The sequence below is a fragment of the Ursus americanus genome, chromosome 10, assembly GCF_024610735.1.
Source record: "Ursus americanus isolate L20-20 chromosome 10, mUrsAme1.1.p, whole genome shotgun sequence".
NCBI classification, from domain to species: Eukaryota; Metazoa; Chordata; class Mammalia; order Carnivora; family Ursidae; genus Ursus; species Ursus americanus.
Genome location: NC_142136.1, coordinates 24,010,680 through 24,147,810, shown reverse-complemented (window position 1 = coordinate 24,147,810; position 137,131 = coordinate 24,010,680). Strand labels below are relative to the sequence as shown.

The window sequence follows — 137,131 nt, the reverse complement described above, 5'->3', positions numbered from 1 at the left end:
GCAGGAATACGGGTCAGGGGGAGGGGCAGAGGGACTCTCAAGCAGGCTCCCTGCTGAGCGCGACTAAGGAGGGGCTCCATCTCAGGACACTGAGATCAGGACCAGAGCCGAAACCAAGAGTCAGACCCTTAACCGAGTGAGCCACGCAGGTGCCCCGAAAATTGGCAAGATATTTAAAGAGGTTTTTTGTTTTTGCTTGTTTTTTTTTTTTTTTAATAGCTCTGTGGTTGGAGATTGGCCAGGTTGGAAGCTGATATTCAGAGCCTGATATGACATTATTTTTTTAATTTGACATCCTCCCCTAAGCTAAAATAAAACTATGTACCCAGAAGGAAAGAACCTTTTAAACTCCTTTTAAAAGGATTTATGGGTGGACTAACCTATGATGTCATTTGAGTTACAACTCAATTATTTGAGGAATTGGGAGCAACTGTCCTTACCTTATAAATGTTTGCAAAAGGAAAACTGCAACTCCAGAGACAATTCGATGTTCACTTATTTGTTGTTACCAATCCTAAAACCTCCCCTATTTATCGCAAATAAAGGCTTACAATATTGGCCTTAAATCAAACTGCTTCTTGGAGGAACTTGCAGTCTTACCCTGTGCCTTTGAAATGTAAATATTAACTCTTAATTAGACTATCTAATTAGATAGTAGAGGGGAGGGAGTCTTTTAAAATACAATTGCTAGAAAGGCTCTCTTGCTCAAACTCTAGACCACAGTCTACTTATGATTACTTTTCAGGGACAAATACAAATTTTGAAAGTCTTCTCCATAAATATTAGCAAAAAATTTTCAAGTAGGTAACTCTATATTGTTCTATCTGCCAGAGACACAAGTATTTAAAACCAGTGAGCATTGTACCAGATTCATGGCTAAAGTTTCGGAATGAAAGCTGTGAGATTTCTGTGTATGTCTGTGTGTTTATGTATGCCTATGTATGTACACCATATAATATTTTTCTACCTCCAGATGATATTGCCAAAATTAATTTATAAAGAGTTCTATTTAATTGGCTTAAAATTAAGGGCTTATCAATATGTATTCCTAAAGTTCTCAGAAATACAACAGAAAGTAGCCCAAATGCATTTCAGTTTCATATCATCTGGAAAGATATTCAATATTAAAGTTAGCTTACATTCACGAGTTTAATTAAAATAGGTATGACTTTAGAGTTATCAACATTGAATATAATGCAGACATACAACATTTTTTCTGCCTGGGTTTACTAGTCAGATAAGTTTATATTATATTTCTTAGAAAAATCTGTCTGCAAGAAAAACAGTCAGGATGATGGCTGACTTTGTCTAATGTCTCATGAAGTTTTCATGAGTAATCTAAATATAATTGTTAATAGCAAATGATTTACATAGATATAAATAGAATAAAAAGTTTTTAGGTGAACTTTTTCAAATAGTTTCCCCAAATCTTTTTGGCAGCCTGAAACCTTTAAGTTTTGCTAATTTAAGCTAAATGATAAGTTTGTTGATTATTCAGATCATTTCCAAACAAGATAAAATACGGAAACATTAATTACTGAACATAAATTTATCTCCTTTTGGTTTCCTTATACAGAAGAACTAAAGGATATTTGGGTCTATTAGTAAACATGCATGCCACATTGAAAATAAAATATACACTGTTAGAAAGCATGTATGTCTAGAAAATAGGAAATACATTCATAAATGTGCCATCGTGAAGAATTCTGGTGTAACAGTTTACAATTGCTTACTTTTAGTCAAAGTTTCTATAAGTTGAGAATTCTAATAAACAAATGTAGTCAAAACACTTAAAAAAGACAAGGGAAACAATTCTCTATGTAAGCCAAGTTAGATGTGTTTTGGTAAGAAGTATGAGATGTAAAAATGCACTTTTGTTGAGGGAAAAGGAAACAATTTTGCCTACAGAGATGTTAATTATTTTAAAGTGAGAAAGAGAAAAAACATAAGACAAAATCTGAATGTAAAAAAAAATTACAGAAGGTTTATGAAAAAGGAATCTTTAGACAGGAATATTAATGTGTGGTCAAGCTGGCTAAGATTAAAACCAATTTAATTAAGTTAAATGAATTTTAATATCAAAAGTGCACTGGTGCAAAATTAAACTTTTTTTTTTCTCTCTTTTAAAAGGACAAAGTTTTCTTGGACTATTGCTCTGTTCTTTATAAGAAATTATAAAAGGTTTTTCCTTTATATTACAAAGTAATCTGCCTAAAAGAACAAGGATTTTGTGTTTGATCAAAACAATTTCCTGTGTAGGTGTCAGGTCTTTGATTACTTAAGAAGGTTGAGTCTTTATTCAAACAATCAAGGTTGGTTTTTATAGCTGTTTTTTTTATAACTATTTAATTTTCTGTGTTTGCCTTTAAAGTCTTTAATTGTCACTATGGTTAAGTGGATAATTGTTTCATAGTGACCTATGATCCAATGTGACCAAGGGTTTTCTTTCTTCCTGTTGTATTATTCTACAAACTATGTGAAACCCTAAAAATCTAATTTGTCCTGGTATAATGTTATCAGTCATAATTCCAGTTATTATCTTAAAATATTACGTGTTGTAGAAATAAGGAAATATTCTCATCAACTGCATTGTAGTAAATTCTCATCAGGTCTTTATTCATAGTCATTTTGAAGTCATTAATAGAGGCTTATTGTTTTACCCTGAGCTTTTGCAAAAGTGTTTGCAAAGGTCCTTCATCTTCAAAGAAACTCCGGGAAAACACTCTAGAATACAGGTTTCTGATAACCTTAAGATCATAAAACTGAATTTCCAGAGCTAATGAGAAAACTGGATTGAAGCAGAACAAGTATTAATTACACGAGACTGCATGAATTGAGAAAGATGATTATGATTTTTTTTTTATGATCTTGCTTGTTCAACTTCTGGACTGTGAAACTTCTTGAGAAAGTTTCAAAGGTGGGACTGAGAGGGAGCAAAATATATGACCCCAAAATATGCTACTTTGGCCTATGAATTATTTTGAGCTGAAGGCAATCAAGACCCAGCAGACTCAAGAAAAATTTCTACCTTTCCCTTACCTGCCTAAAAGAATTTAAACAGGGAGACCTCTCCCAAAAAGAGACCTATTAACCAGACATACTTTTTATTGGAAAGACCTACCTATATGGCAGGGCAAATATCTGATTACCAGACATCTGTTCTCCTTAATGTCCTGTGAATTACCCTCCTCCCCTTTGAAGCCCCAGGCCCTTCTCTCATTTCTTAGCTCAGGATGGTGTATAAGCTTCAACTGACTGACTTGTCCTTAGGTCCCATATTTTTTTTATGAGGCTCCTGAACATATGTAATTAAACTTGTTTTTCTCCTGTTAAACTTTCTTATGTCAATGTAATGGATAGATCAGCCAAAATACCCTAGAAAGTTAGATAAAACATTTTTCCTCCCCTATAGTCCCAACAAGCAAATATCCTAGTACCTACGTTGAAATTGTCCAGTTTACTAAACTAATTGGGTTCAGGGACTGAAATCCCTGGGATCATGGTGGTGCAATTAATGAGTCATTCTCCTGATAGAATAAAAACTGGTACTTAATACAAACAGAGCTTCAAAATTACCTCCTCTGGGTAATGTTAAATTATATCTATTCTCTTTATTCAGCCTCTCAGAAAACTGAGTCTTAGAAAGACTTAGTCATAGCTAACTTCCTAATATTGACCTTTTTTCCAATGAACTTCTTCCCTTCCTAAAATTTATTCTTTCTTTTTTCTATTTTGGAATGAGTAAGCACCGAATTAAACCTTTTTCTTTTCCCTGGTGCACCAGGGTGGCTCAGTCAGTTAAGTGTCTGCCTTCAGCTCAGGTCATGATCTCAGGGTCCTGGGATTGAGACCCATGCTGCATCAGGCTCCCTTTTCAGTGGGGAGTCTGCTTCCCCCTCTACCCCTCCTTCCACTCATGCTCTCTCTGTCTCTCAAATAAATACATAAAATCTTAGAAAAAAATTTTTTTTCCTTTTGTGATGAGGCTAAGGGTGGAGGCTTAAGTTCTTTTTTCAGTTTTATCTTTGAATTATGTCATGATTACGCTATACGTAAATGGTAGTTATCCAAGAGTCATTATTATTCTGCCACAACACAGTATGTATCTACCTTAACAATATGTGATAAATTCAAATCTTTCTACTGGCATAAGATTTATAAATCTCCTTTCTTTTCAAATCTTTTTTTTTTTAATTTTCTCTTATACTCTTCATTCTTTCCTATTTCTGTAAAGTTCTTCCAGTATGCTTACCACTAGCTCCTTAGTTTTTGGTAATCTAATGATTTTCTTTACTATAGGGCTTTCTAAAGCCATAACATCATATTAACAAGATAGCGGACATTTTGAAATACCACTTTGTCTTACTCCTCAGTATTTCAATTAGTAGTTGCCATAGATTCCACCACTATATAATTTGTTTTAAGTCATTGAATCAAATATCTCAAATGTCAAGAAACTTTACAAGTGTTTCCTCTTAAGACTAATGTTTGTTAGTTTTGCAATAAAAATGAAAGATTATGAAAACTGATTTTATAACATAATGTATCTGTAATTTTGAAAAAATACCCTATTTTCAGCAAGCGTAATGTTAATTACTTCATCTTCCTAAGGACATAATGAAAAATACAGTTTAATATGTATCCACAATGGAACAGAGTTAGAAAGACCCTGAATTTTCTATAATAGTAATGTGCAATTATAATGAGAATCCATAGATAGAATATTATGCAACTGATACAAATATTTTCAAATAATTTTATATTATTTTAAAAGGGATAAAATTGTAAATACAGTGTGTCTCAACTATGTGACTGTGTGTGGGTGAATACACATCCACACACATGCATCACAGACCTTCAGAAAGGAGAGTACTATAGTGTTAACAATAGAGCTAAGTGTTAAGATCTTAGAGTTGTCTAATACCATCTTTATCTGTTTATGTTTCCTAATTTTCTACACACACATATTATGCTAATCAGTAAAAACTGAATCTGTCTTTAGAAACAAAAAATCTATCTTTTTGTGAAGACTAAAAATCTATCAGTAAGGCCTTCTCAATATGTGTTCTCATGTGGACAATAATATTCTTTTTAAATGTCTGTTTGCACAAGTAAGTGAATACCAGCGGGATAAACTCTAGTCTCCCCTACTCCAAAGACATTCACTGGGAATGAATTAAACAACAAGGGAGATTCCTGAACTCTTACAAAGCATCAGGTGCCGTTTAGTGCATCATCAAATCACTGAATGAATCCCAGAGGCCCTAGATCAAGGCAGCACACAGGCCATCAACTCCACAGGCATCTAAGAAGTAGCATCCCCGTGTACAATCAAGGAAGCTTCTCTGTTAGCACTTGGTTAGGCTACACATGTGACTGAGAAGCAATTTTCCTGCATTCAACAACAGAAATAAAGGAGGGGGGGGACAAAGAAGTTTCTTTCCTTTCATATTCAATAAGTAAAACACTTTACTCCTAATATATTACCTCAGTATACACTTTTTTTTTTTATTATTACAGGTTTTGCTCTTAATCATAAAAACTCAGACTTTCAAGAGATTTTATTATTAAACTTCCGGGGTCACATTTTAAATCCATAAGAATCATCTAGAGATATTGTTAAAATAAATTTCCTGGGCTCCACTCTGAGATACTCTGATTTGATGGTAGGAATCAATATTGCAAATAACATCCCAGGTATAACTGAAAGTCAAGGGGTCCTAGGACCCTTTAGCAGGCTGGAGCATGGTTCTCATACCTGTAAAATCCTTTGACAACACTGTGAACAGTTGTCATTTGCAAAGAAGACACAAGAGAATAATCATTGGTAAGTTTAGGTTTACATATACATCTTTAAATTACACACTCGAGGTGACTTCCACATCATATTTCATGTTCATTTCACTCTGAGAAAATAAGATTAAAAAACAAAATAAAACAGGGTCGCCTGGGTGGCACAGCGGTTAAGCGTCTGCCTTTGGCTCAGGGCGTGATCCCGGCTTTATGGGATCGAGCCCCACGTCAGGCTCCTCTGCTGTGAGCCTGCTTCTTCCTCTCCTACTCCCCCTGCTTGTGTTCCCTCTCTCGCTGGCTGTCTCTATCTCTGTCGAATAAATAAATAAAATCTTTAAAAAAAAATAAAATAAAACAAACAAAAAACAGAATCACCCAAGTAGATCCAGCAAATGCAGCCAACATTAACAGCTTCCATGGACCCCACATCTTTAATATCCAGAAGCATTAAATGATTTCAAAGGGGGGAGGCAAGAAGTTAATTGGTTTGTAACTTGTTCTAAAGCAGAGGAAGTTGACCCATTAGTCACAGGGCTGAAGGAAGGCCCACACTATTTTTAACAGCCCATGAGCTGTTTTAATTTCTTTTGAACTGAGAAGAAAATCTGTACTCTTTTTTTTTTTTTTAAGATTTTATTTATTTATTCGACAGAGATAGAGACAGCCAGCGAGAGAGGGAACACAAGCAGGGGGAGTGGGAGAGGAAGAAGCAGGCTCATAGCGGAGGAGCCTGATGTGGGGCTGGATCCCATAAGGCCGGGATCACGCCCTGAGCCGAAGGCAGACGCTTAACCGCTGTGCCACCCAGGCGCCCCGAAAATCTGTACTCTTAACTAAAAAAGCTTAATATATATCATTAATGTATTTGTCTTTATGCCAACACAGGCTTAACATATAACTTCAAATATTTATTTAACGGAGAAGTGGGACCAAGAAGGCAAAAGTGCTTAGGGTTCATGAAAGTACTAAAGCAGCTCTGGTCCAAAGTCGTCTGTGGTAACTGTTCTAATTTAAAAATTTAAAAAACTGAGACGGGTTGTCATTCTTCTCTTCTTCCTCTACCTTATACAGTGGGAGGTTAAGTGTGAAGCAGTTTGCATTTCTCACTAAATTATTTTTCAGATTTATCAGGAGAAAAGATATGAGCTCCTACCAAAGCACCACGACCCAAAGATGTCTTCAGGAAATGCTTATTGACTGACTGACATTAGTAAAAGTTGCTAAAGAATTCATAGCCATATGGATACTGCTTGGGAAGTGTACAGTTAGACTGTGACATGCAATCAAGAAAGTTAGCATTTTTTCCCTATGTTTGACGAATTGTTTATATTGTTAATCTTTTCGGATCTTTCTTAGTATGGATTCTGCTAACAAATTCCATTAAGGACAAATTAAAAAAAAAATACCAACATTTTCTGAGTATCCATTTTGTTTGTTCGATATCTTTGTCCAAAAAACAAAAAGTTGTTCAAGGAAGGTTTACTGTTTCTCCCCAAGAAGCCCTGAATTCATGTTTGTTTCATTCTGAACAGGCCATATCATTTTTAAAATTTATACGCCTTGTGGCCAATGCATTCTACTTAAAGCTAGGTCAAAATACTCAGTGAACTGAGTATTCAACTAACAACTAAAATTCTGAATTACAGGAAGATATTCACCAAGAAGATATACTTGCGTACAGACAGTCATAAGCAACCAGAATGCAATAAAAGTGATATGCCTAAATTAATAATGATGGCAGTAATCAAATAAATCCTGCATTTGCATATTTATATTTTTTCCATTCCACCTATTTGCATTGTTGCCTGGAAGGAATTTAGGATGATGGCAGAATGGATGTTTGTTTTCCTGGGGTCCTAAGTAAATTGGTTGGGGTCTGAAGCAACTGGAGTAGACTGCTAACATTTCTTTCTTGGTTTATTTTTATCTTCTATGAGAATAAGGCAGTCCTAAACTAGCAATGAAAGGGGAAAAAGAAGTCACTATATCCACTAGGTTGTTCTTACATAGTAAAAATAAATATTAATTTTAAAAATTGTATAATTATTAACAAATAACGTAATTATTGTATTCTAAACAAAAAAATAGCTAAAAGTCAACAAAGAAAAAATATATTTAGGGTTTTATATGTAGTATAATTACAACCCAATTTTTAAAATGCAAATTATCTGTACAAAAATTTTAAAAAATATAGAAAGTAATTTTAGGTAAGTATTTTAAAACATTCTTATTCCTTTTGATTTTTAAATCTTTTCCAAATTTATACATAATGGAATTTTTAAATGTGAGAAATACAGCCGATACCAAAATAGTGATGTGAGCATTAACTGAGGAAAGTAAAATATAAATATACAATAAAATAGAAGATTATATTTTCAATGAGGAATAAATAAAAATGTAAACTATTTGGATTACTTTAAAATTTGTTAGTGGGATGTCTAAAGCCATAATTAATTAGGAATTAGTGTATGACAAATTAAAATTTGTCAATAAATTAAAAATTGGTCACTTTCAACGATGTAAACCTACCTCTGCTTATTTTAAATTCTTTTTCATTTCTTTTGTGCAAGCTTTTATACTATCATGTTGTTTTTGATTGGTATGCCATCATTTGATACATTATCTACCCCCAAATGACTGTGAATCAATCATAAGAACTATTAATGATATTAATTCCTCTGCTTCCCTTTGAATAAAGAAGGTACATCCCTTCATCTGAGGTGAAAGGCTTGCCTTTTACAGGAGTCTGAGAAGTAAATGGAAGAGACAATTTCATGGCTATTTGTATGCTGAGGAAAAGTTGTGATTTCAACGCATTCCATGATAGTCTCATCTAGTCCTCAAATTCTTCTCCACTGCCTCAAAAACCTATTGCTCCTACTCAATAATCTCATCACCCTAAAAGACATTTAATTCAATCCTTGCCAGTCCTCTGTTCCTGAAAACCTACCAACCATACATTTTTATGCTTCCAAACAGTCAAGCTCAGCTAACACCACTGTGAATGTGTGTTAAAGAACTTACTTGGGGCTTCACAGGGCTTTCCCAAACTCTCAGTATCCTTGTCAATCACTCTTCTAGTAGCAATCCATAATCTTACCCATGTTCTTCAAGCTCCCAAACTTCTCCGGGCCTCCTATTCTCTGCAGACAATTTTTCACCATCAAGACAGTCAAAGATTCCAAGATAATGTTTCCCTTTATATTTGGGTCCCTTCCTACATGTAATGTTTATAGCTTTATCCTTCCTTTTCCTTCCTCCCTCCCTTCTTTATTTCCTTCCTACCTCTGAGGAAATCTTGTTTGAAAAATCCCTTGATTCTTAAAATTGTTCCTGTAGAATTACTGATTACCCTTGTTGCTGTCTATGTCCTTCTTGATAATTCTATAAATGTGTTTATTCTTGACAATTTCTTACTCATTCTTTTAAATCTCTTCTTCTTTATCTTCCACTATACCCCAAAGACCTACGTGTGGCCTCTAACCTTCTTTCTCTGCCTGCATGGAAGAACAGTCTATTGTGTATTTCAAATTCATTATATTTACAATTATATTCAAATTATATTCATGTCTCTTCACCGTTCACCCCATAGCCAGCAAATATTTCTTTTTTTTTTTTTAAAGATTTTATTTATTTATTTGACAGAGAGAGACAGCCAGCGAGAGAGGGAACACAAGCAGGGAGAGTGGGAGAGGAAGAAGCAGGCTCATAGCAGAGGAGCCTGATGTGGGGCTCGATCCCAGAGCACCGGGATCATGCCCTGAGCTGAAGGCAGACGCTTAACGACTGCGCCACCCAGGCGCCCCCAGCAAATATTTCTAATCTTCTCTGCTTTCACTGATGCCTCTGTTCATAATCAAGGCCCTGGGGTCATTTCTGATTTCTCCTTTTTCATCCCCATCAATATATGTAATAATTTTCCAAGTCTAGCAGATTCTACACCTATAATATCTCTCCCACAAGTTCATTTTTTAATCTTCTAAAATCAGCATTAATATTCTTGTGAAATATTAGCATAACTTAACTGGTATCTCTTCTTTCATTTCCTCATTCTGATCTAGGATATATACTACTAGAAAAAGTATAATTTTAATTAATTCAAAAGACTGCAATGACTCCTTGCCTACAGATTTAGCTTATCCACAATATCACCCCAATCCTGAATTTCTATACTTCCATGTGACTATTATTTTTACCATTTGATATAGGAATGCTGAAAAGTTATTAGGTAGAACCCAATAATGTAGAGGGGATAGATTAATTTTAAATGTGTGTCTACCACAAGCCAACCAGAGCTGGCTGATCTATATTTATTTCCAGAGTTGTTCCCCATAAAATACCACAAGGAAGGTTTTATCCTTATTTTATAGCTGAGGACCAGTGATATAGAGTGATGTTAAGGAATTTAAATAGGTTCTTATGATTAGAAGTTGACTCCTATTTTCATGTCATCTTAGGCATGCTTCTTCCTACTCTACAACTTCCATTATAGTGACTGACTTTGATGGTTTATTAATATCATTGAATTTCAGTCAGAAGAGAGCTCTTATCAGCAAAGATCCTGCATTTTATTCTCTTTAACCAACATGCCTGACAAAAGGCTTGGCACACAGAAAGTATGCTAAAAAAATACTTTTTTCAGTGAATTGAACACATGCATATTTTTTTAACTGACAACTTAAATCTTAAAGACAAGTTTAAATCTTTGAAGATTTGAGAAAATTATGTCAATAAAAAATTACTGTGTTCAATAGTTAAGTGCCTGCTGCTCACCTGGAGCTGTTCTACACACTGGAGATACACTTACAAACAAAATAGTAAAAAAAAAAAAAAATCCTTCATAAAACTTAGCTTATAACTGGGGGAAATATGAAAAAATAATTTAAAAAATGTAAGGAAAATGTGACACACACACACACACACACACACACACACACACACACAGAGGAATATTATCCAGCCATTAAAAAGGAATTTCTGACATTTGTGTCAATATGGATGGACATTGAGGGCATCATGTTAAATGAAATATTGTATAATTTTACTTATATGTAGAATCAAAACAAACAGAAAAACAAATTCACAGATACAGAGAACAGATTGGTAATTGCCATAGGCAAGGGAGGGTAGAAGGGGGAATGAGTGAAGGTGGTCAAAAGTACCAACTTCCAGTTATAAGATTAGTAAGTCCTGGGGATGTAATGTATAGCATGGTGACTATAGTTAACAATACTGCATTGTATATTTGAAAGTTGCTAAATAGGTAGATCCTAAAAGTTCTCATAATGAGAAAAAAAAAAATCACATTTAACTAAGCTTACTGTGTTAATCATTTTGTAATATATACAGGTATCAAGTCATTATGCTTACACCTAAAACTAATATAATACATTATTATATGTCAATTATATTGCAATAAAAAAGAAAGAAATTGAAACATGCAAAAAAATTATATATATATATATAAAGTATTAATATGGTGATAAGTATTATGGCATAAAATTAATTAGACAAGGGAAAGGGAGATGGTTCGTGGCAATTGGAGTCTACAACTTTAAATAAAGTCATGGCAGACCTCCTTGAAAAGATGAGCAATTGAGCAAAATCTTGAGGAGATAAGGGAGCCAGCCATATTGATATTATAGGATCGATAATTCCAGCAGGGGAAAAGGAAGTGTAGAGGCTACAGCAGTATCAGGTAAATACCGCAGGGGCCAAGGGCGGGCTGCCCCAAGTTCAGTCACTTCACAGGAACATTATTTTGAGTTAAAAGTAATCAAAATCTAGTAGATGCAGGGAAAGTTCTCTTTTGGTCCTAAGCTGCCTAGATTTACACTGACATGGAGACCTTGTACTAAGAAGAGAACTATGAACAGAGACATCCTTTACCTAAGAGACTTATCTGCATAATAAGGCAACCTTTGTTTTCAAAACAAGTCCTTTCACCTTCCAGCTAATGGCATTCCTTCCCTTTATATTCTCAGACCCTAGTCCGCACCTTAGCTCACCGTAAGCTTTCTGTTGCCTCACTATCTTTGGAATGTTATGTCTATATGGATTCCCCATAATTATGCTATTAAATTTGATTTTCTCCTGTTAGTCTGTCTCATGACAATTTGATTCTAAGTCCAGCTAGAAGGACAATAGGGCAGAGGGAGGAGGTCTTCCTCCCCAACAATATCTAATACTTCTGAAGAACAACAGGAAGGTGGTATGTTGTAGGAGTAAGACATGGGTTCGAGAGTAGGAAATGAGGTCAGAGAAGGTCAGAATAATGTAAGGTAATGCACTGTGGGTCTTTGAAAGGACTTTGCCTTTCCTTTGCTTGAAATGGAAGTGATTAAAGCTTTTGAGCAGAACTGTGGTATGATCTAAATTGCAATCCAAAGGATTCCTTAGCTGCATGAATGCATGGAGACTCGGTGAAAGGAGTGGCAGACTGGAGAGGGAAGGCAGAAGCGGGAACACTGATTGGGAGGATATAGCAAAAACGCAAAGGGGCGGTAACATAAGATAGTGGTTTCCCAGGATGAAACAGTGGAGTTGGGAGAAGAGGTCAAATCTAAATTTCTTTTCTTTTTTTTTTTTTTTAAAGATTTTATTTATTTATTTGACAGAGATAGAGACAGCCAGCGAGAGAGGGAACACAAGCAGGGGGAGTGGGAGAGGAAGAAGCAGGCTCATAGCGGAGGAGCCTGATGTGGGGCTCGATCCCAGAACGCTGGGATCACGCCCTGAGCCGAAGGCAGACGCTTAACCGCTGTGCCACCCAGGCGCCCCCTAAATTTATTTTCTAAAATAGAAAATAAATTAGAGCCAAATTTTATAAACATATTAGACATGGGATGTGCAAGAAAGAAAGGAATTAGGAATGATGTCAGACTTTGGCCTGTGCAACTCAAGTTGTCAATTTCTACAATGCTAAAGAGTACAAAAGAGGTAAGTTTGAGAGGAGGTACCATGAGGTCAGTTGTGCACATGACACATTGGGATACCTTTTAAGACATCTCAGCAGATAAATATATGAGCCTAGTGTTCAGGGAAGAGCTCCATCTGGATATATAAATTTAGCAGTTATCACTGTACAGATGGTAATTAATTTTGAGACCAGATGAGAACATCGACGTAGGGGTATATACAGAAAAGAGAAGAAAGGCAAGAAATAAGACCTGAGGGTGCTCAAAGGTGAAGAGGTTAGGCAGATGAGGAAGAATGAACAAAGGGACAGAGAGAGTAGACAGTGGGGGGAGGAGGAGTAAACTATAAGATACTGGAGTTTTGGAAAGCAAGTAAAAAAACAGTGATTGAAGAAGAGAAAAATGATAATCTGTTTCAAATCAGATTCAAGTAAGATAGGATTGAGGAATGGCAAGTAAAATTTACAGCGTGATGGTCATCTGTAACCTTAAAAGAGCAGTTTCAGAGGAGTGGTACAGACAAGCCTGATGGAGAGGTTTAAAGATAAAATAAAGGAAGAGAATTTGAAGACAGCAAGTAGAAAAACCCACAAGATGTTCTGTTTTCAAGGGGAACAGAAAAAAATGACGTGGTATAATAGTAGAGACATGGGTCAAGGGAGAAAGAAGAGAAATAATTGTAGTATTTTAAAAACAATATGGGGAAATTACAAAAACAATTATCTCAGATATACCATATTCAAGTTCCTACATGGCAAGAACCAGGTCAAAAGATACATATAAAAAAACAATAATAGAGAATTATTCCTGGTAATGATAATTTTCTCTTGAGCAAACAGATTTCTACACTAAAAATGTAGAGAAATAGGACAATTATATGTTTAAAAAGTTTTTGAGGGGTGACTGGGTGACTCAGTCAGTTAAGCATCTGCCTTTGGTGTGTGTCATGATCTCAGGGTCCTGTGGTCAAGCCCCACGTCAGGCTCCCCACTCAGCAGGGAGTCTGCTTGCCCCATTCCCTCTGTGCCTCCCTCCTCACTTGTGCTGGCTCTCTCTCAAATAAATAAATAAACAAATTTTTTCAAAAAAGTTTTTGAAAAAATTTTTGATGTTGAAATCTCCATTTAGCAAAAATAAATCAAAGTCTAGATATCTGTATGGTCAATGAATATACTAGAAAGTTGTAATTAACGATATATGGTAATAATTCCAAATTACATAATGAGGATATAGGATGTGTTACAGTGATATATAGCTAAGGGTTACAGTCTCTCGTATTTTGGTAAATTGATCACTAGATCACAAGGAGAAGCTGTGAAAAAAAACTGTAGATAATTTCTAATCTGATAAGAATTTACAGTACTTTGGTTATTTGGATTGTAGTTGATCAATTAAAGTCACAATATATGATTTAAAAGAAGTAATAAATTTTCAAAATACAACTTTCAATGGAGAAAACAAAAATTACAGAGTTTTATCCCATTATTTCTAATACCCAGTTATCATTCCAGTAATAAAAAGTGAGATGGGGGGGCATTTATCTTTTTAAAAAACTGGTTTCTAGAATACTACTGCGAGGGAGGCTTTAAGTGCTTGTAAACCTCATTTTGCCTATCTAACTTATTAGTACTCAGTTATTCTGTCACTGATGAAAATTAAACAAGGTAAGGAAACAAAAATCTTTATATCATATCTACAAATTGAATATACATCAACCACTTAATGAGATAGTATAAAGATGACTAAATAGGCATGAAACCTTGTAATTTGGTAAGCCTTGCTTCCACCCCTGTGCTCCATCCACCACCCTTGGCATTGGAAGAAGGGCTATCGTGAAGACCTCTGGAGAGGGACTAATACTATTTTCTGAGATGACCTCTTCAAGTGGGGCCTAAAGGAAAGATCCAAGCTAAAAGACTCCATTAGATATTCCGTTGGAGAATAATATGGTTATTCTTGAAATGCTGCAAAGGAAATAACTATAGTAAATCTGATTTAAAGAGGGCAATTAAGTTAGAATTGTTCAGTTCCAAGAAGTGGCTAAGGAAATATAGTCTATAAATGTAAAAGCTTGTTACTAACAAATCACTCCTTTATATCACAAGTGTATGACCTAGAAAGCTATAGCTTCAGTAAACTTATGAACCTGTGCATTTACTGCTATTTCTTATTGAAGCCTGTGACTGAGATTGAGCCCCAAAGAAATCGGTCTATAAGAGGATGTATGTCAAATTACTAAATAAATTTAACTGGTCAATTTATGGGAAGTTTGGGATAAGAATGATGCAATTCTATTGACTGAATGAATAAAGGAAATTCAGGCAATGCTTTAAGTAATTTTGCCTTATCAGATTAATTCTGAGTGTTCAAACAAATATGCATAGAACATTTATCGGCCTAACATAATGTACTGTACATATTTTTTTATGAAATTGATTCATTTTACTAGGATTTCTGTTTGATGACTTCAAATCCTACACTTCCTGGACTTTTCTGTTTTGTTTTGTTTTTTGTTTGTTTGGTAAAAATAAAAAAATGCCAACTTTAGGGAGGTTTATGAATTTAATCTTCCTACTTAGACATATTCACTTTTTTGCTATATCCCCAGTAGCACTAGTTCAAAACTAAGTTAATTTTGGCATAAGTCTCTATAATAGCTTCCTTACCTCCTGTCTTTTCTCAATTTATTCTATTAGTGAAGAATTAGTTTTTCACAAATTTTGAGTTTGTTATGTACTCTATTTATAAAATCTCTTCAAGTTTGAGTTCTATCTGATACATACTTACGATCTGATTAACTTAATTGGGTACTCTTTTGAATATCTCTATTAGCCCATGGTAAATTACAAAGACTTTAAATTTCCTACAGTAAAATTTTAGGTGCACATTTTATTTTACCCAATATATGTGTATTTTCCTCCTTAGTGATGGTACTGAGACAAATGCTAGCTGATACCTTACTAAAATATGAAAATTCGTTCCTTATTTTTCTTGCATTTGAAACATGTAAAACTATCTTTATTTCTCTGTGTAATGTTTTATTTTTCATGTAGAGTAATTAACATTAAATACTTAGAGCTATAAAATTATAAAGTACTAATAAATTCACAAAACCATAAAATCTAAACTAATTTTAAACAAATGAGTTCCTTTCCAAAATCACACAAAAAATATTTGACCACCCAAGTTGCACTTCAAAAATTTTAAATAGAACCTCAAAAACACTAATACATACTAATAAAAATAACATGTTCTTTCTTTCAAAACATTTTGGTAACTAGGCCACGTGAAGAGTCACTTAAATGCTTAAAAAGTTTAAAACAAATATAGAATTACATATTTGTAGCAGTCAATACCCAGTAAAAAGCAATTATCTACAACAGTAAGGTTGCTGGAATAAATATTCTTATTTCTTAAAAATCAAGTAAAATCTACAAGAAATGCTTTAAAATTGCCTTAACAATATTCTGTACATAGTACCTTACGCTGAAAAATGTATCATTGTTATAGAAATCTGTGTCTTGAAGCTTGTATTTTTGAAAGTGGCTTCAATTGCCCTAATGGTTATAATTTGTAAGAGGTTGTTGGATATCGTCTTTGTTTTCTACTTGAGTGTAGCAAACAATGGTTAGAATATGAAGACTGGAAGTTGACTGTGAGACCAGAACCACATTATTATGATATGTATTTACGTGTTTGGAATAGTATATTATAGTATATTATATATTGGTATGAAGAATAATCATTTTGGTTGCCAGTTTTTCTTTAGCAATCTCACAATTCCCTTTGACTTGCAATCATTTGGACTGTTCCTGTTTTAATCTATTTAGAAAAGGTCTAACATTGCATTTGGCATTTTAAAATGTTTGTTCATTTTTGTCTGTGATAAAGGGGGAAATTTTCATAAAATACAGAATCAACAAAATATTTTTTCCCAGACAGGGACTGGTCTAATGTATTCCAACACTAGTAGGAAATTCTCTGAATGGCAGGATTCTTAGGTGGCTCCTCTACCTAAAAAATCCGAGAAAAAGTGAGAGTAGGTCAGGTTGCTTTACAAAATATGAACCTGTTTTATCTTCTCTGTGATAAGCTTACCTAGGCACTCAGTCTTCGTGACTATGACAACTGTTACTACATATGTCATTTTAGTTTTTAAGTTCAATCTAAATTCATGATTACTTGACTTGTATGAAAAAACGTGCTAATTTAACCTTATTAGCAAATAAATTAAACTGAAGTGTCTGAATTTTCCTCTTGACAGATTTTGGGAAAACAGAAACGTGTATTGTAATAGTAAAAATAAGTTGTATTTTATCCACGTTTACCAACTAAAACATTTTGTCATCATGTGATATACGCCATTGGAAACTGTTAAAAAATATCACTATCCTTAAAATCAATCATAGCACCATCGAAAATTCATTTGATTTTTTGTTATTATAGTGACAATAAGAAATGTAATGAGATAATTTATAAAGGACAAATGCAAATTAATCCTAGAACACTGGAAAATAACTTGCAATAATGGTAACCACCATGGGTAAAACCAATCACTGTTGATTATGTGAAGGCAATTAAATTGTTCCATGACAGAGCATAGAGAAATATGAAGAGAAAAACACTGCTGTTTAAAGAAAAAAAGCTTAATACTCTCTATGAAAAAAAAAATCCTTTAAGGAATGGACCCATACCTTCACACTTACAACATAGATTGCTTTGGAGCAAATATTTAACTTTGGGCTTATTTTATTTGGGAACGCATATAGGAAAATGTATCTATCTGGCTGTTTTTGGAGCAATATTTGTGGCTCATAAACATCATCTCAAGATACTCATATATCTACATTTTCTAAAAATAATATAATTATCACTGGAAATATAAATATTTGAATTATTTTAAAAGTTATATTTCCTGGAAAACATCAAGGGAGTTTGGAATGTGTTACCTTACATCACAGGCAATGTCGCATGTTGGACCCAGAATGAGTCTTGAAGAGAGCGGGAGATTCCTGCTTATCTTTGTTTCCCCAGGAATGGAATGACTCTTGAAGGATCCCTCTCTCATCTGCTATCAAAAATATCACTCATCTTTTCCCATTCTGTTAAATGTAATACAAAGACTATGCTGATGATTTTATGTTTGAGAGGAGATAATTCTGTGCACAACTTACACACAAACATGTTCCATGCTGGTTATATCTTAGGCTTTCACTAATAGTTGATGAATGAATGAAACTCCAAAAACATCCCAATTAATATCACTTTAAAAGCAAATCACAATACCACCATCCCTACCACCTTCTCCAATAATAAAAACACTTGAACTCAGTCACAGATAAGAAAATTAGTAGGTTGACTTTAAAAAGTATATTTATAAATTATACAATTATATGCAGTTATTGTTGTAGAAATCAGTCTATAAATTGTATTTGATGATATAAATTTTGTATCATAAAAAAAAGAGAATATAAGAACAGGTTTATTTATTGGACCATAAGATCTTTGAGCACAGGACCATGGTATTATCTCTAATTCTTAGAATAGTTTCTGTTGAACAGATAAACGCATTTAAAAAAATAACTTGCATATGAATAGTGTTTCAAAAAACAATTTGTAAATCCATATTGTTTAGCACACAGGGTAAATTTTTACAAAGAATCAATAAAGTTTAAGAATGGTAGGAATTTAGGTCCACTCACAAAAATCTACAAGACACCTTCATATAATTTATGAACAGTCTGTACTAATAATTCTAGAGTCACTGATCAACATGTGTAGTTCTGTGTTGTGTCTTTGCTTCTTATTATGTCTTACCTGCTGTCCCCCCAGAAAATATAACACCTTAGAATAATTGACCCATTTAACATATTTCAATTAAGCAATTATTATTATGGGGAAATTAAAACAGAATTATAATATTTCAGAAGCATATTTCTGCCACTTCAGTAAAAATGGGGTTTTCTGTATACTTGACCTTCCTACCTGCTACAAAATGAGAACAGAGATTCTCCAACTATAAACTACTACTATTGACTTCCGGATCTAGTAGAATGTGAGAATAAGGCGAGAATAAGGGCTGTAGACTACAGGAGCAAAAAGCAGTCTAAACTACAGCCATCTGCCAAGGCAACCCCCTTCCTCCAAGAATGCAAATCCCAATTCCAGTCACCCACCCTCTTTCTCCATCTGCCAACATGAGAAGTAATCGTGCCTAGTTACCTTCCATTTTCAACACCTATTAGATCTGACTAAAGTCTCCTGTCTGTTATACAAAGACTCAAAATGTCATCTTACAACCTTATTAGCTACACAAGAAATGTGAAGTATTTTCAGCTAAACCAATGAAGTACCTTAACTGTAAATAGCAATTTGGAGAAACAGAGAGTGAACATTCTACCTCATTTATTCTCCCACCTCTCTTATTAGTTATTCACCTACGTTTCAGGGAAATAGGCTTTGGCTATAATAAGAATTTCAAACTAGAAGCTAGGAAAGAATCAAGTGTTTTGGGTGGTTTACAAACAATCTTTCTATTTTAAATTTAAAGATGAGGAAGTTGGTTTAGACTGATCTCTAAGGTATCTTCCAAATCTATGATTATAATTGAATCCTGCAAAACAATAGAATGGTTATTAGGCAAATTCCACTTGGTATCATTTGTGGTCCACGAGGAAACACAACCCATACTACAAAATACTGAACAGCTCAATGAAAAATCCAAGTTGATTTAGTAAAATAATTGTTGATGTGAAGGAAAATTAAAACAAGTTTATCTTGTTATTTATTTCAGAGTTGAAAATATTTTCTTAGAAAAATCCAAAAATCTTTAAAAGTATATTGTTGCACATAGTCTTTGCTTATTTAGATGTTTAATCTTTTTTTTTAAAGATTTATTTATTTATTTAGAGAGATTGAGAGAGAGAGAGAGAGCATGTGTGATGGGGAAGAACAGAGGGAGAGGGGAGAGAGAATGCCAAGCAGACTCTATGCTGAACATGGAGCCCAACACAGGGCTCAATCCCACAACCCTGAGATCACTACCTGAGCCAAAACCAAGTGTCAGTCCCTTAACTGACTATGCCACCCTGGCAACCCTAGATGTTTATTTTTTATAAAATATTTGGCTTTAAAATCACAACCATGTTTTCTGTGTATGATGGGCTCCAAAATATCTTTAGATGATGGCCTACTTGGTGGTATTAGTTGTTGCTTTTGTTTTTAACTCACCTCATAACCTCAAATTCCTGACATCAATCATAGTTTCAGTTTTCTATACCCTTATCAAAACTAACTCATGATAGAAACAAACGACTACCACTGGCTGATATATAAGAAATTTTTATTACTCCTTTGTGGTAAAACCTTTACTTGCATTCACATGCTTTCGGAGATCCCTGAATTCTGTTTTTATGATACCCATTACTTTTGCAAGTATAAAAAAATTAGGCTGTCTTCATCTTGAAATGGATTTGGTGTTTATTTAAATACACTAAGTCTCTTGAGAACTATTTTGAGAAGTACTGTCAATTTGCTTATTATCTTTTAGTGTTGAAACAACTTCTTTCTTAAAATTAATAAAGGAATCTCCTATTTCCCATGGTGTTCAGGAAATTCCCCAATTGTGGTGAGGACTATGTTGATGGATCATGTCCTATTTGTAATCTTTCTGAAATTCTCATGAGATTTTAGTGCGTGAGGAACTTCAGAAAGATCACTATGACTTCTCAGTGAAATCAATGTGAACATCTGCAACTACTCCTTCTGTGTGTCTTAGTGATTATCAATTGTCCTGCATACTAAGCCAAGGAAGGAGAGTGGCTGCAGAGGGCTGTTTATTCAGTGAGCTACAAATGGGCAAGGAAGAATAGACTTATCTCTTTATCTTCCTGCTTATGATATTCTCTATGAAATGCCACAGCTGATTTCTGATTTTAAAAAGCGTAATTTTTTTCATTACTCACTATAGAAGGTAATTAATTTTACTGCTTTCATTTTGCCATTATAGTATTTAAAATTGAGAAAAGTTAGGTGACCCTTTAGTAGTTAAAAATCAAATAGGTGTTGGAAACAGAGGATTTATTTTTACTCCTATGCCTATGTATCAAAATCTTAACCTGATCTTTGTAATGTGCATAATACACGTCTATAAAGTAATGATATATACCCTAACAACTAATAGCCTTTGAAATGCCTGGAAATATAGTACCCAAGACTTTGCCTTTATTTCAATTTATTACCAGGGAGTAGTCCAGCTCAGAATCTAATTCATAGCATTCTCCTTTTGATTACAAACTCCATTTTCTTCAGTTCTTTCTAAAGCTCCTTTCTGCTAAATCTGCTCTTCAGATTCTTAAAGACCACCATTGTCCATTTTTCCAACTTGTTCCTGTCTTTTGGAACTATTCTTTCTCTTTCCTTTCTAGTTTGGACCCAGTTCCTTATCCATAAATAATTCTCTATTGGGATCATCTAGCACATTTGCGTTATTACGCTTTTACCAAATAGGCTCAGCAAATTCATAACTGGGGTAATATCTTGTGCCCTTTCATCCCATTACCAGGGCTTAATACACACACACACACACACACACACACACACACACACACACACAAACTCACACACACACACACACAGAAATCCCTCTACTAATTGGCGTCATTACAAAATCATTGTTTCCTAATTCAGCTGGAGCCTCGGATCTCTCTCTGAATTCTTTTTCATCTGCACTTGCCACCTTTATTCACAGAAGATAAATTAATTATGAACACTGTATTGGTGAGGAATAGTTGTCCATAAATTCCCATACTCCAAACTAAAGCTTATGTACAGCCACATCACCAATAACCTCTTTAAATAGTAAACCATGCTACTATGCCTTAAGTCATTTCTTCCTCAGACCCTGGTCAAGTTGTCGTCATACCCAACTTAGACACCTTCAAAGTCTTCCTCCATATTGTCTCTTTTTCTGATCCAATAAATATGCTCATATTTATCTCCTTCTAAACAAACCAATGATTTTCCCTTGATCTTATTTTACCTCTTAGCTGTGTCCAATACCTTCCTAACCAATTTTTATAAAAGATTTGTATTTACAATAATCATTTACATCCACTTCCACACCTACCATTCATTCATCAACATCTAGCATTAGTCTTCCTTCCCAAGACATCTCCTTTTACTGAATGAAACCTCCTTTCGCTAATTAGCATACTGCCAATTAACAAAAGCAGTGGACATTACCTACAGCACATCTGCTGGGCTAACATTCAAACTTCCATCAGTTCTCACTCATTTACTTCCATGATGAGTCTGGTCTTACACCTCTTTGATCAACTCTTGAATAACCATTTTGCCAATATTCTGTACCATTATCACTGCTCTTTTAAATCCCACTTCTGTGTTATCTTGGTGATTTCTTCTATGATTATGGTTTCATTTGTCATATCTTGTAAGTCCTAAATCTATAATTCAAATGTCTCCCCTATCTTCAGTCTTGATATCAAAATGCATGCAACATGCTAATGCAGAGTTATCAATTAGGATGGGCAAAAATGGACATCTCTTCCCCTGCAAACTAATGATCCTTTTGGTATTTTTTTTCTCCCAATTAGTGGTATCTTAATCTGTCAAATAAATCAAACTGGGACCCTGTAAGCAATTCCTTAATTCTCTTTCTCCTTTTTATCGAACAATATAGAAGGCAAGTTTAGACAATTTGACCACTTAAATAGCTTATGAACACATTCCTCCTCTATGTATTGAATACCTTAATCTGCTACTTCCTAATATCCAGAGACTCCCATAAAGCAAAGACCCTCATTAACAAACTGGTAGCTTGGAGGCTATGTATGACTCAGACAATTTTTATCTAATATTACTAGTGTTGATCATACACAGTGATGGGTAGATAGGTAGATAGATACTTAATACTTCACATGTACTTGAACATAGTACAAAATGCTTCTGGTACCCCAATATCCATTGTGCATTTTTTCCATTATAATAAAATGTTTAATGAGCAATGGTTACTCAGAATAAAAAATCCATTTTATAGTCTTCCTTGCACCTAGGCAGGTGGACATAGAATATAACTCTATAGCAGTTTCCAGTAACCTTATCTAGATGAGAACACTCTCCTCCCCCATCACCTTGTTCATTTCTTCGGGTACCTAGACACAGTGAATCACAACAATAACAGTTAGAGCTCAGGGATGGTGGAGGAATGAGCTAGACATAATCTGGCTCCATATAGTTTTGGTAGAACAGAACTGACACTCTAGCCTCGGACTGCACTTTTCAAGACTAATTTGTGAGCAATAAATAATTTCATTGTTGCTGAAACACTTATTTTAGGATATCCTGTTATTTGCAGCTGAACCTAATTCTAATGAATACACCAGATTTTTGGCTATTTTTGAAAGACTGGACAATCTGGCAATTCTATGCCACATTTCCCCATGGCAACGACTGGCTGGAGCAGAACAGCTTTCGTGTTAAAAATTCTGCATTGTCTCCCTCTCTGGACTTGTTTCTTTAATAATTAATTTTTTTGCATTTGAATATCAAAACCATTGAAATATAAGATACAATCCAATTTCCTTAATGTAACATCCAAGATCTGTGATGATTTGGTGCCTAATCATCTTCTTAATACTCCTTTTCGTCCTTTATTCTCCGCCTAAACAAATTCTTCGCATTTCCCTGTCTATACCAGTCTCTTACAAATTGTCTCTTCCTTGATTTAGAACTTTTCTTCTGCCAGAAAGGGCCTGGAGTGCTCCCCATCCCAAACAGCACACGAGCTACAGGGGGCCTACTGTGATAGTTGACCTAAGATGTTCCTTCTTACAGGATGCCTTCCCACTCCTCTAGGTTGGGTTACATGTCCCTTTTCTATACTTACAATACCCTGAGTATATCTATTACTACATTATCTTAAAAATAAATCTCTGCGAAAGGATCTATAACTCAAGAGTATTCTAAGTAAAAAGGCAAAGTAATATGTAGGGTGTTATTTTTTAAATGCGGGTTACCAGGGGCGTCTGGTGGCTCAGTCGTTAAGTGTCTGACTTCGGCTCAAGGCCTGATCCCAGGGTCATGGGATTGAGCCCTGCATCAGGCTCCCCGCTCTGCTGGGAGCCTGCTTCTTCCTCTCCCACTCCCCCTGCTTGTGTTCCCTCCCTCGCTGGCTGTGTCTCTGTCAAATAAATAAATAAATAAATAAAATCTTAAAAAATAAATAAATGAACACGGGTTACCAGAACTCCAGAGATTGTGAAGCAGTAAACTTAAGACTATGCCCAGGAAACTGCACTTGAAACAGCCTCTGATAGTTCTCACACAGGCAATGCAACAACTGCATTTTGACAAGAAATGTTTCTGGATGTGAGTTCCTAGAGAAATTGGGCTGTTTTATTTATCAAATTATACCCAACACCTAGCTCATTGCCCTTTACTCAATCAATGCTTATTAACACAAGTGTCTTCCAGCACTTGGGAGAAGCAGGAATCCTTGCAGGTCATGAGGTCAATTTAATAAAACACAGCTAAGGTACATAAAGGCATCATCTCTGTTCCTTGGTTCAGTCTCATAAGCTATCAGTCAGAAGTTGGTTAGCATCACCTGTGCTGAATAAAAATGTGAGTGCTTAGTGCTATACCTATGTTTCTAACTCCCGTACACAAAGCTCCATCTAGACTAGTAGTACAAATGTGTTTACTCAAAGGTAGTATTTACTTACTTATAATTGGACCTAATATCTATGAATGTCTGTGAATGTCAATACAGCACTCCATATGTACTGGCCACTCAGAAATTCTAGTGACTGATCATATGCACAATTTTCAGAAAAACATGTATGTTTCATTTTGATTTGGATTACCAAGAGAAAAACTATTGTGTCTTTCAGCTTAGTAATGGAACATGTTCTGACTTAACTGAGATTTAACTAATAAAAAGGTAAGTGGCTATTTTAACATCCCTAATTTCAGATGTCTTATCACCGTAGATGTTTTTCTAATTGGTCTAATTCCTTAAAAATCACATAGGAAATCATTTGTCTTCATGTATAAGCCAAAGGTTTGGGAATATTATAGGAACATTTTAAAAATTAAATCTAAATAAGTACAGGATCACCTGGGTGGCTAAGGTAGTTAAGGTCTGCCTTCAGCTCAAATCATGATCCCAGGGTTCTGGGATCGAGCCCCACATCATGCTCCATGCTCAGTGGGGAGTCTGCTTTTCCCTCTACCTCTGTCCCCCCCCCCCCCACTGTTCTCTCTCTCTCTCTTTCTCTCAAATAAATAAATACAACCTAAAAAAAAAATCAGCTTGAGTTAAAAGACACATACCTACAGTTAGGGTATATACTACCAATGTGAGGAATAGTCATTCTTTCAACCATAGATCAAGCTACTCTCAGGATCATCCCTGGCTACTTTTTTGGTCTTCTTATAGCACTAGACTTTCATAAGGCCTTTTTGTAACTTTTTCTATTATTTTTGTCCATCACTTTTTGTCCATGTCCTTGCCAGATTCCACTAAATACTCTAAACCACATATGCACTTGGGCTTTCATTTTCCTTCTTAATAGACCTTGAAATTTCCTTCTTAATGCCAACAATTAGTCAAACTGAGGGTTCCCATTAACTGTGCAGGTTTCCTGATTAATGTCTCGGGGTGATATATTTTAACCCTGGGTGCATTTTTAGAGTACCATATAAGTATCTTCAATTTGGCACTGTCTCCTTAAACAATAACTTTTTCATTCTCTGGGCTGGTTTTCAGTATCAGCTAGAGGATAGATGTATTAGAACTTGTTTACCTGTTCACACAGATTTAAAGATTTTAGGGTTGGCTTAAAAGAAGAATTGTAATTAATTATACAATTACTCTTAATATGACAGAATATGCAGAGCCATATTCTGAGTCTTCTAGGCCTTAGGTTAATTGTAAATAATAGATAAACATGAAAATGCATAGGAATATTCTTCAAGCAATCTCATAACTCAGAAATATAAGACAAAACTAAATCATCCTTAATATAAGTGAAATGCAGCTCAAACATACATTTTACTGAGTAAACAAATCCAATAGAACAAATAACCTTTGCAAATGAGTTGCACTTTCATTATACAGAAAAACTCTAAGGGTAAAGTACTTATGCCATAATATTAGGCTGCTGAAAAAATGTGATTCATAATTATCTATAGTCCCATAGAATCAAACAGCCCAATTTACAAAATGTCTTTTTACATCTAAATAATAGAGATTCACGTCTTCTCTTCATGATCATTAGGATAAAGGTCTTTTGTCCTATTCTCCACCCCCAAACACACATATGGGAAGGGAGAAATGCTCTCTGCAGCAGCACTCATGCTACATAGCTAGGGTCAAAATCACATTTAATTTTTCTCAAAGTGGTGTCAACCATAATTCATCAAAGAAGTGGAAAGATGCAAGCAAGCTGTGTTTACAACACAAAGGCAACAGAAGTCCATTATTTGTTTCCTATCAACTCCTTTGATCCCTACAGCACACTTTGGAGAGTTTTTCACCTCTTGTCCAGAGGAGTAACAAGCAAATAGGACATGTATTTTCCCTTTAAATTTGAGCTTTTTATTTTCTTCTGAAACACTTATGGATTAGGTAGGAACTCTCTTTCAGTAAATCAACAAAATTTTTGATGTCTCTAAACATGGATTAAATACTTGAGCAAAAGAAGTAAACATTCTTAGTATGTATCTGCTTGTATGAAATTTTTAAGAAGATTCTGAGTCACAGAGCTTATTTTTTTCTGTCAAAAGAGAAAAATTTTCTGTTCAGCGATCATGAAAAATACACCCAATCTTAATTTTAGCTGCTGATGTGAAACCACCAAAATGTTTTAAAGCCAATAATAAAAGCAAATACAGCAGGATCCCTTGTAGAACCCATAGGAACTTAAGGTTTCAGTGTAGTTTAATTGAAGTTTATAATATGGAAAAATAGTTTATAATACAGTTGTTTCTGCTCTAACATTTATAGACATAGGAGTTTGTTTTATAGCCCCAAATTAGGAAATGAATTTCAAATTCATTTACAAAACAGTAAATGTTCTTATAATTTTCTAAGAATTGAAAGCTTTCTTTTTAACAATAAACTTTGTAATTTCTTGAGAATGATAATTAATAATTGCCTATGAATAAGACTATTTTTAAAATACAAAAAAGATTACAAGAATTATAAAATATTGCTAAGAAAAGAAAATCAATGGTGAATAATTAATCCTTTTTGGCCTAAAGCAATTTGGGTCATGATGTGATTGAGTTTAATAGAAACTGACAATTCTTAGTACCAATTTTTAATGAAAGCTTAAATTTCAAAATTATCTAGAAAACTCAAGTCTTATTTGGAAGTGTATTTGACACTTATTTCAGTGCTGTGTGATATGCATTTGGCAAATTTCATGTAGGTAAAACATTTATGCCAGTTTTAATATTAGACAAGTAGTTTTAATAAAATCTATAACAAGGCTTTCCTTTATTTATTCAATAAACTATGTAAATGCACCAACTTTATTCTCATCATTCTTTTGGACTTACAAATTAAAAAAAAAAGACAATTTTTCTGTTTTCAATATAGACCTATATTCAGTATTACTCTTTCCCATTCAATCCTTCATGAGACAGTGCCCCAGAAGCTGTGGTCTAAGGTGTCTTACACGATATGCTGTCATGCTTACATACAGAGGGTTTGTGTGCGCGTTGTAGGAGAAGATATTTCCTGAAAGACTCCTATGGATTTAAAAAAAATCTCTTTGTAGCCACATTTCTTTTGCTGAATTATAGCCTGTGACTTATTTACCTTTTGTGTCAATCTAAGTTTATATAAATCTATTTCTAGCTCTACCTATCAATATATTAAGATTAACACACCAAAAAGATAAAGCTCCAGGCGGTCTTTGAAAGCTAGCCACCTTAATCTCCATAACAAACCTAGGAATGGAAATATTTATTTACGAATATCATGCTTTGTGGTTTGGAAAATATTTGTTTTAGAAAGAGTATGGATTCTGAAAATATGCTGAAAATAATGATTTTGCCTTGCACTCTGTAACCATATTTAAAGCATAAAGATACGTATTTTTATAAGTACTTATTCAGTCATCTAATATTAGTTATCTATCATTCCTCAAATAAGCAAGGAAGATAAAAAATACAGAAGACATAAGCCTTGCTCAAGAACTTACAATGTCAATGGAATTTAAAGGGCACAGATTTGCTAATGAATAATAATATCTATTTATCACTGTGAACATAGGTATAAATTATTCTAAAAGAAGGGGAAAGGTGAATTCCTCAACAAGTAGAATGTGCTTACTGATTTAACAAAACAGTAGCAAATTAGAACAAATTGACCTTTTGTTTCATTAAGTATGGTGCTAACTGATAAATTCAGATGGAAAATCAATCAGCATTTTAACACACCAAATTAGAGGAAATAAACTTGCTTATAAAGTTGGGTAAGAAAGTAAACCAGTTACAGATTTAAGGACCTGCATACTAATCAGCATAGACTATCGGTTTATTATTAGCTATGTTGTATTTGTAAGGCTAACTAAGTCCATACAGGAAAAAGACAACTCATTAGAGACAAGTGGGGCTGGGGTAATTTGAAACTGTACACTGTTTTCAAAGAAGTTCTATTGTGATCAATTAATCTTATTCCTATGAAATGGGGCTAAATGGTGAATCTTCCAAAAAAAGAATTAATAGAGAAAATTTGTTCAATGGAGTGTTCTATATTTATTGAAACACAATCTATTTTGAACCACTAGGTCATGAAGTAGTGATCTATCCTGTGCTTCAACAGATGGCACAATTGAAGAAAGTCCAAGCTCTTCATGGTAAATGGAACACAGTTTGGACTCAGAAATGCCTGAAAGCCATAGGAAGTGAATATAATGGCTTCTCTTTTTGTTTTATTATCATTATTATTTCTCTGGATTGTTAGTTTTCTGTCAGAAGTAACCAGCTCTAAGCCTATTATTCTAGATCACTATATATTTAGTTAAGATCTGAGCTCGTTTCTTGTTTTTTTCCCTCCTAGATTAGGTACATTAGGCAATTCTATCTTTTGCCCCTCAAATCTCTAAATAAGTGTTCTGAAAAAAGAAACAAACACAGGGCGGTAGGTGACATGAGGGTAGTGGCTTCTGAGGTCACTAAGTGTGGGAAACATTACATACATACATTTCTCACAGAGATTCAGAGTATTTCTTGAAATCAGTGAAGTCCTATAGTAAAGACTATTACTTAAGTTATATAATGCATTATTTCTCCCAATTTTGAAGTCAAGAAATCATTTTTAGATGCCACAGATTTTTTATATCTCCTGGACCATTGGAATCATGGAACACGGTTTTATAAATGAGAGAGTCAACACAGATTATATTGGAAGTAATTCATGGGAGAAAAAGCATGTTTCCTATCCTAAGCAAATGTATTCTGACATCTTATCCTGCTTCACTTTTGGCACTGGAAGGTGAAATGAACTGCCTTCCAAAACGATGGCATGGATTCTTAGTACTCTCACAGTGGCAACAATATTATATTATAGATTCATTCAAAGATAGGTATTATGCCAAGCAAAAAGAACTGTGGTCCCTGGTAATACAACTAATACAGAGTTTTCAAAACTAAATATAATAATTGCTTTAATTCTGTAATTGATTTTGATGGAGAATTTGCCTTATAAAACACTAGTCTAAATTCCCTTTCCAGTTCTGTTGGACACCTTGGAAGCAACAAAAAAGCAAAATTTTCCATTTTCATTTTCTGATATGGTGGAGAAGCAATCTCTCTGATTTTTTTATTTAAAACCTTTTTTAGAAGTGAGCTACAATTTTGGTGCACATAGCATAGCATAGCATAGCATAGCATATAAACTTGTTGAATCACTGTGTTGTACACCTGAAACTAATGTAACATTGTGTGTCAACTATACTTCAATTAAAAAATGATAGAATGGGTGCCTGACTGGTTCAGTCATTGGAGCATGGGACTCTTGATGTCAAAGTTCTGAGTTCAAGCCCCACACTGGGTGTAGAGATTACTTTAAAAAGGAATAATAATGATAAAATAAAATGCAAAAGAAGTTAGCTGGTTCCATGGCATATCTTATTTATATGTAATTAGAAGCACTAAGAAACATTCTTCCTGCTAAGGATCCTGTGGAAATGCTAGCATTAAAAATGAATTTTTTTTGGTTACCATACTGTTATTAAATATTTAAATATCCCACCTCTTGCAGAGAATTGTTGTATTAAGCAATTTTGTCATTTCCAAGTGCCATTTAGCTTGAGGGTTTTTGTTTTGTTTTATTTTTTTCTTTTCCTTCTGTGTATTGGCTAAAATCAGATACAATGCAGAAATTTAAATGAAACAGGAAGTGGAGGCACAAAAGGAAAATAAATGAAATTTTAAAATGTCAGTTACTGTCCAGTAATTGAACAGGTTGGGAAAGGGAGGTAAATTTCATTGCGTTAAATTAAAAAAAAAAAATACGTGTTTATTTTAAGGTGGGTATGGATGGGGAATATAGCAAAATAACATTATAAACCTACAATCCTAGGAAAAACAACAACATGGATGTCAGAAAAATGTCACAGAATAATCTCCCATCAAATACATGGTTGTGTAGTTAAAATGCATTTGTTTTAAAGTCCCTCTGATCTGGCTTTGCATTTTGGCTTTGCACTGAGCAGTATTCTCCTAGGCAAGTTGGTTTCTAATCCTTAGATTCTCTATTTGAAAAATAGTGATTTTAAAAAATGACCTACTAGTTATAATTGTTTTGAGGATTACATAAAATTATTTATGCAATAGAGAGCCATGATTAATGGCTAATGCTTTCTGAGAGTTCATAATGTATCAAAACCTCTTATAAGCACTTTAACTGTATTAACACATTTAATATTCACGGCACTGCTACGAAATAGGCACTAACGTTGTCATTTACATTTTACAAGTGAGAAAATGGAGGTGCAATAAGGTTAATAACTTGGTCAAGTTCACACGGCTAGCCAGAGCTAGGATTAGAATTGATACAGTCTAATTCTAGAGATGGGACTCTTAACCGCTCTAATAATTCTTGATCAAACATGATTAGTTTATTGTCAATCCTCTTCAATCATTATTTTATCCCTGGCCTACTTTATACACATTTATAATTATAATCTGATACAATTCCCTGGCACATTTTAAAATATAAAACACTGAATGGAAAAAACTTAGACAAACATCCTGTATAATTTTGAAAATTTTATATAATTTGCATAGAGTGCAATAACTGGAGATATTGTAATGACTATATAATAAAGACTTTGAGCTTTATTAGAGGAATTTAGAGTTAATCTGGTCTAGGAATTCATAAATTACCTTCCGCAGGCCACATCAGTCCCGCTTCCCGTTTTTATGCCACCTGTGAGCTAAGAAGGGTTTTTACATTTTTAAATAGTTGAGAAAAATAAAAAACATTTAAAATTAAAAAGAAAACATTAAAAAATATAAAAATTACATAAAAACAAATTTCAGTATGTATGAATAATGTTTTAAATTTTGTCAATACATACTTTTGGAAATTTGTTTCCTCTCTTATTTTATATAATATATATATGTATATTATATATGTATATACACAATATATTTTATACAACATACGTGTATATACACATATATATGTATATAATATATTTAATGTCCTCGATTCTACTTCTTAGTCCACAAAGCCTAAAATACTTATATCAGGACCATTACAGAAAAAGTATTTTTATTTCCTTATTCCAGTCCAACAGTCTCATTTCAGGTATGAATTAAGAGCCTTGTCTAGGATCACAGAGCTAGTTAGAGGATGACTTAATCCAGAATCCAGGCTTCTGATTGTAGGTTCATTGTTGTGGACCCCATAAATGATCCCAAAGACTCTGAACTCTCGCACCATAAGGCTGTGTTGTGAAAATCTAAGCAGAGTTCTCAGTCAGCTTTTAACTTTTCTTTTAAAAATAAGCTGAGTATTTACAACATGGCATCAACACCTATCCAGAAAGAACTGAAGCCACTCAGAGCCTCATGATGAGGGAAAACTATCCTTATACAATGTCTAAAATGAAAATTCGAGTTACAGCAGGACTACAATAAATGAAAGGTTATCACAATTTACTTAAAAAATTAAGTTCAATTACACTTACATTGTAAAGGATTAGGGACAGTTACTGATGGTGAGCTGAATGGTACATGTGGATAAATGGTTCTATGAAGAAAACAAGAAATACATGTCATTACGCTCTCTATTCAAGGTTTGGACTAAATGCCAAATGTGTTATAGGGTTTTAAAAATAATCAGACCATGGAGTTGCCCACAGGCAAGAGTAAAATGAAAGCTTCCATAATGGAGTACAACCTGTGACTACCAACTAAGAATGGGCTGATCTTCATTCTTATCACTGATTACTAAAGTTCATCTTCCTTTGTCAGAAATCTTTTCTTTTGCATGAAAAGAAAAAGTCTTTTGTCACTTGCAATGGGTAAGATGAATTACTTCGTTATCATTCAGATATATGCTTATTAAAGCAAAGAGCTTAAGCATCTCAATTTAAAGTTTACATTGTATGATTATGTCACAAGCTGTTTTTATCCTTTCCCATACTATTTTTTCTGTTTTCAATTGATTTTCATAAATGAATAGTTTGCTAGGTTTTATATATAGTTTTCTTGTTTGAGGGAAAGTGTATAGTTATTAAAGATATTACACTTGTTTCATAACTTTCCCACATCATTTGTCTCTAAAATCAGCTTTGTATTCAATTTTGAGTAAATCTGCCCTGAAGATAGAGTATACCAGTTAAATGCAACTATAGGCTTATTTTAAGTTCTATCAAATGGAGTCATCAATGAAAGGCTAATGATAAATTACAAGTCTTTATTTTCCTCCCTAAACTGCTCCTGAACTTCATATGCCCATGTCCAACAGTGTACCTAGAATATGTAAATCGGCATCTCAAAGTTACCATGTTCAAAATCCAGCTTCCAAAACTACCACCTGCTTCCTCCAGATTTCCCATCTCAATAAAAGACACCACCAACAAATCGTTTGAGAAAACACACACTCACATACAACTATTTTTTCTATCTTTCACTCATATCTGCTGCAATATAGAGTTGTTGACACCAAAAATATACCCACCAGCTCTGTCCATCTCCATTACTGCTTCTATTGTACAAGATACCATCATGCTTCCCCCAAACTGCAACAGCAGCTCCTTGCCTTCATATAATTCATTCTCACTGAACAAGTCAAAATGGATATTTAAATATACTGCTTGGACCCTAACACTTAACTGCTTAAAACTCTCTGTTATACTTAAAATCTAAATTCTTTGCTATGGCTTAGAAGGCATTATCCAGCTTCTTTCTGTCTCTCCAACTTCAACTCGGCCCATGGTCAGATACCAGCCACTCTAGCCTTCTTTCTAGTCCACAAACATTCCATGTACATTTTTAAATCAGGATGTTTTATAGTTGATGTTTTATTTGCCAGGATCTCTCTTGTTCCAAATCTTCAAATGACTGTCTATTACCATTTTCATTCAGTTCATGCATTATCTCAGATAGGACTTTCATGATCATTCTAAAGAAGAGATTATCAGCCCCTTCCCCATTTCATTTCATTCATGGTTCTTCATTATTCAAGTTTATCTTAACTATTATTTTTGTTATGTTTTCTGTAATCCCCTATAGAATGTAAATTCAGATGAGCAGAAATCTAGTCTATTCCATTTAGCTTTAGAGCCTCTGCCTAAGCGCCTATCACATAGTTGATAATCAATAAATATATGTTGAATCAAACAAAGTAAAATTTGCATCATCCATAGTCGTTTTTCTTTCTTCTTTTGCTTTTTGTTTTCTAAATTTGGCATGATTAAGATGCATCTCCCTGTCAACAATGCTATGTTGCCTCCTTAAACAATTGTGTTAGTCTTGAAGAATACAGTATTATAAAGGTGGTAGTAAAAACATTTCTCAATCATGGTTTAAAAGGCAACATAAATAGGGACTGAAATTTCTCTTCTTTATATACGTCATTCTAGTATAAGATATTATGAACTAAAAAAAACCCTGAATTTATAAAAGAAAGTAACTCTGTTTCCAATTTATGTATTTGATTACTCATCAAGAGTGTAAATTGGGCTTGCAAGGATAGAAATTTAATAGGCATCATATTAGCTATTCATGTAAAAAAGTTGAAAAAAATGTTCTATATTAATAAAAAGCTTGTGGCATAAATAATTTTGGGCTGGCTAAAAGTGATGTCACACTAATGCAAATAATGTTCAAAAATGCTCTGATCTGACTTTCTTAATTTGATGTTATAAATTTTAAGTTATAATAGTAACATGACATTCCATGTAATTCATTTCTTGGGGATTATAGCTGCTTCCAGCTGTTAGTTTCTTGGCTTCAAGTCTTATTCCTCATAATATTACACCATAAGATGTAATATCCTCCTGGAATACTCTGCTTGTTATGTCTTAATGTCTAATTATACCAAATACCATCTGTAACATGAAATTTGATTGTTAGAGAAATGACCATTCTAGTGAAAAATACAAATATCATAAAATCAAAGTTTTGCTGAAAAATAATAAAATGTAATGTTTCTGGACTCCAATAATAATAATAATAATCATAATAATAATGTTAATTTTCATTTAAGCATGTATTGAGACACCAGACACCATGTATTTAGTCATTCAGGAAACAGAGGGATTAACAGCATTAAACTCTTTGCTGTAGTAATTTCATTTCCTTTAGATTCATCTGATAATGAATTAAACCAATTTAGATTCATTATTTAGGATCCTTGAAAAGTTCACTAACACTAATTTACAACTCCAGGATGACAAACCCATACTTTACCATTTTCTGTATAAGCTACAAAAACACAAACTGGTGCTAAGTATATCTGATTAAATAAAGTTAACTGGACTCACAACTGAATCAGATTAGCTATAGAAATTATGTAATTGAACAGAAACTAGCAGATAATTATTATATGATACCATTTCATATATTATACAACATATATTTTAGATATAATAATTTAGTCATATAGGATTAATCTAATTGATCACAAATAATTATTTTAATAAATGAAAATGTGTAGCCTAAAACATATGGATTCAACCATAGTGTATAGGCAATGACATTTTCAAATTCACTCACTATTTTGTAATCCTATTATTTCATGGACAAATAATTTTTGGTGGTAAGAATATTTTACGGTGGTAAGAAGTTCTTTGTATGTATATATAATTTATTCAAATCATATTGCTATCATAGTAATAAGCATTACTTTCTCATATCATGCACAGTTTGGAAATGTTAAAAAGATCGCGATTTCAAAAAAAGAAAGTACACAATAAATATCACAGAATCTGGTAAAAGCCATTACTGTTTATGGTAACAGTGAGCCTTTACACTCATCTGCCTTTCCTGGGAGCAGAGACTGCTTCTCTGATAGCAGTATGGATTAGCCATTTATCATCTATATTTGAGGCACTTCTCATTTTTCAGTATATATCGACTTTTTCTATCGATATGCTGCAGCTGAACATGTTTCTTTCCTGTATTCTTCTGCCAAGAAAAGAAATGGAATTAGAGGCAAAGGGAATAAGGCATAGAAGTGAATAAATGTATGATTTTGCTTACTGCTTTCTGCATGTTAAAAATTTGGACCATACGACTAAGTAACTGAATATCAGTTTTCACTAAACAACAAATGGCTATGGGATTATTAGCTTTATAGTAAAACTATAAAAGTATATTTAATATTATATTAAAGCTGCTGTAATGTATTTTATGTGTATACACACAAATCAAAGCTAAGTAACCAAAGACAACTATTCTGAAATTCTTATGATATCATAAAATATTTCATTCAATTTTCTAAACTTATTTGATTTCTCAAATAATTAAAATTGAAAAATTATCATTCACTTAAGGTAAAAAATGGCTTGTCTCTTTTTGGAATGATTAGTTAAAAAACTTAACTGAAGTTACAAAATTGCAGACATTATTCCCATTTTACAGAAAAAGACATAAATCTAGCAAAGTAATTAAAGTTCCTCTTTCATTTAAAAATATTATTTTAAGATTTTAAATTATTCATATAACAACTAATAAAACTGATGTGACTATTGCACTTTTCCAAATGACTAAAAACCTAAACTACTCCAAAGAAAGAAACAAAAAATTTTCTAGTGGTCTTCTTTAATAATTGCAAATGATGTACTATTCTACAATTACAAGGATGCATATATCTCAGTTTCGGGTTGTAAACTCCTTGAGGTTAGAAATGCCTTATTCTCTTTTTCTAAAAGAGCTTCTACAGTATTTTCACATAGCAAATGCCCAATTAATGTTGTCAATTGAATATTTAGGTTCTAACTCACTCAAAATTCTTTAAACTATTAGGTAATTTTCCTCTTGTAAACTTTGTGCAAAGTTCGAGTTGGAAATAAAATTATATTTCAAGTATGTAATATAGCATATATTTAACAAATAATTTGAAGGAAGAGAGTATCTAATTAGATGATTGAGGTCTAAGCCACTATACTGAAATTGCCAGTCAGTTAAGGCCAAAGGGTTATATTGAACCTCAATAATCTAATATAATTTTTTTCAGTGGTTCATTTTATTATACAATTATAGTTCCTAAATACTTAATCTATAATTATCTTAATTATTCAAATTTTTTTGTGTGGAAACCTCATCAAATTTTGATGGGTCACAGTAGAGTCAATACTGGTTCAGGTTTCAGGGTTGCTATTTGTAACATGTGTTTTCATGGAACCATTTATTGGCCTATCTTTAAGTTTTGATACCAAGAAGAAAGTCTTGCATGTCCTGTGTATTACTTTTTATAATAATAATATTTTCGGTGATAAAAGAAACAAATAAAAGAAATCGATAAAAGAAAATGCCAGAGAATTATACGAAAAATTTAATTTTAGCCTTCCTTTTTTTATGGTTCAGCACCACATTGAAACAAATCAGATAAATTAAAAATCTTGAGTATGCGTTTATTATATCTACTGATACCATACAGAGTTAGTTCATCTTTTAAAAATTAAATAATATGTTGCACCTGAATAATTTGTGCTAAGATTAAATCTTTAGCACATTTTATATTTCCATTTTTCTTCAAATAAGCTTGTTGATTAGAAATAATATTTATAAATTAGCCAGCAAAAGAGCTGGATTAGAAACCAGTCTACTTAATATTCTATCAACACATTAAAAACACACCCTTCCGGTATCTACCCTTGCAAATTTATCCACCTCTTTGTACATACCAAATAACATTTGTTAGCAATCTGGAAAAAGCTGAATAACAAACTGTCCTTGGAATCACCAATATAATTTTTCACACTTATTAAAATGCCTGACAATTTTAATTACATCTGATATAAATATTGTTAAGAAAAAGAATCCTGTTATGTTAATGTTAGATCAGCCATTCCAGCTTCCCCCTGGGTAAACATGTAAAAATGGTTAAACAATAAATTTCTATGGCAACAACTTAAATTCTAGGATATTCTTAGTTACAGCAGCAACCACACAAGCTACTACATTCTTCAAAGCAATGGAATTAAACAAGATATTTCCTTTTTTCCTCCTTTTCCATCTGGTACAACTAGAATCTCTTTTACTTTGATGAATTAAATATGATTTAACTAGAAACAAGATATCTCAACTAGTGCACGTGGCAGCTACAGGTATATGAAAATTTCACAAAAAAACAACAAAAATCATCTAGGCACTTCTACATGAAAGTTATGTGCTAAGACTATATATGTATAATGTATCCTGTAAACTAAACTAATACATAATATATATCACCTTAAAGCAAACTAATATATATGGCTATATATTAGTTTATATCTATATAATTGTGACAGATTCTTTATCAAAATAAAAAAACATTCTCTAAATAATGAATGTCCTTTTACAGTAAATCGTTTATGTTTTCTACATGAATTTTTAAACTTATATTAGTGTTTCTTAAAATATTTGATAATTCTAATATTTTTAGAATCAATAGATAATTTAATGATTTGAATATCTATAATTCATAAATGTATACAGCAATTCATCTTCTTTTCTTATATGTTGCCTTTTTATACATTTTTGGAGAACACATTAAAGTTATCCCCTTTAAATGTAGGGCAATTTTCTTTTGCTGAAGACATATTGGAAATGTAATGGGCTACCAATACATACTCAATTAAGAAGATATAACTTGGGTTTTTGATTTGTTATAAAGTATTTTTACAGCTATATGTATTTTTTAAGGATGCTCTTCTTTAAGAGTTTATCCTGCTAATACATATGACCATGCCATTCAAACAATAAGGTTTTGTAGTATGAGGAAATTGGGTTTAAAATATTGCTCTAGTGTCTACCAGTTATGATCTGAGTTATTGCTTACTCTCCTTAAGCCTCAATTTTCTCATCCATATAATGGAAAGAGCAATGTTGTATTAAATTATTCTGCATTTGTAAGGGTTAAATTAAATAATTTTATAAACCATTTAGCCCACACCTGGTACATAATAACTACTAAAAGTTGTTAAAGCTAATATTTGAAAAACAAGTTTATTCTTTAAACTTTGTCCTCTATATCATAATTTATTTTTAATTAGTATGAAGAAAACTTTTTGCCCCAATGAATGTCTTCTAGAAGTTCTAGTTTCCTTACTTACTCATGTCTTAGTTTTAAAAATTACTATTATGCCTCACTAGATATCTTGAAAGTATCACTTCTCACCAGAGACGTAGAATATCAACCATCTTTTCTTTTCCTTCTTAAGGTTATAATATTGTTGAATATGACTCTTCCCCTCCTCCAGCTTTTCCATTACAAGTAAATCTGTTGCTTGTTTACAGGGAACCCAGTTGTACTTTCAAAAAAAAAAATTAAGGCCTTCTTTAGAAAAATAAATAAACAACCCATGATATTTGTCAGAGGATAGTAAATTCCAATTTTATCACTATGAAGTGCACTCCACAAACAAAAGAATCAAGAGAGAAAATGATGAATGGCCTTAAGTATAGTCATAGTTTATAATAAAGATTTTATTTAAAAACCATTAAAATAAATAATACATACTCCAGAACATCACTGTTCTGGGAAATTACTTCTGTTTAAAATATGAATTCCAGAAGGCAAATCTTACTACTACTGCTCTGGGGGCTTTCATTAGCTGATTTACAACTATATATTATATGTATATCTATAATATATCTGTTTTATATATATATATATATATTTAAAAATCTGAGATCTGCAATCTTTTAACATACTTCTCCAGGGTGGTTATGTGGTGGAATGCGGACCCCCATCAATATGTGTAGTTTTGTTTGCTTTTTGTTCCTTAACTGCTGATAAAATAGACTGCTTAGAAATCCCAGAGGAATATGATTGAGGCCAGGTTACACTGGCTCATAAAATTCAAACAGTTCAATGCTTTTCTCGTTAATTACTAGGCCACAACCAGAAATCCGAATGATGGGAAAGAAACACTTCTTTAGGATAATGATTGATTTCCATAAAGATGAGTGCTTTAACAAATTCCACTATGCAGTTGTTGGGGCGGGGAGGGTGGGTGGACACTAATTAGTTTTACCGTTTTCAGCAGATGTTGAATTCAAAACGCCAGCAGCATCTCAAATGCCAGTCATTAGGGCTGTCTTTCATCGAAGAGTGCTGACCAATGAAATCTCCACTCTGTTTAATGAGACCGATCTAGGCAGAGTCAATTAAATCAAATCTCTACTAACATCCTTAATATATCTGCAGTGTGTGCAGCAGCAGCAGAAGCAGCAGCGAGGGATTTCCAGTATTAATAAAGGGATTCACTGCCGCATCAGGAGAGGGGGGAAAAAGAGGGGTGGGGGAGGGTGTGTTGGGGAAGACCTTACTTTACCGACAGGGGAAAGCTGGAAAAGCCCGGGTAGGGATGGAGGAGGAGGGCAGCTACGTAAAGGATAAAAAGCTAAGTAAAACGATTAGAGAGAGAGCCTTGATATAGCTCTAGAAGGGATCCACCCCCAGCCGCCCCCACCCCCGTCCCTTCCACCGCAAATCCAATTTACCAGTTGCAAACATGAAGCTGGAAAAATGTAAGGACCCAGAGTTGAAAACATTTTCACTTTAATACTGAAAAAATATGCCATTATAAAATCCTCGAATAGAATTAGTAAGTTTCACGTGCTTCCTCGGTTCTTTTTTTCCTACTGTATAAGTAAGATTTACACCAGCACAGAATCGCTACCATAAGATCGCAGCCTAAGCACTAGAATGACATTAATTGGTCATGCTTAACTGCCTCAAGTCTTTTTTTTTTAATAATTACACTGATACTATAATAGAAATCATGGGTACTTATTTTACATTCAGATGGAAGGCATTATTGGATATGTATAGAAAAATATTCCCCCTCAAAAAAAAAAAAAATAAAACATCACCATCAAAATAAAAGAAAGAACCCAAAACAACCCATAAAAACTTCGCTCAGCAAAATACATTTTAACTCATAAAATGGACTGATGATTAGCCATGCAAATGTCTTAAATAAAACCTTTACATTTTTTTCACAGTAAACGTACGTACGCTCTGAACTGCCTACCGATCACAAATAATGGCGAAATGGCACTTTCTGATTATACTGTTTTGTTTATAGAAAGTTTGATACGATGGGACTTATCAGGTAAGAGGGTGGGTGCTGTGAACGTGACGCCGTCTCCAGTCGCCAAGGAGGGCAGCGTCCCTGGAGCGCGTGGTTTCCATGCGAGCCATGCAGCACTTTTTGTTTTTGTCAGAAGTCAAAGTTATTTATTTACAATACATTCATGCCTTCGTGCAACTGCCCGTCCCTGCATAGCCAACAGGGAGCCATCACGCCCCCCTCCTCACGGGGCTAATCCACAGGGGAAAAATAGATAATCTATCTCTCTATATAGATGTGGGTATATGTATATGTGTATAGGACCGCGGCAGCCATCCCCATCAGCTCCACCGCAGAGGGCTAGTTCTTTGAGCAGGGCCCCTGCTGGGTTTTATCAAAAGGAGCTCGCAGCAAAGAGCTATTTGGCAGCGCTCTCCCAGCTCGCCACAGTCTGCTCTTTGTTTCCGGGAGGGAGCTAAGGGGTCAAACCCTCTCACTGGAGCGAGTTCATAGTTATTTATTTACTTATGTCCATAAAGCCTTGAGGCGCGCTGGACTTGGGTCTGGGCTCCTCTGACCCCTGGGATGACAGCGGGGTGGGGACAGGGTGTTGGTGGGGGGCATTGCCTTCCCGCTCCCCCGCTCTACCCCAGTTGGGATCTTAGTCTGAGAGCGAGTGAGAGCCACAATCATATACTCTGTGGGCCCCATCTGCGTTGTAAGGCCCATTGTGCCAGTAGGAAGAGTCACAGACTGTCTGTAGGGAATTAATTTCGGACGCCGAGGAGTTGGCGTCCCTTCTCTTAGATCGTTTTCTATTCCTCAGGATAAACACGAGCATGCCCACTACAGTGAAGGCGGAGGTGACAAACACCAGCAGCAGTCCCGGGACCAACACGGAGATGGACACCCTGCTGGTGTCTAGATAGGAGTTGGAGTGCGTCCCGGTCTCCGCCAACCCAGTGCTGTTTTTGCTGTGCGAAGTTAACGTGGGCGAGATCCTCGCGTACAGCTGGGGGCAGATCTCGTCATTGGAGAGGAGCATGAAATCCTTCCTAAAGAAGTTCACTGGCGTCTCACACTTGAGGTCGCTCATCAGCACTTCGGAACCCAGGCGTTCTGCCCATTGCTTAAAAGGCACAATGGTGCAGGAGCACTCCCAAGGGTTTCCGTGCAGGTCTATCTGGATGATGGAGGTTAGCTGGTCCAGCACCCCTGCCACCGGAAGGTACATGAAGTAATTGTTGTGCAGGCTGAGCTTAGAGAGCGAGACCCCAGCGAACACGTCCACGGGTAGGGACCTCAGCAAGTTGTTGTTGAGAATGAGGATCCTCAGTTTGGGCATGGCATTGAAAGTGCCAGGAAGGATGAGCTGGATTGCATTGTACTCCACGTTCAGGTACTCGAGGTTTTGCAGCCCGGCGAATTTCTCCCGGGACAGCGTGTCCAGGTAGTTGCTATCCATATACAGCCACCTGAGGTCCAAAAGGTTCTTAAAAGTGTTGTTCTCTACGGTAGCAATGTTATTGTTGCCCAGATCTAACAGAATGAGATTCTTGTAATCCACAAAGTGCGATTTTCGGATGCTATGTATCTTATTATCTCGAAGGAAAAGCTCCTGCACGTCGGAGAGTTTGGGCTTCAAATCAGCCAAACTGCTCACGTTCCGGTTGTTGCAGTTCATCTTTAAACCCGACCCTGGGATGTGGTCGCAGCTGCAGCCCCCAGGGCAGGGCAAGCCATTGGCTGGGGGTTTGTTTCTGGCGCTGCCGGTCGCTATCGCAGCAGTGGGTCTTATTTTGATCTGCCAGTTGCCTGGGATCTTTGTACCTCCGTTTGGAGCAGACCCTGGGGTGGCATGATCCTCTTGCCCATTTGTCTTGAAAGGAGTTGGCAGGGGGCCAGGAGCGAAGGTCTCTTCCTGGGCAGGGGGTGCCGGGAGACTGGAATCCACTCGGTTTTTCAAAGGACACAAGTCCTGTTCTGTGGTTTCATTGAGGTCTTTCCCCTGCAGTCTGGTGGGGGCTTCACAGACAACTCGGCCGATCAGAGCATTTTTGGGAATATTTTCCAGCCATTCTTTCAGGGAGAGGAGATCACAGGTGCAGTCCCACGGGTTATCCTCTAGCAGAATCTCGGCAATGCCAGGGATTTGCTCCAAGACTTCCTCATAGGGCAGTGTTTTCAGCCTGTTTCCCCGGAGGTCGAGGTGGGTGATGGGCACATACTGGAACACATTGGCAGGTAGGGTGCTGATGAGATTGTCATTTAAAATGAGTACCTCCAGCTTGTTCAAGTCCTGGAAGGCCCCGGGGTCTATATCCCGTAATAAATTAAAATCAGCCTGGAGGTATTCCAGATCGTCCAGCCCCAGAAAAGTCTGCTTTCGAAAAGACTTGATCTTGTTGTTGTTGATGTGCAGCCTTTTCACCAGCTGCAGCCCCAGAAAAGCCCCAGGAACGATTTCATGCAAGCCATTGTTTTCCATGTGCAAACTAACCGCATTATAAAAGTTAGCAAACTCATTAGGGAAAAGTCGAGTGAGGGAATTACCATGCAGAAATAGATGGTAAAACTGGGAAGTCGGGGCGGTGAAACGCTGCAGACTTGTAAAGCCCTTTTTTTCACAGTCTACGTGTAGGTCCCCTTCTATCTCATTGCAGGAACAGATCTTCTCTTTACAAACGTCCCCTGTAACGTTTCCAGCGGCAAAACAAAGAGACGTCTCCAGCAACAGAATCCAAAGCAGCATTTTTAAAGCGAGCAATTCATCCCCGATCTCATCACAAAGTAACAGCGACCATCCTGCTCGCCACAGACACAATTCAAGTTCATTTAGTGCTCCAATGTCCGAACCCAAGGAAGGAGAAGAAAAGGGTTTGGGGGGGTGGGGGTGGATTCCTTCCTCCCTAACCCCCCCGCACTGCAACAACCCAGGCGCCAGTCAATAATTATATCCACAGACTATTCAGGCACGTAGTGCAAGGCAAGCAAAAAAAAAAAAAAAAAAAAAAAAAAAAAAAAAGGGAAGAAAAAAGGAAGAAAAAAAAAGAGGAAGAAAAGAAGAAAGAGAAAGAAAAAAAAAGTAGAAAAAAATAATCCCACTCCCCCTCAACCCTTTAAAAATTACCAAAGAAGTTAAATATATACATATAAATTAAAACTACTCCCTTACAGAACCTGGTCTACTGATCCTCACTAATCAGGAAAGGAACAATGCTAGTAATTAGAAGCAAGTGCATGTTAGAGAAACAAGCAGAGGGTTTGCAGCGTAGTACAGGCGCACTGCCTGTGCATGGCTGTGCGTCGGACTGACCTTGCCTCTCTGATACAAAGCAGGGTTTTCGGCGGCTTCTGTAGCTGAGGCGGCTGATGGAGTTCTTGCTGTGGCTGCAGGTTGCCCAGAAGTCCCCCCGAGGTGCTGTCCAGTCCCCCCGGTGCTGAAATCACGCCCGACCGAAGAACTCACGCTGCCGAGCCAATGGCGCTGGAAAATTTCCGCAATCGCTGCGTTTTGTAGCTGTCCATCCTTTTCCTTTCCTTCCCTTCGGTCCTCTTCAGCTTTTTTTCTGGGCTCCGGCTCTCGGTTACTAGCTCTTCTTTTCTTTTTCTCCTCTTTATTCTGCTCTTTCGGAATTACGTGGAGGGGGCGGAGGGCGGGGGGCGAGTTGTCTGAGGGAGGGAGAGAGCGCGAGAATGGGGAGGGGGGTAGAAGAGAGTTGCTAAGAAGCTCTGCTTGTTCCAGCCTGGTGCACTCTGAAAGATCTGACACCCTCTGCTGATCTGCAGTAGCAAAAATCCATCTGGTGAGGGAATGCTGAAGGAAAAAAAAAAATCAATCCACGTACAGGGCAAGCGTTAAAAATGTGGGCATTAAATGCTGTCGATCCACATAGACGCTTATTTTAAATGGATTATTTAATTCTTTTTGCGTGCTGAAAACTTTACCCTTTCTTTTCCTTAACGACCTCACAGCCCCCACTACCTCCAGCGTTTGGAAAGGAGTGCTTTTAAAACATTTATTTCCCAATGGCTTGAATAAAATTAGTGTCAGGGTGTCAAGCGAACAGCAATTTGAGGTAATTATACTGCACGCCATTTTCATCGGTGCTTTAAATGCATTTCTTCCGTCTCTGCAGTACAATGTTTTATGCTATTTGATGTCTTTGAAATTTTTTTGGCACGTTGAAAGTGGTTATTTGGAACATATAGTCATATCATATATATTATTATATATATGATATTATATATCATATATATATTAAATATATAACTGGGCATGAATTTTTGTTGCATGGCATATAATTTAGGCACATACTTTTTCTTTTTTAAACTTGGTATAGAATTTTAGTCAATTTGGTCGTTGAGAGTTAGGTTTCTCTGATGGTATTTCTTGAATGTTATTTAAGTCTGCAGGGTGAAAATACAATGCACGCTTGCGTCTTTGATTCCAGACCTGAGAAAGCTTTCACTGAAAACCGGAAAAGGAGGGAGGGAGCAGGAAAAAAATCCCAGTATGATTCGTGAGTGCTCTTAAATACCCACTGGCAGGCTGGCATGTGCACCCACACACACATACACACACACTCATACACACTCACAAAGTTTCTGAATCCATATGGGCGAATTTAAAATGCTTATAAGTAAATAACCAGTTGCATTTTGAGAGAGAGTGAGAGAGAGAGAGGGAGGGAAAAAGAGGGAGAGAGAGAGAGTGGGAGAGAGAAACCGCTGTTTTCTAAGGCCCTGTGTGAATGTTATCTGCAGGTAGTGCACAGTTTCTCTTCTCTGGGTCACTGGCGCTGGTGGAACACCCAGCTAGGACTTTTCCCAGAGAAGGAATCATCTGGTTCCTCAAACTTAGATGGAGCTTATAAAAACCAAGTTCTAAAAACATCTGAGAAGGGAGAGAATGCGAGAATGCTGTTTGTTGGAAAAGTCAGCTGTTCTGACTTTTCTTAACAGAGTTGACACCTTTTCCATCAATATATTCTAAAAATTGTGTGCATGATTTTAGGGTTTAAATTTATAGGATATTATTATTATTATTTCCTTTCTTCAGTAGAAGCAGAAATATGTTTACATCAGTTTCCCTTTTAATTAGGTCCTACACAGTTGGACAGCTGTTAATATGCCTGCTAATAATCTGAGTAAAAGATTCAAAATTCAAGGACGCATGCATTTTGAAAAGGCTAGAGAGTTAAAGAATTCCAGGAAGGACTAGGGATGAGGAAATTCAGGGACGTATAGAACTTTTTTTTTCCTGGGTTCAGAAGCTAATTCTCGGGGAAGGCAGTTTTCATATCTGTATGTAATATTTTCATATAATCAAATGTGTTGTCTTCTGGTGAAATTCAGTGGGAAGGCATGGATGAAGGTTCAGTTAGGTTGTGTGTGTGTGTGAGAGAGCGAGAGAGAGGCCTTTTTCAGACAACCTATTACACTTCCAAAACAATTTGGTTCTTATTTCATTTAACCCATGACCACATGTAGAAAGAGAAAGAGCTTAATCTGAAACCATTTCACAGAAAAACTGCTCTGCAGTTGAGAAGTGCAGATGTGCAGGAGGAGTTAAACTGAACGGAAGGATATTTCTGTATCTTTGTAATAGGACTCAGGTCTGAAACTTCTTGGCCCCAGAAACCACCCTGTGAAAGAAGGCAGCCTCATGCAGTGCCTGTGATTGATAGGGGAAACAAAGCTCTGAAGGAGAGACAGAAAAATGCTCCCTGTTTAGAAAGAAAAATATTAATGGCAATCATCTAAAATCATACTATTAAACTTAATTGGTTACTTGTTTATTTAACTTGCTGAATAAAGTATTTATTCAAAGAACATATTTCAGTTGATTTTAAATGAACAGAATTGAGGTAACAAGCAATTGATATTCAGATTTCATCCCTCCCCCACCCATTAAACTTTTTATCTCTGTCCCCTGATTGCTTCTTGCCTCTCAAACCACCCATCACATTAGAAATTTTACATCAGGATTTTCCTATTTCGATATGTTACAATCTTTTTTCCCCAATTTTATTCTCCTCAAATAGTTTACTACCTTTGCACTCTAAGAAAAGGCATGTGGTAGGGCCAGATGAGCAACCAAAACTCAGAAAAAATAGTAAGGTAATATAACCTATATGAAGATATTCAATACAAAATTGCAAGAAAGAATATAGACACACACGTAGTTCAGTTGAACATGCATCCTCATTAATGAGCCAACAAAGTTTTTCTTAAAAAATTATTTTCATAATAAATGTATTTCAGAGAAATAAAGCAGTCCAGAATAGTATATCCAACCCTCCAAAGGCTAACTCTTCAAGTATAACAGTAAATTTCTTGGTAGGAAATAAAAAAAATATGGCAATGTGTATGCAATCTAAACATTTCTAATGCCTTAGGGGAACATTTCTTAGGCATGAACTCTTTTTAAAAGGGTTCTACTATATCTATTTGAGCTCAAGTGAACTACTTCAATTGCTTTGCCTCTCATAGCAGATGATCTCAGGAGCCTGAAATAAAGGATACTCCAGATGATGATGAGAATTGATAATATCTGCTCAGGGCTGTAGTTTTGTTTCTGGGCTGTGGCCAGAAGGATTTCAATTGTATCATTAAATGTTCATATTTTCTTATTCTTCCTCAAACAGGTTCATCTCTCAAGTGACAAAAGTTAGATGTACATATCATGGGATCATTAAGATTAAAAATAGAATTATCAGTTTATTATCTATTTCCCCCAAGTGGCATCAAATTTCCAAATGTTTCCATATGTGCACTACATATTTAAGATGGAAGAGTAGGAAACATAACCAACATTAATTTAAGATATTTTCATTCTTAATTTATTCTGCACAATAATTTTAAAAGTATTGTTTTGATTTTTAATTTTAAAAGAAATACTTTTTTATTTAAGAAACACAAAATTATATATAGGAAGTCCATCTTTAGCCTCTCTTATCCATGTTTTTTATTCCGGAGGGAACTACTGAAAACTTGTGTATGGTGATTTTGATACTATTATTCTATTTTATAGATGTGGAAACTGAAACTGAGGAGTATTGAGTAATTTACCAAGATTGGATAATACTAGTTGACTTTGCCAAAAGTAACAAAGCTACACACTAATGAGCTAAACTTTTATTCTCACTCCTAAGTCCTTATTTGCTCTAAATGCTGTTACTTTAGTTAATCTTTCCATGGGTCGGTTTCCTTACCAGTAAATTAATTCACCGAAGTGAATTTTTGGTCCCTTCAGGTTCTTTTTTCTGAGTCCAAAATCTTTAAAAATGATTTCAGAAAAGCCCCAATGTCTCTTGCTTCCTTAGACTTTTCACATTTGGACTTGGGATGTTATATTAATGTATTTGCATATTCACTAGGGCTTGAAACCAAGAATGAATGTAATAAGCACTGTAGAATAGAATTTACTAGTACTGAGTTTAATCTACTACTATCCTTTACTATATTTCATAAGATAAAGGGTTGTTGAAATTCTTCTTTCCGTGATAACAACTGTAAACTAAGAGATGAGAATGTAAGTCAATTACACCTGTAAACTAACATGCTTAGAATGTAAGGTTTCCACCTATTTTTTACATTTTCCTTTTCTATGTAAATAATTTTCTAGGAGTGGAGTACCAAAATAATCATATTACATGACTTCTGAAGGCAAAACCATAAAATATATTTTGAAAATATTTTTTTGTAGTTGCTTGTCAAAATGTAGCTTTTATTTATAATGAAATAAATAGCAAACTAAGTAAAACACATAAAAATACTTTTACAGGGGCGCATGACTGGCTCAGTTGGTTAAGCAGCTGACTCTTGATTTCTGCTCAGATCAAGATCTCAGGGTGGTGATATGGAGCCCCACTCTGGGCTCCATGCTGGGCATGGAGCTGCTTAAGATTCTCTCTCTCTCTCTCTCCCTTTGTCCCTCCCCTATCCCCTGCATTTGTGCACAGGAGCTCTCTCTCTCTCTCCCTCAAAACACATATTTTCACAATTTTGCTTGTGTCCTGAAGTATCATTTTTTCACGTTTCTATTACTTTATACTGCTTTGGCTCATATGTTTGGCTATCTTTGATTGGAACTGATTTTCTCATGAAGTCTCATTGTCTAATAAAACTTGTGTGAATCACTATTTGGGACATATTGGGGAGAACACTGATCAAAAATATAAATTTGTATATAGGAAAATTCTAATTTTTTTAAAATTTAACATAAATGAAGCAACCAAAGGTCTGCCTGAAAAGGGTAACACTCTAGGTATATGCAGTTGACTCCTGAAAAACCCTTTGCACAGTTGAAAATCCTTGTATAGCTTTTGACTCCTCCAAAACTTAACTACTAATAGGTTACTATTGACCAGACAACTTACCAATAACATAGCTGATTAACACATATTCTGTATATATGTATTTTATACTGTACCTTACTGTAAAGTAAGATAGAGAAAAGAAAATGTTATTAAGAAAACCATAAAGACGAGAAAAACCTTTATAATAATATGGTGTATCTAATGTAAGAAATCTGTGTAATAGTGGGACATGCAGTTCAAACCCAGGTTGTTCAAGACTCAACTGTACTACACTATGTACTATACTACAATGAAATGAGAACACATATTTGTACAATTGCTTATATTAATTGGTGCTTAAATATAATCTTCATAATTGTTAAAAAACAAAATTCAACTGAGTAAATTTTAAAGGTCTTACTGGCTTTACTCAAGGATTCATGAATTGGGCAGCATTCTAGCTAGCAGACAGCGAAGTGTTCTGAGTAGCTGTGCAAAATGACAGACTTTTATAGGCAGAAGGGAGCAGGAGTAAGAAAATTATACTAGCAAAAATCAGATTGGTTGTGACAAGGTCACTTTTCTTCAGGGCATGGCAGGGGTCTCTTGGGCAAATTACCTCACTAGTGGTGATTCAAGATTCCACTTCTGGGAGAGCTAAAACTAATTAAATTTTAGTTTGGTGATGCCAGGCTTGGCATAAGCAACTCCATTGTGGGCCTATTGTATTGTTTTTAACAGAACTTATTCTACTTTTTAAAATTTGTCTTACAAGACCCTGCAGATAATTACTCATAGAAAAATAATTCTGTTTTTGTTTCCTACAAAGAATGTATAACATTTTTTTTTAGATAAAGCAATACATGTTATTTGTATAGATTTTAGAAAACACTGAAAACAACAGCAAAAATATAAAATAAAATCTACAGAATTCTAACCCCCAGAAATTAGTATAAACATACACACATATATTTTGCAATATATTTTTTGCACTTCACATTTATTTGTGAACATTTGCATTGTTATTAAACAACCACTGCTATTGGAGGCTGAATTCCTTTGTATGACATAGAATAATTCTTTGAACTAACTTCACATTGTTGGATATTTAGTTCTTACTAAAATTTTTGCTTTCATAAGTAATGCTGCAAAGAACAACTTCTGCACAAATCACTGTGAACATTATTATTTATCTTCTTATTACAGATTTCCTAGAAGTAGCAATGCCAGGTCAAAGTATAGGAAAAATATTAAGACTTCTGATGCAAACTGACAAGCTGCCTACTCAAAAATCTTACCAATTTATATTCTACCAGCAGTAGATGAGATTTGCTATTTTCTTAAACCCCTGCCAACACTATTTATTACTATTTAAAATATTTTCCAATCAGCTCGGTACTTTTAAAGTGAAGCCAATACTGACCCATTTACTTGAGCAAATAATTTTCAATTTATGATTACTTACTGAATATATTGTTTTCCTTCTTCATTCTTATTCAAGTTTTAACATATTTTAGCTTAAAATTACTTCTGTAAGTCCTTTCCAGACCAAGCCACCTACATATCTGAGTCCCTTTCACCTTAATGGATTGAGTAAAATAACTAGTAAGTTGTGTATTCTTTTGAAAATTGTTTGTAGCATTGATTCCTCACTAAAATGTAATATTCTTGAAGACAGAGATCAAACCCCTTTATATTTTTATATCCTGTCACCTAACAGAGTACTGGGCACATAATACATATGGTATGTACACTCCATCAGTGAAATAAAGCAGTATGCGAGTTAGTGATAAATTGAGTGGGACAGATCATAAGAGTTAGAAAGCTCAGAGACAGGATTAATTCACAGACTAGTTACCTGGGAAAGAGATACAATCTGTGAATTATTTAGGTACATTTTTAGGTTTCATGTTTTCCATGCATTATGTGCACTTTATATATTTTTTCCTGGATTATCATGCATATATTTATGAAATTCTTTTATTCTCTAGAAAATGAGTTTCTAACCTACATTTTGTGTATCCCATAAGAGTTAGCACAGTACCATGCACCTGCTTGACAACAAATAAATGTGTGATGATGCTAATGATAGGGACTCATTGCTGCTTTTGCAAGAGGAAGTGGGTTGTGAAATTAGCTCTTGTGAATATAAAAGATTAAAAAATCATGAAAGTCTGTAGACCCAGTGAGGTTAACTTTTCAGGTTATCGATCAGATTTTAAAAATATATAAAAACAAAAGTGTTATTTGCTATTCTGTTAGTCTTTTCAGAGTTATGGCAAAATCTTAAGAGCTAAATTGTCTTTTTTTCCTCCTATTTTCTTTTATAAAATCTTTTCTTTCTTTATCTCTCTCCTTCTCCCACTAGTTTTGTTATTATTTTGTCATATACATTACTATGTCTTCCTTGGGACTTATTTCAGGACAAATTTGACTATCTGTCTTACAAGTGCTTATATAATGTCAAGATGATACACCATTTAAAAAATGTATTATATACATACTCTGTTTCATCAGTTTTCAAAAAAAAGTGTTAAAATCACTAATTTATTTCCATACACACAGGTGCACACTAGCCACACACAACCATGCATACACTACAAGCATAATATATCATTTTATACATACTGTATACAAAACCAGAATGCAAAACTGTAAGATGGACAATGCCACAACTTGTATTTTCACCCTTGATTCTTGGTACACAATATCTTGATCCAGAGAAATAAATGTCTAAAGGTAGAATCACATGCGCTATTGCAGACCAGGTAGAGAGATGCATTTAACAGTGGTGGATGCCTTTTTGTGATGGCAATTAAACTATATCATGTAGATGGCTAGTGTCTAATCAGATGGCTAGTGTTTAATTAAAGGGGCTGATAAAAAAGGTCAACACCATCTCTTTTAGATTTCTGCACAAGCACTATGTATTAGTAACTAATTTTGATTTCAATATTATGAAAAATGGAAATCCTACAGGGCATTTGAATTTCCCAAGGAAAAAGGATTAAATATTATTTATTAAACTAGAAAACATCTTATTTTCTAATCAGTTGGAATTGGCAGTTTCTACATTTATGGCAACTATTAGGCTGTGAAAAAGCATTATCTCACATGAGCAGTTGCCAAAGCAGTGAAAATATCAGGGGCTTTGGCATCAAACTCAGGAAATCATACTTGGCTGTACACTGTGCTTATGGGGGAATCTCTCACTCCATTCCTAATACTAGTCAATTTCCCACCTTTTAAGTCTCTTATCTGGAGATAAACCATATATATTATCATAAGTGATAAAAACATTAGACACCCATTTTCCCAGCTCTCCTGGTAGCTAGGGCAGATCATATGACTTGGTCTAGCCAATCAGACTCATGTGTCTGGATTTTGAAATTAGACCTTTTGACACGTGGGAAAAGAAATGGAAGGATTACCTCTGCCTGCGGCAGCAAAGGCAATAATGAGCATATCTAGAATAGCTGTGGCCGGGGACTTCTCAGGGTCCAGGGCTGAGGAAGGAGTTGTTGCAAGTTTTTTGCTGCTGGTTAGAGCATCGGCAGCACTATCCTCAGCAGAGAACTGCTATGGCACAATTTCAACCAATTTTGATTATGGGGCCACTTTCCTTCCCGTTCACATACCCAACTTGGTTCTCTGATCTTTCCAGAGATTCTGGGAGCTACTCAGTTACCTTTCTCTAAAGTGCTTTTCTGCTTGAGTAAATCAGGAAATCAGACTGATCTGAAGTGGGAATAAAGTGACTAACTATGCCTTCTTATTTTTCCGGGAAGGTCCTGGTTTCTGCTGGTTGTTTCCCCCAAATTCTACCAAGCCTTTTTTCTAATGTTCATTTTTCAAAGATAATTGTACAAAAAGTAGGTAATTTGTGGCTATTTTTGATACAATGATGGTTCAGCGTTTCAGAATATGATCCTGCAGACACGCAGAACACAAATTTATAGTTTGTAATCATGTTTGAAAACCCACAGTGTCACTTCCAAAGTGGCATTGAGGAATAAGGCTTTATGCCTGGTAGATCTGTTCAGTTTTAACTTTGTTGCCGTTCGGGCATATATTCAATTGTTACATCTCCAGGAGAGCCCTAAAAGGTAAGCTGATGTTGGCATATGATGCCGCATGGCTTGCATAATTCCCTTGAGAGAATTTTGTTATTTCTCATTCTACTTGTGTCCCTGCAGCTAGGCTAACTACCTCCATTTCTGTTTCTTCCTGAACAAGCACCTCTATTACAGCCATTTATTAAGCATACAATGCTTATACTCAATTTCCAAAATCATTTCAAGCTTAAATTCACATCTAAATCACAGTGAGGTATTCCCTTTCCTGGAATATTTTGCTTTGTCCAAAGCCTTTGTCTTCTAAGGCTATCATGAAGCATAGGATGTGATGTCATATCTAGTATCTACTTATATGAGTTAATAAACAAATAAATGTACATATACATATATATAGGTATACATGCATACGTTTGTGTGTGTGTATATGTTTTCTGAAGTGTGGTTTTGTGTCTCTACTTGGTTGTTTCCAATTAGCATGAATTTTTGAAAAGTGACTAAGTTTTCTTTTTCATCATTTGTTTTTCAATTAAATTGGAATAACTTATTTTGGAGAACATAAGATTCTGTATACATAATAGACAATTTCTTGTTGAGGATTTTGGCGTCCATATTCATTAGGGAAATCAGTCTGTAATTCTCCTTTTTGATGGGGTCTTTGCCTGGTTTGGGGATCAAGGTAATATTGGCCTCATAGAATGAGTTTGGTAGCTTTCCTTCTGTTTCTATTTTTTGAAATAGCTTTAGGAGAATAGGTATTATTTCTCTTTGAATGTTTGGTAGAATTCCCCAAGAAAACCATCCGGGCCTGGAGTTTTGTTATTTGGAAGGTTGTTTATCACTGACTCAAGCTCTTCATAATTAATTGGCCTGTTTAAAAAATCAGTTTCTTCCTGTTTCAGTCTTGGTAGTTTATAGGTTTCCAGGAAGGCCTCCATCTCTTCCAGATTGCTTAATTTATTGGCATATAGCTGTTGATAAAAGTTTCTAATAATCCTTTCAATTTCATTGGTGTTGGTTGTGACCTCTCCTTTTTTATTCATAATTTTATTAATTTGGGTCCTTTCTCTATTCTTTTGGAATAATGGACAATTTCTATTCTTTGTTTATGTCTTTATAATATTCTCTTCCTGCCTTACATTTTTTTACTTACTCCTCCTCTTTTCAGTATGACACTGCTTGAAATTATGCTAAAAAAACCCATTGACTGGCCTGGAAAATATATCATTGATTATTTCAAATATAATGAAAACCTTTAAATAAAGAAAATACTAGTTTAATAGCTATGTCAGAAATGATTGTATTAGATACTAGATTTGCATTTTAAAACTCATACAGTAACTTGTTTTCTTGAATAATTTTTTTTTTTGTAGAATAGTTTTTAATTAAAGGGGTAGATTTAGCAAAAGTTTATTTTACGGTAACTTTCTAAAATGCCTTTGTACATAGACATCAATTTTTACATATCACTGTAATTGACCTCAAAGTGCTTGAATTTGGTTGAATTTAGTTTAGTTAGCTTATTTGTAATGTTTATGAATTTCACTATTTTGAATTGTTTATTTGTTAGCATACAACCTGCATAAAAATAATTGTTTTTGAAGAATATGGCTACCACAAATTGTAAATATTGTCTCTTTCATTTAAGAACTAATTTGAAATGAAAATATCTTATTGATAATCATCAAATATTCCACCCCTTTTGAAATTGGAAATATATTAATTAAAACATGACACATTAAAAACATGTAATTTTGCTCATACTTTTAATCCTTTATTTACTTATTGTAATCTAAAAATAAGTAGTGATAATAACTTATTTGAAATTTTCATAGCTGTACTTGTTCTCAGTTCTCATATTAATAGAATATCTTTAAGAAACTCCCTAGAAGATGATTATTTAGCACAGTATTATTTCTATTTTATTTATAGTTTTACCAGTTCAGCAGAATTTTGTCTTTTGCTTGATAAATTATTTCTAGGTAAACTAAGTATATAGCTTCAAACCCTAAATGACTGGGTTTATACTATTGTTTCTTAACTTTTATTTTTTTCCATTATTATTTCCCACCCAAAAGCCTTTTAGATTTCTTTTTCTCCTAATCTTGCACCCATGACATTTTCATAACAGAGATTATTCTGTATATCCTGTATCTTCTGTGGCCCTGTGGAGGTCCAAAAACCATTGTAATGTCTAATATTCTGCCACTCTGAATCAATTTTTCCACCTTTGGGTGATATCACCCCCACTGAAAAATGTATGGTCTATTCCCAGATTTTACCACTTGTTTAGTAACATATTTACAATTCCCGGTGTTGCTGAAGGCAGACTTGCTGATAGTCACTACCAGCACACAAAGTATGGTAATAGCATTAGGAGATGGCACATCACACTTCGTCTCTGAGGTGGTCTTGAAAAATCAAAATCAAATGTCATATTTCACTGAAATGTTTCAAAGGGAAATCAACTGGATGCAAAATCCGCTTTCCATAAATTATAATTTGCTTCACAGTTCTTAAACATCTGCAAGCATGTCAATCAAAAGACATGTTGAAATTGCTCTCCCAATCTATGCAAAAAAAGAGATTTTTTTTCTTTTCATTTTAGTCTTATTACAACTAGTATCAGCACACATGTTCTGGCAAATGGTTTGTTGCACTAGCTGCCCTGTTGTCAATGTCAATTATTGATGGAGTCAGGTCTTGTGCTTTGACCATGCTAGAGGATGGAAAAGCCACTACCCTGGAACCCGACTCCCTCCCTCACCAATGAGAGGAAGAGGAGGGGAGCAAACCAATGGCAGGATAAATGGCCTTATTTTAAAATCTGTTTTTAAAATGCAGTCAATTAAAACACAAAACCACGGACAGCAGTAGGACATGTATATAGTCGTAGTTTCTATTTTGCATAATAAGAATCAAATAATTACACTATCAATATATATATATCACTATTATTTGGTAAATGGTCATCAAGTCATTTTTTTACATATTAAAAATATTTAAAGGCATAAAAATATAAATTAGAGGTTTTTCTTAATATGGTATCATTTTACTCGAATCTTTGGCTCTGGGTTCTTCTCATTCCGTTTCATTGGATTGGAAGTAATGCAGTTACATTTTCTGAAGCAATGTAGAAGTGGTATACAATTGCTATTATCTATAAGATAAATATTAGATCTTCAGATTTGGTGATGATGGAAGCAAAATAAAAATCCAATAACACAGTGCAGAATCAAAGGGAGTTTCACCAAAATTTGAGTTATGCTCCCAGGATAACACATCTATTTCAGATTTGACTTTTCACACATTAGCTACATCTTCCCAGTGGATCTATTATTGAACAAAATAATTGTTGCAGTTCAGTGCCCAGGAAGAGTAAACATACTTCTAATGCACTTTTTAAATTTCCCATGTGTGTATATCAAATATGATAATGTGGGAGAGCTTGCTATATTCCAAAGTACCGTAAAAATGGGATCCACTTTGGCTAGAGTTTCAACTCCTTGAAAAAAGGGATTGTGTCATGTTTATCTTTGTATTTCCAGCATCTGGCAGAGGGCCTGGCACAGTACAGCTGCACAGAGTTAAGCAATTAATTAATGGCATGTGTGGTTCCACAAAGGATTTGTGGTAGTTTATAGGAAATATATACAATAAAATAGCAAAATATAGACATATTCGTAGGGAGAAAACAAGTTAGAAAAGGCCATCAGTACCTAACCTGCAGACCGTAGGTCCTCAGAGGCATTTTAATTTGGTAATGCATTTGCTCCTGAGTATTATGGTGTCCAAAACAAAATGGACAATAACACTTTTGTTAGTTTATAAAGGCACACTTATAGGTAAAGTGCATTTACATCTGCAAAATTACTTATGGGGATGTCAAACTCATAGAACTGCTGTGATTTTTTTTCTCTTTCCACACTTAACCAGTATGGATAGCATAATAAAAAAATGTTATACTTGTATGTTATTAATCACCACAGCTCATGCTCTGTCCTCTTAAACAAGCATTTCTTACTTTCCAATAGTCTACTTCCATTTATAAATATGTGCACTGGGTACAAGGTATTTTTCAATATCCTTTCGTGGATGGCCAAATTCTGAAAGTAAACACTATATAGAGAGTTACTTTGTAATACTGGGACAAAACTGTGGTTCCCTTAAGAAAACCACATTTTTTGAGAAATACTGAGTTTAATTGGGTATTTTCAGTGTAGGTTTTTGTATAGAAGACACCGAGAAATGGTAATATTATGGATGACGTAATAACTCCTTAGAGCAAATACAGGAATGAGTTTTTAAGGCTATTCCTGTAATAGCTTTTGGTGAAATAACACTACTATACTCAAATAATTTGATAGGGTGCCAAGACCAAATAACCTATGTATAAACTACTTGATTGCATGGCCTAATCCATGTTTAAATCCTTAATTGTCTGCAAAGATAAATGGACTCTGTATGCTTCATAAACTCCTTCCAAGTAACATTATAGTATCTGTCAGTCTGCTTTTTGTAAAAGGTTAAGAAGCTTAAAAAATGCTCATAACTGTTTGTGCCATGAATGATGATAAATTTGAATTATTTCTAGGGCTGGATGAAAAACAGAAATGCCAATGCCTTCAGAAATAATACTTTAGAGGCAATACTTCTTATTTATGTGAAACGATGTTTTGATGTGGACCATTTTATTTTTTATCATGGTATATGTTGAAGTATGCACATACATTACTAAATGAGTGAGAGCAAGAAAAGGAGAAAGGGGATTTTTTTTTTTTTTTGAGAGGAAGAGAGAGAGAAAGAGAGGGAGAGAGGGATGGGAGGGGCAGATGGAGAGATAATCCCAAGCAGGCTTCACACACAGCACAGAGCCCGAAGTGGGGCTGGATCTCACTGCCCTGAGATCATGTTAAGTGTTTTTAGCCTATCCCCCCAACATAAACAGAAACAAAGTGACACAAGGAAGCTTTTGGAGGTAATGGATATATTTACCCTGTTTATCTGATTGCGGTGTTCATAACATGAGTGTATAAATGTCAATAAACTCATCAAATTGTATACATTAATTATATGTCATTTTTTGTATACTGATTGTATTTCAATAAATCTGGGGAGGGCGGGACAGGTTAAAATAATATCAAAAGTCAAACATGAGACCCAGAAAAAAGCTTGCAAAACAACAGTTCCTTTTTTTTTAATGCTTACTCCCCAATAAATTTAAGTATAAACTTACTAAAATCCAAAGAGCATATTTCCATTTCTGTCCCATGATAGTTATCATCATTATCATCATAGGTATGCCCTATCTCCCATTATAAATTGAAGGCTGACTTTATGTGTGTATGAACCTATGTAAATAGGTGTGTATGTATATGTGTGTGTGTGTGTGTGTATATATATATATATATATATATATATATATATATATATATATATATATTCCAGTACTCAAAATAATGATATGGTCGATACAATGGTATGAATGGCAATGACAAGGTTTGTTCAGTAACTACTCCCTGAAATTTATACTTTTATAGGTACATACTATCTTATGATAAACATGTCACTTCACCATAAAGACCAGCCCATTAGGTAAAGACATGTACAGATCCATTAGAGTAGTATTATGGCAAGAAACTTAAAACCAAAGGAAAAGCATTAGAAATGGAGCAAAATAAATGGAGACTCACAAAGAAAAATATATTGGCAAAATTCTTAACATCCAAGAATGTTAAGCGGAAAAGTGAGTCCTGGGAAGTGTATCCATTTACATGCTTTTTCTGATTTCATGCTCATCAAATCACCTTCTGACTATTCTATCTCCTCCCCACACATTCCCACGGGAAACACAATAAACAGAGTAGATACTCAAGATAAATTTTTAAACAAAAAAAAAAATGTATGACCATTACAATTCAGGATTAACTCCTCTGAACTTCTTCACTTTATATTTTTGCTACTTATCCGTCTACAAATTACAAATTTCCTTTCATTAGAATTACTTCACATTTCATTTTTCTTTAATTTATAAAATATCTATGCCTGATTTTCTTTCCTAGGCTAAAGATACTTTGAAATAGAACTGTGCTTTACACTCATTCGTAGTAAGTTCACAGTACATATTTATTCTCCGGTTTCTCATGATAAAAATAAAAACAACATCCAATTTGTAATTCTATGTGTCAAATAAGAGATGATAACATTGCTAATTTATTTTTTCCTTTAGTGGCTCAGAATATAGAAGAAATTTATAATTTCTGAGCCTCAGCATCTGGAAGTATGTGCTTAAATTTCAAATGATAGTATCAATTAAACATATATGGAAATCACTTTTTAAAACAAAAACTAAGAGGATATCACGAGAGACACAAGTGCTCTGAACTAATTAGTGTACAATGGAATATTTTCAGTTAGAAGAGTGTTTTCCAGGGGTTTCTGGGTGGCTCAGTTGGTTAAGCATTGACTCTCGATCTCAGCTCAGGTCTTGATCTCAGGGTCCTGAGTTCAAGCCTGAGTTGGGCTCCACACTGGGTCATGGAGCCTACTTAAAAAAAAAAAAAAGGGCTTTTCACAAAATGATTATTATACCACTGAAGTAACTAGAAGCATAGTGTATCTCTCTGAAAAGGCTGAAAATTTTAAGACTCCATTTCAGGTTTCTAGAGCCATTTCTATATTTTCAGAGTAAAAATTTCAAAAGCACATTCAAACTCATACAGGTTTCTCTACGCCTTCCTCTTCATTCCACCTGCCCTATCTTCATTACTATTGTTTATAGTTAATAACTTGCTTTTCAGTTAAAGTGTATACCTAAAAAAAAAAAGAAAAAAAAGAAAAAGAAAAATCCACTCACTTGTGCAATGAATTCCTAAACAATTGTCAAGTCAATAAAATAATGTATTTCCAAGATTTCTTATATTTATACAATTTCTTTTTTACTGTGAGATAGCATCAAGTAAATATTTATTAAGACAATGCAGTATTAAATGTTATTGATTCAGCTAACATGTTTATAGTCCATCAAAATATAATATTTCTATTTAGCTTAGTACATTGAAATTTTAAAAAATGTATATCATTTTATAGCCTCTCTTCTGACCATACTTTCAAATTAGATATCAGAACATGTGATTACATTTACCCACTTGAATATACCACAAAACATATTTTAAGGTGTTTCATACTTTAAATAAGTCATTAAAATAGAAAATAAGTTAGAAAAAATATATGTTCATATAAAATTGCGATTTAGTCATAACTAGTAGGAATGTGCATCCTCTTAGTTCTCAATTACAGGTATGTTATTATCTTTTGAGGTTATACTAGGTGGTTCCTAAGATCATGTGGGTCCATGACTTTGAGAGATACATATATATCTGATATGAATGAATGAATGAATGAATGAATACAAGAGCTACCGTGATTTAGAAAACAGTGATGATATAGTGATAGTTTTGATGAAAAGTATAGTTGTTATGTCTTTGAATACTTCCTCTGGGATTGAAGAGCTACACTTTGGATTTTGTAATAACTTGTAGTTTGCATAGAACGATATTTCTTTTTAAAGTTAGGCTGAATGTTTTGCTGCCCTCACCAGGATACCACAGCATATGCAACTCTTAATTTCACTGAGAAGAATTTTGAATAGTCCTTAAAAATATTCATATCCTTCTGTGCATATACACATAAACTCTTACTGGAAGCCTTATTATACATCTAATTTTTTGTTCATTCATTTGTTCATTCACTCATTCATTCAACTTTAAATATAAGGCATTAGCATATCAAAGAAAGCCAACTGAAAACTAGCCATAGTTATTAGCAATAAAAGCATGCTGGTAAGGGAAATTTTTGTTTTATACTAATTTATAATTATGAAGGTTAAAATAAGAAGCTTATTTTTTGTAGACTAATACAATTATGTTATTGTGTACAATTAAATTGTAGAATATAAGGCATGCATATATTTCAACAGCTACATGATAACAATAGGTCTGTAGTTTATATAAAATGATAATTATTTAAATACGACAAAAAACATCCCCTTGTCTGGTGAAAAAAGTACTCATTCAATGGCAAAAGCATGCCTCTGATGAAAGCCAGGGAGAATGGCTGAGGCAATCAGAGAAATCTACAGAGCACTTCACTCTTCTGTAGGCCTTCAGAATATGATGGGAAATATTATCTACACACTTTCCCTCAAAGGCCTTTTCTTCTTTCAAAGTAATGATCACTGATAATTCCTTACCTTTTTACACTGCATTTCTTTTTTATGAGAAACTTATACTGTTTTCTGAACTCCTTAATATTTAGAAGGTTAGCTTTATTATCATAGAAAGATCTATATTTATGAGTTCTCGTCAGCTATAATTCTAGAAGAAAAACATTTCTAGACCTTGAGGGCAATATGCTAAGTAACATAAGTCAGACAGAGAAAGACAAATAGTGTACAATATCACTTATATGTGGAATCTAACTAAGTAGATCTCGTAGAAACAGTAGAATGGTGGTTACCAGGAGTTGTGGGGTGGGGCAACTGGGGAGATGTTGTGAAAGGGTACACACACTTTCACTTAAGAAGGTGAATTAATTTTGGGGATCTAATGCACAGCTTAGTGATTACAGTCAATAATACTATACTTCAAAGCTGCCAAGAGATCTTAAATGTTCTCACCACAAAAAAGAAATAATTATGTGACCTATTAGAAGTGTTAAATAATGCTACGGTGATAATCATAGTTCAACATATAGGTGTATTAAATCAACAAGCAGTACACCTTAAATTTCCACAAGTCTATCTCAATAAAAACTGTGGTGGGCGACTGGGTGGCATCTAACCAGTTGGTTAAGCATCTAACTCTTGGTTTAGGTTCAGATGGAGAGACAGAGCTCTGCATTGGGCTCTGCACTCAGTGCAGAGTCTGCTTAAGACTTTCTCTTCCTCTGCCCCCCCAATAAATAAATAAATAAATCTTTAAAAATTGTGGTAAGTATAAGGTACAAAAAAGGAAAGAAAAATTTTACTTTAGATTTTTATGGTAACAAAGGACTATAGCTATCATCCATGCTTTTAAATTTTGGTGAGTACAGACTGGAGAAATCAGAGAGATTCTGTAATTTCCCTGGTAGAGGTTTGGATGCTATATAATATCCCATAATCCAGATTATGGAGATAAATAATGAAACATTTGTCCTTTACCTGAGAGTTTGTTCTGAAAAAAAAAAACATGTACATACACACATACATATATATTTGGTAACTTACATGTACATACACGCATACACATATATTTGGTAACTATGGTTAATATACATATATTCTATTCTTGAAATTTTTGAGAGTAGATCTTAAGTGTTCTCACCACACACACACACACACACACAAAGGTAACTGTGAGGTGATGGATACGTATTAGCTTGATTACAGTAATCCTTTCACAATGTACATGTATATTATTCTCTTCTAATAGAAATACTAAATCTACCATTTTTCTTAATATATCCTTATCCATTGTTTTAATACATATTTCCATTTCCATTGACTTCCATTTTTATGATATATAAGCTTATTTGGTGATATTTTAAAGTGCATTTTAAGATTTCTACACTTCATATTTTGATACTGATTTCTAAGTTAAATTGCATTGTGGTCCAAGCATATGATCAGTCTCACTACCATACTTTATAAGTGTTAAACTCGATTGGTTGTAATACACATAAACTGTACTTTAAGAATGCATTTTCTTTAAACATTGCATGTTGCATAAACTCATGTTCAGATATTTTATATTCTATAATTTTGTTTATTTGAATATCACATATTTGATTTGGGCATGTTTATGTCCTATAATGCGATGGATTTTTTTCCCCCAAAATCTCATAAAAATTAGACTACGTTTTGCTCATGTATTTATGTTATTTTATGAGACATTAATCCATTTTGCTTGCTATTAATATGAATAATCCTTTTTCTAGGTATTTAGTATATATTTGGTATCATTCTTCCTCTCATCTTCTCTGTTTTCCTATTTATTAGTTACAGCTTTTAGAAACAGGGCATAGCAGCCAATCTTTCGATCTTAACTAGCAAACTTATTTTCATTCATCATCATCCCTCGTATATTTGTTTTTAATTTTTTTTAAGAGTTCAGCTTTTTATTGAACAGGCTACAGAAGAGGTTTAGTCAAAAAGATCAAAGCCCATGTCATCATCAGTCTCCCCTGATTCTTCTTTCTTTGCTTCTACTTTCTTCTCCTCAGCTGGGGCAGCGGTGGTGGAAGAAGCCACACCTCCTGCTGGTGTAGCACCAGCTGCTGGGACGGGTCCACCAGCTCCTATGTTGCACAGGAGGGTTCCCAGATAGACGCTGGCTGGGGACTTTGCAAAGAGCCCAGCCAGAAAGGTTCAATATCTACACCCACTGCTTTAACAAAGGCATTGATCTTATATTCCATTCCTGTCACCTCATCGCCATGCAGGATGACAGCCGAGGAGATGCAGGGGAGCTCAAGGTGCAGGTGAGAGCTGAGCAGGGGTGGGGGGTGCTGCCCAGGGATGGCACTAGTCACCTGATAAAGAGAGGGCCTCACCCCAATGCGGCCTTTGCTTCCTTGGAAGGACCGAGAACCCTAGCGACAGGTGAGGAAAAGCTTTCCTGATCTATTTGGATTTATTTCTACCTATATATTTTGTCTCTTTCATTTGCCTCCCCCCTTTTTTATGTGCTTTTTATCTTGCCTTATTCTGATAGGACTTTTTTCTCTTATTCCAACTTTCCCATCTACTATTTTAGAATTTATGCATTCTATTTTTGTAATGTTAGTGGTTATGCTAGAAACTTTACCATGCTACTTAAGTCAATGAGGCTAAACATCTAAACTTAAGTTATTTAATTACCTTCATCCTTAACAATGCAAAAGCTTCAGAAGACATTAACTCCAAGCACTCTTCACAGATTGCATGCTACTATAGTTAAGTTTAATAAGATAATTTTTGTTTGACTTTGTTTCTTTAATTTACTCATATATGTACAAGATCTTGCTTATATCTTTCTTTTACCTCAGTCCTTTCTTCTGAGATCATTTTGTTAGATCTATAAAGTTATAATTTCTTTGATCTCAAGCTGCTTCACTGTTTAAGATAATGCGACTCAAAGGTAACTCATTAATTTGTATGGCAACTCTTCCTCCAGGGAAGGTTTAGAATCCATTCTTTACTTCCAAAGTCTTTAGTCATTTACTCATTGAGCACTTGTTAAGTCTATGCAGCCTAGACACCTGTCTTTCTGAGAAATTTCTTTCTATTAGTTTTTATCTTCTTTGTTCCCTTTATCTAGAGTTCATATTTAGTTATATTTTGGGTCTCTCATATCTTCCCTCATTTTATCTTTTGGTTCTATATCTTTGGTATATTACCTGACTTTCCTAAGTTGTCAATTATTTTTTATTAAATTTTAGATATATTATTTATTTTCAAGGGCTTCTTACTTCCTATTTGCTTTTTATGTTTTATTTTTCTTATATTGCGAATGCAGTGTTTAAACTAAATACAGTTATTTTAAAATATCTTCTTTTCCTCAATCTGTTTCCTGTAGAGCAGTGGTTCTCAGCTGGAGATGATTTAGTCCCCTTGGGTTGTTGGCAATGTGTGTTGACATTTTTGATTATCACAACTAGGATGGACACGCTATTGGTTTCTACTGTGTATCATTTCCAAGATGTCAATAGTGCCATGACTGAGAAACTCTGCTTTAGATTCACTTTTAAAATCTCAATCTTTCATTGTTCTACTGCTTCTAGGATGTCCTTTCATATTTAAAGATTTATTTATTTATTGGAGAGAGAGCATGAGGAAAGGGGGAGGGGAGAGGGAGAGAGAATCTCAAGCCGACTTCACACTGAGCACGGAGCCCAATGTATTGCGCCTCAATCTCATGCCCCTGAGATCATGACCTGAGCTGAAACCAAGAGCTGGATGCTTAACTGACTGAGCCACCCAGGTGCTCTTATCCTTTCATATTTAAAAATGAGACAATAAAAATTTGGTTTGGAACTTGTGTGATTTTGTCAATGGTGAACTTTGTCATAGGATGAGTACAACAAAAACAAGAATTTATACTTGGCATTCAATTACTTTAGAAAAGAATCCTTTAAATCTTTGCCTGTGTGCCTAACTTCCAGGCCTTTATGAGATGGTACAAGAGGTAATAGAATATTATGCTCATATACAGAAGCCATATGTTGAATCCTCTTGTTTAGAATCATACATCAATCTCACATTTTATTGTATGCAGGATTCTCCAGTTTCTACTTACCCTAGGGTTCTCCTATGACAAGTCTTTGTTATTTCAGTCCTTCCACTTGTACTAGAAGCTCCAGCTATTGCTGTCCTATTTCACCACTTGTCACTTCTTTATTTGCTCTTAGCATTCAGAATTTTATTGAAATCCCTTCTCTGAAGAATGTACTTTACTCATCCTCTTGAATATTGTGAGTTTATAATTTTAGGATTGTAACATTTCACCTTACTGAGGTTTTTGGATGTAAAGAAGACAGACATGCAGAATGTATTGATCATTTGGCAGTGATCATTAAAGAATATTTGCTTTTTTTCACTTTTGGATGAATCATCGGAAAATATTAAAAGCAGTAATCTCCTTTTCACCATAGTTGAGGTGATTTTCTTAATATGTTTATCAAAAAAGATAATTGTCCTACTCAGAACCTTTTAATAGCTGCCATTTGCATTTTAGCTAAAACATAAAATCCTTATCACGATTTCCTACTCAAAGTGTTTGATGATGGCCCCTGTCTACCTCTGTAATATCACTCCTGTGATCACTCCAGAGAAACTACATTTATATTATTCCTCCAAAGAATTAAGTTCTCTCCAGGTTTAGAGATATTATATATGGTGTTCCTTTTGCCTGGGAAAATTTTTCTAACTGAAGTATTGCTTCCACCAAGAGACCTTTTCAGACCACAGCCCACTCCCTGTCTTGATGTCTAGTAATAATTTCCAATTTTGCTCCATGTTTTTCTTTCAAAGCACTTTTACATTTTATAACTATTACATAGTTATGTGACTATTGTAAATACCTTTCTCTTCTACAAAGTGTTAAAATTTTATGAGGGCATGGACATCTTCTCATTGAACATAGTATTCTAGTACTTATGACAGTGTCTAGCACAGATTAGGCAGTAATTACATAATTATAAATGAGTTAGCAACAGTAAAAAATGCTATTTGTATTTTTGATGTTGCCAAGAATTGTGATGATTCTCTTTTTAATTTTTTAAAAGATTTTATTTATTCATTTGAGAGAGAGAGCACACCTACAAGGTGGGGAGGTGGAGAGGGAGAAGGACAGGCAGACTCTCCACTGAGCCCTATGCAGGGATCTATCTCAGGCCCCTGGAACCATGACCTGAACCCAACGCAGATACTTAACTGACTTAGCCATCCAGGCACCCTGTGATAACTCTCTTTTTAATAGATAAGCTTTAGTTACCTAAAGTTTAATCACTGAATGAATGGAAGATTACTATGTATCATGAAGAATGAGGAATATCTTGTAACTTGTGTATACGTGTGTGTGTGTGTGTGTGTGTGTGTGTGAATTTTTTAATCTTGAAGTGACCAAAAGTCCTCATATTTTTAATGCTACCTAAAATCTTAGAGGTTAGTACTAGATTATAACTTCTCTTGTTTTTTCAGTCTCTCCCTCTCTCTCTCTTTCCCCTTCTGACATACACACAGAGTTCTGTGATCCTGCCTTCTTTTCCACAGTGTTAATTTTGCTGGGTGACATGGCATTTACATCCTTGGTATATAATTATGAACAAAAATTCCTGAGCATTATAGTCTTGAAACACTATTATATCACAAATTCCATGAATTTAGTAATTAAACCTATATACTATTCTTTTTTCAGAAATATGAAGAAAATATTTCTATATTTCACATTTGATACAGAATTTTCATCACTGAATAACAAAACTCATGGGCAGATTTGTGTTTGTCGTATAAACCCAAAATTTCATATTTTTGACAAGAACTCTGGGCTATTACTTGATATAGTAAATTTCCATTAGGTTTTCAAGCCACAAATAAGCACTTTACTAAAGTCTTCATTAACCTGTATCAGTAAATAGATGCTTTATATCTAGATAATGGAGAAATAGAACTCTATAAAGAGCTGTAGTAATATTCACATCAGAAGTTTCTCCAAATGTCCTTTGCCTCTCCACTAAATTACTTCATTATAATCATAAAAATGTAACTTTATGATTACATCAATGTTATATCCCTCTGAACTTGCGTATGCCTTTTGACTTTTCAATACATGTCTGTATTGAGAAAAGAGTAGCATGTTGAAAAATTATGCCTGCCTTGCCTCAAAGACAAGTAATTTTACTCAGAATTCATTTTGTTTAAGCATTTCACTACTGTCCGAGCTTTAATCAGTTCCAAAGCGCTGAATTCTGTGTTTGCTTTTGTGTATATGTAAGTAAAAATTTTTGGAGCTTTGTAGATACATGGCATTATTGTTAGCACTTTTTTACATCTGTGAGGTAATCTAGGTAAGACACTGGTCTAATCCACACAGTTGTCATTGGTAGACACCTGATCTAAACCTAAGTTTATCTAATTGTAAAATTCACACTCTTACATTGAAGGCTATACTCTTGTTTATGATATATTTTACTGATGCTGATCACCTTGGAGTCTTAACATCTTAACGTAAGTGCAAGAAAAAGTATTTGCTTCAAATACATAGTACGTTAAGTGTCATTATATTATATAAATAAAATACTGCTGAAACCAAAATTTGGGGATGAAGATAACTAAAAATCTGCAATTCAGACTTGTGGGTAGTAATGCCATGGAGTTTACATGCTAATATGGCAAGACAAATCTAATTGAAATATTACACAAAAATAGATTTTTAATATAGTCCATATCTTCTGATTCTGGTGGTCTGTCTCTGTCTCTTTCTCTCTTTCTCTACATATACAAAATGTAAAACTTTGTCTTTTATGTCAAATTCTGAATAAAAATCTGATTTGTGTGTCGTATCATAATGACCTCATCTCAGGGCAATGATGGAGGTTTTTTTTTGCTCTCACTCTCCTCACGCTCAAGAGAGAAAATATATGAGATCATTGTCATTTGGAATTGGCCCAGAGGCAGGATGAGTTACCAAGAACACAGTTGGAAGGTAAGCTTTATGTTCTTATGATAGATTTCCCCCAACACCAGCTCAGTGTAAGCACAGGAGTGGAATAAAATTTAACTCAATAAGTATCTGTTAATTCAATGAATGACTATAATACCATTTCTATGACCAAATTTATGCTTAACAAGTATATTTAATAAATATTATAGCCATTTACTTTCTTCTGAAATGACGTCAAAATCTTAAATTTTTAAATTTCTTTCTTTTCTTAAATTTCTATTTTTGCTTAAGTCCATATATGTAGTGTAATAAATTACTGGATGAAAAACGTCTGTTAAAAATTTTTGGCTCAAGAGGTGCCTAGCTGTCTTAGTCAGTAGAGCATGGGACTCTTGATCTTGGAGTCGTGAGTTTGAGCCCCATGTTGGGTTTAGAGAGTACTTAAAAAAAATAAAAAGTAAAAAAAAGTTTTTTGGCTCAATATATTTATTTGTACCATAAACTAATTTAGCTACATGATTTTTGATTGAATAATTATGCAGGTATCATTTATAATGACTCCAATCAATTAAAAAAAGAACTCTCCCATTTAAGTAAAAATCAACAACCAACACAACAGTGTTTTATACTTTGTGTGGCAACACATTAAAAAACATGGTCATTATTAGATTTATTGGAAACAAGTCAAATAAAATTTCTCGAGAATTTATTTTTAACTCTTAAAATGATTTATCACATCAAGATCACCTATAAATAAGCTCTCCAGGAGCAAATAGTAAATTTTCTACCTCTTTGTATATACAAAGTCCATGGTATAATACTGAGTTAGAACTAAAGGGCTTCTTAAATATGACACTGAATACCTTCCACATGATCCAGGAAAGAACAGATGAATTGTTCTCTTCTATTCGTTTGAAAGTATGTGTTTAATTGATAAATAGAAACCTGTAGGTGGCAGTGATAAGTAAAACCACTATAAATTTCTGTGTTTCCAACATAATTTGTGAGAAAACTTTGAACACAAATATTAAATCATATTATCAGATCTGGTAGATATGATCGTTTCTGTATTTCCTTCCAGTTTTATCATGATAGTGAACTTTTTAAAGCCGTACTCTTCAATCAAATTTATAGTTATTATGTCATTTAAATTTATTGGATGTGAAGTTATTAATGCTATGCATTCCTCTTGCATAGCAAAACTCTATTTTGTGAGGTATCATCATTCTACTCCTATACAAGAAGTTCTGGCCTCTTCTTTGTTTATAATTTTGTTTTCCATTTAGGTTTTATTTAAGTCACATAAATCATACATACAATTTAGACTCTAATAGATCTTGATGCCATCTTTTATAGAATTTAACTTTGGTTTAGTAGCTATTTTGAGTTAATGAATATGATGATAGAATCTGAAAGGGATGTTTAATTTTCTGAGAAGACATCTATATATCTCTATCATTAACATCTGTGGTATAGGTAACTACCTAATACTACAGGCAGTGAATACGTTTATATTTGAAACTGGCTATTTCAGGTAAAAATTTTCACTTTGTAAAACCAATAATTACTTATTGAATGACCTCAAAGATGTAAAAAAGGGTCACTTCATTTAGTGAAAACAGTTAATATCATCTTATAATATTACTAATATATTTAGAATGTGAAACTTTCACAGTCTAACACATTTGATGTCTAAGAAACTTTCTTGTAACAGCATATCATTTATAGTTTATAAAAGATTAATGTTTAAACACAATCAAAATATCAAAAATGATTCTCAAATTATTAAAAATTATTTTTTGATACTCTTTTTTAGGTTTATGCATTTATTCAGGTTGAGCAAATTAAGTTGGTACAAATTGGTACAAATCCAATTGGTACAAATATAAAAGGATATTTTTCAAATATAAATATTCATTTTTAATTTTATATACAGCAAATTCAAATCAATATATACAGAGAATTATAGTGACTAAGGATATAAACTATAAAAAAGGTTTAGAAAAATACTTTATTAGTAAATGTTATTTTTTTATGTTTATATAATATTTTATTGTGTATATATGTATGTATGTACTTTGTTTACACATTGCTTTAAACTAAGGTCTTAATCTAAAGCAAAATACTATTGCATAACCTCTGAAATACTATAATACCTTGTGCAAAATACTATTTTTAATGTCAAATTATAAAATATTTCATGTGTGAAACATATGAATATATTCATGATCACATAAGTTGAATATTAGTGATATTTGGTTAAGAGTCTCCTGTCTCTTTTTCTCCTTTCAAAACACAAATATAATAAATATACCCACCAAAGTACTTTCATGGTATTATTTATGGAAAGTGAGTCAGCGAAAAAAGAAGTGTGGTAGAGATTACCTAAATACTTATTCTCTTGAATGATGACAGCATTGCTCAGCATAAGGAAGAGTTTGGATAAAAAATTATAACAATTCAAAGATGGAAAGTTCTTTGTGCAACAAAAACTCCCAAATTAGAGATCCATATTTTTATTTTTAGATAGTAAAATAAAAATTTTTCTTTCTACATAGTGTGTCTTTCATTATAGATGTAGTCCTACTAAACATATTTGCCCTCCATACATTTAGTATACTTTTTTCTGTGATTCTTTAACTACAAAATACCACCAGCAAACTCTCACTCCTTACATCATTATCCCATGCCTATATGACTAATACCAATGTAATGTTTATATTAAAAAGCATTTTGAGCTTAAAAAGCTATACTCTATTACTGGGGTACCTATACATGATTTTTATGTTTTAAAGATATATAGAGAAATTATAAGGATATATATATCCTTAACTTGAAAAAATAAATATATTGAGGATTACAGACAGATTTTTCTGCTATGCCAAAAAATTTAAATGTGTTTTTAATGCTCGAAAATTAATGGCTCCAAAACAACAAAAATCTAAATAGTTGTAATCATTTTCTCAGGAATAAAATTTATTTCTAATTTACTTTTATGGCTCTTTTCATGCGAATTTTATTTTATATATTAAAGACTATAGTTTTAATTAATTTCTTTGTAATAAATTAATTTTTAAATGGCAAAGCTATTATCTATTATACATAAGAGATGAATTCTATTTTCATGATTAGTTTATGCTGTTTGTAGACACTAAAATTTTACTAAGATATCTAAAATTGCAGCATACAAACCATATTGTTTTTTCTGTCTCTAAAAGTTATTATAATATACAGAAGGAAAAACGAAAAGCCAATCACTTCAAAATCCTCATGGTGACAAAATGATTGTTATAAAAACTTCAAATATAAACCTAGCAATATTATAATCCATTTTACCTTCTTGGAAAATTTGATTTGGGTAATTCTTTAGTAGCTTTTTAACTTCCTGCATTAAGACACCCATGAACCAGCACTTCAATTTCTACATACTCTGACTATATTTCTATAATATACACAAAAGAGGCATAAGTATAACATATTGTTCTCTGTTTCTTAATCACCCTTTTACTTCAAATTCAGCTTACATTGAGTCAACTATTTATATGACATTCACACATCTTTTACCATTTTATCTTCACAAGAAATTGTAAGGTTTACAACTCTTTTTCTCACCTTACAGATAGAATAGAGAATATAAGTAACTTTGTAAAATTCACATAGTTGATAATTTCCAGACGGGTACTTTTATTTATACTTCCGTAAGAGCTAATGATAATGGTAACTGAAATAAATTATTGCCTAATATCTGGATGAAGTCCCTGAAAAATGTTACCGGTGTTTCTTGCTTAAATTATTTTGCAAGTTATGGATGGGATGGAATGATGTCTGGGGAAGGATTCAAAGTATCTTATGCTGGAGGGAAGTGGATGGCATATAGAAAAAAAAAAAAAAGATTGGCCATGGAATGATACTCACTGAAGCTGAGTAGTGGGTAAATAGAGGTTTATTATATTCTACTTCCTGCTTTTGTATATGTTTGAATTTTTTTCATTAACAATTAAAAAAATGTAAGTACTTCAACAACAGCAGAATGCACATTCTTCTCAAACACACATGTAAGAGTAGCCAAAATAGACCACATTCTGGGCCATAAAACATACTTCAAAAATTTTAAATTTAAAATAATAGAAATCATAATATCTGTTTTCGTGCCACAATGGAATTAAACTAGAAATCAATATCAGAAAGAGAACTAAAAAATCTCAATAGACATGGAGATTAAACAATACATGGGTGAAAGAAGACACATCTAGAGAAATGAAAAAACATTTGGAACTAAATGAAAATGAAAACACACTTATTAAAATATGTGACATGTGGCAAAAGCAGTGTTCAGAGGGATATTTATAGCATTGGGTATTTATATTATAAAGAAAAAAATCATGATTTAAGTCTCCATATTAGAAAATTTGAAAAAGAAGAGAAAATTACAACCCAAAGAAAGCACAAGAAAAGAAATAATAAAATTTAGAACAGAAATCAATTAAATCACATACAGGAAATCAATAGAGAAAATCAATAAAACCAAAAACTGATTTTTTTCACAAGATCAATAAAATCAAGAAGTTTCTATCTAGCCAGTCTAAGAAAAAAGGAGAAAAGATACAAGTTACTAATATTAGAAGTGAAAGATGGTACATCACTGCAGATTCATGGCCATTAAAAGGATAAAAAAATAATTCTATAAAGAACTCTATGCTGGACACATTTGATAACTTAGGTAAATGGACCAGTTGTTGAAATATATAAACTACCAAGCCTTACACAAGAAGAAACAGATAATCTGAATAGGAGTATATTTACTAAAGAAATTCATTCAATAAATTAGGAACCTCCCCAAACAGAAACATCAGGCTTAGGTGTGTTCACTGATGAATTCCACTGAACACAGAAGGAAAAATTATACCAGTTCTCTACAATTTCTTTCAGAAGATAAAAGTACTCTTACCATATGACCCACCAGTCATTCTCCCTGGTATTAACCTGAAGAAGGACAACATATGTCCACACAAAAACCTTCACACAGTTGTGTAAAACAACTTCACTCATAATTGCCAGAACTTGGAAGCAACCAAGATGTCCTACAGTAGCAGGTAAATGGATAAACTTGGTATATCCACCATAGAAATGAAAGGGCATGAAGGAACCTTAACTTCATACTATAAGTAAAGGAAGCCAGTGTGAAAAAGTAATACTATCTCATTTCAACTATATGACAGTCTGGAGAAGGTAAAACACGGAGACAGTGAAAAGATCAGTGGTTGGTAGAAATGGGGAGAGAGGATGGGTGAATAGGTGGAGCACAGAGGATTTTTAGGGTGGTGAAACTATTTTGTTTGATACCATAATTATGGATATATATCATTATGCATTTGTCCAAACCTACAGAATGCATAATACCAAGAGTGAATCCTAAGGTATACTATGGACTTTGATATGTCAATGTTGGTTAATGAATTATAACAAATGTACCCTCTGGTGAGAGATATTGATAATGAGTGAGGCCATGCATTTGTGGAGGTAGGAGATTTATGAAAAATCTCTGTATCTTCCTCTCAATTTTGTTCTGAACCTTAAACTGATGTAAAAATTAAACCTTTCTTAAAAAAATGAGAAAAAAATGTGTTGTAGGAGATATCTGTGGGAAGAATAAAATTGTAAACCTAGACTGAACACCATACATACCTAATAAATCTAAGCCAAATTAAAAAAAAAAAAAGAGTAAAATAATAAAATGAAAGCCTTGGGGCGCCTGGGTGGCACAGCAGTTAAGCGCCTGCCTTCGGCTCAGGGCGTGATCCTGGCGTTATGGGATCGAGTCCCACATCAGGCTCCTCTGCTGGGAGCCTGCTCTTCCTCTCCCACTCCCCCTGCTTGTGTTCCCTCTCTCGCTGGCTGTCTCTATCTCTGTCAAATAAATAAATAAAATCTTTAAAAAAAAAAAAATGAAAACCTTAGCCTCTTTTTTTTTGTCCTGGTAAAAGACTTTGGGTAGACAAGTAGAATTGACAGTAATATGTTATCAGGGTCATGGATTGAATTAAGTGAGAAAAAAAATGTGACAACACAAGAAAAATATACCATTGAAGTTAAATATGAAATTATTAGTAAAAAGAAAAGACACAGGATATAATACAAATGATGGTATTATTTTATAAACAATTTACTTTGTTATATTTATAATATATAGTTTTTTAAATAATGTATAATTTTTAAAATAACTATTGAACACTAACCATGTTAATAAATTGTTTAAAATTTATAATTAGAAGTTTCCTATTGACTCTTGCTCATTTACACGATATAATAAATTGTCTGTATCTTTTTGCAGGTACTAAGTTTGCCTGTGTTGAAAGTCACCTCTGCCATTTATTTGTTGTGTAATAATAGACATATTACTTAATCTCTGTATGCTTCAAAATCTTTATCATAAATGAGGATAAAAATAGTATTTATTTTATATGGTTATTTTGAAGAAATGGAATTAATGGAATTAATAGAATTAATATATATTAAGTATATAAAGCAGAGCCTGACATACACACTAAATAAATGTTAACTATGATGATGAAGATGATGATGGGCTGGTGTAAGAATCAGTCATGGTTTGAGCTTTGATTTTATTTTAATATTCGCAATAGAAGAAATCCTTACTTAACCAGCATTGAGCACAGATAGTTAATCAAGTATCTAATGCCACCCGGCTTTACCAGAACCTCACAGCATTCCTTCATCCTGCAAAGTCATATTCCTAAAGGTCTACCCAGGAGGGAAAGGGTCTTCTGCACACATTCCTAACTCAGGACCATTTTGATGAGGCTTCCATAGAGTTTCCATTATTTCAATGCTATACTGATTGACAGGAAATAAGGAGAGAAACAACAGGAGGTTGTGTACTTGTTTATTTTAGAAATCCCATCATCTTCTCTATAGAAAAAATGACTCTTCTTGTTTCTTAATATATATGCTTCAGTACAAAAATAACAGCAAGGAATAACATTCAATTTTTGTATTTTGGACTTCACTCATGCCATAATCTCTAAGTATGGGAGCCTATCTCCAGGGATGCATTCTCCTCCCATATAGGTATATCTGACAAAATGAGATTCTCTCAGCCTTCCAGTTACTCAATATCTTCAGATGAGCTGAAGATGAATTTCATTTCGTCTTACCATAAATTACTCTCAAGAGTGAATGATACATAAATGAGGTTCCTATATAATAGCTCAATGGACTGATAACATATGGCTATTGCAGAGATGTGATTTTTACGTATGGAGTAGATTTGACACTTGGTCATTCAGTACCAAATTGAAAATTTCCCACTAGCTAGTTTTTCGATCCAAGACTATATCTCTAAAATAGAATCCAGTATAACACAATGTTTGTTGTTTTCCTTTTTTCACTTTTGGGTTTTTTGTTTGTTTTTGGAATTTTTGGGGGGCTCAATTCATTATCTGTTATCTGGGTTTCCCTATGCAGGAAATGAGAATAATTAAGTCAGCCGTTCAAACAATGAACACAAAATACTGTCAATCTCTGTTCAATCAACAGCATGTTCAGTTATCATATATCTTTATTTCCGTAGCTATTGAATGAGTTTCTGAATACATATATAACCAATGCTTATGGATTTTCTTCTGGATGTTGGAGTTATGTAAAGATAATGAATCACCATTATTATTATAAGTTAGAATAATAAAATGTTGCTTACGCTAAACCAAGCAACAAATTATCATGGTACTCATTTGGCACTGTTAATACTACATTAGAGTTCCAATGAAAAGAAGATAACAAATTTAATTTTGACATTTAACAGTGTAATATGGGAATGAGGTGAGAATGCTCATTATGAAAACAGCCATTTTTCTTGGTCTTATGTCTTAAATATCTCTATATGCCTTAAAATTCAGTTTTCATCTTTCTAAATAGGGTTGATTCTGATACTTTAGACAAAGGTAAACATTTCCCATTGTGTTTCCTTTGTTGGTTTCTCAATTTCATTTTTTAATTGGGAATCTGCTAAATACCTTGAATTGTACCTCAAATGCATTCTTCAGTGGTTCAACAAGCTTATCCCTTTTAAAATAAAAGTGGAAACAATGTAACTAGAACTTTAAATCAGTCACACATTAATTTGTTTTCCTTCCTACCTGTTCTATTGATGGTTTTCATCATGCCACTTATAGCTGTAGAAACTACCCCACTTATGTTGAGATGGCTTTTTCAGTAATGTCAAATATTTAGAACAGTTAAAAACATGAAAGCAATAAACTCACGCCACTCAATCATGTGCAAAAAATTATACAATTTCCTTAAAGAAAAGTTCTTCAGGCTGTCATTTAAAGCCGGTGCCTGCTAATTTTAGACATCATTTCGATGAGATTATTGAGTTGCTATTTGAGTTTGTAGCACATTAGAAGCAGTAAATTAAAAGTCTTTCTGTGTGTGTGTTCAAATGTGTGCGTGCGTGTGTGTGTGGGGGGGGTAGTTGTGAGTGTGTCAAAGGTTAGGAGGTACATTAAAATAGTTGTAAGAGTAGAAGAAATTATAAGTAAATACAGCTAGTGCAAAGACCCTAAAGTGGGAACATGACTCACATCTGGAGAGAGTAGTAGAAAGTAAGATAAGAACAGTAATGAGAAACCAAGTCATGTAAGGTTTTGCAGGCCATTGTAAGAATCAATAGGACTTATCGGAGTGTGTTGAGCTGAGAAGCGACATGATCTGACTTAAATGCTAAAAAGATCATTCCAGTTTCTCTGACAACAGGCTGCAGTGGGTATGGGGAAAAGTTAAGAAATCAGAAAGCAGGCATTAAAGCAATTCAGATGATACATGATATTTTTCTGGACCAAAGTGGTATAAAGAAGTAGATACAGATAATCTTGAAGTTAGAGCCAGGTGATGTAGGTAATAAAGGTCCTAATCATTACATAAAAGTTAAATTATATTTAGTACATGTTATTTAAAAGGCAAGAACATGTATAATCAATTTTGGAAAAATTTCCATTAACATGGTTAAGCCAAGGTTACATTAAATGTTTAATTTTAAAAGGTAGGTTTCTATTCTGGGAATAATCACTTACATAGGTTAGCATATAATCTGACAATCTGGGGAGAAAGGATTTGTAAATAATAAAAAAATATTCCTACTAATGAGCTTCTAGAACACAGCTACTGTGGTGGTAAATTTTATGTGTCAACCTCACTGGATCACAGGGTACCCAGATATTTGGCTAAACATTATTTCCGAGTGTGTCCATGAGGGTGTTTCTGGGTGAAATTAGCATTTCAATCAGTGGACTCAGTAAAGCAGTTTATGCTCCCCAATGTGGGTGGACATCATGCTATCTGCTGAGGACCCGAATAGAACAAATAGGCAGAGGCAGGAAGAATTTGGTCTTTTCTGCCTGATTGCTTGTGTTGAAACATCAATCTCCTGCCCTCATTGCTCCCAGTTCTCAGGCCTTTGGACTCAGACTGAATTACACCACCAGCTTTCTTGGGTATTCGATTTACAGATGGCAATCAGGGTACTTTTTAGCCTCCATAATTGTGTGAGCCAGTTCCTTATAATAAATCTCTTAACATCCTATTGATGGGGATATATATATCTCCAATTGATTCTATTTTTCTAGAGAACCCTAACTAATACAGTTCATTAAATCCTAATAGTAGGATTTCATAGAAACTGCACTGATGCGGAAGAATCACAAGAAGAATGTCTGGAAAATTCTTAAAAGCTACCTTGAAGCAGGAGTACAAATAATAGGAGAATTATTGGCTACAGAGTGAAAAAGGAAATAGAGAACCAGACTGGAAGAGAGACATAGTTGGAAGTTAATGCAAAAATCCATGTGGGAAATAATGAAGGCATAAATTAACTCAGTATTCCTAGTACTGGTGGTAACCAAATTTTGGCTATAGCATCTAACCAGGTTTTTTCAAAGCCATTGTTGAAACATATTTGCTATTGTAAAAGTAAATTATATAATGTAGATTATTCTGCTACATATATTTTGAGAAGTTGAGCGATATATTTTATAGTGTTAATATTTGAAAGTTATAAAATTCATAATGAACATAAAAGCATTAGACTGTCAGATATCTGAAAGGTCAAATCACCAAAAATTTAGTAGTAAATGATCACTTTGGGTCCTAACAACATGTTGGGTCCTGTGGAAGAACATATAATGTGACATGTTGCTTTCAGCATAGAAAATTCAGAAATGTATACATAAAGTGGGCTAAAATGAAGTTACATAACAACACAACGAAAAATTATGATGATAAAGATTCAGTCTGACAGGAGGATTCTGGGAAGTCATTTCTATGGTTTCAAAGATGACATCTGTGCCCAAACTACCAAATATACACCTTCATCCAATCCTGCTTCTATACCTCACTCACCATTACCAGCTCATTCTAGTGTTATACCAAACTCCGTTATATCAAACTCTAATATGCTAGGATGAATTATTAGTTTCTCCCTAAAGGTACTCCTTTTTTGTTTAATATTTCTGTTGAAATTCTATGCTTGCTATCATCACTTTTCTCACAATATTTAGAAATATAAAAGTTACTCTTACTTCATTCGTTTTTTCTCATTTCCCATATACACTCACCTGCTAAATTCTGTCCATTCTTTTACTACTACATTTTGCAAAATTCTCTGCCTTTCTCTTCTAAGGTTTCCTCTTGTTAATTTCTTGGTTCAGGATTTCATCATCTGCTTTATCTGTTGCAAAATGTTTCTAACTAATCTCCAGGTTTCTGGGTTCTAATCTTTTTTTTTTTTTTAAGATTTTATTTATTTATTCGACAGAGATAGAGACAGCCAGCGAGAGAGGGAACACAAGCAGGGGGAGTGGGAGAGGAAGAAGCAAGCTCATAGCGGAGGAGCCTGATGTGGGGCTTGATCCCATCACGCCGGGATCACGCCCTGAGCCGAAGGCAGAAGCTTAACCACTGTGCCACCCAGGTGCCCCTCAAGCTTATCTATTGTAATAACGAAATACCAAGCAAAATTTGTCTTCAACTGACTTAAATTAAAAAAAAATTGAAATCATTGATGTCAGAACTTTCATGGGAATTATGCACGACCTACTGCCCTAAGGAAGCAGGAAGATTTCAGAACATTTTCTTATTTTTTAAAAGATTTTATTTATTTGACACAGAGAGAGAGCACAAGCAAGGGGAGTGCCAGGCAGAGGGAGAAGGAGAAGCAGGCTCTCTGCTCAGCAGGGAGCCCAATGCATGGCTTGATCCCAGGACCCTGGGATCATGGCCTGAGCCAAACGCAAGATGCTTGAAGGCAGATGCTAAACTGACTGAGCCATCCAGGTGCCCCATGATTTCAGAAATGATTTAAAACGAGAGTTTACATCAGCAATTCTGGAGATTTATGTCTGTGGTCCTGCCCAGTAAGAATTTTTTTTTTTTAAAGATTTTATTTATTTATTTGACAATAATAGAGACAGCCAGCGAGAGAGGGAACACAAGCAGGGGGAGCCGGAGAGGAAGAAGCAGGCTCATAGCGGAGGAGCCCGATGTGGGGTTTGATCCCATAACGCCAGGATCACGCCCTGAGCCGAAGGCAGACGCTTAAACGCTGTGCCACCCAGGCACCCCAAGAATTTTTTTTAATTAAAATTTTTATCCAAATAAAACACCCCATGTAGAAAAGTACACAAATCATAACTATGGAATTTGATGAATTTGCCTTTGTAAACACAACCATGTAAACAAGAATCAGATAAAGAAACAGAACGCTGACAGCAACCAGAAGCCCCTTTCCCCCTCCAAGACCAGAGTGCACCAGAGAAGCTTTAACTTAACTTCTGTCACATACATATGTTCACATACGTTTTGCTTTCTCTATTTTTTCTTAGGTAAAAATAGAATTATACAGCATTGCTCTTTTGTGACTATCTTATCTGCTCAACATTTTACTTATGAAACTCACTTAATTAAAGTTCACCCTTACTACTATGTATTCATTCATTAATTATTCATTGAATGTATATGTCATAGCACAATTATGCATTACAATATTGGGGAATAATTCTGCTTTTTTCAATATTTGGCTATTTTTAATAATAGCTCTGTAAAAGTCTCATACCTGTATTTAGTTGACTTTGGAACACATATCTATTTGGTAATATTAGGTACCAAATTGCTGGGTAAAGTACAGTTTTGGTAGCGTCTGCTAACAGTTTGCCAAAGTGCTTATACAGTAGTCCCCCTTCTTTGTAGGGGACATTCCAAGACCCCCAGTGGATGCCTGAAACCGTGGATAGTACCAAACCCTGTATATACTATTTTCCTATACATACATATGATACAGCTTAATTTATAAATTACACAGAGTAAGACATTAACAGTAATAGTAAAATAAATTATAACAATATATTTATGTGAATGTGGTTTCTCTCTGTCTGAAAATATCTTATTATACTGTTCTCACCCTTCTTGTAGTCATGTGAGATGATAAAATGCTTATCTGATGAGATAAAGTGAGGTGGATGATGCAGAGATTTTGACTAGCATAGACTTTCTGGTGATATGCTGAGAGGAGGATCATCTGCTTCCTGATCTTGAGTGGCCACGGGCAACTGAAACTGTGGAAAGTAAAACTGCAGATGGGTGGGGGGGGGGTGCAGGGAGGGGGCTCCTGTACCAATTTACTCCCCTACAAATAGCCCGTGAGCGTTTGAGTTGCCTCATATACCTAACAGTATTTAACATTTTTGTCTTTCTTATGCATTCTATTGTGTAACAGCAGTATCAATTTTAGGGTTTTAATTTTAGGTTTTTATTCCCCCTCATGACTAACAAAGTTGAGCATACTTTCTCATATTTATTGGCCATTTAGATTATCTTCTGTTGTTTGAAGTGCTTAAGTTTTCCCCCCATTTTTCTCTTATCTTGGGTGAATTCCTCCTTATTTATTTAGAAGAGGTCTTTATATTTGTGAAATCTTCGTCAGATATACGTGCTGCAAATATCTTCTCCTAAGATATGGATTGCCCTTTCACTTTCTTACTGGTAACTTTTGATGGTAAGATGTTCTTACCACTAATGCAGTAATATTTATAATTTTTACCTTGATTACTGATTTTGTATCACTTTAAAACATATCTGCCTGCTCCCAAAATAACAAAGATATTCTTATCCGCTACTTTCTGGAAACTTCATTATGTTACTTTTCATATGTAAATTCGTAATCCTTCTGTAACAGTTTTCTGTCTGAGGAGTGAGAGATCAAAATTCATACTTAAAAAATGTATAGCCAGTTGATACCCTCATTAATTGAAAATACATCATTTTTCCACTGTACTGCAGTATCAACTCTTTCATAAATTATTTTGTTGCAAATTTGTGATTTTTTTTAGGAGAGGTAATACATCATGCTACCTTAGTTTCACATGTGCAACATAGTGATTCCACTGGTTTATACATTATGCTATGTTCACTACAGGTGTAGTTCCCATCTGTCTCCATACAATATCATTGTATTGTAATTTCACTGCCAATATTCCTTGTGCTGTGTCTTTTATTCCCATGACTTATTCATTCATAACCGGAAGCCTGTATCTCCTCCTCCCCTTCACCCATTTTGCCCAGCGCTTCACCATCCTCCCCTCTGGCACCATCAGTTTGTTCTCTATATTTACGTCTGATTCTGTTTTTTTTTAATTTAATCTTTTGTTGTTTGTTTGTTGGTTTGTTTTAGAGACCACTTATAAGTGAAATCATATGGTATTTGTCTTTTTCAATCTGACATATTTCACTTAGCATAATACTCTCAAGGTCCGTCCATGTTGTTGCAAATGGCACAATCTCATCCTTTTTATGGCTGTGTAAGATACCATTGTATATATGCCACATCTTTTTTATCCACTGTCTATTGATGGACACTTAGATTCCTTCCATATCTTGGCTATTGCAAATAATGTTGCAATAAACATTAAGGTGCACATATCTTTTCACATTAGTGTTTTGTTTTAATACCAAATGGTAGAACTACTGGATCATGCATTTCTATTTGAATTTTTTGAGGAACATTCATACTGTTTTCCACAGTGACTGTACCAATTTCATTCCCACCAACTGTGCACAGGGGTTCCTTTTTCTCTACATTCTCACCAACACTTGTTGTTTCTTGTCGTTTTGATTTTAGCCATTGTCTAACAGGTGTAAGGTGATATTGTATTGTGGTTTTAATTTCCATTTCCCTGATGATTAGTGGTATTGAACACCTTTTTATGTGTCCGTTGATCATCTTCATGTCTTCTTTTGAAAAATGTCTATTCAGGTCCACTGCCTATTTTTAAATTGTATTATTTGTATTTTGGGTGTTGAGTTGTATAAGTTCTTTATATATTTTGGTTGTTATCTGATATATCATTTGCAAGTATATTTCCCATTCAGTAGGTTGTCTTTTTGCTTTGTTGATGATTTCCTTCACTGTGCAAAAGCTTATTATTATTTTTTTGTTTCCCTTGCCTTAGAAGACAGATCTAGAAAAATGTTGCTATGACCAATGTTAGAGAAATTACTACCTGTGTTTTCTTTTAGGATTTTGTGGTTTCAGGTCTCACATTAGGTCTTTAATCCAATTTGAGTTTATTTTTGTGTATGGTGTAAGAAAGTGGTCCAGTTTCATTCTTTTAAATAAAACTATCCAGTTTTTCCAGCACCTTTATTGAAGAGACTGTCTTTCCCCCATGTATATTCTTGACTCCTTTGTCATAGATTAATGGACCATATAATCGTGGGTTTATTTCCGGGTTCTCTATTCTATTGAATGTTTTTGAGCTTTGTATTCCGTTCCAATGATGTTGAAGAATCAAAAGCCAATTTGATTTTGGAAATCATGATATATGTATTATAAAGTATTAGGAAAATAATTAGAACTAATTGGTGACTATTTCTTTGGTAAACCATTTATTTTGTCTAACAGATAGAAATTTTTTCTAGTTATTCATCTAGTATGCTTCATTAATATCTAAACATTCATCTTGCTCCTTCTGTCATATAAATCCACCCTAACTAAATTATCTCTCTTTACTCACTAATATATCCTATTCTAGTTTGCTCAATAGTCTTTTCCAACATGCTACTGCTCAGTCCTAATTGTCTGTGTCTATTCTCAAGTAATTTCCCCAAATCAAATTCTGATCTCACTCTTTCTATATACCTAGCTCTACCAACTCACGTTCATTATTATCTTCAAATCTGATTTAAACTTTTTTTCTCTTAGGAAAAGTTTTGCAGATAATCCTATCTGTAAGCTTCTTAATTGTTAAATGATGAGTTTTTTCTTGTTTATATAACATTCTATTATATGGAGCATAAAATGCATATGCTCAATCTCTCTCTTTTTTTTAAGATAGTGTTTTATTTTTAAAAGCTTTTATTTAAGAGAGAGAGAGAGAGAGAGAGCACAAGCAGGGGAAGAGGCAGAGGGATAGGGAGAAGCAGACTCCCCGCTGAGCTGGGAGCCCAATGTGGGACTCAATTCCAGGACCTGGAGATCAGGACCTGAGCTGAAGACAGACGCTTAACCATCTGAGCCACCCAGGCGCCCCTGCTCTCTAGTTTTCATCTAGAATATTTCTCTAATATACAATTCCTGTTCTCTTCCTTTTTGCTGTATAAATCGTACCTTTGTAAACTATCTCTTTAATTTTTTTCTGGTTTTATTGAGATGTAATTGAATATAACACTGTGTAAGTTTAACATGTATAATGTAGTGATTTTGTATGTGTATACGTTGCAAAATAATTACCAGAATAAGTTAGTTGACACATCCATCACCTCATATAATTACGTTTTGTGTACGTAGAGTGAGAATTTTTAAAATCTATTTTTCGGCAACTTCCAAATATACAATATGGTACCATTAAACAGTCATTGTAGAACTTATTAATTTTATCACTGGGAGTCTGTATCCTTTGACCATCTTCATCCATTTTCCCTACTCCCCACCCTCTTCTGGCAACTACCAGTCTGCTCTCTGTTCCTGTGTGATTTTTTTTTATTACACATAAAAAGTGAACCATATAGTTGTCTTTTTCTGACATATTTCACATATCATAATGCCCTAAAGTTTCATCTATACTGCTGCAAATGGCAGGATTTCCTTCTTTTCTATGGCTGAATAATATTTGTGTGTGTGTGTGTGTGTGTGTACACACACCACACTTTCTTCATCTGTTCATCCACCAATGGACACTTAGGTTGTTTCCATGTCTTGGCTATTGTAAATAATGCTACAATGAATACAGGGGTGAATATTTCTCTTCTAGGTAGTGCTTTCATTTCCTTTGGATATACATCCAGAAGTGGGATTGCTGAATCATACTGTAGTTCTATTTTAAATTTTTCAGGACAATTCTTACTGTTTTGTGTAGTGTCTATACCAATTTATATTCCCAGCAAGAGTGTACAAAGGTTCCCTTTTCCCCACATTTTCCACATCATTTGTTATCTTTCACCTTTTTGATAACAGTCATCCTAATCATCATAAGGTAATCTTATTATGGTTTTGGTTTGCATTTCCGTCATTATTAGTGATGTTGTACATCTTTTCATGTATCTGTTGGCCATTTGAAAATCTTTGGAAAAATGCTTTTCCCACTTTTTACTTTTTACTTTTCCCACTTTTTACTTAGATGATGATGATGATGATGATGATGATGATGATGATGATTATTTGCCATTGAGTCATATGAGTTCCTTATATATTTTAGATATTAATCCTCACCAGATATGTAGTTTGCAAATATTTTCTTCTATCTGTAGGTTGCTTTTTCATTTTTTTATTGTCTCTTTTGCTTTGTAGAAAATTTTAAATTTGATGTAGTCCCTCTTGTTTATTTTTGCCTTTGTTGCTTGTGCTTTTGGTGTCGTATCTGTATAATCATTGCTAAGATCAATGTTAAGGAGAATTTTTCTTACGCTTTCTTTAAGGAGTTGTATAGTTTTATTCTTACATTTAAGTCTTAAATCCATTTTGAGTTAATTTTTGTGAGTGAAAACCATCTCTTTTTATTTACCAGCACTGAGACATTCTATCTTGAGCTTTTAAAAAGAAAGACATCTTTAAAAAATTCTCTATTTACTTTGGTTGCTTTTTTAATTAAAAGAAAGATATACAATGTTATAATACACTGGACTTGTAAAAAGCACATCATTAACTTAATTTCACTGAGGAACTTAAAATAAATACCAGTATATAATAAACAGTCACATGCATTTAAACTTTTTGGCCATCAGTTTCTATGTTATATTGAACACTGTCCCTGATTTTTCTTCTTCTATTTTCCATTTTAACTTGTAGTTAATGATAATACACTTTTCAGAGACTAAATCAGATCCATTAAATATAGAAGATATAACTAAACCAAAACATTCTAATAGCAAAAATTCCCCAAACTGAATTCCCAAGAAAGACTCTGGACTTCCAAATGAACCAAAGAAAGGTCTGTAAGCTACAAAAAGAAATTTTCTTTATGGATTATCCAGTTTAACATTTAAAAATAAGAAACAGTCATTCTGACAGGTGTGAGGTGATATCTCATTGCAGTTTTGAGCTATAGTACCCGGATAATCAGTGATGTTGAGCATCTTTTCATGTGTCTATTGGCCATCTGTAGGTCTTCTTTGGAAAAATCATGTCTTCTGCCCATTTTTATAATTGGATTATTCATTTTTTAGGTGTTGAATTTTATAAGTTCTTTAAATATTTTAGATACTAACCCTTTATCAGATATGTCACTTGTAAATATCTTCTCCCATTCCATAGGTTGCCTTTTAGTTTTGTTGATTGTTCCCTTGCTTTACAGAAGCTTTTTATTTTTTATTTTAGGATCTTTCTTTCTTTCTTTCTTTCTTTCTTTCTTTCTTTCTTTCTTTCTTTCTTTCTTTCTTTCTTTCTTTCTTTCTTTCTTTCTTCCCTCTCTCTTTCTTTCATTGTGAGAGAGAAAGAGAGAGAGGGCATGCACAAGAGCATTCAAGCAGGGGTCAGGGGGAGGAGCAGCAGGGGAGGGAGAGAAGCTGACTCTCAGCTGAGCATGGAGCCAATTTCGGGGCTTGATCTCATGATCCTGAGATCATGACCTGAGCTGAAAGCAAGATCAGACACTTAACTGACTGAGCCACCCAGCACTTCTGGAAGCTTTTTATTTTGATTAAGTCCCAATAGTTTATTTTTGCTTTTGTTTCCCTTGCCTCAGGAAACCTATCTAGAAATAAATTCCTATGGCTGATGTCAAAAAGGTTACTGCCTGTCTTCTCCTATAGGATTTTTACTGTTTCATGTCTCACATTTTTGTCTTTAATCTATTTTGGATTTATTTTTACAAATGGTCCAGCAATTGTACTACTAGGTATTTACCCAAAGGATACAAAAATACTAATTCAAAGGGATACATGGACTCTGATGTTTATGGAAGCATTATCTACAATAGCAAAATTACAGAAACAGCCCAGTGTCCACTGACTAATGAATGAATAAAGAAGATGTGATATATATACACAATGGAATATTACTCAGCCATAAAAAAGAATGAAATCTTGCCATTTGCAACAGTATCAATGGAGCTAGAGAGTTATGCTAAGTGAAATAAGTCAGTCAGAGAAAGACACATACCATATGATTTCACTAGTATGTAGAATTTAAGAAACAAAACAAACAAGAATAGGGGAGAAAAAAGAGAGAGGCAAACCAAGAAACAAGACACAACTAATGGTTACCACAGGGGATGTGGATGATGGGTTAAATAGGTGATGGGGATTAAAGAATGCACTTGTTGTGATGAATACTGGGTATTGTATAGAAGTGCTGAATCATTATATTGTACACCTGAAACTAATATTACACTATATGTTAAGGGGAATTTAAATATAAACTTTAAAAAATTAAAAAATAAAAATGAGAAATAGGATTTTCTTGCCTCCTTAGGTTTTTGCTAAGGAACATCACCCATGGTATAAATTTTGTAGATTTCAGTCACTTTTCTAGATACCTACTGTCTACCATCAAACTATTTGTCACCAAACAGTGACAATTTAAGATATTTTATAAGTATTGTAGTGAAAGAATTTGCCTTTGGATATAAAACCACATGCATCTACTTCATTTCATATCAATTTCTTCTGATTAGCTCAGTATTCACAGACAAACCCCAATCCTACTCACATCCTTTGTATTTCTAGATGCTCTTTTTATGGGCAGCCAAATTTAAAATAAGTTTTCAGTATCTCTTTGAATCTATATTAAAGCAGCTACTGCAAGGGTAATTAGTTTTAACAATTTGTTTATTTCTTATTGATAAAATTTACTCCTATAATCTTAGAACACTTGGTGATTCATTTTCAGTGAATTTTATCTACATAAAGTGTGGAAGTAAAACTATGCAAATATAAAATTAGTACATAAAAAGATGAATTGTTTGTTCTAATTTTTTTCAAATTAAGAATATGAAACTTCCTTTTTCGTTTCCAACAAGAGCTTGGAAATGACCATTTCCATCCTTATAAGCAAACACCTGAACAAACTGAAAATTAATGACTTTTCTTAGACCCATCAGAGAATTGAGGATTCAGGGCTAGCCACCACCCCCAAATCTGGAAAGGCATGAGAATAAAGAAAATCACAATCAAGACCTGCTTTCTTAAAGCAAAAACTTCTGGATTTGATACTGTTAGAAACTCTTAAATGATAATTGTGGCAAATTGCTAGAGCTTGATTGTGGACAAATGTGAGATTCAGAAAGTCCTAGAGGCCTTAATCTTAGTGGGGGCCCAATACTTTTGTACATATTACCTCTGGGGAAAAAACCACCATGCTCTCATGGTGAAGAACCAAGAAAAAACCCATTCCTGGATCTGGAATAAGAAAGAAAAAGGAGCCTTTTGAAATATGTTCAAATCCTTCTCCTGAGGAAAAAAAAAAATAACAAAATCTCATCCCACCTAGGGAGAGAGACATATAGTCAACTCCAGGCCCCTCTAGCTTTCCTGTCATACTTAATGATGAGAAAAAGAACACTAAGAAACATTGAAAAGTTTATAGCCAAGAGTCATAGATCCACTAAAATACTGGGAATTAATCATAACATTATAGGATGCATCTTTTCCCCTCTCATACACACACCTATCACCATTTTCAACAGAACTCCAGTCTAACTAATAGTACACTATACCTAAGTAATCTGTAAGGCATAGAATCTATTGTCTCCAATAGGACACTAGAGTAATTTGAAACATCTGACGTCTACAGTCATAGCAAACTTTATGAACAGCTCAACTTTTAGCCAGATTAACATAAAACCTCACACTAAAATTCCTTTACCTCAGTTCTTACTACCTGATATAGAGAAACACAACTGAAGAGACAAATTAAGCATCAGAACTAGACTCAGATATGACAGATTTTGAACTGATATAGAGAAACACAAACTGAAGAGACAAATTAAGCATCAGAACTAGACTCAGATATGACAGATTTTGAAATTACCAAAGAATTTAAAATAACTGCATCAAGTTTTTGATGGAAAAATAGACAATATGTAAGAACAGATGGGAAATATAAGTAGAGAGATGAAAACAAACAAAGCTCAAAAGGAAATGGTAGAAATAAAAAAACTATTATAAAAATAAATAATGCTTTTAATAGGCTTATCAACAGACTGTATATAACCAATGACAGAATCAGTAAGCTTGAAGATATGTCAATAGAAACTTAAAAAACTGAAATACAAAAAGAAAAATAATGAAAGAAAAAACCCCAAAAAGAACATCCAAGAACAGTGAGACACTTAAAAAGTCATAACATACACATAATTGGAAGACAAGAAGAGAAGAAAAAGCGAACTAAACAACAGAAACATTTGAAGTAACAAAGTCTGAGAATTTCTGAAAATTAATAATATACACCAAAACACAGATCTAGAAAATTTAGAGAATGTTAAGTAGTCCATTACACCAAGGCCTAGCCTATTTAGACTGCAAAAAAACAACACAAGTGGAATTGCAAGAAATCAGACAAATTAAGAATGTGCAATTTATTGCAGCATATGAGATAAAATTTTGACTGGTAGTGGAGCCTAGGTGGCTCAGTCAGTTAAGCATCCGACTCTTGATTTATGCTCAGGTCATGATCTCACGGTTGTGAGATCAAGTCCCCCATCAGGCTCCTCAATGGGTGTGGAGCCTATTTAAGATTCTCTCTTTCCCTTTCCCTCTGCCCTTCCCTTCCCCCTTCTAAAAAAATTTTTTTGACAGGTACAGATTAAACTAGAAGGAAATTATAGAAAAATTCCACCTAAAATATTAAATATCTATTATAAGTTTGAGCATTTTTATATCCAAATTATGATATTTTACAATCTAGTTTGGGATACACATTTTAGTAAGAATACTATACCATATTTCTAGAGTACTGCAGTAGACTTTTTAAAAATTGCAAGTGGCTTATTTGAGTGACTGCTATGATATGAGAAAGATCATCAAAGTTTTAACTCACAGTTAGATGTCCAAATTCTACCATTGTGAAAGGTTTCAATGAGTTCTGGCCTCTAAGTAAATCATAATAGAAAGGTGATCAGCCTTTAGCTGCAGGGGAAAGCTACTGAATAATTGTGGTCATAGAAAATAGGGTCCACTCAGCTCTTAACAAGCCATTCTCAAAGAAATTCATATCTGTCCTTTCCAAAAGCAATGCAGAACAGCCTACAGGATTAAAAGCTTGTAACATGAGAAAAGAGTTATCTCAAAAGTGAAATCAATGGTCAGTACCCATAAAAATCCTAGACAAGCTTTCCGTTATACTGGAACATTCATCACCAATTGTATACCTTGGGTATACAAATTCATGAAACCAGTAGTTAATACTTAAGCAAATGTAAAAGTACACTAACTATGTTTAAATTTAGTTAAATGTTATTAAGAATACCAGACATAAAATTTTAAACGCAGTATTTTAAAGTTAAAAACTTTATACTTTGATCAATCAAGGACATTGCACTTCTCAGGAATACTAGTAACTATTTTACTTTGTTTTGTGTTAATTAAAAGAAACAATCAGAAAGGCAAGAATCATTTGCTGAGAAAAGTCAAAGACATAAGCTCTTTTCTAAAGGCTTAGTGTCTGAAGCTTTCCTACAAAAGAGAAAAAAAAAAACAAAAAAGCTTCAGATCTTATTTTCAAGGAGTCTTAATACGTTAATTATAGTCATTACGGATGATATAACTTAGAATCTCACACTTTGTCAAAGCTGAAAGCTAGTGAAGCAGAGATCTATCATTTACTGATTTGGCCTTAAAACATTCTAGATTTAAACATAATAACATGTTATAGACAATTGTAAAAATGTCTTTATTATAGATAGCTAATAAATTCTTTTTTTCTTTTCAAACTAAAAACAAATGACATTTTTTAAGCCTTAATATAGGATGCATCCCTTTTTTGTTGGCTTTTAAGAGATTTCAATACAGTAAAAGATTTAATTATAAAATTTTTACAGAAGACTTACAACTGACTTCAGTTATGTCTTCAATTCGTGAAGCCTCTTAACCTTAGCAACAAACACTGTCAAGATTTTCTCAGTCCTGTTTCCTTCTCCTTTCTCCTCCTCCTCTTCCCTCCTCCCCTCCTCCTTCTTCTTATCCTCCTTCCCCTCCTCCTCCTTCTTCTCCATCTTCTTCTTTGATCACTTTCTCATTAGCCTGCAGTTATTTAGATTCAGGCTAAAGGAAAGTAAATAAAAGTGATGAATGACATCTCCATGGTTGGCCATTAAATACTCTGCTCGAGAATCCACATTTTCTTCCTTGACTTGACCTGCCAGATCCAGTGGAAGACTCTGAAGGGGATCCTAATGGTTGTTGGAGTTATAACATGGAAAAGGACAAGGTACTTTGAGTCGTTGCTTAGAGGAGAACTCTCCAGAGAGACATCTGGCTGCAGTGGACAGTTGCATGAATGAAAAATTAACTTTTGTTATATTATGCCAATGAGGGTTTGGGATTGTGTTATTAGCTACCTCTAATTAAACAGATAAAACCATTGTAATACATTTCTGATCAATTAGCTAATTAATGTGCTACTGTCGGCATGACATAGTCTATTTCTGCAACTGGCCATGTAGTCATGTGCAAGTCACATAATTTTGGGTTTTAGTTTCATTATTTAGAGAAATTGAGATAACAAAGCTTAATATGGCCAAAGGAGGCTGGATCGGTCTAGCTCCTCAGAAGCCTGTTCTACTAGTTCTAAGATCTGAAATTCTACATTTTGTTGTTTATATTGATAATTTTTTTTAAAAAAAGATTGCTTTAAAGTCCACTATAACCTCAACACATTGTGAGAGTTAGAATTGCATGTTTTTTTCTACTATTAGTGTACTGAACCATGAAATAAATTAATACAAAGTGAAAAAGTAGAAAACATTAAAATGTTTAATGTTTCCATAGGACATTAACTTCAATGTGATTTTAAAGATTATAATGTTCCTTGTGAGTATAACAGTAAGAGAAGACACAGATGTGAAAGTTTCATGTGAGTTATGACTGGTGGGATGGATAGGTGCAGGTTGTGGGCATTGAAAGGGAAATCACATTAGCAAAGAAACGCGCTGAGCATAGCACATTCAGATTTCAGGAATCAATTGTTTTCTAATAATTTCTGTTGATTGTTTTCCTACGTGGGATGAGAGCTAAATTATAAAGAAAATTTTAATCCTCTTAATTTTAACAGATGAAAAGTCAAAATAGGTTTTGACAATTATTTTAGTTCTATATTTTTGTTTATCAGGTTTTATAGCTAAACCGTGTTTTTTTCAGGCATTGGCCAACCCAATCCCTAACCCCTCTGCCACCTGTTTTTGTATGGCCTGCAAACTGAGAATGGCTTTTACACTTTCAAATGATTGGGGAGAAAAAAGAGAGAGAGAGAGAGAAATATATCATGACACATGAAATGCATCTGAAAATCAAATGTCAGTATCTAATAAATGAAGTTTTGTTGGAAACAACCACAATCCTTTGTTTTTGTAATTTTGTGGTTGCTTTCATGCCACAACAGAATTGAGTAGTTGCTATAGAGATCATATGGCCTGCAATGCCAAAAGAATTTACTATCTGGCCTTTTGCAGAATAATTTTGTAAATTCTTGCTTTATTTTTGTTCCTGTAACACTCACTGTATTAATTTGTAAAAATACGATAATATAAAAAGCTAACTGCAATGACAAACATAGATAACAGCAAACTTTAAGAAATCAGTGTTGTTCACTTTTTATGTAGTCTCTTGGAAAGAACTTAACCTTTGAAATTAGTCAGACATCAGTTTAAACTTGGGATCCTTCATTTACTATCTCCTTGATTTTACACAAGCCAGTTAATGTGTGTGAACTCTTTTTCTTCTACTAAAATGTTATAATTCCTCACAAGTTGTTGTAAGGAATAAGTAATATGACCTATGCATATATACATACATTATACATATCACATGTATAATATAACAATAATATTTATGTATAATGTTACTGTTAATATTTTTATTATTTGGCCAGGGAAGAATAAATATGTATTTTAGATTTTTTTTTTTAATTTCACAGAGAGAGAGAGAGAGATCACAAGCAAGGGGAGCAGGACAGGGAGAAGCAGACTCCCTGCTGAGCAGGGAGCCCGATGCCAGGCTCCATCCCAGGACTGGGATCATGACCTGAGTTGAAGGCAGATGCTTAACCGACTGAGCCACCCAGGTGCTCCTAAGTACTCATTTTAATCGGAAATTTAAAACTTGATTTTTGGTTTTATTTAATCTACTACTTTTAATATGGAGAGGCTTTGTGTGATTTAGATAGATTTTTTTCCTCAGCATGGATTAAAATCAGAATATTGTACATAATTTTCTTTAGAAGATAGTTCTATAATACATATCCAGTATAGTTGCTAGGAAAGGTGTTCTATTCCTAGATTATTTTGGAAGGACATACACGATTTCTTTGGATTATATTTGGCAGAATTGACTTTAGGAAATCAAGCTAAGGATCTGTTCTTACATTATTACTTGTCATTAGCATTATATCGCACTGGTGAGATTTACTTTAAATATCCTATGTGTTTATTCAGTAGGAAATTGTGCAGTTTTTGTTTTAGTTTTTCACAATAACTTAATCACATTTCAGTTGTATGAATTTTTATCTATTCATATTATTTCACAGAAATTCATTAAGTATAGTTTATATATAGATATATAAACATAACTATATATAATCACTTGCATTTAAGAGAGTACATAATTAGTCGATGGATACTCCAACTTGAATTACAATTTAAAAGCATCATATATTACTAAAACCATGAATACCCTAAATGGTGTTTCTCTTTCTACTCAACTACTAGCATACACCCTAAACTCAGTCAACTTATTTATTTACTTTAGGCATTTATTTATAATCAGTCCACACCAGAAAGAAAGGGTTTGACTCTACAATGGCTGATAATACTAATTAAATTTCTACTCATATCTTTAGCTTGTTATTCATCTCACAATACTGACGAAGGGTCTATTAGTAACAATGAGAATTATTTAAAGTGGATATTGGTCAAGAAAGATTGAATGAAAGCCTAAACTAAAGTAGCTGTGTTGAAGCTGTAGAAGAAAGATTGGTACCAAGAGATATTTAAAAGGTAAAAGTCATAGAATTTCATTAAGTAATTAAGTACAGGTGGTAACTAAAAGAGTTAAGTATGATCCCTGACTGTATGACTTGAGTGTCATCTAGGAGATGGTTTGTCACCAATAAAGGTGGAAGATCACAAAAGTGAAGAAAGTGTTGGAAATTCCAGAGACTCACAGGGAGAGGTCTCTATGCAGCATCCTAATGGGAACACTCTGAAGGTAACAAGTTAAGTTTGGAATCTGGGGTAAAGTTTAAGACCAGACATCCAGGTTTCAGACATTAGCATATGGGACAAATGTCTAGATGCATTAACATTTAAATAACATGTAATATGGAAATGTCTAGCAAGTATATTAGGAACCAGAAGAATATTTTGCCATCTGCAAAAACAACAGAGCCATTTCATACTCAATATTATTCTACGGATTCAAACGGCCCATAGGAATCATAATATAGCTTCTTTGCATGGCATGCATGGCACTGAATGCAGTTCATACTCTGGCATTTGGAATATTAGGCACATATCCAGCTGCAGACATTTTTGAACTATATAGACTAGTAATGTGGAATACGTGTGCTCTCTTGATCAGGTCATGCATTCTCATACTGCTCTGATTTGCACATACTATTTCTTCTGCATGGAATCATTTTCCTCTAGTTGTAAACCTGACAAATACCTGTTCATCTTTAAAATTTCAATTCAAAGTCTTTTTAATGAAGAGCTCCCTAACTTTAAAGGAAGATTTAGTTCTTCTTTCATCAATGCCTCCATTGAGTTTTCTATTACATTTCCATTAGTTTTTTTATGACATTTTAATTGTCATTTATGTAACTATTCCACATTGAGACTAATCTTCTTGAAGGCATTGTACTTGAAAAATATCAAAGTGACAATAATCGGTGGGGTTGGTAAGATTATTCCTTAAGGAGGAGAAGTAAATGTCATATCAAGGGTCGGCCGGTGAAAAGGCTGCTAAGATTTTGATCCCTGGGCTGTCAGGGTCTGTTATGTTCATAAAAATAGTTCCTGAAGAAGGATGTGAATGCAGGTCTCCAAAGGCTTTAGGCCAAGAGTTGTCAGGCTATGTTACTGAGTCATTCATGAGGATATTGAAGTACCCCAGATGCCAGGATTATTTAAGGGTGAGAGGAAGACAGAGATTGAGTGCCTGTAGCCTGCCTCAGTGATTCTGAAAGTATGATGTGGAAGTTAGTGGAGGTTGAAAGGGTGGGGCCAATGGGTTCTAGATTCATATTACTGTCCCCGCCCATGCCCACTGCACCTCAAAAATTCTCTTCTATTTTTCTACTGCTGCTTCTGGAAATGGTAAAATTGAGCCAGCTACATCTGTCAAAGGATATAAAGTGTGAGCTAAGATACAATTTTTGCATGAAAGCAGAAAAGCAGGAATTTCACCACCGCTTCCAGAAGTATCTTCCTAATTAAGCAAATCCGGTAATACTGCTTCCATTTTTAACGCCTCTGTTGGCCTTTTGTTGCCTGAAGATACAGCTCATGCTCACAGTACTTCCCAGCGCATCCCAGGTCTAGTTTTGTCCTTGTATCCATCCTCCCATCCTCCTCCAAGCACAATGCACTTTGCTTAATGCTATCTCATTATTTCTCACCCTTTCTTTCATATTTCCCTCAGTGTATGCTGCTTTCTCCCCAGACCCACATGATACAGTCCTCAAATCCAAAAGTCAGCTCAAGTGCTTATTCCTTGCTGAATCTTTCTGTGAACATCTTTGCTCAGTGTTTTCATAGTACTTGGTTTATACCTCTACTCTCCATATTTTATTTACAGTAATTTGTTCACACCTGCCTCTCATTTTATTGTGGGCTCTCTGAGAGAGTGCCATATTTTATTCAGCTTTGTCTCTTCAACAGTAAGCATAGAACCTGGCACATGGTTCATGTCAATAAATACTGGCTGACTGTACAAAAGGAAATTGTACTGTTTCTTGCAAAATGATGAAGTTTTAATGTAAGTGCTCTGCTTAGCTAAATATGCATTTATAAAAGCAGTGTTGTTATACTTGTGCATTCCTTATTTTATGCCCTTTTGACTTTTCCAACATAGCTTTTTCCTCTTGTTATTCATTGTCAGGCATTATTATTTTTTATCATATGCCCAGCAATTGTTTTGAGGGAAAAGAATGTGGTATATAAACTTACATACAAGGACATACAGAGATACACATACAGGTTAGTAATCATTTTGTACTTTCGTCCCTGCTCTTTTTAGAACTTCTCTATGTCTAAAACTTAATCATTTAGACTGCAAAACTTACATCCTTTAAAATACTGCTAGGGAGAGATAGATAATCCTCCTTTTCTTAACTTTATAAAGAAATCTTTTCATTCATAAAATAACTAGCATGGTTTAAGTTATTTTTGTATGAATGTGTTATTACCACATTTTTGTTATTTTATATTACCTTGCCTCTACTGTAAACATCTGGTCAGATTGTTATGTATGTAATTATTAACATTCATTGCACTATAAAGGGAATTACTGCATATCAAAAGGGTATGCTGCACAAGGAAATCTAAATTTAAAAATGCTTTCATTTGGCTTGTCTTGTAGCACAAAAACATACTTTGCATGAATAAAATATTCTGAAATTTTAAAAGACCTTATTTTTCTTATTTTGTTTTCATTCAAAACAATTTTTCTTATACTTTTAGTGGAAACTATAATCTACAGCTACAAAAACACATTTTCCTGTTTACATTTTAAAGCCAACAAAAAATTATTCAAACAGGCATCAAAATTCATCAAAATTGGGGCAATAATGAAAAGTGCTTAGAAATGCTGCTTCTAAATTCTAATCTCAAGTCTTTACTCATGAAGTATATGATCTTGAACTGAACAATTTTCTTAGCTTCTGAAAGTATCCTGTATTTATTTATAAAGCTGGGCTTACTTATATTATTTTCATTACAGGGTTGTTGCTTAGTAGGGTTATGCCGAAGAGCATAAGCCAGTAGAGGTAAAGCAAGCAGTGAAATGAGTAAAATGGGACCCTTGAAATACAGTCGGGAAGGATGAGGATTGTGGCAAGTCTTATTTTAAAAAACTTGAAGTTCAAATTTTTACTTGAATTTATTATTGTTGTTATTACAGTTTTCATTATTCTTTCACTAGAGCTATAGTAATCCAGTGTTATATAGTAATGAATTTTAATTCATTGATTGCGTTGTGCTATTTTGTGTATTTTTGGCTTGTTCTCATTATCAGTCAGGTTAAATAAGGGCATGTTGCATTAAAAATTCAAAGAAAGTTAATATTATCCATATTGTCTCATATTGTAAAACATATACATAGAAGTAAAATGATTTCAGTGATCATTTTCAAAACAAATATTTAAAAAAGTAAAATGACAGATTCAAATGTAATTATATAATATACATTAGAAGTTCTAAAATGAAAGTTAAATTTCACCTTATGCAAAGACGAAATGAGTAAGAACCCAAGTGCTTTTGATTTGTTACCTAAACAAACTGTTAATATTTACAGAAACCTTTTACTTGCTCAAAATAAATATATACGTTTCAATAATTTGCCATATGCATCGATGATGAGGAAAATATGAATAAAGTTTTGGGACATCTCAGAGTCACTGAAAACAAAACACATACTGCACAGAACTGCCAACTGTCCTTCATCCAGATGGAATGAAATTTAGTGAAGAAACTATTTAAAGGTGGTTGAGAGCAGCCTTAGGTACATGTTGATAGTATTTTTACCACCCTACAAGAGGTATTTTCTCTTCAAAAACAATGTCAGGGGCTCATAAACACAGGTATTCCTTAGGGAGCCATCATTGCCTTAAAAGACCATTGAGCCTGAAGAAAATAGTGTAGTTTTTAGAACTCTAATTTATAATACTATTATTTTGTTCATGAAACAGTTTTTTTCCCCCCTGGTTTCAGGAAAAAAAAGACGATGCATATACCATGTAACTAATAGAATTGAATAAAGGTGTTGTTCCTAATTTATAACCACCTATAGTTTCTTATCTTTTAAGGATTAATGTGGAAACATGTTCAATAAATAAGAGGAAGAGATAAAAGCTCTGGGGTTATCTGGGGTAAGTAAAAGTAGGATTTGCCGGCTTAAAGTCAAATAACTATGCTGGCAGTTTTTACAAAAATGTAAATCAGAGAAAACCACTCCTTTCATTAACTGATTTCTTTTAATCTTTTCACTTAATCTGGATAATCTTAGAAGATACATATATTTTTTTTCCTGAGATTAGAAAGAGAATGAAACTATGTCAACACCAAACAAAAGCATTTTAGACAAGCTATAGAAAAATACCTCTGCCAGTATTTGAATACATGAGTAACAGAAAATTCTAAAGTTAAAGATATCACATGGGTAAGTACAGAGAATCATTAGCCATCTTTTCATAAAAATCCTTAAAAATATAAAAAATATGTATTTTTAAGAACAGAGGTTCTATCAAAATAACTTACATATGTTCCCTTGGTTCCACATATCATGACACTATTCTTACAAAAACATTAGTAAAGAATTATAGTCGTAATAGTGAATTAATTTCCCTATATGAAATATAATATTTTTTTGAATTTAAGTGATTAAAATGCCTCATTTTGAGAGGTAGGTAGAAGAAAAATTAGGTCTAACTATAAGCCATTAATTAAATGCTGATAACTTAAAAACAATTATGAGTGTTATGCCTATTGTCATATAGGATGCAGATAACATCAGTGTATTGAAATAGTTAACCAAATTGCTGTGATTCATGCTATAACTACACTGTGGTGCATAAATGGGGTGTCTCTCGATAGGATGGAGCCCCCAAATGGGGAGCAATGATCGGGTGCAAGTTGGTGCCATGGGCAGTGAAAGAACTCACCTGAGACAGAGCAAAGGAGATAGAAGTTTATTGAATACACCACAAGGGAGAGGCCGGCAGGACAGCAGAGGAGAGGCTGTCTGCAATGAGGCTGTGGGTGAGGGCTATTTTTAAAGGTGGAAGATGAGGAGGTATGGCAATACATGGAACCTTCCTTTTTTGGGAACAGTGCCTAGCTGTAAGTAGCCCATTGGTCAGTTAGTGCCTATGGATATTTAGGGATGGGTCACCTGAGGGACATGTCTGTATTCAGCCAGGTGGTCCCTGTGGCCCTTTCTGCATCCCATTGCTCAAGCTTGTTTGCCTAAAAGCAGCCTTTCAAATTCCCTCAGCAGACTGACAATGACACCCTCCAATGGGATGGACTAGAATCCCTGTTTAACCATCATTCCTATATGGAATTGTTGGATTCTAGAAGAGACAAATTTAACAAAATGAAGAGAGGGGAACCAATAACTGGAATAGGAGTTTTGAGGCCAGCGGTCCTAAGAAGGGAAGAAGCCAGATGAACCTTGAACAGGTTTCATTCCAGGAAAACCATCCTTGTATTGCACAGCCCCAAAGAAGGAAACCAAAAGAAGGTTATGATGAGGAAGACAAAGCTTAGCCCAAAAAGGGATGATGATTGTATTGTGAGAGCAGGACATCAAGGGGGGGGGGGGGCAGCTCCAGTTAAATTATGATTTCTGACCAAGTAAATTTGGAGAGGTTACCTGAAGGAAAAAGTTGGGAATGAAGACTTGGGACAGGGAAGGGAAAATTGTGAGAGTTTTCGGAGGAAAGTACATCTTGGCCTTTAGGGAAAGATTTTGTCATTCCAGCCACACAGTACTGGTCAAGGTGCTAGTTGGGGAATGGTTGGGGAATCAATTCCATTTTCCAGTTGTTCAAACAGTCATATGCCCATGGTTGGGGAATCAATCCCATTTTCCAGTTGTTCAAACAGTCATATGCCCATGGGGTCCTGTTATCCCCACAGAACAAGCATGAAGATGGTCTATACATGATCTATTGTGGCAATTTCTCTGAAGTTTAACTCAAGTTATCTAGCGTAGGCAAACAACATTCAAAGACAATCAGAACTAGAATTTAACATCCGCAAATGTGCGTTACTGAAACATAATCTTTCTCTCTAGAATCACCCCTATTTCCAGATATAGCCAAAATGAGACTAATTCATTTGCAAAACAAGTCCAATTTTAACAAACTTGGCCTAATTATTTACATAAGCTCAGCAAGAATAGCAATTAGCCATATAGATCTTTCAAAATCTGCTCTGCTGGAACTTACCATAAGGAATCTCAATTGACTTTTTAGCAGCATCTCTAGAAGAGAAGCCAAGCCAAATACTTGCCATCAGATTTGGGCAAATTCCTCTCCATGAGTTCCCCCAAGTATCCTGAGGAATCTTCCACCTGCCAGGAAGTGACATTCTTTACTCACCTGGTAAGGTTGCTGGGAACTCCGCAAGCAAGTTATCAGGCCAACATTTCCAAGGGGCTTTATGGCTGCATGCTTCATAAAGTCAATCTAAGTTCCTTAAAGCTGTTTGGTCATATCTGCGTCTATACATGTCTCTCTCAAATAAGACATTCCAGTCAAAGCCTTGGTAAAATAACCAATGTTTCCAATGGTGTCCTGTTACAAGGAGAACAGATTCTTGTTGAACTTATGCAAACGATTATGATTGCCACTAAAGAATGAATACTCAGAGACCTTTTGAATTTCAGAGGGTTCAAGTACAGAGAAAAGTTAAATGCTTGAATTTGTTTACAAATGAATACTTTAACACATTTTTGCAAGTCACAAATATCTTAAGAGAAAGTTTCCTTAATCTGGAAGAGCACACATTAGAGAACTAGCAATGTTTCAAATAAGAGTTACAAAAACTACAATCATCTTTCTTAATTCATTTAGTCCCATCTTACTAATTCTTATTCAGTTTGAATGCAGCTTTTTAGCTCTGGAAATTCTTACCCATTTCAGTTTTCTGATCTTAAAGATATCAAATACCTGTATTTGTCTCAAAAGTCCTTTTTATGAATCCCCTTGAAGATGAAACACATTAGGAGTCAAATTGTCTTCTCAGCCTATCTTCTTAACAACTTGCTATATTTACTTCTATGTACAACATAAAATGTTTTTTAAAATGAATTGTCTATCATAAACTTCAATGTATTATCCTAAAATGTACAGATAAAAATCTTTTTACTCATAGCCTAGGAGGCATAATAGGGATTAAGGAGTATAAGTTGGTTTTACTGAATCTCATTATTAGAGATTCTAATAATGGGTATCAAAGAATTGGTTGTGCTAACAGGTTTTGGTCCTCCATGATGATTCCATCCATATTAATGCCACTTATTTATCCTTTATATTTTGAACTTCCGTATAAGATTTTGTTTGAAGAAAAAATTCCACTATTAATAAATTTTGGAAAGCAATGTTTTTTCAACGTATTAACTATTAATAACAAATCACTTATCCCAAGACAAAAGAACAACAGATGTTATATCGAAAGGTTTTGCCAATGACTTAAGAATCAAAGTATCCTCCTTATGTTGTCATTACTGATTAATCATTTTGAAGCAATAGATTTTTAAAAATAAGGCTAGATACAAATATTAAAAATTTTTTTGGATTACATATTTATACACGTAGAAGTACAAACATTGCTGTTTCAGTGATCAGAAACAGGCATACCTGGTGGGTCCTATTCTCATATTTTGAAGTATTTATGTGTGTTTAAATTTTAGTGTATTTAGTATATTTCTTTTAAATATTTTTCACAGAACATTTCAAACATACACCAGATAAGAAAGGATAGCATAATGATCCCCCATGGATCCATCAAACAACTTCAGCAATCACCAAATCATGGCCAACAGTATTTGATGTCCATAACACAACCCTTCCCCTGTGCTGGATTATGTTTAAATTAAAAACATCCTGGATGTCATTTAATTTCATCCATAAAACTTTCTGGGATATATGCATAAGGGTACTTTCTTTTTAAATAAATATAACCAAAATACTATTTCACACTAAAGTAATTAACAATATAATTCCTTAATATCGTCAAATATCCAGTCCATGTCAGGTTCTCCTTTCCCCTTTCCTTACTTTCTCCCGGCACTTAACTTGAACAAATTGTTCTTTCTTCTCGGTTGATATCTGTGAGGTAGTATATCTCAAACTTTTTGCATTTTCTCTTCCTGAAGGAGCATTTTTAGACATTTCTTTTCCCAGTTGCCTCACCTCTCCATGAACTTTTATTGTCACCAACATACTATATATAACTGTTTATGTACTGTGGCCCTTTACAGGGCCAAACAATTTTGTAATATCTAAAATATTTTTGTTCACCAAGAACAAATTTGGGACAATATCCTCTCTATTAAAATGTATTTCACATATTCTTTGTAACTTCTTGCACATTTTTTATTTTTATACTGCATCTACATTGGGAAGTCTTATGGCCACTGTATATGATACATTCTGTTTTATAGCCATCATTTATTTTTAGTTCTCCTGATAAATATGTATCTAATTATTGCTCCAGTTCTTTTTTACTGTCTAATTACTTTTGTTCCCATGCCTTATTCTTGAGCCAATTCCTCAAGAATGGTTCATGAATAACATTCCCAAATTCTTGACTATTTGTAATCATAAGCTGCCTTTACATTTCAAGATCATTTTGGTTTACTTTTTTTTTTCCTTGAGCATTTAAAAAAATGATACTTCATTTTCTGGCATAAAGTGCTATTGCCAAAATAGCTAAAGCAATCTGATTTTCTTTCTGTTATAAGTGGCTCTGTTGTATCACCTGAATGACCCAAAGATATTTTATATTTTTTGAAATCTAATAATCTTACTAAATATATTCTTATGTTGGTCATTCTAGTTTACTTATTACTAGTTTAATATTTATATTTAATATGTATTTATGTTTAATATTTATACATAAACTAATATATTAGCTTATCTGGTTTATTTTCCCAGGAATCAATGTGCCTTTACAATATGTATTTTCTTTTTTTTTCTTTTTCAAAAGTGTTCTTGGATAGTTTTTAGAATGTGTGTTGTTCAATTACTTTGGCTCTTCTTTTTTGTGAAGTCCAATGATATGTTGGATTTTTGTCTGTCTTCACATCTATTTTTTCTCTGAAATTAAAAAAATATATATACGTATATATATCTTTATTTCCTTTTGATTAAAAAAAAAATTCTCCACCTGCCCAACTCCTTTTTTTCTTGAGGTGATACCCACTGTGTTACACATTTGTGTTCCTTCAGTTTTTTCTTCATTTGGGATTTTTAAAAATCGTTTTTTATTGAATTCTTCATCTCTTTTATTCAAAATGTAATTTTCTTCTAATTTATTTCTTCTCAGGTGTTCCAAAACATATTTATGCTGTTCTTTCATATCTCTTTTTATTTTAAAAGTTATTTTAGCTCATTTCAAAATATTAGGTGACAGTTTTCTTCTCTTCTGTATATTTTTGGTGTGATTTTATTGCCTGTAGGGATAATATTCTATTTCTTATTTTCTTTCCTCTTATAAGACTTTGTATAGAATTTGACAGCAACCCTATTTGGCTGCTTATTTTTATGTTATGTCTCTATACTTCTGCAAGGAACAAGTGGGTTAGAAAGTTTTTCTAGGTTTATGGCCCTAGACTTATTTTTCTGTCCTTTTCATAAAGAGTTGCATATCCTTCTACCTCAAAAATCTTCATCCTCTGAGCACTTCCTCACTTCCCTTTCTTTTACCCCTACTGACTCTATCCTGCCCATTTTGCATTCAACCCTTAGCAAATTGTTCTAAGAAAAGGGTTTTGATTTGAAAAGAAGACTTGATAACAAAGTGAAGAATGCACATTGCTCAATGACTCCAGTATGATTTTCTTCCCTTTACCTTTTCCCTTCCAAGTTATGACTGCTATTTTTACACTGGATTGCCAAGCTATGAGAACACCTCCAGATGAATCAAGTATTTCTAGTTCTCAGTGCTATAACAAGCCCTCCTGCCTTCCTTTGATTCCTCCCATAAACTTATCAGTATGACACAGGTTCTGTAGCTGTTATGAAATCCATGGGGATTGCTGCTGCACAGTGGAGATTAGAAGGACGGAGTCTGAAACTTTAGGGATTCATGGGGTGGTGCTTAGTGCACCATATCCAGCACTAGGAAACAATAGAAAATGGCAACAACCCTATAAAGATGAAATCGATCCTTTGACAGTCATAATTTAACCTCAAGGTGATAGAAAAAATACAATTAAAGGAAAAGACCAATTTCAGTGCTAGTATAAGATGAGGGAACATGGAACATGTTATGGAAAAAAAAAGCAAATATTGTCCAAGATAGATGTATAATCCGTTACCACAGTGGGGGCTGTAACTGCTATTTTAGGTTAACACTTTATTCTTCCCCTCTTTGTGGTGCTACCTTCTATGAAGAGTCATGATGGGAGCTAATAACAGGTTGGTTTCCAGGCGTTATGTAAAGTAACCGAGATCGTGCCACAGCAAAATAATGACTGGTAGGAATTTGTTTCTTCAGTGTTTGAGGTGTGAGTTTCTTTTCTAGCCCAAGGACATGATTTGATACTAAAAACTGAGTGGCATACTCTGCTGGTTATTCCTTAATTACTCCCCACCTACACTCCACGTTCCATTCTCTGTATTTTTCTGACCTGTTCTATCAGAGTCTGACCTCAAAAAAACAAAACAAAAAACAACATAAAACCCCCAAGTTCCCAAAGAGTCTGACCTGTACAGTCTACTTTACGAAAGAACCCCAGTTAGCAGTTTAACATTGCTTCCCATTTTCGCAATCACGTCCAGTTTACCTCTGTGAATTAAATGTTACCCTTTGCTCCCTACACATATTATGATTCCTACAGTTAGTAGGAAGCCCAGTTGCATGGGAGCATCTCTCACTGTTCACTCCAAACAAGAGAATACGGACCCCAGTGAGCTTCACAAAGATGTTCTGTTGGTTTTTAAGGTCATGATTAGTCAAATCCTGTAATTTCTTTGGTGTATATTATTTCCTCACAGAGCAGGAACTGTATTTCCCTAAGCCTCTTCTGAGACCAGACTCTGGTTATCAGCTTGGAGACAATGGGGAGAGTGCGCATCTGAATGTTTTCTAGTGAGACACCTGCCTCATTGAGGTAAAAATATTTGTATCTGTGGTAAAATATGTGTATATATTGAGGTTATTTTTTACTTATTTAGACTCCAAGACCCCAAGTGTTAATTGTTATCAGTGCAGCACTGATCAAAACCATTTATAAAACATTACTAAATTTTAATGAATAATTATTAAATACAATAAGTAAGATGTTATTAGAAGTGCCTAAGTAGGGGCGCTTGGGTGGCTCAGTCGGTTAAGCATCTGCCTTCGGCTCAGGTCACGATCCCAGGGTCCTGGCACCGAGCCTCACATTGGGCTCCCTGCTCAGCGCGGAGCCTGTTTCTCCCTCTCCTTTCTGCTTCCTCTCCTTTCTGCTCCTGCTATCTCTCACTGTCTCCTGCTATCTCTCTCAAATAAATAAATAAAATCTTTAAAAAAAGTGCCTAATTAAACAAGATAGATGAGACTTTTCCCCAATTATTTTAGGTACCCATAAGACTAGAACATGTTATAACCTATAGAATTTAATTTTATAAAATTATTGAAATGTAATTTTTTTATTTTTAGTGAAATAAAACCTGAAAATGCTTTTTATTCTATAATGAAATATATAAGAAAGAAAAACTATTTTTTTGTCTTTAATGATTTATAATCTAAGAAGTAAAAAATATAGAAAAAAATCATCATGTGGTGTAGAGTGTGTGTGTGTGTATTTCAGTTATCAGTTATTACCATTAGGTCCCCCTTCAGTGTTTTAGAATAAAAAAATTAGAAACAATCTGATTTTTGAAAGGATTTATGACCCAGTTATTAGTGTCATTCACTTTCTTAATGCAGATGCCAATAATCCAAATTGCCCTTTTGTTTGGTGTTTGGGAAGTTTTATAGCATGTCAATTGTCAGACTGCATTGTACGGAGGAGGCTGAAAGAACATGCGTCTTCAACATCAGGCTTAATTTCAGATAGATGCCCTTAGGAAGGAATAGATTTGAAAATGAGTTCTGGACATTGATTCTCCCCACACATGGGAAAAATGTCATGCAGTTTTGTTTTTACAAAACCCAGCTTGATGACCACTGCTTTACTCCTTCCTTGAAATTTCTTATAGCTTTTGCATTGAGGAATCTAGTTTCATTTTTCTTCTGAAATACACACACACACACACACACACACTCTACATCACATGATGATTTTTTTTTCTTTATTTGTTAATTCTTAGATTATAAATCATTAAAGACAATATCAGGCTATGCTTCTATTTCAGTAGTAGAGCCATAGGACTTATTATATACCTACTGTATACCAACTGCATATTGACTGATAAGAGGTATATTGGTTGAGCCAAAATACCTGGATTTGTATCCTAGTCCTGCTTTCCTTCTCATATCTAGGATTGCTACATAACTTCCTCCATCTCTTCATTTGTAAAATAATAGAGGCAGTATAATAGCCTTTATCTCAGGCAGTGTTTGTGAAGATTAAATAGTTGAATACTTACAACACTATTAGGAATATAGTCAGTGCTCAGTAAATGTTAACTGGTATGATCCTTCTTAATATATATTATAGATATCATCCCCAGAATATTAGTTATAAATCTAATGGCATCAAAAGTTTTAATTAGACTTGGTGTAAGTTTTTTTTATCTTTCATCATTTTGAGTCCTTTTTAGTTCCAACCCAAATCAATACTAACATCTCTAGATTTTGTAAGTCTTTGTGGTTCTATTCTTTCATATCCAACTTGTTTAGTAAAAGCATTTTGGATTGTATGCTTCGTTTTCAAATCAAACACCTACACACAATTTTCTGATGCATAATAATGATGAGTAGGACTTCTATAATCTCTGTTCTCCATATAGTATCCAAATTAAGAAACAGGTCTTGGGGGCCCTGGGTAGCTCAATTGGTTGAGCCTTGGTTTCAGCTCAGGTCATGATCTCAGGGTCTTGAGATTGGGCTCCACTCTGGGCCACAGAGCCTGCTTAAGATTCTCCTTCTCCCTCTGCTTCCCTGCCCCCACCCCACTTTTTCTCTCTCTCTCTCTAAGATAAATAAATCTTAAAAAAAAATAGGCCTTAGCTGAATTTCCTTATAAATCACAACCGATTTCTATTTTGAGATAATTTAGAAAGGTGTTCTTTTGGTTTTGGGGAGTTTTTTGGTATATGTAGAAGAAATTGTTACTAACCCTTCACTCACAGTATCAGACTGAGTTCAGGACCAGCAAGTATCCCAGGTCACATCTGTCAAGAAATCTGCAAAAGAATAAAATTAAGCTATTAAAAATTAAGTAAGTAAATTAAGTATGCATTGCTTTTGATGTTTTATACGAATATTAAATTAAATCACTTAATAAAAATAATATTTAAAAAATACATGTTATGTAGGACTCATGTAAATATGAAGAGCATAATAACAAAAAGAAATCAAACTGAAAAGAGAAATCAGTTTGAGGAATCATAACAAAAATAAATCTCCACACTCATCAAGTAGGTTGCTAAAGGAAATGTAGTCTACTCCTGATTCCCATCAATGTACCTTATATGTTATTGGACTCACATTTTGAAAACTTAGTACAAAGTTTAAATTTCTATCATCTTTCCTCTTCAATATACAAGAAAAAAATAAGGCAACCATTTATTATAAAATACATTTCCAACGATTTTAAATGATTCATAGCAGACCTATTTTTTGAAAAGCAAAAATAGCAAGCTAAGCCTTGCAGTTTCCAGTACATAAATCATCATGATAGCAATAACAAGGGGGTGTGATAATGTTGACTATCTTATGCAGAAAGTCCTGGTGTATAGCTCAGTGTAGTGTGCAGAGCATTTGAATGGATTAATCATACCATTTTTATATTACCTTAAATGATGCATTCTTTTAAAAAATATTGTTATTGTCCAGGCCATTTCCCTTCATAAAATCCTCCTCTTCTCACAATGCTGCCATAGAATCTTGATTAAATGAAATTCCAATGGCATGATTATTTGATTAAAGGAGATTTAAGGAAATGAATCCTTGTTAAAAATCTTTAAGAAAATAAATGTGTGTCATACTTTATAAAATTATAATGTGAATGGAATATCTCATAGTTCTTTAGTGACCATGTGTTTTTTCCCCGAAGTTACCATTAGGAAAACTAATTCTCACTGAATAGAAGAGTATTTGGTGGAAATAAAGGAGACTGCACCAAGTCTATTCAAATCCCCCAGAACCTAAGATATTTGTTTCATATTTTTCCTTTCTCCTAAAAGGATAGCCCAGAAAAAAAAATTCCATGAAGGTTTTGATGTTTAGTTTTTTTTTTTTTTGAAAGGCTACTATATAGGCATACGCAGATTTTATACACACACGCACATTTGATGCTTCACGTACAACCTCAAAACATACTTGATAGTTTACCGGTTTTGCTTATTTTTATTTCATATTTGTCACCATCATTCCTTTATCAATTATCTTTATAGGCCTCCATTGCCTATAGAGGTGCTTCCGAAAATTATAAGAAATAGCCCATGTTCTCTCATAAAAACATATCTAAATAGAATGTGCTGTATTTCTTAGGAATCACTTCATTCCCTTTGATAAGAACAGACGTACACTTGCCTTCCTCTCCCTGGTTAACAGCATACATCCAAAATAGGATGTTAAGATGATGAAATCATCTACATCCATGCCTTTTCCCTCAGTTTAATGATATTATCACCTAAATACCTTTGTTTCTCCTTTCCTGAGAAAACTTCAACCAGTCCTGCTTCTTTCCAATAGATGGTCCATATTGCTGCTGAAGTGATTATTCTGAATTGAAGATCTGTTCATGTCGTTCCCCTACTTAAAATCATTCTGTAACCTTACTCGTTACTTGTCCTTCACAGACACATACAAAACTTAACTAATCAGTTTTATGAGAGGCAGTGTAGTGTTATGCAGTGCTTTTCAAGCTGGGCTTTATGATCTAATATTAGTGGGTCATGAAATCAATTTAGTGGGTCATGTGACCCACAGTTTTAATAAAATAAAATTTAATAGACTATGATAGAATAGAATAGAAAATAACATAGTACATACAATCACTAAACTCATGGCAGTTCGAGGGCCTTGGAGAACAGCGGTGAGCCGCAAATAGCCACATATAGATAAGATGGAGAGTATTCGGTATTATCTGGGGATCATAGACCTTTAGCAGAAGGCAGTTTGGATGGATTTTTTTTAACCCTTGGGGAGGCTGTGGGTGTGTGTGAGGAAAAGGGAAATCCATATTTGGTGATGTTTCAGTTTTCCATTTTTCACAGAAAACTATCTCTAAGTCTTGTGGCTTAATAACAACAACTTATTATTTATTATCATTCTGTGGGTTGAACAGTTAGTTTCCTCTGTTCTAGATGGTGTCAATTAGAGTCATCAACTCAGCTGTAGTTAGGTGGCTTCTCATATGTCCAGGGTCTTGGGGACTATAGGCTGGGGCTTCAGATGTTCTCTGCTTCCTTGTGGTACTTGATTTTCCAGGGGTTCTCTATGTGGCCTCTCCCACCAGAGGATAAGCGAGACATCCTGACAGTCTCTTAAAGACTGCACAGCAAAGAATCACTTCTCCCATTCTCTATTAGACAAAGCAAGCAGTAAGCCCTGTCTAGATGCAAAAACAGGAGAAAACACACTCCGTTTTTTTATTAGAGGAGTGGCAAAGAACTTGTGGCACCCTTTAATCTACACAGGTCATCAACAGGGCCCACTTTACCAGAGACAATATATAAGTTCCCCAAATCTCTTTCATTTTTCACCCTGGGCACACAAGATAGACTATAAATCCAAATCCCTTTGCATTTAGGTGGGATGACAACTACTTCCAGCCACTGAAATGTGAGCAGAAATGTTTGTTTCTATAAGCTAAAGTTTAAAAAAATGTGGATGCCCTTACGCTGTTGTCTTTGTTTGATCCTGGGTTGACTAGAAGGTTCGAATGAAGAACCTGGAGCTCATATGAAATGTTCAACTACTAGTGTTGCAGGATTTCTTCTCCTTTAGTGCCCATGGTTCCTGGTCATGCCGGTTTGAAGAACGAAGAGGCAGACTAGACGAAGAGTGGTAGGCAGCAAGGCAAAGTTTATAGAGTGATAGTAAAGTTTATTGAGGGATAGTACAAAGCTCCCGAAGAGGGAGGGGACCCAAGAGGGTTGCCACCGGAATTTCTAAGTCTAGGGGTTTTAATGGGCTTGTTGACAGGCTGTTTTTATCTGATTAACCCTCCATGAGCCTGTCATCCAATCACGTTGTCATCTATCTATCATGTGGGAAAAGGTGGAAGGCTCCTTCCAGGGTGGTATAAAATCTTCTAAAGGGTGGTTTTCTCTTAGGGTAGAGGCCCTTTGTCCCTGACTGCCTTTCTTCCAACTATCCTTCATCATTAGGTTCCTAACTGGCTACTCAGAGCAGAAAAATGAAATTGAACAAAACAAAACAAGCCTTTCTTGGGTTATAGAATCTAGTTGTTTTTACAGCATCTAGTATTACTTACAATGGCTTACACATAAGAAAATATATTCTTTAGTAAAACTTGTATTTCAAAAGTATTTGTATGGGGGTGGGTTCAGTGGTTCTGGTGTGTGACATAAAATCTATTTCTTTATGCGGATCTCAGTAAACGAAGTTTAGAAGCTATTAGAGTAATAGTGAAAATCACAGAATTTGGAACCAGACAACCTGGGTTCTATTATTAGCCCTGTTACTAGTGGTGTGACCTTGGGCAAGTTACTTAACCATTCCGTACCTCATTTACCTCATCTCTTAGTGGGAATAAAATAGCACCTACATTTTAATGTTGTTTTGAGAATCAAATCCCTTAACACATGTGTATTGGTTGAAGTTCTAGAAAGAAAATAAAAACTAATCCAAGTAGAACAACAAAGGAATTTAAGATGGAACACTGTTTAGGAAAGTGTTACAAGAGTTGAAGGGATAATGGTAAGACAATGGGTAAGATGGTAAGATAATGCAGAGATTAACAGAGAGAACATATCTCTCCTAAGGTTAAAGGACAAAGAGCAGCTCTGTTCCCTCAGGATGTGGAACTACCTATCAGGAGTTGAGAACACAAAGGGAGGAGTTTCCAGACAGAAACTTGGAAATCTATTACGGGCCCTGCCCTAGACAGAGACCCTGACAGATGAGCAAGAGAAAGGAGGAGAGAGGCACTGACTTTGTTCTATTTCTAGCCCTTTAATCTCCCTCCCAAGCCTCCCTTGCCTGAGTCTAACCAGAAACCAGTTGCCAAAAGAGCCTGGTTAAAGTAATTTTCTCCTTAATACAGAGCAGAGCAAGGAAAGACAGGGAATAAATCTGAGAACAAACAAAATGGTCAGCATAACATGTAAGAGGTTAAGAATGTAAACAAATACTGAATAAATATTGGCTATTATCTTTCCACTGCCCTTTATTTCAACCAGTAGCTCTGAATCGTTTTAGAGAGTTTAAAAAAGTCATGCATCTATTAGGAACTCACAGAGAATTCTTCATGCATCACTAAAGGAATCTATCCCTGTACGCAGTAAGTCCTTTATTTGTAAATACTAGTTTTATTCACTGGTTTATCTATCACCAGGCATCACCACATTCCTCAGTGAACAACATTCTTCAATGAATGTTTTGTTACTAAACCAATGAATGTTAATGTTTTTGGAAACATTTCTGTTACTGACCATATTCAGGCAATTAACACCTCCTTTAGGTAAGGTAATTGTTTTTGTCCCAGTCTCTCCCCATTCCACCTGCTGTCATACTTTCCATTTTTAAAAGAAAATATATAAATATGATAAACTACTTTTAATATGACAAACTATAAAAAGAAAATGTAAAAATATGACAAGGCTTTTGCTTACACGGTGCTCTAATATAACTCCATTATCTGGTTTCAACCTCATTTTCCAACTTCATGTTTTCCCTCTGCTCATGTATACACAGTCTGTTCAAGCACACTTGGCACAGCATACTCTTTAATATCCTTACTACTTCCCCTCATGGACTATCCTTTCAGCATTCTTCTGCAAGCTGCCTAGTGGTGACTGCTTCTCCTCCAAGATTCAGTTCAACCTCTTTGGTGAAGTCCTTTTCCACACTTCTAGGAGGAATTGTCAAGTTCTTCAATTGTAATTATTTCTATTAGAGCTCCGTATTGGTTACATAGCTTTCATTATCAGTGGTTCTCAATCTTACCTGCACATAAGAATCATCTGGAGATCAAGCTTTTCTAGACCATATCCATTTCAATCATATCAGAATGCTGGGCACTGGTAATGGAACCCAGGCATGAGTAGTCTGATAATGTCAATGTCAAGTTTGAAGAGTGCTGTGCCAGGCTGTGAATTCTTTTAGGGCAGTGGTGGAACCATTTAAAAACATCTTATTTGTATAGGTCTTAATACTTATAACAGTTTATAAGGCACAGTAGACCCTCAAAAATAGTGATTAAATAAAATAGAGAATGCATACATCTATTTAAGTGTGAAATTTCTGGCCTACTTTTAGAATTGAATTATAAAAGGATGGGCATGCTAATATCACTAACTTAAATGAATATTTTTCAGTCCTTTTAGAAATAGATAAATGTGGATAACACTGAAAAAATGGTAATCAAATAGTGGGGCTACCAACTAATTACATTCTCTGATTAAGCTTAGAAGATTTCTCATTCTTCTAGCAATATAAATCTTGATGAGCTGTTACACTTTATTAGAAGCTGTGGATAGACTATATATACTGATATATTAAGAAGTCCACTCAAATGATTTACAAGTGATTTGCTGTCCAGAAATTACTGGTTTAATATGATCTATTATGGCATGGGATATCCAAATATTTTGGATTTGTCATGATTTAAATCAAACTTGGTTAAGTTTTCCAGAAAATTGACAACAAAGTAATACTCATAGACATTTAGTGATGTGTTTGCTAACTATCTCTTTAATTAACTATAACGATAAGCACTTATTTTAGAGAAATGTCTTGGTTAAGCCAAGTGTATGAGTTTGCTAGTTTTTCATTTAAAAAGTTTACCTGAAAATTTATCTACTGGCTTCCTAACATCTAAGATAATGATCGTTATTCAATACAATATTGGGAAAAAAATAAAGAAAAAAATTAATAAATAATCCGTCTAAGGACTTTAACGGTTAAATAAAAAAGATCATTGAAAAAAGCCCATTTCAAAATAAATGCTTTAAACTAGAGAGAAAAATAATAATAATAACCAATTCTGAATTCATGTTTAAAGCTAGTACCTTCCTGGGTATCATTTTGTTCTTGCCCTTCTGCTGCACTCTTTCTTGGCTCAGAATAAATTCTCATATTCTGAAGTATAATAAACATGTTTAAAGCTGTTTAATTAGATATGTGAAAAGAAAAAATGTAAATTATAGCCATGCCCAGTTAAACCCTATTAATATTACAGAAACTCCCACCATTCTTTACTGAAGAGCTAAAGAAGAGAAGATATCAAAGAACAGAGAGTAACTCCAAGTGGTGGACTGATCTTAAACTCCAACCAAATGTTATCATTTAAAGGGAAGAATTTTATTTTCGTTCTGCACGAAAGTGAAAAAATACATATCTGAATGATAAGTAATGCTGTTACAGTAATTAAAAATGCAGCAGAGTTCCTAAGTAGGCCACCTGGAGATATGAGAAGTTTGAATTATAATTGAAGATGTATCAATCGGCATGTATTATTTCTATATTAAACTAGTAGAAAGTAAATGAAAAAAAATCTTCATTCTAGAGCATCTGGCTAAGCTGAGCATACAGACAGGCCCATCAGCTAATTTCATAATTAAGGTGTTTTCTTTGACTTTTTTAAGACACATTCAGCATAATTTCACTAGAAAGGAATATAATTAAGAAGTTTTGCAGAGAATAATGACAAATTTCAAATGCTGATTATGGCAACATTAGGAAACACAATCGTTTTGGTATAAAAAAATCACTGAGATATTAACTCTATAACTCCTGATAAGGTGATCTATTTATAAGGCCTTTGGTTATTAATTGCAATATGCCACCTATGTATTCAGAGCACTGGGTTTTATCTCTTCAACTGATTTCTTGAGTTCTTAGGCAAGACCCATATTTTCCTTTATCATTTCCTGTACTGAAATCAGAAAATAAATTTTGATTAAAGGGCTAAATGTAAATGTTTCCTGCTCTTACCCTCAGTTTTCAGATCATTCACTTTGGTTGGTTTCCTTGCCATGATATTTTTTATTCTCTTTTTTTTAATGAGAACTATCAATACTTTTCCCCTTCTTTCTGGGTATCATTTTGTTCTTGCCCTTCTGCTGCACTCTTTCTTGGTTCAGAATAAATTCTCATATTCTGAAGTATAATAAGCATACAGTGTTATATTAGTTTCAGGTGTATGACATAATGATTCAACAATTCTATACATTACTTAGTACTCACCATGATAAGTGTAGTCAACCGTCTGGGGCCAAACAACCTTGTTATAATCTTGTTTTACAATCATGATTTATTTATTTTGTGACTGAAAGCTTGTACCTTTCGATCCTCTTTATCTGTTTCACCCATTTTCCTACCCAGCTTTCTCTGACAGCCACCAGTTCGTTCACTGTATGTAAGAGTCTGGGGTTTTTTTCTTTTTTTTTTTTTCTTTGTGTGTTTGTTTTATTTCTTAAACTACACATTTGAGTGAAATCATATGGTATTTGTCTTTCTCTGACTTATTTCACTTAGCATTACACCCTCTAGGTATGTCCGTGTTGTTGCAAACAGCAAGATCTCATTCTTTTTCATGGCTGAGTAATACTGTCTTATATATATGTATATACCACATCTTTTTTGTCCATTCATCTATTGATAGACTCTTAAGTTGCTTCCATATTTTTTATATTATAAATAATGTTTCAAAAACATAGGGGTACACACAACAGGCCGATATCTCTGATAAGCATAGATGCAAAAATCCTCAACAAAATATTAGTAAACCAAATTCAAAAATACACTGAAAAAATCATTCACCACCATCAAGTGGTATTTATTCCGTGGATGCAAAGGTGGTTCAAGATTTGCAAATCAATCAGTGTGATACATCACATTAATAAGAGAAAGGATAAAAACCATATGATCATCTCAATAGATGCAGAAAATGCATTTGACAAAGTACAACATCCATTTGTGATAAAAACTCTCATCAAAGTAGGTTTAAGGGAATATACCTCTATAATAAAGGCCATATGTGAAAAACTCACAGCTAACATCATATTCAATGGTGAAAACTGAGAGCTTTTCCTCTAAAGTCAGGAACAAGACAAGGATATCGCTCTCAGCATTTTTATTCAACATAGTTAAAAAGTCCTAGCTGCAGCAATCAGACAGGAAAACGAAATAAAATGTATCCAAATTGATAAGGAAGAGGAAAAATTGTCACTATTTGCAAATGAAATAATACTATATATAGAAAACCCTAAAGACTCCCTCAAAAAAACTACTAGAACTGATGATTCAGTAAACTCAGGAGATACAAAATTAACACACAGAAATTTCATGTTCTTTAAAAATGCCCTTCCAGAGGTTTGTAGTAAAGATCCCATCAGCCTTTCCTGCTGGCATCCATATACAATATTTAACAAACTTAAGACAATCTCCAGATCCCAAAGTGCTTGATTCTCTATCTGTGTTACCTCCCAGTAACATCCCTACTGATTTCATACTTTTCAGTGGCAGATAGGAAAGTTGATCTGGTACCAATTAAAAAATGGCATAGAAAGGCAAGATTTACATTAACCCTCATTTGATCACAATTTGAAAATATTTGTGTATATAATGCATGCACACGTATATGAATATGTGTATGTATATTTCAAACAGTAATGGTTGTCAATTATTTATTAAACATTTATATTTCAAAAATATGTCATGTCATTGAAAGTACAAAAAATATGTAGACCAGTGCCTGACTACAAGCAGCTAACATTCCAGTAGGAATTCTAACAAATATAGGAAAAAGAGAATGTGTCTGTATATCCTACTTATTAACTAGATTGCAAAATAACATGTACAAAAGTTCAGGGCATATATTGATCAAATTGACATGTTTTCAAAGAGAGATTATGTCATGGAAGAATTTAATAATTATTAAACATGGACAAAGACGATTAAATCTCAAATAAAGCATAAAGATGATTAAATGAGACATCTAAATCTTTCGAGTAAAAGGGTAATTTATATTAATAATGGTTATTTTGAATTGAAACATTGAATTTTTAAGTGTTTCTCTTCTAATTTATTTTGTGACTTCTCATTCAAATTTGTACTGTATCAAAAAAGAATCCGGTGCATGGTATATGTTATATTTTCCAATTAGCCAGAATATTTGAATAAATAAACTACCCCATTCTCCAATAAGAATAATGGTTTTAATTCATTGAGTACACGCTATTCTAGGCTATAGGCTTATAAAATCTCCTATAGCCCTCATTTGACTTGAGAGGAAGCTGAAGGCAGCAAGGTTAACCAACTTCTTCAAGGTCATATGAGTCATAAGCATCAGCTAATATCCTACTTTAAACAGGTAAATTTTCTACTCCTGGTATGATACAGAATTAATTGCTAGAGAGACTTATATACCTTTGAAATAAGGATAACCCTCTTGTTCGTTTTCTTCTCATTTTGCTTAGCCTTTTGTTCCAATTTACACAAACGTTCACTTAGTTATTCTAGGTCGTCTTTAAAAGGTAATCTGTCTTTTTTACACAATTGTCCTGCCAATATTTCTAATATTTCTAACTACTTTGAGTTAAAACTAAGCTTTTCTTACTGAATGCTTTATTTATAAGTACATAACCCAATTCTATTAATGTCAGGATTTTCTGCCAAAATACATACCTTCATTACCCCTGCCCCTTCAATCAATTTTTTCTTTTCTCCTAAAGTGGCTGTTCCTGCTCTAGTGACCCAGAACCTCTTATATCACAATTTAAAACCAGTGCCAAATATGACTTAAGAACAGCAGGATAAGTTCAAATAGTTTTTAACCGTAAATATGCAGGATAATAACCATATATTATTAAATATAAATACTTTCTTTATACATTGCCTTTTTTTGCTGTATAATCTGGGTATGTATTTCAAGAAAACTTGGAATTTGTGTTTCAATGTCATTTAAAAATCTTGGAATCATTATAGAAAATTCTTTCAAATAAAATGTAAATTTACCTACTTATTGTCTTTCCAAAGATCAACATCAAACGTCTCTTTCATCTTAACATATAGACCTTTCTACATTTTTAATAGCTTTTGCAGATAGAATGTTAAAATTTATTTTTAATAGCATTTTTCTAAAAATTAATGTATTTTGGAAAAAAACATCAGAAGCAGAGATAACACACCTAACTGCCAAAGTCATTCAATTCATCGGTAGCACACACTCAGCAGCAGCATTAATCTACCTTCAGGAACAGAGTTAACATTTGTAGATGGTCACACTAGGAATCACAACTGTCAAGGTTTCCTAGAACTGGCCTTGCCTTATTGAACTTAATGTTGAGAAAGCTACAATGGCTACCTTGGACTCTGTAAAATTAAATTGTCACGAGTTGCTTTCATATAAACATAGACAAAAACATACAATGATAAAATATTATTCATTCTTACATTTTACATATGTGTTTTTTATATCAAATTAGGTTGGCAATATAAACAAAATGTTGCACTTAGGTCTTTATAGGTTCTAAACATGTCCCAAATACAGTGATGAATTGTACAACAAAGCATTACACTGATTTGTTTCTCTTGGCAAAAGTTATCTATCTAAATTTTTTCTCCAAAAGAGTAAACTTGTCAAAATACTTTGTCAAAATACTTTGTACTTAAAAACAGGACTTTCTGCAGGTGAGATTATAAAATGTTGTATTATGAACTTAATGAACCTTAAATTACAGAAGTCGATATTGAGGAATAACCTAAGAAGCAGGTCAATTTCTCATGGTGGTGATGACAACTGAGAAGTGCAGATGACAATAACAGGAAATTATTAAGAAAATCTGCCATACATGTAAGATGAATCGTTGTACAACAGGGTGTCATGGAGACCCATCCATTGAGTGAACACAAATATTTTGGCAGTAACAATTTGATAATTGCATTATTGATTAGAAACTAATTTTCAAATCAAGAACTGAAAACATTTTGATTATTAAAATAAATCAAGGTCATTTGATTTCCTTAATTAGTGGACATTTTGTCCCTGCCTATGGCACATGTTAATCAAGTAGAAATAACTGCTTCTTTCAAATCTAAAAAAACCACACAGAATTTATTTTATAATCATTTTCCTCATCTGGATTTCTTCTTGTGTTAGGCATATGTTGAGATTTAAAATCAGAGTTAATCTCAATTTAAATAAAAATAGATGGCTTTATTTGTGATCATTTTATAAAACTTCCTGTGTTATTAAGGGGGAGGGACTTTTACATATGCTTACATCTGTCTGCTAAATCCCAACCATGGTTCTTAAAGAAAATGGATCCGTTATTATGAGTGCCTATTTTTCTTGATATGGTTAGGACATTTCTAAGTATATAATGAACACTTATTGAATAAATACTAGGTGGTATGTGGCAGCTGTATACACATAAATTATCTCAATTATTCTCTAAACAAGTCCATTACTTCAGAGATGTATAAAGCAAGTCCTATGAAATGTTGCTAACTTTCTCAAGGTCACACAGCACGTTCAACTTTGAACCAGATTTCCAACCCAAATTACCTTATTTGAGGGCTTTCAGATTCATCTCTGAATGAGACTTCTCTGATGGTCAGGGTTTTTCAGTTTTATTCTCATGATACATCCATTTTCATGGTTCTAATCATGACTGGCTATTAACCTGAGTTTCTGTATTTAACATCCACCTTGGGTGTAAAACAAAGGTAGCAATTTTGATAATGAACTCAGAAAAAATTATGAACAATCAGCCTTTTTATATGTATATACATCTATAAGAGCACCTTTGCTGCTCCATTTAAAACTTATTGATAAAAATAGCTCTCCTTCCAAAACAATTACCTTATGAAGCAATCTTTAGCAAATTAGTATATAAAAAATCTGTTATCCTATTTCTTTTTGTAATCAGAACCCCTGACTCACCTAACAGTCCTCTGCATTTCAGTCATTTCATCATCTACTCAGCGTTCTGTGGCCAAATAATCTTACCCTTTAATTTGCCTCATATAATGACAAGTTCTACTTTAAAGGAAGGGGTTTTCTTTTTTCAATAGGTGTAAAGATAAATATACAGTATGTGGAACAAGTAAAGGAAGTCCTTCAAGAGAGAGATAGAAGGAGGGGGAATTATATGTTGGTCTAGAGTGAAAAGAACAAGCAGAAGATTCACATGCAGTGTTACTAAGATAAACCATAGCGCATCACGTGTTCATAACAGAAAGTTTAATCTTTATGCATGTAATGAGAATGAATATTTTTGCCATGGTAATTTAAAATGGACAAAATACCTAAATAGTGAAAAAAAAGAGGAGAGACTACTGTAACTAAAATGGGAAACGAATAGGAAGTCTATATATTTGAATGGAATTTAAAATAGTTAAGTCTGGATTCTGAGCCACTCGGCAACCAATAAGCAAGGGGGTGGGGAGAGGTTAAATTTCCTTTAACTCCATCCCTAGGCCAAAGCAGGTCCACAGCCTGCTTTTGTACTCCCTAGGAATCAAAGATTATTTTTGCATTTTAAAACATGTCAAAATATCAAAAGAAAAATATTTTTGACACATGAAAAGTACAGGGAATTCAAATTTCTGTGTTCATAAATAATGTTTTCAATTTTGGCAATATAAAATATGTGGAAATTTGTTTTCTCCCTTGTTATATAAATACTTGTGTAATATCCTTCATTTTATCACCTGGCTAGCAAAGCTTGATATATTTACTAATTGGCCCTTTACAGAAAATGTTTTCTAGCCTCTGGCTCAACCCAATCAGACCCACCCTAAAACTGGATACAATTCCTGAAACTACAGTCATTAGCCAATTGGGGTTGCAGATAGACTAGATTAAGGAAAGTTAATCATTATGCTTCTTACTCAGACCTTTCACTGGGACAGATGGTAGAAGAGAAAAATACACATATGAATTAACTTTATAATTTATTATTTGTAATATGTTATATGAATTTTATATATCCAAATGCATATATTATCATATATTATATATTATCATGTTATCATATATTCATATGGATACATAATATAGCCATATTATAACAGTCATTATTTTCGACCTGCATATAAAAAAGTTTGGCCTATTTTTTTAATTCAATGATATAAAGAAAAAATACTCTGGGGAAGATAAGATATTATATCATCACAATGAGATTTGATCCTATATCAATTTATGATTAACATCAATTCTGATTGATATCGATTCTAATTGAGTTCTCAAGTTGCATTGTTGATAATCAGCAAACAATTGTGAGAGCTTTTTTAGTTTGTGGGTTTTTTTTTCCCTTTTCCCCACATATTTTCTTCAAAATGAACAGCTTTGGGAAGACAAAAAAATACATAATAGGAATTAATAATTAACTAATTTTTCTATAAATAGCCTTTCAGCAATCAAACACAATCTCTAGATTACATTTTTGAGGCTAGAAAGCAAATCTAAAATGATGAGAACTGTTTCTTAATTGGTTTTACAAATTTAAACAAAACAGGCACTCTGTAGTATGTTTAGATTATAAGCTGGAGAATGTGGGGATTTAAAATATGAGCAATACATTTAGAAAGAGAAAGAGGGAAGCATGACTTAAATATTTTTAACTTGAAGGTGAATTTCTAAACTGCAGCTAAACATCCACTGTTTAACCACAAAGACAAGGTTATATCATTGAAGGAAAATTTGTTACAGGCACCAGATAAAATGACCCTTGATAACCCTACTTAAGCAGCATATTTGAGATTTTCATTAACTACACATATAAATTTAAAATAACTGTTACTATAAAAATTACAATGAAAGTACTTGATTCTTAAAAGGCTTAAAGATAAAAAAAAACAAGCAAACTAAAATAAACTTTTTGGTTTTCATTATAGTAAGCATTTCTTCAAATAACCTAATTTCCTTCCTTCCTTCCTTCCTTCCTTCCTTCCTTCCTTCCTTCCTTCCTTCCTCCCTCCCTCCCTCCTTCCCTCTCTCCCTCCCTTCCTTCTTCCCTCCCTCCCTCCCTTCCTTCTTTCCTCCCTCCCTCCCTCCTTCCCTTCCCCTTTCTTTCCTTCCTTCTATCCTTATGACAAGAGGTAGTTTTACAAATTGGAGGGAGAGACCTGTCTATGTTAGTTAGGCTCCTGGCCTCCCACAGAATTTGGGAGGTAGGGACTCTATTTTCCCTGATGATTACATTTGAAAGATATGGTTCCTGTTCCTGAAAAAGACATTTCTGGGTCCTGCAAGAGGCTTATTTAGCAACTAAAAATATTTACATACATTTCAAAGAGAGAATGCACTTAAAATTATAAGTTTCCTAAAGTAATGCTCTAAGGGGAAATTTCTCTCTTTACTTTCAACAGGGAGAACAAGCCTCTTATTTTTAATTTACATTTGTTCTTTCAAGGTAAGTTTGAAAAAAGAAAAAGAAAAAGTAGAGCAATATTGAATAAACGAGTGTGTGTGTGTGTTTTTTTTTAAAGATTTTATTTACTTAACAGAGAGAGACAGCCAGCGAGAGAGGGAACACAAGCAGGGGGAGTGGGAGAGGAAGAAGCAGGCTCCTAGCAGAGAAGCTGGATGTGGGGCTCAATCCCAGAACGCTGATATCAAGCCCTGAGCCGAAGGCAGAGGCTTAACAACTCCGCCACCCAGGCGCCCCAGAAGAGTGTGTTTTTGTATGGGCAAGTATAGTAAATAGTTGGTTTTTTAAAGGAGACAGTGTGAGATGCTGGATGTAAAGAAAGAACCACAATTTCATAGAAGACAACATCAAAACACAAAGCACTTTAGAGCAAAAAGATCCCCATAACAATGGTGAATAATTACAGAAAACTGAGTATGAAACGCCCCCTATAAATTGCAGTTTTGTAACGTATGCTTAGAGATTATAGCTTAATACTGCCCTTCAAAGACATACTAGTTCTTTTTTTAATATTTTTTATTATATTATGTTAGTCACCATACAGTACATCCCTAGTTTTTGATGTAAAGTTCCATGATTCATTACTTGCGTACAACACCCAGTACAGCATGCAATACGTGCCCTCCTTAATACCCATCACCGGCCTATCCCATTCCCCCACCCCCTCCCCTCTGAAGCCCTCAGTTTGTTTCCCAGAGCTCATAGTCTCTCATGGTTCATTCCCCCTTCTGTTTACTCCCTCCCCCTTCTTCTTCCCTTTCTTCTCCTACTGATCTTCCTACTTCTTATGTTCCATAAATGAGTGAAACCATATAAAATAAGTCAAGCAGAGAAAGACATACTAGTTCTAATGGTAAATTTTCCATTTAAAAAAATTAAACATCAGTGTCAGACTATGCCTCTTTTTTTATTCTCTTCTTTTTCTAAGTATCTTCATCTTTTGATTTTTATTTCTGTAAATGTAATAAACACTTCTGGTTAAAGTGGCAAGACAAGCTAACATGCAAAGTCCTAGTACTCCTAACTCATAGAAATTCAGTTTGCAATATAACAAGAAAATCAGCTATATAACTGAGCTTTAAAAAATAAAATTAAAAAATAAGAAAGTAAATGAAAATCCCTAGATACCAAAGTGAAAGAAAGAGAAGGAGGACGAGGAGGAAACACAAAGCTAGAGTGAGTAAGCACAAGTAAACTGTTCAGCTCACCACAATGCCACAACAGTCTATCTCGTGTACTGGTTTTATGTCCTCAATGAGCATGCATGAGTGTGTGTGTGTTTGGGGAGTGGCCATGGTGTTAAAGCTGCAAAACTCAGGCTTGTGGGGAATTTAAAACCCTTGAGAGAATGAGTACACAAGAGGACAATGATCAGACCGAAAAAAAAAAATTAGAACTCTCAAGTAAAACCTCTATAGTAACCACCCCAGGAAGCTAGATTGCAGCCTCTGTAGCAATCATCCCCAAACTGTTGATGTTTGTTCAAGAATTACCAGCTTACTAATTTTTGCCCCTCCCTTATAACTCAGGACAAACTAAAGAAAGCCAAATATGTTCCCCAAACAAATCCTATAAGATGCCTTGCATCTAGCTAGCCAGCCTCCAGCTTCCCCAAGCAAACAATATCCAATCAGGGCATAACTGAATCTTTTCCTTTAAAATTCATAGGAATTTTAAACCACTTTGTGCATGCAGTACTCCATAAAAAATAACTCACCCAGAATATAACTCATTACAAAAATACTTACTATCAGCAAGTAAACAAGATTTCCATGAAAGGCAGCACAGGTAACAAAGAACTAAACAGGAAACTCTAGATAATGTATTCTCTTCGCTTATATTCTGTCAAGTGTTTTGCTTTATATTTGGACCATGAGTTTCATATAGATTTTTAGGGGAAATAATAATTTATTGTTTTGATTGTTATGTTGTTAGTTCTTTTTGCACATCTGTCAGTCTTCAATTGTTTATTCACACTTCAAAAAAGGATTAGTGGATTTTTGCATTTTTCTTTCTACTGTTGTATGGAAAGAACTCCTGTTAGATTTCTTCTTAGAGCTGGAATTCTGTGAAATTCTGCGGATTCTCAAAATATCTAAATGGAAAGAATTCTTTCCCAAGAACCTCCGTGTGGAACTAGGCCTCTTGTATTGCTTGTTTGCTGGGCAAGTTGGTTGGTTTTGTTTTTCAGTTTATTGTAAAGATATCTCAGTTTTGCCTAGTCTGTACTTAATAGCCTTTGTTCTGTCTGGGGATGAGGGAAGAATCATCCAGTTGCCTGGTTTTATCTCCTTCCATGAGCTCTCAAAATGCGGCCCTACTTCTCCTCTCAGTTTTCTGTAGGAAGTTCTGACAGGAGCCCCGAGCCCCATCAATGTCGTAATGGGCGCGTTGACTGTCATATATTCTAGAGATGCTCCAAGTATATTTAGGAATCTTAGCTTTGGAATTCTTTTTTATTTTTTTTTTAAGTCTTTTTTTTTTTTTTTAAAGATTTTATTTATTTATTCGACAGAGATAGAGATAGCCAGCAAGAGAGGGAACACAGTCAGGGGGAGTGGAAGAGGAAGAAGCAGGATCATAGCGGAGGAGCCTGATGTGGGGCTCGATCCCACAACGCCGGGATCACGCCCTGAGCCGAAGGCAGACGCTTAACCGCTGTGCCACCCAGGCGCACCTTAGCTTTGGAATTCTTCACATTCCCCTTTCATCTACTCTCTTCATGAAATTTGATGAATTCTCTCATAAATTGTTGACTAATGTCACCTCTGACCCAGTCACTCTCTTCTCTACATTGTTAATATTTTCTTTCTCGTTGTACCTTAAAATTTCATCTAAGTGCAATTTTCAGTAAGAGGAAAGGCAAAAACATATGCTTAAAATGTGCTTAATATTTATCATGAGCCAAAAATGCTCTTTTAATTTTACTGCTATGTAATTTAAAGAGAGTTTTCCTCCCACATTTTCTGATATTCATAGTAAAGTTTTGCCTTACCGTGTGTCAAGGAAAAATTGCACAGGATAAAGTCAAATGGACAAGGAAGGGTATTCGAGACTATGTGATAGGAGAAAAAGGCCAGATCTGAGTGTGAGCACAACCCCCATAAAACGAAAGTGGGTGAGATTATAAAAACTAAAGTGGAAAGTGGACAGGACAGGAGAGAGTTTTACAACATGGATTAAGATGCTCTTAGGCTGCTGTCCTCCTACAGAAAACTGGGAATGGGGTGCTACCTGCCTTGGAGTTTACATTTCAAAGGGATGGCTCCCAGGTCCTTGAGAAATACAGTCCTTGGTTGTAAAACTGACAAGAGATGTTTAAAAAGGATTTACATCTCAAAGGGGCAGAGAAAGGATCGACAATTACAAGTTTTCTAAAGTAAATTCTAAGAAAAGGGAGGTCAGAAAACAAGAATCACGAAGAAGCATGTCTAAAGTTTTTAGTCAATCTGAGAGGAACGTGAAGGCCATTTTGGTCAAGTACAATAGATTTCCAGCCAGATTTCATTAACTTCTCTCCTAGGCTAGGTCAGTATTTAATGATTAAAGAAACCATTTGGTAGGAAATCCTAAAGACTGAGACACCTATCCTAATTTATTGTATTTGTCACACCCCAGACAGTCATTTTGCTTGTGCCACTCAAGGAATGCAGTTCACAATACTAAATAGTATTCTCTTTAAAATTTGGCTTGTCTTCACCTGATTTCATTTTGTTCTCTATTAGAGAAATGTCCTTGAAATAAACAAGGCAATGTAGAGTATTTTATGAGTTGTCATGATTCATTGCTATTGAAAAGATCTAGTAAATTATAATGCAGCACAGCTACGATATCAATCAGAACCTCAAAGATTGTGGATCACTAAACAAATATACAATAGGAAATAATTCCCACATTAAATATCAAATATTTGGTGGAATTTTAATATAGTTCATTTATGCACTATAAATTAAGTAAAGATTTCATTGGCACAAGAGAATCATTTTTATAAAATAGAACAGGATATAATTGAACAAAATTATTTAAAAACTTTTGATTTGGAATAGATGTCCAACTTCTATATTAGAGGAATGTTCTGAAAGCTCTTGGTCTTTTTGTTTTTTCGTTATAATCTGACTGTGCTTTCATTGCTTAGGTTGATTCAATAACAAAAATCATTAGAATTTTTAGAGTTTGGGTAGCTATAATTCAAGGAAATTTTACCTCAGGCTGCAGTGCATAAATAAGCAATAACTCATACAAAAGAGTGTGACATATAGTGACTGACAAATGTTTGCCCTTGAGTGTGTTATTGACTTTAATTATTTTAACTGTTTTTGTGGTGAAGTTATATAACCTGTGTAAATATAGGCATCAAATAAATGAACACTCTCTCAAGAAAAAAAGAATAAAAATTTTGAAATTGTCAGATGTTGGTAAAACTTAAGTAACTAAAGTTTTGAAGCAACCAACATCTTATCTATAATATGCTTAGCCTCCCCCAATCCCTAATAGAGGTTTAAAAAATAGAGTTGTATGGACAGATCTTCCAGAATCCATTTACTCCATCCTTTTCCTTTTAGACAATTTTATATCATTTTTATCACACAGATAGTCTTATCCAGTCTTATATCTTTTCTTTGAATAATATTTTTACTAACACACACATACACACAAAAACACAGAAAACTAGATACTGAAACAAGGAACTGAAAGATTCAGTTTAGGATCATGGCCACATATTCAATCTGTCATTGGATAGAAATTATATACTTTGCCATAATAAATCTACAGGGTTGTAAGAATTATATTTGTAAATATAAAGAAAAATACTTTCTGAACCATAAAGTACTATATAAATATAAGGCATTGTTATTAAAATTGAATTTAGTAAACATAAATCCCGAAATTATAATCTTCATACTAAATCTCTTGTATTTAAAAAATATATTTAACAACTTTAATGCATGCAAACCCAAGCCATGGACTACAACAATCATATATCAACTAACTACAAATGATCTTGCTAATTACCTACAAGTTAATTCACTATTTCTTGACATCTCACCTTCACAAAGAGGTTCATGCCATGTCTTATCCATATTAAGTCTTGTTTGTGGACCATTGTGATACCTGAGCATAGTTAATCCCATTCCTCTATTATTCCTACCAAATTACACTGAGGAAATGATGGTCAAAAAGATACATCCATGTGACTTTAGGAAGTGACTATGAAGCACTTATTATTCCAGGGTAGATAAATGTTTACTGATAACTATCGGCAAGTGCAATATTTGAGGAGTAAAGAAGTTCCTCCCAAGACTCCAAGGATCACTTTGACTTCATTTCAAGTCTTCTAAAACACACAAATTTTGAGCTACTCTTTTGTCACCAGTCATTTAAATAATAAAATGAGTAGTAAAGAAAACATGGATGTATAGAATCCCAAAGATGTCCATGCCCTAATTTTCAGGAATTTGTGAATATATTGGATGTCAAAAGAGGACTTCACAGATGCAATTTAAATTATAGACCTTAAAATAAGGCATTACTCTGGATTATCCATGTGGGTTCAAATAATCACAAGATTCATTAAAAGCAATTATTAACTCTCCATTTGTAAGCAGAAGAGAGAAGCAGAACAAAAGGACTCAATGCATTGTTGCTGGCCTTGAGCTGAAAGGGTCCACAAGTAAGGGCAGAAGAGAGACTTTTAGGAGCTAAGGACAGCTACAAACTGAGAGCCATCTGGGAAACAGGGACTCAGATCCTACAACTGCAAGGAACTGGATTCTTCCAACAACTTGAATGAGTCTGGAAGCATATTCTTTCCCCAAACCTCCAGTAACAAATACAGCCTTACTAAACAATCTGATGGTAGTCCAGTGAGCCTTGTATTGAACTTCTGGCCTCCAGTCCTTTAAGACAATAAATTTGTGCTGTTTTAAACTAGTTTATTTGCGGGAAATTACTAAGGTAGCAGAAGAATTCTAATGCAATGGGAAAACTTCACAAGGAAAATGGGCCATGGTTTCATGATGTACCTGAATTCATTTGTTCAATCAGTAAGTTTTACTGAAAGCCATGTATGAGTCAGGCAATGCATTGTACTATAACTTGTGAGTGAAACCAAGGGAATTGGAAACATATGCAAAGTACCTGAAATATGCAGAATTAGAATGTAGACTAAGCATGATATCAGCAATTTGTAGCAATAGTATTTACGTCTTCAAAAATGCAGTCTACTTTCACAAATTCAACATGGGAAAGAAAAAAGAGGGAAGGGAGAATGAGGAAGAGAAAAAAAGTCAAGGAAAGTGAGATACTAAAGTCCATTTTATCTGTACTTAAGAGGCATTAATTTTTTGTGCTGTTTTGGTGCATGGAATCACATTCCTTTTTTGGTCTTAAAGAAATTTGTGACTTCAAAAAACAATTGTCAGTATGGATAACACATTATATTCGTCATAATGATGTGAGCTTCCACATTTCTTTTTTTAATTTTATGTTTATATTTTTCAAAGAAGATTCAGGTGAACTTTAGTGAGTATATCCACAGGGCAAATTTCTAGAGGCTGGCCTCTTTCACTTTTCCCTGGAAAAATATATTTCTGGAATTTTTACAATCTTTATATAATTTAAACCATTTAATGACACTTTTATTTACAAAGAAATTCTCATTTGTATTTACTTAAACTTGGAAGGAATTAAGAGATTACTAGGATTTAACTAAAACAGAAAAGTCTGCTCTCACCCTACTTTAAACCCTATCCATTTTTTCTTTCTTCCTTTCTTCTTTCCTCCCTCCCTGTCTCTCTCTTCTTCCTTCCTTCCTTGCTTCCTTCCTTCTTTTCCCTCCCTCCCTCCCTCCCTCCCTCCCTCCCTCCCTCCCTCCCTCCTTCCTTCCTTTTTTTTCTTTTTCTTTTTTCTTTTTCTTTTCTTTTCTTTCTCTCTTTCTTTCTTGTTTTCTTTATCTCCTTTTGCTTGTTCCTTCCCACCCCAGCCCTGGCCAGCTTTTCATTTTCAGGACCTGAACAAGAATTTTTGGTATTTTAATTACTTAGTCATTAGTAGCAGAATGAGTGATAACTCACAGTTTATTCTCCTTCCCAATGCTCCTCAATTATTAATGATAGGTATGTTTAGATGAAAGTAGCTCATAAAATGGTCGAATATATTTTGTTCTATTCTCTACTATAAAGATGTTTGTCATCCCATCTGGGTTTTTGATTCCCTGTGCAATATTTGTTTATTGAGATAAACAAGTTATGTATAAAACCATAATCATAACATCATAATTATTGTGATGGTCTATAGTTTACCTTACAAAATTGTCTTCTGCAGCTTTTAGAATTCGGATTTTTGGCAAAAATAAATAAATAAATAAATAAATAAATAAATAAATAAATGCAATTCCTAAATACAAGCAATTCACTATAAATTAAACTTAGTCTGTAACACCTCCCATCTACATCTGAAATTTTTCAAAAAGTCCTGTGTTTTTGTTAAGAATACCTCATGATGAGAAAAGAAACTCATTTTTTAAAAACATCATTGGGGTTTTACTACATAAAATGTTAAAATTCAATTTGTTGATATTTTCTCTGTCATTGGAGTGGTTGAGGAGTTGGGATGGAATTTCTGGCAAGGGAAAGTCAGTGTCATTAATTCTGAGAAAACATATTTCTTCTGTTCTCAATTCCACCAACTATTGCAGGACCTTTAATTTCACCCTAAGATTCTTCCTTCCATTTTATTTGCTGCTCAAAACTAGTTGCTAGTGGTGGGCAGGGGTGGTGGTGGTGGTGGTTATCTTTTGCTAGAAGGACAACTTCTAATTTTTTCCTGAGTTACTTTTTTAATGTAAGAAGAAAAAGCGAAGACTCAATGTAATGGTTGATGTAACATTTCTGGATGGGAGAGTACAAAAACTTCCTTATCTTTCAAGTTTCTCAAATTTATGAAGGAAAAAAAAACCTAATTAGATCGATAGTCGATACATTTAAACTTAAGATCTCAGTCTTAAGTTTAGGTCAATACATTTAAACTTAAGACTGAGAACAGGTATCTAATCCTTTTGTCAAGTACCTAATCCTCTGGTGTGCATGTAATCAGCAACATGGCACTTTGAATATAATGGAAGTTTATTTAACAGATATTTAAATGGTACCAAAAAGCCTAAAAATGGCATTTGAACAGAGATTCAAATAACTTCTTCTGCACACCTGCTATGCGCACTGAGTAGAGAAGAAAACTGTCTTTGAAAACTTTATGATCTGTTGGAATATACTGGCATGTTAATAGGTAATTTATGATAGAGATTTACACAGAGAACTTTGGGAGCATATAGGAGGAAGTAAATGCAAGTGAAGTTGGAGATAAAATAAGGCTTCCTGAAGGAGACAAATAGGACAATAAATAGGATGTGGGGAGATAATGATGTATGGTTTCAGGAGCAATGTGCAAGGTAAGGGGCAAGAGAAAACCTAGAGAATTAGGAAATTCAAATATTTTAGGATAGGAGGAGTTTAAGGAACAGAGAACAGATTCTATACTTTGCATTATTTCAAAATCATAATATCTGTGAAGTGGGATATTTGTGACCAGCTTTTTAAATGGATTTTCATGCCCACTACCTTTTAGTATTGGTTTTCTTCACAGATATTTAAGGTGAATTTGGTCAATGTTATGCAGCATTTACTTACATTTCCTACTCTGAATGCCATAAGCTAAAAACAACATTTTCACTTGAGCCATGGAAGGCAAAATGGAACAAAAGCAATCCTCTTGTTACTTAGCTATTTTCTTCTGGAAGCAAGGATGTGGAGTTGGTTTTGTCTGAAACAGATTTCCAGTATACCATGTCTAGGTGTGGGTGTTAAAAGGTGATCACGTCAGTCAGTGGACCAGAATCAGTGCCCGTGTCCATCCCTAACTGGTGTGTGTCAATACACATTTGTGTCTGTGGTAGCACTAGCTCTCTGGTCCTAGCATCCTGAAAAATAGATGGAGGATATGCGTTGGAATGCAGTGAAACCAATGGCAACTTCCTAAAAAGTTTGAGTCCACAGAGGTTGTATCTTCTCTGGAAAGTGGGCATTGCCATGTGTGCCCTTCTGAGAAGCCTATTGTTTTATTATTTCCTCCCTTTCAATAGTTTCATAATCATGGTATTCTTCATATTAAAATACTCTCTTTAAAATATCATACAGTGGTTTCTGTTTCCTACATGAACTCAACCTTACTCATTTCTATAAACCAAGATGGAGGAAACAATTCCTTGTCTAAACTATTAGCACACACCAGTTCAAATAAAGATCAGTAATAGAGACAAACAAAACACATTTAAAGTAGTTTTTACCTGTAGGTAAAATTGGCTTAAGCTATGTATTTGGGAGCTTATTTAACAGTGAATTATTTCATTTTAGTTGATCCATCTTATATTTTCTTTATTTCTTGGAGAATAGTTATGCTAGATTCTCCATGCCTCGCCAAACAGAAGTACCTCCATTTTGATATTAATAAAGGTTATGATATCTAAAACTTTAAATCTCAGAATATAAAATTAGAAATTAAGTTAATTCCTAATAATCCATATTTGACTACGTGGTGTATTTAATGGTTGCAGAAAAGTTATTGCAAAGGGAGATCCTATTTAAACAAATAGAAAGCTGCCAACATGTTGTTCAAAAATAGCAGGTAAACTAAGCCAGTATTTCAACTCTTGATACATAAAATGATATTATTGAACTATATTTCAGATAATGTTTATAACCAGATATTCTCCAGATACTCTATTTTTTTTCCCAGGCATATTCCAATATAGATATGTAGGGAATTTAAATACAATATTTGAGTGAGAGAAGGTATGCTGATCAATTCCCTGAAGGAATATGTAGCTGAGATATAGGATAATGTTGACAATTTATGCAGATCTGTAAGAGGAAATTAACCTGCACCATGAAGCATGTAGCATCACTAATAAGGTAGAAAGTAGCCTGATCAAAATGAATGATGTCAAATGCCCTGTAAGCACCAAAGTAAAAGCAGGTTCTCCCTTGGAGCAGAGCCTCCCACTCTGGCTGGAAGCAGATAAAGACCTCCTTAGCTTTACATACACAGTTTCACAAGAAGAGAAGATAAAGCTGCCAGTTTTACAGCTATCACATAAGAAAAAGAATGTAATAGCAGGATATGATTACTTTCAATGAGAGAAAGGAACAGCTGAAAACCTGCTGTTTCTAAACTGTGAAAACACAGAGGAAATACCAAATCATTGACCTCTTCTCTAAGCTTTTATCCATGTAGATACAAATATTACTGTTGTAATAAGATCACAGTAGCTCTGTTTATTCATTCATTTAACAAACAAATATATCTTCTGTGTGTATTGCCCTGTGTAAGATAAACAGAGACAAAGTGACTAGAATATAAAAGATGATGAGAACCATCTAAGAAAAGTACATGGAACATTAGTGTCTGACATTATAGGGACAAACATTAAGCCGATAAAAATTACACAAAAATTTTTATAAACTATGTCCCAGGAAGAAAATGAAAAGTATGCAGTGATACAGATCAGAATCCTAGGGAATTTCATATATGGAGCTTGGAAAAAGAGAGGTGGGAAAAACTCAGAGAAGAACAAGTCTGATGGTACGAAATTCAGGAGAGGATAAATGTTTTCAGAAGTGGTATGTCAACAGTATTGAACACAGCGCTTGTGCAGTGCGTAGGTAGAAAGAACAGTGGATTTGGCAAATTTGAGGTCACTGGTGGCCTTGCCTGGATTGGTTTTTGTAGGTGAAAGAGAAAAGATTTATCATCTAATGATTTCTCTTTTCTCAATCATGTGTGAGGCAAGCTCATCAGCTGTGCTGGCAGAAGGGGGGTAAAATAATATGCATTTGGAAAAAGAAGAAGATATGACATAATCTTCCTGGGAATGAGAAAGTAAGCAAACTACTGGAATAGTAGAATGATCAGACAGTGTTGAAGCCCGTTTGAATCTTTAGATATTGAATGTGAAGTACAACTGCTGTGTTTGCTTGGATGTGTGATTTAGCTGCTTGGTCATAGGCCCATGTAAGACATGTTTTGTTTGTTGGGGAGGAAAAATTTATCCTGTACTTTTAGGGTCTCCAGCTGGGCCTAGGAATTAAACTAACACAAGACAGATTAGCAGAAGAAGGGCATACAAATTTTATTAAATTTTTACACTTACATGGAAGAATTCACAGGAGAATTAAGACTTGAAGAAATGTCCAGAACAAGAAGGTCTTATACCATTTAGACAAAGAAATAATACATTTGTCAAGAATTGACAACTCAAAGGGATTTGGGTTACAAATAGTAAATGGGGAAGAAGTAACAGGAAGATAAAATTAGTTTAACAAGTATTTTGGTTTAGATTTGTTGGCCCTAAATTCCCCATCTCTATTGATAAGAAAGTTTTCCTTACTCCTGGTAAAGGGAAGGTAACTTTCATATGAGTTTTATCTTCTGCTTTGGGGAAGAAAAAGGAATGCCAAAGTGTTTTTCTTGCATCTACGGTTTTTTAAGTGCTTTTACTTTATTTATAAAGATTTTATTTATTTATTTGAGAGAGAGAGGGGGGGGAGCATGAGCAGGGAGGTGGGGCAGAGGGAGAGAGAGAAGCAGGCTCCCTGGTAAGCAGGGAGCCCTATGAACATGGACCCCAGGACCCTGAGATCATGACTTGAGCTGAAGGCAGATATTTAATTGACTGAGCCACCCAGGGGCCCATTTAAGTGCTTTTAATTCAAAATAATCAATATACCCAAGTGGCATATTTTGGAATGACATATTCAGGTTTTCTTTAAGTTCATTCAAATTTGGAATTTCAGAAGAAAAATATGGTGCCAGGGATGAGGAAGGAGCAGAGGATGGATTAAAAAACACTTATGGAGATATGGAGGAGTAATTACATAATGCACCCTAGACTCTAAGCCGCTCGATAAAGCAAGTGAAGTGAGGGAAATGGATAATGGACAGATTATGAGCAAATTGTAAGATTAATGGATGGGAGGATGTAATGTTGCAGAAGTCACAGAAGAGTTGAACTGTAAGTCCATGATAAAGAAAACTAAAAGGAAAGAGATTTATATTTGGAAGACTATGTTTTTTGCTTTGAAATTTTTGATAATGAGGTCACATTTTGATGATTATAATTGTCCTGAGTGTTGTTATAAGAGAGAATAGGTGAAGAAAATTTGGGGAAAATTTTATTAGAGATAAGAAACTGAAAAATTATGTGTTGTCTAAAGTAACTATCTATGTTGATATTGATGTTGCCATGAATTATGCAACTGTGGGAAAGTAAAACTTTGAGTTAAGAAGTACATTTCCCCTGGGGGCGCCTGGTGGCACAGCGGTTGGGCATCTGCCTTCAGCTCAGGGCGTGATCCTGGAGTCCTGGTTTCGAGCCCCACATCAGGCTCCTCTGCTGTGAGCCAGCTTCTTCCTGTCCCACTCCCCCTGCTTGTGCTCCCTCTCTCGCTGGCTGTCTCTATCTCTGTCGAATAAATAAATAAAATCTTTAAAAAAAAAAAGAAGAAGTACATTTCCCCTGGATAAATAGGAGTTGGCAAGAGGTTAGTACATGATGGAAACAAGGGAGATGAGTGAAGTGGTTCATTTGACTGATGCATATATATCTTAAAGAAATGGAAATACTTTTTAGCCTGGAAGATCTGATAGTTACAATAGGGTAAAAGCTATTCGATTCCTATGGAATTGTGATATGAAAGAAAATAAGATAAGCACCATGCAATTGAGATGGCCACACAAGAAGTGGAGACTTCAGGGCACACTCAAGTTTCTTTGAGGGCTAGTAGGTAAACATTCTGAGGAGAGTTTCAGGATTCCAATTTGCTTATCCCTTATGTTAAATTCCAAAAAACAAAAGACCATAGTTTAGGAGGTAGAGATTAGGAACTAGGTCAGTTTAGGAGAGGTAAAGAAAAGTGAGATAAGAGCTCAGGTCCTAATGGATGTCTTCAGGCGTAAAGAAGAAAGAATATGCAACATCAAGAGATCATTCCTTGCTTACGCTGAAGCTGGGTGGTTGGCTCTGGTTCCAAGGGTGCTAATGTTTTGCTTTGAGTAAGTGTGACATCCAGGAGAGTTATAAAACCAAAATTCACCTAGAGGTGGCTGATTTTTCAGGCAATATGGAGTTGTGTGGCAGAAGAGGAGTTGTTTTTGCTTTCTTGTCACTTACCACATGCTCTCTCTCACTATGGTTATCTTACCCAGTGTCTCATCTCCAGAGTATAGAACTCCTTTACAACAATGACCAGAATATTTATTTTTCTGCTTTGCATCTTGCCAGCTCTCTGGAAGGATGCAAAAAACAATTTTTGTACTGAATTAGGTAGGAGACATAGAAAGTATCTGGTAGAAATGTTCCCTATTTAAAATTTTTCACTGTTTAAAGGGTGACTTTAAATATTATTATCAATTTATTTATTTAATGAATCACTTAATTAAGTTCTTTGTAAGAAATTAAAAAAAAAGGAAATTTAGAACATCCGATTTGTCAAGATAAACTCAATTTGTGAGGAAAGACACAGAGCAGAAGTAGGTCTGAAGCTGAGGAGCAACTTTGATTTTTGGCAGAATTTGTGTGTTCACAGCTTTCTGATCAACCTTGCGCTGCTCTGTAATCTAATATTTCTCCTTTTCTGTTGAAGGTCTCACCTCTCTGGTGTGTGGCTTTACTCAGCTTCTTCTTGAAGTAAGCATCAGTGAGACGTTTTGGATTTTCACTCTACTGATATCAATTTTGGTGGAGGTGGCAATGACAAATTTCTGGTATGTTCTACACAGAGGAATTCCTGTAATAAGTAGCAAGCCGCTACTCAGTTGTTTCAGGAAAACGACCCTCTTTCTTCTATGGCGCCCAGTGAGGATGATCAAAATAGTCCCAGGAGTGATGCTAGCTTTCAGTTTTTCGCCCTGGCTCAACAAGTTTTCAACACATATCTTCAGTAAGATAATCCGTAGGCATTTTTTGAAGTTTAACCACTTGGGTACCATTATTCTTGTCCCCACCAACTGGTTTTGTGACAATAGCAAGAACCTTCTCCTTCTATTTCTTTTCAACCCTGGATTTAGCTGCGGAATACTTTCTCTTGTACATGACCTTTCTGGAATACGTAGCTCATCAGGAATATCTGTCATTTCCCCTAACAATAACAGGATTTTGGCTGCAGTGGGGTTTCCTCTTCTTTGGTGTTTAGCCTTGAGGTTACCTTTTTTTTTTTTTTTAAAGATTATTTATTTATTTATTTATTTGACAGATTGAGAGAGAGAGAGAGAGAGAGAGAGAGAGCAAGCACAAGCAGGGGTGCGGCAGGCAGAGGGAGAGAGAGAAGCAGGCTCCCCGGTCAACAGAGAACCCAATGTGGGGCTCAGTCCCAGGACCGTGGGATCATGACCTGAGCCTAAAGCAGACACTTAACCGCCTGAGCCACCCAGGCGCCCCGAGATTACCATTCTTAACTTGCCACTAATATCAGTCTTCTTGGCTTCAGGTTTCTTTTCCTTAGTATCCAGCTTCTCAGATTTTTCAACTGACATCATGCAAGATGGGAAAGATCTAATTTTTAAATCAAAGTTATTCACATACATACTATAAAGAAGCTCCTACTTCTGCAAAGGTTTTTGAAAACATTGTTCTCCAGAATGCCTTCCCTTTTCAATGACCCGCATTTTCATTTAGGTGATTCTTTTAGCATTTAACTCATATCTCAAGTTTAGTTACATATTAATTTTTTGTTTTTAGAAATCATCTATTACATTGAGATGATTTATATTTAAACAAATTTTCTAAGTCAAAGATTTAGAAATAATAAAAATGCCTACTTCATAGTTAAAAAAATATTTTTGCAGTTTTATTTTACACTTTCTTTGAAAATATCAATACACACACACATACACACACAACACACCCCTCAGAATAACATTAATTCCTGAACACTTCATGCTGACATTTGGACTTTTGATTAAACAGTTTTTCAATGGTCTTGATCTAAAATGCATGGAAGTGAGATAATAGTTTGAAGCCACAGGTCCATTTCAAAACCGAATTTTCACTAAATGTCACAGTACGGCTCTCTACCGTTTCTCTAGAATGAGTGTATTGGTTCCCAGAAGGAAAATATATTTATGGAAAATCGTACCTGGTAACTCAAGGGTAATGTTGTGTTGGCTTTGAACCTGAAAGATCTCTGTCCTGCTGCACATTCCCCTTTGTAATTTAAATGCAACCAAGTGCATATAACAGTCAAAGAAGTAGATTCTTGCACAAAATTGTCAAAAGTTACTTGGTTTGAAGCTTATGCATAAGTAGTTACAGCATTTTGCATGTGGGTAATAAAAAAAAATTTTAAGCAATCACATTTCCAGTGAGAAAAATATAACATTATGCTGTCATAGCAAGGGGATACTGGTATGTATATGTGCGTGAGTGTGTGTATTGTTATTTCTACAATAATTGCGTTGTACTGTATTGTGTATACATTATATTTCTACCGTTAAGTGTGTGGCACTTTCAAAATTGGAAATAGTATATGGATATTTTTAGACTTACTTACTGAGAAAAATCTGCGGATGTTTCATAAGAAAATATCTAGTAGGTTTTTGATATATGGATCTAAATTCTCAGAGTTGAAAAAGCTGTCTCGGACATCCCAGCCCCGGTG

General features: G+C 34.3%; 1 protein-coding gene and 2 pseudogenes across 1 annotated transcript; all 3 read right to left on the bottom strand.

Moving 5' to 3' along the window:
• Positions 1–39,952: 39,952 nt before the first annotated feature.
• SLITRK1 (SLIT and NTRK like family member 1) lies at positions 39,953–44,151 on the bottom strand. The gene is made up of 2 exons (XM_045811087.2): positions 43,800–44,151; positions 39,953–43,288 (listed from the first exon to the last, which is right to left on the bottom strand). The coding sequence occupies exon 2, from the start codon at positions 43,233–43,235 to the stop codon at positions 41,145–41,147; it is 2,091 nt and encodes a 696-aa protein (XP_045667043.1). The 5' UTR covers positions 43,236–43,288; positions 43,800–44,151; the 3' UTR covers positions 39,953–41,144.
• Positions 44,152–63,042: 18,891 nt separating this feature from the next.
• LOC123800977 (large ribosomal subunit protein P1 pseudogene) lies at positions 63,043–126,528 on the bottom strand (annotated as a pseudogene).
• A 595-nt stretch (positions 126,529–127,123) lies between these two features.
• LOC123800976 (large ribosomal subunit protein eL6 pseudogene) lies at positions 127,124–136,007 on the bottom strand (annotated as a pseudogene).
• Between the last annotated feature and the right edge of the window lie 1,124 nt (positions 136,008–137,131).

Bases quoted from the DNA above. Each gene is read 5' to 3' on its own strand.
- SLITRK1 (XM_045811087.2), bottom strand. From the start codon at position 43,235: ATGCTGCTTTGGATTCTGTTGCTGGAGACGTCTCTTTGTTTTGCCGCT.